The 127038-nt window shown below is 36.9% G+C and overlaps 1 protein-coding gene across 9 annotated transcripts; it reads left to right on the forward strand.

Moving 5' to 3' along the window:
- The first annotated feature begins 32280 nt into the window (after positions 1 to 32280).
- POT1 (protection of telomeres 1) lies at positions 32281 to 93574 on the forward strand. 9 transcript variants are annotated; one of them, XM_085521811.1, is made up of 22 exons: positions 32281 to 32353; positions 33134 to 33209; positions 35756 to 35822; positions 38805 to 38936; positions 42963 to 43035; positions 44453 to 44538; positions 48145 to 48255; positions 49066 to 49113; positions 50271 to 50385; positions 58715 to 58845; positions 64629 to 64919; positions 67879 to 68034; positions 75903 to 76066; positions 76725 to 76813; positions 77810 to 77854; positions 78283 to 78439; positions 82627 to 82832; positions 85375 to 85510; positions 87763 to 87857; positions 88295 to 88386; positions 90726 to 90831; positions 91860 to 93574. In XM_085521811.1, the coding sequence occupies exons 4-22, from the start codon at positions 38814 to 38816 to the stop codon at positions 91970 to 91972; spliced, it is 2337 nt and encodes a 778-aa protein (XP_085377937.1). In that variant the 5' UTR covers positions 32281 to 32353; positions 33134 to 33209; positions 35756 to 35822; positions 38805 to 38813; the 3' UTR covers positions 91973 to 93574. The 9 variants fall into 9 exon arrangements, 8 of the variants coding, with proteins under 8 accessions (XP_085377937.1, XP_085378153.1, XP_015708716.2 ...); XM_085522027.1 differs by lacking the exon at positions 33134 to 33209 and adding an exon at positions 41312 to 41351; XR_014936514.1 differs by lacking the exon at positions 87763 to 87857.
- The last annotated feature ends 33464 nt before the right edge of the window (positions 93575 to 127038 follow it).

The following is a 127038-nucleotide window of genomic DNA, read 5'->3' on the forward strand; positions in this document are numbered from 1 at the left end:
CAGGGATTAACAAAAAGAAGAAAATTTGGATGAAAAATAATAGAAGTAATTATAAATTAACAGCTAAGATGCTAAGACTACATTGCTCTAATGTTCCTTCCTTTGCCCTCTGAAGGGACTGACACTGTTTGGAAAACAACTGACAAAGATCAGTTGACAAGAAAGAATGAAGGAGTGAAGTTTCTTATATTTAGTAAGCAGAGGAGACTTACAAAGGACTAACCCTATTATTCATGTACAATATATTTTAATTCAATTTAGTGTGTTTTTTCTATCTTCCAAAAAGAGGAACTATATACTGATGATAAATTGATTAAAAATGCACAGATGCTGCAAATAAAATCTGAAAAAAATAAACATAAGGCTGATGCCAGGAGAAAACATTAATATGTCAGTAGATGTGTAACTGTAAGTGGGCACAGGTTTGGCAAGGAGGCAAAATATGTTCACATAGAGGAGCTCTGTGCTAGAAAATAAAGAAACAAAATTGCAGAAGATAAATTACATCCATCAACAAGCTGGCCATCTGTAGCATCATCTTGCTCTCTCTGACTAGCAGAAACTCAGGGCCAGCCACCAATTTGTTCTATTTTTGACAGCAGCATGTAAGAAATTAGATTACAGTCAGTAAATAATTAATTCAAGAAATATGCATTACAGGTACAATCAGAAAACAAGTTGCTGGTGATTTCTTGCAAAGGAATAACTCTACCTTTGATGTCTAAATTGTGATCAGCAGAAGACAGATCTGCAGCTGTCTTGCAGAGCCTTGATAGACCTTTTTCACTTTAAATACCAAACAATTCAAGGAAAAAGATACTGCTTATTTATAATGGCAGAATTGCCCCCGACCAATGTTTGTACACAGAAGGTAGAGCCAAGAACAGTAAATTACTGAGACCCAGTTACACATAAGTATTCATGTGAGTTTCTAGGGAAAATAAATTGTGACCTGGATCCCCACATGATCTCCCATGTAATACTAGAAACTCTGTCCGCCCATGTAATACTAGAGCTCAGGAACACTGTGAAATATTGGGTAATACCTTAGAAGAGTCTCGTTTTCTCTAATAATCATCAAGGAAATTATTATTGGCTTTAACAAAACTGCCAAAGGAAACCTCTGGATCTTTTTAAAGATCAACTAAAGATTAGAAATCAAAGTTTTCCTTTTATGACAAGGAAATGAGTGATATGATTATGAGTTAATTTATATAAAACCAAAGAAGAGTTGACGTCCAATTCTATTTTATTAACAAAGCTATGCAGCAGACAGTAAAAGAGAACTTGCTTCCTCTGCCTGCTTAGCTTCCATGCTAAACTCCTTCTTACTTTGTTTTAGAAAAAGCTACAGTATTTGAGTCAAATGAGGAGACCATCATGTATGGACTGTTTGATGGGTTAAGAATTGGCTGGTTTGCCACAGGCAAAGGGTTGTGATCAATGGTTCTGTATCAGGGTGGAGGCTGGTCAGTGTCCTTCAGGGATCGGTCTTGGGACTGGTGCTCTTCCACATCTTCATCAATGACACAGACAATGGCATCGAGTGCACCCTCAGCAAGTTTGCAGACAACACCAAGTTGAGAGGTGCAGTCAATACACTGGAAGGAAGGGAAGCCATCCAGAGGGACTTGGGTAGGCTGAAAAAGTAGGCCTGTGAAACCTAATCAGGTTCAATAAGGCCAAGTGCAGGGTCCTGCACTTGCATCAGAGAAATCACAGTTATTTATGCAAACTGGGGGAAGATGTCCTTGAGAGGAGTCCTGTAGAGAAAGACTTGGGAGTCCTGGTGGATGAGAAGCTGGACATGAGCTAGCAGCGTGCACTTGCAGCCTGGAAAGCCAGCTGTGTGCTGGGCTGCATTAAAAAAGGGGTGGCCAGCAGGGAGAGGGAAGTGATTTCATATGAAATAGGTGAAATTATATTAAAACTTTGGTGGCATATTAACTTTAAATGTAGGGAATGCTACACATTTTTTTCTTTGCCACCAAACTTTTGACTAGAATAATCAATTTAAGGTAAAACAGTTTTATTGTATTGCCGGATAAGAAAAATGTGTCATAGTTATTATAAGTCAAATAATGGACCACTATCCTCATCTGCATATTAACCTATGCTAACTTTATATATAAGTTTTGATTAGCTTATTGAGATAAGAGTAGGCTCTAATCTGCCAACTACATAATGGTTACTTTGGTTGAGGGTTTTTTATTTTTTCCACCTTAAATTACCACGGCCTCATTGAAAAGGCTATTTTACAGCAATATCCTTCTGATAAATCAACACATGATGAGCAACCATTTCTCAGATAAAACATTTCAGTACGAAGATGCTGAAAATGCAGTAAATGTAGTGAAAGTGCTTGTCATTTACTTAGCTGGATGTAGAAAACAAATTTGATGGCCTTCCCTTCCACTATTATATCTTTAATACCTGCCCTAGTGTTTCATTTTTTATTTTTTTTTATTTTTTGAATGAAGATACTGTTGGAAATAATCATACAAAAATCATTTACTCTGGCTTTTGTGCATTCCCAGAGCCTCCTCTCTTGAGTTAGAAAGCAAAATGGTCAAGTGTTGAGATGTAGTAAGAGAGAGATTGAAATACTCAAACATGGTCTTTATCTATGAAAAGAAGATAAGGCAATCTATCCCGGTGAAGACAATGCAACCTACTCACCATCAAAACTACAGAAATAAAACTTAGACCCTGTTTGCTTGTTCTTCCTATACGATTCATCAATATTCCAGCTTCTTCACATCTAATATATTCATCCAGTCATTGTTGAACTTCTCTTCATATAAAATGCTGCCAGTCTTCATTCAGTGGTCCACCAAATCTTGCATTGACCTACTTCTGTCCATTTAAAGTACCTATTTACAACACTCATCACATTTGTTGGTCTCAGGAATAGTTTTCAGACACCTTCTCTTCTAAACCTTCTGCTGTTGTTTGATATTGCATGCTAATCTGATTGTATAATGACCCTTTGAAATGTCACAAGCTCATATTATGTGACAAAACTTTGGCAACCCTGCACTATAAAACTACAGCTATTCTCACATAGTAGGATTCTTAAGCTGGTCTGTAAGATTTTTATATATATATATATGTATATATTTAAATCCATTAAGTCCTCGGCTGCTATTTCATAGAAGTGTACACAATTTTACTTCATGCCCTTCCAGCCCCACTAGCAGCAGGTGACTTCTATACAGCTCCAGAATCATGAACGGTCATAAACTTTATTAAAAAATCAGTTTGTTCCCATAACTTGCCGTACTGGGGTATCATAATTACCCTGGTTTAATTATGATCTTTAGCTTAATGTCTCCAATAATCAGAAAAAGAATGAAGATATTTGCTAGTACAACTGTCACCTATCACTATTTAATAGCCCAGTCCATGACTTATTAAAGAAATTGACTACTCATCTCCAAAGATTTTCATCCAGAAATCTTAATATGAAGACATTTTTCCCCTAAAACATTCAAAAAAAAAAATAAATAAATAAATAAATAAAAAATCCTAGATTATTTGTCCTACATGAATGTTGACTTCAATCATAAGGCTAAAAAGAGGATATTGTTTTCTCAAAATACAGATCTTTATATATACCAAGATAAAATCTCAAAAGTTTAGTCACAAGAAAACAGAACTGGTGAACTCTTCTGTTGCTACCTTCTGCTGCACTTCTTTATCAGAAGCATCAGGTAACCTTCTTTCTCAAAGACAACTCATGGTGCTGGAAGACTGTCACCCTCAGTAATTTCTCACACTGTCCAATTGCTCCGGCTATTATGCATGTTTTCTGAATCACCTAACTTAGCTTTTCCTTTCTTAGCTTCAGGCTATCACTTATTGTCATGCAACCTTATGACACAGTGTAATTCACTTAATTCATATTATTGTTACTTTGATGGTATTTACAGACTGTGATCCTTTCTAGACTATAAAATATCATTTTATTTCTCCTGCACTTACCCCAGAACTGGATTATACATACTGAATCTCATTGCACTTTGAGCTCTCATGAGCTCTTAGATTCACTATAAATAAATAAATAAATAAAGCCCCAAACATTTATCTAAGTAATATTGGATTTTATTCTCACTTGCCATCCCTCAGGCAGTCAAGCGGGGTCTATCTGCTGAGTTCTGCCCTTACTATTCCCAGCCAGGAACAGAGGGGCTGAGGGGTAGCAAAGATCAGCCCCTGGGGACAGGGATGAGCCCTGAAAGATGAGTGCTTCTTATTCTCTTGCCCTAGAATTAACATATTTACAATTTTTTTGCTTAGATTTCATACAACTTTTAGTCTATTGATATAGTCAGGCCATTCTGCAATTAGTTTTGGCATCTAAGTGCCTTTCCTTCACAGCAAGATTTAGCTTTCAAAGGACCTTTCAGTTTTGGTGGAAACAAGGCAAAGGACTGGGGTAAGAAATGAAGTACTGAATTGTGCCAGGCTGGGAATCTCAGTCACTCAAACCAAAATAATTGAAATATCAGATTAAAATGTAGGACTGATAACTTTAAATGTCCTTCTTTTTCTTTTCCTTAACAAGCTCCACTTTTATAAAATTATCTCCTTCCAAGGAAAAACAACTGAAGTGGCAAAAAAAAAAATATTTGTTCCATTTAGGAGTGATGAACTGCTAGAAAATGATGCAGAAAGTATAGAGTAATGAGGAAATAAGCCCCTGACAATTTCACTTGGCTATGTCTCTCTGATTTCCTTGTTGTCGGGCTGCAGCATGCTACTGTAATCTAAAGTAATTTGAGAGAAAAAAAAAAAAATTATCCTTATGAAGAAGCAAATCGACATTGGGAGGTAATAACAAAGTTAAGCAAGAAGTGGTCACGTTTCTGAGCCTTGTGTTTTCTTTGCATGATAGATGCTATCGGCAAACATGATCATGATTTAAGTTACATTTATTCTACCAAAGTGAAATTCATTTCTCTTTAATAATCTTATTCCCATTTCTAATCCTGAGAGGTTTTTCAGTTGATTGTTTCTCCGTCTGGTAGAGAAATATATAATCAAATCCATGCTATAGCATTTTCATTCAGTCTTGATACATCACACAGTATTCTATTCTACAGTTGATAGATAGAATTCACTAACTGAACTCATTTTATCAGCTACTGAGGGCAAGGGATTTGTTTCATTTTGCAAAGTCTCCTTAGTAAACACATATAGTTCATTAGCTACCAAGGGCCATTTTCCAAAAGTAGTTTAGACAAGTGGTCATGTCCCAGGACTAAAGGCAGCAATGCAAAGCCCAGTGCATACATGGCCTAAACAGCCATATAGTGCCAATGGCACATCCACAGAATCTTCCCACCTTCTGAACATCCTTCTTTTTTTCTTTCTGTAACCCATTAGTAAGGGTAACCCAGATGACAGAGAAATCATGGATTTGTGTAAACAGAACAGAAGATTATGCTGATCTTTCTGTATATTTACATGTGTGGGTGCCATATCAAAGGCAGATTTACTGCAGGAAGGAGAAATATAAAGGTCAGCTTATACCGTGCAACCACATCATCATATCCAGAAAAGGATGAAATTCAGCAGTGTGTGTATGCATATATTTGTTCACTTCTGTTTTCTTCTTAAAATTAACTTATTGGAATTGAGTTATACTGACCTTTCTCAGTGTCCTTTCTCATTCTCCTCAGTATATGTGTATACATGCAGGCATATATATATATATACATATATTTCAAATATAATAGGTTAACTAAAAAAAAATAACAGAATAATGGTTACACAATTCCATTCCATGCCTGTCATTTCTGTAATACAAACAGTACATAACTTTTTGTTGTTTTGTTTTTCCTCCACTGGAATATGAAACAGGGCAGAGGAAAGCAGATTCCCACACTGCAAACCACTGGTTTGTTAGGTCAGTTATTCACCAGACTCCATCTTCAGTGTGTATGACATGCTACTGGGATAGCTGATGGTCAGAGGAATCACGGTAAGAGTTCAAACACTGCTCAAAACACAAGATGAGTATTCAACATGACTCCAGTTACTTGACAGCAAAAAGTAAAGGCACTGCTACAAAATTAAAGCATCCAGTAGAAAAAAACTACTGTCACTGAGCAAATGATCTCTCTTTAGTAGATACACGCCTAATGAAAATTTTTAAGAAAACACTCTTATCTTCAGTCAGGTTATGCTGGGCCCACCGCCTACTGAAGTCCTTAACAGAAGTACAACTAGAAAGCAGGCTATAACCTCCCTGCTCCCTGCTATGTTTTTACGGTGAACACATTCACTATTTCAGTGACTGGTTTTACAAATAGTTTCTCCAGTGTTATAATGAAAGATGAAGTAGGAACAAAACCATTGTATAGTTGTAGAATGAAAGAAAGTGGATCAAATGAAGAAAGCTGTAGGACAGAGTATAGATCTGTCCCAGAAATGCTGCTCTTAGCCCTGATGTCTCCTAAAGTCTTTCCTCTGTTCAAAAGTTTTTGGTGTTACTTCAAACATAAATAAATTTGAAAGTTCTCTCTTCAGTATGAATCTCATGGAGAGGGTATCAGTATATGTGTCTGTGTTTCTATAATTGAATGCATTAGTTTAAAACAAAAGCAAAACCAGTCCACTATGTTATTTTGCATTTCTTATGCTGTTTTACATTTATGGCCCACTTTCCTTCCACTCTGACATTTGTCCACAGTGCTGCTTGCAACTTATTATTATGCGCAAACAACAACAACTCTGTGGGACAGTGTTTTAATGAGGATGCAGATATTCAGTTTAAAAGATCAGGAAGAGGAGGGAAGGGAAGGTTTAGCACCACATATTTTTTTCTAAAGTTCATCTTCTGTCAACCAAAGGAAATCCACCATTGTTACTTTTTCTTCTAAAAGTGTATAATAAAAATTAGCTGAAAGTAATTTTTACAAAGGAATGCCCAATGGATTTAATTATGAGGAAAGACTGTGATGCTTACGGAATAAATATGACACTATATTCAAACCTTTTATGCACCCTTCACCCACCAGAGATTACTGAGTTGACCCCTCTGCAGCTGAGGAGTCAGCAGTTTGATTTTTAATTTCATAATCAGAGCAATTAGTACATAGTGTCTGGATTTTGACACATCACAGCAGAGGATGAAAAATATGGCCTAGAAAGAGAACAACAAACCAAAGCAAACAAACAAACAAATAAATAAATAAATGATAGATAGATAGATAGATAGATAGATAGATAGATAGATAGATAGACAGATAGATAGACAGATAGATAGACCGATCAACCAACTAAGCAATGAGAATTAGAGCAAAGAGAATAGAGCAATGCTTCAGAACTGATTCTACAAATGCAGATAGATCAGTGTTTCCAAGTGGCTCAGTTTCATAGCCTGTAGCATGATTTCTAGGTGCCATATACCAGGAATATTAGTTTTTTAAGAATTTTTCTACATGCTGTTACTTTATATTTGTCATAAACCCAAAGTACAGATTTGGAGAGCAACAGAAAATTATTTGCATGGTTTCTCCATAGGAAAATAGGTACTGAGCACTCTTCTGTTCTTGTCATCTCTTTATTCTTTTCTCCACCCGATGAGGCATGTGTATTATTACTCCATGGAAAAGGCCACTGCATAACTCAGTATAGAATCTGGAAAAAGACAAGAAAGACTTAGTCTTCAGTCTTAACCACCCCAGGGAACTCTACAGGTACAGGTTCAGGAATCAAGGAGAGGCAATCAGATCCTTCCATTTTCCGTCTGCATCTTCTTGTGGATGGAGACAGAGGACCAAGAGTCTTGAAACCAAGTAAGTTGTGAGTCATTATTCAGGATATCTTTTCAGTTCTCATCTTTCAAAGTGCTGCTGCTCTTTCAGCTGCTTCTTCCCACTGAGAATGGACTAAGTATAATCTGACATTATTAAGGAATATTTTGACAAGCTTCTTTTGTCTGTGATGGAAAGTGGAGATAACAAAACGTTCTCCATGGCTAAAACACTATCTGCTTTTAAGTTAATGGGACTAGATCTCATTACATGATAGTAGTGAGTGGGAGCATGCTAATAAGCACGCCCTAGTGCAGAAGTTATGTGACTTATTGTTGAGTGCTTTCAGTTCTAAGCGGTTGTGGGTCCATTTTCTATTCAACAGAAGAACTGAATTTCATTTTCAGTGGTCATTAAATAGATATTCTTAAAATTACTTCAGTAAGTGGTTATGCTGAACAAATATCTCAGGACAATATACATATCCAAAGTAATTGGAGGAGGGAGGCCAGTTGACTAAGTTGAAATTTCATCTTCCCATTTAGTTTGACCTAATGTAAGTTTCACTCATTTAATAGCAGGATTTATTTCACTTAACTAGAAACCTAGTCCAGGCTTGTCATTGTTCTCTAACTTGTGGAGAGAAATGACTTCCATTCTGTACTGGAGATCTATTTTTGTGTACTATGATCCACACTCAGAGCCATCTAGACAAACACCTTAGGCTAGACATGTCATTTTCAGGTAACTGAGGTCAGATGAGACATATCCTATTAAGCTGTCAATGAAGTTATCTTCATAGCATTTTCCATTCTAACAGCAGATAGTTATACACAAAATTCGTATGCACAAATCTGTGTTAGAAATGAATGGCATGTTTTAAATCCATGTTTTTGATGTTTTTCAAGGAAGTAGCAAGTTTCATACATGCAGCTATTTTGGCAGTCTGGAGTCCCCTGTGAACACTGGCTGCTGCTTTGTGTCAGAGAAAATCTGTAAACTTTACTTGTCTGGATTCTTATAATGTAACCTGTGTTGTAAGGAGTTTCACTGAACAACATCTGAATCCCTGAAGGAGAAGAGGTGGTGTTTTCACACCCATGGGCAGCTGCCTCCTCACTCCGCCTCCTCAAAGAGGGGGAGCAAATAGAATGAAAAGGGGATCAAGGGCTGAAATAAGGACAGGGAGATCACTCACCAGTTACTGACATAGGTAAAATAGACTCAGCATAGGAAGATTAAAGTAATGTATTGCCTACAGCTAAAAGACTAGACCAGGGATAACTTAAAGCAAACTAAAAACACCTTCACCTTCTTCCACCCTCTACATCCTCCCCTTGAGCAGCAGAGGAGAAAGAGGAATGGAGGCTGCAGTGCTCCCTGTGCCAGTTGTTCACTGGCAGCCCCTGCTACCAATGCCTTGCTGCATAAGCCCAATAAAGTAGGTGAGATATTTTCTCGTTAGAAGCGGACCTTATTAACTTATTGGAAGTCCTTTTGTGTAGGCAGTATGGACAAAGGCTAAATAAAATACTAGCTTTTAGAAATGTAAGCAGGGCAAAATTAAACTCCTATTTTTCCCCTTCTTTCACCTTAGTGTCTGAAGAAGTTCAAAGTGTAACACAAATCTGTTGGCTGTACATTAAGCTTCTTCATGCTGCCACTAAATCCTCCTAGTAACATGCAGTAATTCCTGGCTGAGAAGACAATCTACAGACATCTTTTTCAAGTGTTATGGATTTTTGTATGCAAGCAGCATGCAGCGGTTGTGAAAGGTACTTTGTTCTTACTGCCAAATACGGAGCAAGCTTCTTACATTTTCTCTAACCTGGTTTTATAAAGAATATCCCCTTAAGTGCAACTAATACTATCTGAGACATATATTTACATTTATACTGGGAGATTAATGATAGAATTTGTAAGCCAAAAGATTTTTTGAAATTATCTCAGACGGTGTTTTCCAAAAACCAGAGACGCTGTGATGCTATTTTTATGCCAGCCCCTCTGTCATATCATTTGTGCTGTCACCAGGAGATGTGCTGTCAGAAAGGAAGGCAGCAGAATACAATACTTATTTTGTACATGACAGCCACGTCCTAAACCTGCTCCTTACCTACAAAATGTGAAATGTTTGTCATGTTATTGGCACAAATTCAGCAGTCGACACAGCTCTGCAAAGATGATGACACAGGCTATGAATAATTTCTTTTTCTATTATGTTTTCTTGTTACCCAGTGGGCTACATATGCTAGATATTGCTTTCTTTGCCTGATCTACATAATATTTGGAGTTTCTAGTGCTGAACTTAAGACCAAGTTTTCTGATTCGTGATCACAAGTCTAGAAATCCAGTTTAGTTTAGTGCATCACAGAATCCTGACTGTCAGTACTGGGGAAGAAGAACAAGAGCTGAGGCTTTGAATGGCCTAGGATGGAATTTTGCAAGGAGAGGGGTTGGGTTTTTTTTTCCCCTAATGTTTTGAAGATGTGGAAAACACTGTTTGCGCATTATTACCCCTTCTGTGCCTACTTGCACACTATGTGTAAAAGACCTACTACTGTAAGAGACTGTGCCTGGAGCTGGAAAACATTTCTTTTAACCTGATGTACCTGCTAAAATAGACATTATGTTCATTTGTGAAGCCTGAAGACTCTCTAAAGAATGGTCATGCATATTTCAAGCCCAGTGCTGTCAAGAGGTGCTTCCTATCTTGTGAAATTGCATCTCCCTTGAGCTACAGAAGTGCAATTTCCATTTAGTTCATCTGCAGCATGTCAAAGCAATATAATATTATATACTGCAAAACTGGCATGCACCATTGTCATTTATTCTTCCTTCTCACAGAAAAGGAACACAGTAAATGTTTATGTGTTGTCTTGGGATAATGGGAGCATACTAGATGGTTGAAGCTGAAAGCAGTTTCTTCAGTCAGCTATTTCCCTTTTAATTCCTACTCCATATGCAAGGAGCAGACACACCACACTAAGGAGTACATGTGTGAATGCTTAGATTACTCTTTTGCTCTGAATAAATCCCAAAATATTAATTTGCCAAAATATCAGTGCAAAGAGTTTAACAAACTAAAATCCTGCAGCCTTTGACTTAAAATCCTATTCTTTGGTTCTATGATCTGGGAAAACACAAAGATAAGGTAAGCTTTCCACTACTAAATTACTGAATACATTCATAAAAAATCACATAGTGTCTCTTCCTGATCTGAGTACAAAGCAAATGGAAAACTAGGCAGTCAAAGACACAGTGAAGAGAAGGACTACAAGAAGAGGAAAACTGGTAGAGCCACAGGAAAAAAGGCATAGTGTAGAAACACAGTCACTGACGGAAGGAATCCTAATGTATTTATTTGGAAAATTTGGTGTGGGCAGTAAAAAGCTAAGAAAGCTCATGCCGTGTTGAGAGGAACAAAACAGAAGGATCTGAATTACATCTGTAGAACATAAAAACATATATTTTACAAGCGGTGGACAGGCAAGAATAATAAAACATAGCTTCTGAAAGATATCTATTATTAAAGATAGCTAGAAATAAAAGTGCTGAGGAAACACTAAGTAAATAATGGTACAGGGAGAAGTGATAGAGCAAATAAAACTGAGTCAAGCTCTGGAAAATAGAACTGAGGAATCTGTATCAAGATCCAAAATCAGCTTTAAGTATAGAGACTGTCTGAAATCCTATGACCATTCATTCATTTTCATTATGCGGAAGATTGAAATAATCCTGAGAACTCAGACTGGAGCCAGTGCTTTTTATGTAGTATTTTGGTGTTCAGTTCTGTCTCATTCACTATTCAGGGAATAAACTTAATTCTTATGTTGCATGTTCCATCAACATGTCTATATTCTACCAAATAATAAAGTTGTTCGTTGCCAAAGAAAGCCATCTGAATCTCATCCATCCTCAGCAAGGTTTAAAACACAGTTTGTTAAGACCTTCACTTTCACAGAACTCTTTTTTATTGTAGCAACAACATTTCTTTTGGGTTTAGATCATCTATTCTTACTTGTTCCTCCAAGCTCATCTGCACTGCTTGTGGAGGAGAAGTGTTTGAGGCAGAAGCAAGACAAAACAAATCAAATGAATGGTAGCACATTTTATTTGAAAAGTGAAAGGCAGATTAAGAAAATGGGCCATGCTCTCAAAAAAAAAACCAAACACCATATTTTTACCCCTGGCCAACTGCTGATGCAATTCTTTGATAATTTTTCAAACCAGAGATCAGGAAGGTATACACTTATGAATGTGGTCTTTCCTTCTAAATTTATTTACAAGTGTGTCTATACAAATTTGCTGATATGTAAACAACTGCATGTTTACCTGAGGTGAATCTAATAAATGTTTAATGCATTCCAAGGGAAAATAACCTTTTCAAGGCAGTGCCACAGCTGAGTCTAATGCTTGCTGACAGACTCTATTTTGGCAATTATTTTTAAAGGTCTGTTTCTCTTCATTTTATTAGTGCATGATAAAGTCAAGCCCTAAGGCATCCGATTTCTGAGGTGAGATGCAGTAGTTACTGAAGAGGACTAAATTAAAAATATAGAAATGATATTATATTTGAAAAAAGATCTCCATGCAAAGTGAGTTTTCAGAAACTTGGTACTTTACGGACTGTAGCTAGTATAAAGGGACAGTACTTTATTGACAACCCATGCTTTATACTTCAGTTTATATGTCTTCCTGTTGTACTAGGTGATAAGGTGCATGCTGCTGAATGCAAGGGAGAAAATTAACTCCTCTGACTTTATGGTATTTGGAGATAATTGTCAGCTGACTTGGTAGGAAAGGTATTGACAAAACTAGTAAATAGGGCAGAAAGCTGGCAAACCATCAGCATCTATTCTGCAAGCTATTGATGATAAACCTCTTCATTTTGGAATTGCAATGACAGACACGGCATTCTGAACAGAAAAACTGTCTATCATTTCAGAACACGTCTTCTTGTCCAACAAAAAGATAGGTTTCTCTAATTATCTAGATGCTTCTAACACCAAGAGAAAGGATTTATAGCAGAATGCTGTTTCATCTTCCTAGGACTGCTTATTTACATTGTATGGAAAAGTCTTAAGACTAAATAACATTGTGAAATATATGAATTTAAAGGGAACTTGACAGTTTTTTGGATACATAAAAAAATACTGAAGTGTCAATAGAAAACTAATCAATACAAATAAACATCTCTTGAATGTAGATGTGATGGAGAACCTTGTGAGAGCGGCAATAATCCTCACATTATTCAAACTAAATGGCATCTAGTAAGAGCACAGCAGAACTGCTTCTAAAAGGCCTATGAGTCATAGTACAATATAATCATTTAAGTTGGAAGTAAATGATCTTAAAGGTCCCTTCCAGCCCAAACCATTCTATGATTTCCTGTGTTGGATGCAGTACTCCATGAGTACTTATTATGGGGCCTTATGAGAGCAGAATAGAGGGAAACTGTGGGAATACATGAAGGACTGTACAGAGCAGCAGCTGTGGAGCAAGATAAACAGCATGAGAACTGAGGACATCTCTAGAAGAGGAAGGAACAGCTCGCGGCTCTGATTGGATAAGTGCCTGTATGAACAGTTGAAGAGTGTTTATGGAATGCTGCGTTGACATGGAGGGGCGAATGGGAAAGCTAGGAAAAGAAAATTTGTGAAGGTATATAAGTGATGTGAGAACTCGTAATAAGCAATTTGGATCATTCACGTTTGAGTCTGTGCATCAGACACAGCAGGAAACAATCATATGCCATGCTCTGCTGGCCACCCCTCTTCTAATGGAACCCAGGATACCATTGGCATTCCAGGCTGCAAGTGCACACTGCTGGCTTAGTTTCATCGCATTACATCATTTCCCAATCAACACCCTCCTCACTGCAACTGCAGTGCCTCCTTTCAGAGATTTCTCCTTTTATTTATTTATTTATTTATTTTTCCAGACTAAACAGCTGCAGTTCATTCAGCCTTTCCTCATGATCACTGTTTTCTAATGCCTACCTCAGCTTCCTTGCTCTTCTATGCACATACTGCAGCAACTCCATATTTTTCTTGTAGTGAGGGGACCAAAGCTCAATGCAGTACTAGATACAGTACTAGATATGAGGTCTCACCATTGCCAAGTAAAAGGAGACAATCTTCATAGGGACTGTTATGGTATTGTCTTTTGGATTTAGGAGAAAACCAATACTGATAACACATTCATGTTTTAGTACCAGCCGAGCAAAATTTATAGTCAAGGACTCTCCAGCTTCTTCTGCCTGCCTTCCAGTAAATGGGTTGTGATACATAAGAAGCTGTGAGGGTGCACAGTCAGGACACTGGATATGCATCATGGTTTTGTTCTTATCTTAAAATAAACTGGATCCAATATTACTGCTTTTCCCTATGATGGTATGGAATATATGCTGTGAACGTCTCAATCATAAATGTATCCAAAGAGAATATGATGAATTCCAACTCCAAATACAATAGAAATGGGTGGCCTGTGTACATATTCATGTACAAGAAAGCAATAAATGGAAAACATACCTATTTATAGGAAGCACACACTTTCACCACTGGAACACCTCTTCAACTTGAGTGAACAGCTTTCTGCAGTTCCATTAGTAGACATACTTGCAGTCTTTAAATATATAAAGCTGTTGAGAAAGGAAGTAAATTATTTTTAACTTCTATAATGGATAGGAATAATGTGTTTCAGTTTTGCCAAAACACATTTAGACAGTAGACAGTAGGGAAATATTTCATAAAATCAAATTATTAAACTTTGCCAGTGTAACCTAGGTTGTCTTTGTCACAACAGGATTTTAACTCATCAATTATTTACTTCTAGATTATCTTGTATTGAAGATAGTAGCAAAAGGATTACAAGGCCCTGATCCTTTCAGGTGTATCATCTATTAGGCATTTGCTAGGCTTGAAATTCTTCCCAGAATCTAGGAGAATTTACCACTCAGAAAAGTCTCATTATTCTCTACCTTCTGATCTCCCAGCAATTAAACTGTCCTCAACAAAGACAGACTGGGAATGCACTTACTCAAACAAAAATAAGCAAATCTACTTAAAGAAAGAGGATTTGACTCACCAATAATGTAATCATAATTCAGGTTCAAAGGGATCTTCGGGTATTTAGTCCATTCACTTCCATCAGGCAGCTACCTAAGTACACCAACAGGGTTCAATTGCCTAATTCACATTTTATGTAACCTCTTTGCCAAGGATTTGCTGTCTGCGTCAAAGTTTGCTATGATGTGGCACAGCCATAAAACCCTGGTTCAGACTTCTGTGAAGACAAATTGTGATAAAGAGCAGGATCTGGGGATGCTGACTGATATTTGTCTGAACAAAAGCCAGCAGTGTGCCCAGGTGGCTAAGAAGGCCAATGGCATCCTGGCTTGTATCAGAAATAGTGTTGCCAGCAGTAATAGGGAACTGGTGAGGTGTCTAGAGCACATGCCTTATGAAGATTGGCTGCAGGAACTGGTATTATTTAGTCTGGAGATGTGAAGGCTCAGGAAAGACCTACTTGCTCTTTGCAACTACTTGAAGGGAGATTGTGGTGTGGTGGATAGTTGGCCCATTCCATGTAACTAGCAGTGGAGTTAGACAGAATGGCCTCCAGTTACATCAGGGGAAATTCATGTTGGGTGTTAGGAAAACATTTCTTCTCTGAGAGAGTGGTCAGGCAGTGGAATGGGCTGCCCAGGGAAGTGGTGGAGTTACTGTCCCTAGAGGTGTTCAAGGAACGTTTAGATGTAGTAAGGGACGTGGTTTAGTGGGAAATATTGGTGGTAGATGGATAGTTGGACTGAGTGATCTTTGGAGGTATTTTCCAGCCTCGGTGATTCTATGGTTGTATGATTCTATACTTGGTTAATAAGACAGACAAGAAAAATAATATAAACTACCTATTCCTTCTTGCTGGTGTTTCTCAATTCCATAACACTGGGAAGAGGTGAAATGGAACAGACGTTCAACAAATAACAGAAACAAGGAAACTGAAATCAGAGTAAGACAAAACTGAGATGTTCTGCTTCTTTGAATATACTTTCTGTCTCCTCAGAAAGTGAAATTTTAGTGCATTTGCTACTGTTTCTTCTTTCTTCTCCAAAAAACAAAAGAAAAAAGAAAAGGTCTTAAATTATAAGATTTTTCAAGATGCTCTAGCTCTGAGTCAGAACTTTTATCACTCTCAAGAAAAAAAACAACAAACAAATGAACAAAGAAAACCAGCAAACAAACCCAATAATTGTATGCAACCTTGTTTTAAGAAGATCCATGTGAAAAACTGGACTGACAATTTTAGGCCAATTGCTGAAGTTCATTAAAAAAATAAATAAAATAAAAAAAAAACAGAAACAAACAAACAACACATAATAATAAAGAAATCAAAACTTATAGCATTTACTTGTATAAAAACGACTGAAAGCATTATTGATAATGCTGTAAAATATGATAAAAATTATAATAAAAATTAAATTAAGTCATAAAATTATAGGTCTAAATGACATTTAAAACATTAGCTAGCCCTCATAAGCCATATGCTCTAAGGCTGTACATATTTTCTATCTACTTTTTACTTTTGTATTTCCAAAAAGCAACATTTTAAGGTTCAATAGACATAGTCTATAATAAAATGGTTAAAACAGGTAGTTTAAAATGCAAATTGTGTATTCTCATGCTTTGTGTGAAGTAGGCTCGTATGTGCAATATGCATATGGTGAGAGTTTCCTGACAGCAAGAAATATTTGCCTGCTTTTTCAGAGGTAGTTAAGAAATAAAACAGCAATCAAACAATATTAGCATTGTGCAACATTTCCAGCCCCTAGTTTGAGGAGAGCTACTACTCTCAAGTTATAATTATTATTTATGATTAATTTTTATCTCATTCAATCTGGCTGGGTTCACTGATTTTCTATAGAACTTTTCAGATTATTGTCTCCAAGGAGTACATTTAAGCTAATTGCAAACTAGACTGATGCTGTGATGGAACTGATGCCAAAGTGTTTTAAAAAGAAAGGGCAGAAACACAAAAATAGAATAGAAGCAAAAGGACAACATGTAAAATTTACATCTTTGTTCTCGCTTTTCAACAAAGAAATGCAATAAAACACCTGTTTTAAAGTCTGTTTGTTCCTTTCACTATCTTTGCCTCTTTGTATTTTAAAAATAGCTCTGCTGAATGACTCCATGCTTTGCCTTCATCTGAGCTCCATTTTTGTTCCTCATGCTACATAAATTGTGGCACATAGACAGTTTGGTTAAAAAATACGTGTGCTCATTCAAGCTCACGCGTATCCCAACCAAATTAAAGTTTTTCTTTAGGGTCAGGGAAGATTATTGAGAAAGCTCTGTTTAAAGCCTCTGTGCTTCCACTGCCATCTGGTTGATTATTTAAGCTAACAGATTACATGACTACTAGTGTAGATGAAGTCTTTAAAAGCATAAAAACTTTAGCTTATACTTGCATTGAAACAATAGGAATTTATTACTGAAATTAGTGAGTGCTAGCTTCATATATATGCCATTTTTCTGAGGCATTTAATGATTAGGATAAATAATTTTGTAATGATAAATCACAGGAACAGTAGGACATTGGAATAGATTTCAGCTTTTCTTTAAGGTCTTCATCTTAAAATGAAATTACCAAAGTGGGATTTGGCATTCCAGTCCAAATCAGCCTTGACGATGTGGTTGAACTGTGCACCATGGACTCAGCTGCTCTGGGGATAGAAGTAGATCTCCCACGATGCTGTAGATCATGTGCTCTGTTGAACTGAGCTTTACAAGAAGGAAACAACCACTGGATTAACAAAAGATCCCAAGACTAAGCCCCATTCCTTATCAAAACTACTGCTGTGGAGCATAAAGGGGCAATCTACTCCACAAGCAGGGGAAGACACAGCTGAGGTTAGCTAAGCAAAGGCATCACATTCTCCATCAGCACACAGGCCCGTGGTATCTGAGAAGGGTGAGCATAGCAGAGATGTCTATTTGAGAGTCCAGTTAGCCAGACAAACCTTAGGTAACGAATCAGGCATAGCAGCCATCCAGAAAATCAAACCAACAGCTCAGTAATGGCAGTGGACAGTACTGGAAATAGGTAGCTGTGCAGCTGTAGTAGGGATGAGGACAAGGGGTCCAGGATTTAGGTGAAATGGGGGCTCATGACTGTGGATAGGGTGGGTGGATGGCACTAAGTTCTCTCAGTGTCTTCAGGGTCCTGTCAGCTATTTCACATAGGAGTTCAGGAGCCTCAGAAGAAGATATTTTCACTGCTTGTAAGAGGAAAATGTTCTCAGCAGGGCCTCTAAGTTGTCCCCCTACTTCTGTAGCAAAACATCCCAGTCTCATTAAAGTTAGAATTACCCTGGGTAACAGACTGTGAAGGAAAAGTAAATGACTGTAGATAGACCCATAAAACCAAAGAAATAATTAAGTAGGTTCTTGTGGATAAGTAGCATTCCAGAAAACACAGCAATGGTTCAGCCTATTTATTATGTGGTAGATGGTGTTCTGACTTTATGGGAAAGTGCTTATTACTTCTCCCATTTTCAGTATTGATCCTGGTATTGTAAAAAAAACAGTACTCGGATTACAATGCCAGCTGGTTTCTGGAGAGATATAAAGTAAACAAACACATACCATCCTGGTCATTTCATCCACGATTAGAGTTAAATTTAGAAAGAATAAAACCTAGAAGTACAGATCAAGAGAGATATTTCTGCTCACCAATTCTAGACTCTTGCTTTCTATTCTATTATTCAATTCATAATTTACTTTTAAATTGGCATTGTAGTATTGGCATTTTTGCCATCACTGTTTGTTTGTTTGTTTGTCTGTTTGTTTTGTAGGGTACTCCAGGCTACTTCTTTGCATACCCTGTAGTCAGGATGTACAAGTGTCAGCACTAGTGGGTCTAAGAGTAAAAATTTTTCAATGGATTTAAAAAAGAAATGATTAGTTACATGACTGGCAGTAACGGCTATGAAAAATAAACAAATAAGTAAGTGAACAATTCTTGTGTTTCATTGAATCAGTGAATAAAAAAAGATAGAACATCACACAGTTGATAAGTAAACAGTGTCACATCCAGTAAGGCAGGGTGGATCACTGCAGTGTTCTTAGAAGCATCACTGATTCACTCTTAATGGTGTTTATCAAACAAGTTAAATAAATGTTCTGACCAGGATTAACAGCCTTATTTGATATCCAGATAGCACCAAAGTTTTGCAAATAACTGCGGCAGAGGTACTCTTCAGCTGATAAAAATTCAAGACAGTACAAGCTATTAAGTGAGATTATTTTGGTTTTCAGTTTTGCTTCACTCTCTCTGTCCTCCCCCAACTTTTCTCTAGTCTGAGGCAGAGGTATGCTAAGAGTTGCCCCGTAATGATTTAACATTTAGAAGCATTACTTTCCTCTAATTCTACTGGTTAGTTCAACTACTTGCCATGCTGTGTTTATATTATATTTATTTTGTATTTAAGCTACCATGGTTACACCACCACCACCAACAGTGAAAAGTCACTAGAAGCAGCATTAGTACTGGAAAAACAGTTTGAGTGCTGGAGTAATAGACTGCTGTGCAAATTTGGATAACCTCAAGCTAGCCTTACTCTTAAGAGAAACTAAACTGGCCTCTGGCTTTCTAGGATCATAGAAGCATAAATGTACCTTTGAGCATTTTTCAAGGGAAATAGTTTGGGATAATACAGCTATTCATTAGTCTTGTGTACTGTCCGATTATTTTTTAATACAGTTATAAGGAGATTTATAAAAAGTAAACATGACAAGAAAAAAATGTGAGTTTCTTCCATTTCAATTGCCAGTTGCCACTCTGAATGCTGTAAGCTGGATTCTTAACTTTGTGAGCACCTGCCAATTACTTTTGAGGAGGGAAATCTGACCTAGCACAAAAAGAAGAAAACACAAGGCTAGTCTTAAGGGCTTGTAATAACTTACCTCAGCTACTCGATAAAATTATGATGCTTTCCTTTGAGGGAAATCACATTTTTACAGCACTGTAATCCATACATTGCATTTTTTAAGCCTGAAGTTAAATTTCTGAGGGGATAACTCTTTTCTTAGACAAACTTCCACTGGAAGAGAGAAGCAAAATTTTATGTTATATGTACACTGCTTATACAATTTATGTATATATATATATACACACACATATTGCATTAAATTATATTATATTATATTATATCATATATAGAAACATATAATTGTTTGAATTGGAAGGGACCATTAAAGCTCATCTAGTTCAACTCCCCAGCAGTGAACAGGGACACCTACAGATAGATCACAGCTACTGCAATTTTTTCTGCATGGAAGAATTCAATGACACACCTTCGCTTCATATGCACTTTCATGTCAGACATAATTTTGACAGTCAGCCCCTCTCTTGCCATCCATCACACAGCAACAGAGTAATGGAATACTGGTGGGACAGTGCAACCTCTATTGCCTTACCACCAACAACTGCTTCATTTAATGGGCCAAAATAATAAAATAGGAGACACTCATATTGGAGCAGCCCTTGTAAATATATTTCATGCAATTCTAATACTAGAGATGCACTGCTGGCTCTTTATGCAACACATAGTGATTTTCCTCAGTTGTGGCACTTAATTGCCTGTGCTGGCAAGGTTTTGGGGGATTTTCTGCAAGATCTTGTCATGTGCCATCTGTAACTCATCCAAAGACTTCCTGGGTGTGTTACTGGAGTTACAGAATTCCAGTGTAGGCTTCCAGTAGGTAGTTTTCATGCAGCCACCATATTTCCCACAACAACAGCAATTAGGAGCAGATTTTTCTTTATCAGCTGGCAGCAGGATCCAGGAATATTCTCAGCAGATTTAATTTACTAGCATAATTCTCAAGTATCTCTCCTCAGTTTTTACCTGATCTCTGTAAAACTCCCTCTGATCTCCAAGAACCCAGAACACTAATGCTATGTTCAGATAAAGTATGTTGGATTTTTACTCTCCTTCTTAGTAAGAGAAAATGAAAAGGGAAATGCTATGACTTTTGTTGGCTAAAACCAGTAATGATCATTTCTTATAGATGTTTTCAGGTGATGAGCCGACTGAACAGTGCAGTCAGCTACATTGAAGGTTTTGTGAACAAACTGCTTCACAAACTGCAAGCTGGAACAAGTATCTGGGACCCAAAGAAAGTTAAAAAAAAAATAAAAAAATCCTTATATTATGCAGCATTTTTCATCTCAAACTACATCAGGCCTTGGGAATTTACAGGCCTGCCAGGTGAAACAGTCAAATTGATTTCCTGAAAAGTGTTTTGAGAAGAGCAGTTCAATTTGTCAAATTTGGTAGTTCTCTTTGCTGACAGAGAAATGTCAGGTGTAGTTGCATAAATCAAACTACCTCCAGTAATGTTTGCATGCATGTAGCAAGAACAAAAGGATTTTGTTATTACCCTGGGCTCTCTGACACATAACAGGCACAGCAGAGCCAAGCATGCTGGTTAGTGCCAAGGCTGTAAGGCAAAAGCAATTCTATAAAAGATTGAAAGACACATTTCTAGTCCTGTTTGTGCCATAAATCCTTCAAAGACTTTTGTGACTTTGTGAATATCAATTACATATCTCTGCCCACACATCCAAGTAGTCTCAAGCTCATGCTTCTGCTTACAACTGAAAAGAGTCCTGCTGATTTGGTCAGCACTAAAAGACCACTTATTGTCCTCTGAAGCAAAACCGTGTATGTTGCACTGCTAAACAACAATTTTGCTTTGTACAGAGCCCGCTATTGTTAGTCAACAAAAAGCCAGAGCAGTTCTCAAAAAACTGACCTAATCTTTCCACTTCATGCAAGAGAACAAATCAACACAGAAAATGGTAATAAATAAATAAATAAATAATTAAAGTTGGCATCCCTCCAGATTTCTACCATTATCCTATGCAATGCAATGTGCTGTCAATAGGCTGTATCATTTGGTGAAGTTTAATGATCTCAATGAAACTTAATTCTACCTTGGAACTCCAAGCATTCAGACTTGCTGTATGTGTTTAAAGTTTTTGTTTTTTTCACTTTACTCTTCTTAGATATTTTTGCTTCTTATAGCTTTTGGTAAATGTTAAAACAGAGAAAAAAATCAATTTGGAAAAAAAATCACACAACACAAATCATATATAAATAGAAAGCAGGACAGAAAACCTACCTTTTTAGATTTACTACTATATATTTTCCAATAGTTTAATACCCTGTTCTTCTCTGCAAGAGGGAAATAAAAATAATGAAAACTATTAAGTTGAAAACTTTGCAAACACAACTTCAAAAGGATAACAATATTTGAGTAATGCAAGACTCAAACTGTTTATCCAGTCAGCAAAATAAGTGGTTTTGTTTTTTTGCCTGTTGAAATGCTTGAAGTTAAAGGCTGTATTCTCAATTTTTGAACACTCATGCCAAGAACTTACAGATATGGACCAAATACTTCCTCAAGGGAAGTTTGTTGAAGCACTGTTATGTTTTTTTCCTAGATCAGTGAGACTTTCTGAGGTAAGTCTGCTGCATGGCAACTGTTGTTAGATAATTTTTAATGAAGCCTTCCTACCACCTTCCAGATTCTTTTTCTCTTTTCTTTTGTTGAGGTTTAAAAATAGCTTGAGCTATTCCTGAATTAGTCACATTTGAAGCCAACACTAGAGGTTCCCTCAGAACTGTTTGCTGCACAGAAATGTTGACTTCATGGACTGTGAAAAGACGGAAGAAAGTGACAAATTTTTCAGACTTGAATTGGAACATAAAGACAGATTTCTTTATGAAATAAAACATGTGAAATTCATTTCCAAGGAGACATTTGACAAGCTGTCAAGACATTGGCTGGACAAGTGTTGGGTAGCGTTACACAGGAGTGAGACAGTGACAACGGTGAGGAAACATGTCATTTTGGCTCTGTATTCTATTTATTGGGAACCAGATGTCATTGGAGAGAAATCATTCTTCCTGTCAGATTGATTTTATGTACTATAACTCTACAAGCTGACCATTTCAAAGATGCACATTCACAAAGTGTAAATTTTGAGCCTGAAGTATGCAGATTCCTTTCACAACCAATGATGAGACACACAGGTCATTACTTCCATGAGTTCACTCATCTCTTGGGTTCTTGTTAGTCCATTTCTCTAGTCTGTCAAGATCCCTCTGAAGGAGACACAACACACAACCACTCCACCCAGTTTAGTATATATTCAAACTAACTGACGGTACATTCTGTGCTGTTATCCTGTCCATTAAGGAAGTTGTTACATTGCACTGGACCCATGATTAACTCCTAGTACATCTCTATCAACCATCCTCCCACAGAATTTTGTCCTGCTGATTATAATCCTTTTAGACCAAGTGCTCAGACAGTCTTTATTCTAGTTTCCAATTCTCTCTGAAATATGTAAGAAATAGAGTTGATAACCCTACTAAAGTCAAGATCTCTCTCCATGATCAAGCTCATCACTCCATCATAAAGAGTTATTACATTGGTTAAGTATGGTTTCCCACTGTGGAAATGCATGCTGACCATTCTTTACAACCTTTTTGTCCTTTATATGTTTGGAAAAGGTACCCAAGAGGATTTGCTCCATCTTCATCTTACTTCAGCATGCACAGGTTCATCTACCAGAGCATGTGTCCAGCAGTCCTCTTTCACTAAAGGCAAGTCTTCCTTCCTCCAGATTTTCCCACTGGTCTTAGCACCTGGAATTCCTAAAGGGAGCTCTTACCAATAAAGACAGGCAAAGGGGGCATTGACTACCTCAGCCATCTCTGTGTCTGTTGTCACCACATCTTTTGTCATTGTGCCTTTTGTCCCATTCAGAAATATGTATTTTCCTTAGTCTTCCTTCTGCTGCTGATACATCCACAGAAGTTGCGTCTCACATCACATTCTATTCCAAGTGGGTTTTAGCTGTCCTCTCAGTGACTATCGTTATACAGAGGGACTGAACTGTCAAAGAGAAACATCAAGCTATGACATATCATGACCTGTATTGATCAACTGCACTTCCTCTTCCAGGAAATTTCCCAGGAAATATTTTGGCCAACTTTCTGCCATGGCAGGAGTAAAAAGTTGTTCAGAACTGAGGTCAACAATAAATTCACAATTCAAGTTTCTAAGTTCAAATTCAATATTCAACATTTCTGGAAACAAGTAAGAACAGTTAAGGGTTGCGAACCTTCATTAGAAATCTCCCTGAGAATGAATAGTTTACAAGTGACAGAGACAAATGTGGCCTTTCCTTCCTTTCCATGTCTGCTTGAAAAAAATATCAAATTAGGACACAGACAAGCATGCACATGCATGGCAGGCTTTATTGTACATGTTAAAGTTCTGCACTTTAAAACCCTAATGAAAAATCATGAACATTTTTTCATCATGAAAAGTATCATTATTTTTCCATTGATTTAAAAGGAAAGCATTATATTAATCAGACTAGTGGCCTCAAATGATGAGCTCTGATGTCTCACAAGACCCACCTTTACTTAACATCTTTGGGTTTTTATGAGAGCCTTATAAAATAATAAATTCTATTGGGGGTACACTTCTGCTTAAGTAATCAATAAACCTAAGACCTAATTGTTAGTCTCCTCTTTCTTGAAGTTCTTCATCATCTAAGTTTATGACCTAAGTAATATTGTATTTGTATTTTCTAAACATCGTGCTTGTGAGGAAAATATTAGATGTCTTTTTTACTGTTTCTCATAGTCTTCTTTTTCTCATCCTACTCACTTTCTACCTCACTTTCCAGACTACCAACAACCTACCAATTCATCAATGTCTAACCCTACCAATTCATCAATGTCTTACTACTGTCTTGCCTGTGATCTTCATGATTGTCATCTCTGCATCTTCCACAGTATCCATGACCTGAGAAAACTCTGCAGAAAGCCCTCTCTATAGAGGCCACAGCACTGACCCTCAGATTACAGAAACTCTTGCATTCTTGTGTTCCTCTTCAGATGCCAAGAGTTCATGAAACTTCAATGAAGGCTAGGTGAGTTAAGAGGCAGAATTAATAGGCTGAGATGGTACTTTCAGTGTTTAAAGACACTTACAAAGTAATTATCCTTAATCACTATTGCATTCTTTTCTTCTCCTGAAATGATCTCATTTTGTGATTTCCAATATCATTTAACCAAATACACTAGCTTCAGGGTATTTGAATCCTCTGAAATGGTTTCTGGATATTGCTCCAATGAAGTTAATGACCTATACTATTTACTTTTTTTATTCTTGTCCACCACGGTTCATGCCTTCTGGCTTTTTCTTCCCCTCCTAATTTTTTCTCATATGCAGAGACTAGTTTGTGTCAGACTAACAGGAAAATGGACAGATACCTCACTTAGAAATTTGAGCAGTGCCACTGTCATTGCTCAATTTGCTGCTGTTTTAAAGTTATGTCTCATCAGGCTGACCACATTACCTCAGTGCCCTTCTTCCTCTGCCGATGCTTTTCTCTTGTCTTCTGGCTGAAAGAACTCACTGTCAGTAGGTCTTGCTCCCTTCACTATTATGTGGTCTTATTTTCTACTGTAATAAAAATAATAAATAATAATCTAATTTGTTCACTCGGAGATTTAGAGCTGAATGTCAAAAGAAATTATAAATTATTTCTTTTCTATTACATAGCAATGTCTGTTGAATATCAGGTAATCTCTTCGGTACAATGTGGTTTTAGTTCTCATTTTCTACTGTAATAAAGTTAATAATCAAATTTGTCCACTCAGAGAGAAATTTAGAACTGGATGTCAAAAGAAATGATAAATTATCTTTTCTAATACACAGCAATGTCTGTTGAATATAAGATAGATCAGACCAATAAGATACGTTTCTTATAGATTAATTACTTAAAATCCACAGGCCAAAGCTGAGCCCATCAGTGAACCTGTTGGCACCTCTATGAATACGTATTTCAGAAAGAAAGGAAAATGCTGGCTAGAGAAGGAGAGAACAGAGGGGGAATTAGAGAATAGAGATGGAAAAAGCAAGAAAACACCAAGGTCAGAGGGGCAGAGGTGGTTCAGATGTTGCTGAAGGGCTGGGACACCCAGGACACCCATAAGAGAGCAGAAGAAAAAAGCAAGAAGGAAAGGGTGAAAACACGTGTGTGCCATGACTGCCACCCTCTCTGAGGCCTTTGTGGTCTCAGTGTATGCACTGAGTATAACCTGCAGCAAGAGCAAGATCTCTCGTGAAGCCAACCCTGGGAAAAGGATGGCAGTGTTTTTCCTAAATGTTTAAATGTTTGCATCTTGCATTGTTTTTTGTTTTGCAATACCTGAAACAGCAATTAAATATTTATACTGACAATAAAATAAAAGTATGATTAACAACAAAATAAATTTCTGCAAGTTGAGGCTCTTTTGCCCAGTACAGTAATTGCTACGTGATCTGTCTCCTCATCTTTATCTCAACCTACTTGGACCTCATTCCCATTCCTTCTATGTGCTCTCCAGTTAGCTGACAGTGAGGAAAATGAATGAGGCAAGGTGGGTGCTCCGCTGCCAGCCAGGGTCATCCTACCACAGTTTTTTCAGTAACTATTTTTTCCTAATGCTATTGACCCCTTCACCAGTCCCTGCCCTTGAAATGAAATTAACTTTCATTGAAGAATCCACCTGTGTAAGTCACAGAGTAGCAAAAACTCACACAGTCCTCGCTGTTTAAGTATATTAGAAATACCCTGAAATTTGATAAGGCATATTTAAACATGGTGTGTATAAATCCTCATATTCACTAAGGTAAAGAAAAATGTGACTACATGAGTGTTCCTGAAGAAATATCCTGTTTTCTTAAAGTATGCCCAGATCCCCGAACACCATCTCTACAGCTATAAGTGATATCAACATTAATAATAATATGCAAACAAATTGATCTTCTCTTCTAAGAAATGATTGTGTTGGCTAGCGTTGCGAGCTCCAAATTTGGTGCTCTTTTTTGCTCCTTTAGGCTTGACTGCTTTCCTACAGACACTGAAATTGGAATCAGGAACCCTTGTCCATATTCAGTGCAAATTCAGCATCCAACTGCAATTTTCAAATAAATGAGACATTTGGCTGAACGCCTACTCTTAGTCAGCACTGGTGAAATTATGACATATCAGAAAACACTGCTTACAATGTTTATTGCTTAATGCTACTCATCAAATTATCAAAGAGATTAATAAGAACTATTTAAAACCACTTAGTATTTCTTCCTGGGATATATAAAAGATGACAGTTTAGCCAATAACACTAAAACACTCAAGGCACAAAATTGAATGACACCATCAACAGACAAAAGAACAAAGAACTAACGTGGCATGAAAATGTGACAATGAATAATCATGCAAGATTGTGTAAATTTAAACTAAGTGATAGTTTCTAAGCATTTATTAACCACATTCAATCAGATGCAATGAACCACTAAGCCACATAAAGCTACATATTCTAAATATTTCATGATCTGCACAGGAAAAAAATCCCTGGCCAGTTCCAGACTATTGGCTTCTTTGGGTTCCTGCAAACAGCTTTGAATAATGCTAAGAAAAACACAGTTTTAACAAGTGAATCAACTTGAAGTAGATATAAAAGTTTTATATAAAATCTTAAAGAATCGTCAAAAAAATAGAGTTGAAGTGGCCTAAAGAGGATACCTCATCCACCCATCTATTCTGAGACAGATCAGCTAGTTAAATTAAATCTTCTATTAATCCGGCCAAAAAAATCCACATATTAATGTAAATTTGAGGAAAATCATTCCATGCCTCAACACCTCTTTTTGGTCAAAACGTCTACCTAATGTGAATTGTTCCTTTTGGAATTTAAGCTTATTAACTTCATTTTTTTTTTTTTTTTTATGTACCATGGACCCAGAGAAACAATCCTTTCTTCTTTGGTTCCATTTTCTGCTGTATCCTACATAGCTGCACAGAAGAAAAAATACGCTTTACTCCAAACTAAATGACCCCAGGTCTCTCCATCCATCTTTGGAGGTCATGTTTTCTAAGCCTCTCATCATTCTCACTGGGATCTTCTCAACTTTCTCCAACTGACCTACGTTTTTCTTGAAGTTTTATGACAGAAATGGAACACATTACTCCAGCTTATGAGAGGCCTTGGACAGAAAGGTTACTTCATGTCTCTTACTGGTTATTTATGTTGTTTGTTCTTCTTCAGAACAGAATGACATGGCTGACTCACATTCAGCTTGTGATTCATTCCTTTTATTCTCTAAATGCTTTGCCATCTAGCTGGCTGTTTATGTCTACATGTTTATGCAGTTGATCATTTTTGCTTAAGCGTAGTATGCTTTGCTTGTCTCTCTTAACTGCAAATTGTTTTTTTAAATCATTTTCTTCAATTTGTCAAAATGCTTTTGTATTACAACAAGGAATCAGTATCCTCAGTACATGACATTTTTTGAGAGCCTTTCTTCAGACTACTATGTTTCCTAGGAGTGCTGTATGTTGGAGACCACAGCAACAACTCTGTTGCCAAAGATGCCAAATCATATGAGTATATTCTTGTAATTCTGGAGGTCCTGAATATCAGTTTCAACACCATTATGGAAACTGAGCCCATCAGCTCTTAGCTAAAACTGAGTAGTTTATTAAAAGAGCTCTTAATGCAACCGAGGAACAGTCATTCTTACAAAATTCCAGGTGGATTTAAGTCCCGCTTGTGGGGGTAGATTTAACTATGAGCAAGTCACCAAAGAGCTTATCAGACTCTTTGGCAGGCCTTATCACTGTGAAACCCTGGAAGACCAGAGTATGAGACAAGAGCAAGCAGTGTCTGTTTGCTTCTAAGGATGGACAGGAAGTTCCACTCATATGCATTGTTAATCCTGTTATTCTTAAGAAACCTTTCATCCTTTATCACTGTTGTTTGGGAGAAGCTGGGACCAATTAACTGATTAGAGGAACTGTTTGAGGAACAGGAATGTCTTGCTTGTAAGTGAATGGTATATAAGATGTATGCTGAACACAATAAAGAGACTACACTGATGCTACAAGAAACTAAGAGAGCTCTCTAACTCAACTGAGCACCAACACAACTGAGTCTATATTAGAAAAAGAGGACTCTTAAGCAACCATCAGAAGTAAAGATGAGGGCATCATCACTAAACTGTTTTAAATGATGTTATCTTAAAGATCAGAAGTCTTTCCTCTTTATTCAGTTGTTGATGGACACATTCATTTCATCTAAGGTCAAAACACCAAAGGTAATAACTTTAATATTTTGGATGTAAAAAAAATACATATATTTTGTTTACCGTGTTTTGGAAAATGCTGTTTCTCTTATCCTAACAAAATATACTGATTAAATAATTGGAATCGGACAAGCATATTTATAAGTGTTTTAAAGTAAGAAGGTCACTCAGTCATTGCAGATCAACCTTTGTTCAGTTTTTCTTAGAACACTGAAGTCAAAGAGGTTAAAAGCACTGCAGGCCTGATGCTAGAGCTTCAAGTTACCCATAACCACTTAATTTAAACTTGTATTATGGATATTTAGAAAACTCGGATTCCTCAGCAGAGGAGGAAAGCATGGCTAAATATAAAAGTATTTTGTTTAAGCTGCAGATGTCCTTCCTCCTTTACCCACTTACTTTTGATTTTACTTTACCTTTTACTTTATCTCAAAGGCAAAAAATATCCATTTTCAAAATACATAAATGCAAGGCTACAGTGAGAATTATACAGCAAAGAAAAAAAAAAAAACAGAAAAGGAAAAAAAATATGAATATATCTATTGAATAACCTCAGTACAGTCCATAATGTTAGAGAAATCAGAGACTCGAGAATTGAGCCCTAAGAGCTAAAGATTTTAGGAGAAAAGGAACAAATGTTTGCGGGGCTATTTGATACATACAGAAACTCCAAAAAGGCCTGAGTTTTCTTAAATTATTAATATTTTTAATTATTAAATTATTTTTTAAAGTTTTCTCTAGGTTGGAGAATAGAGTAATGTCTGTAAAATCAGCACCATCAGCATACAAGTGAAAACCAACTTTTATTCAACAGAACTAGGCTCTTCAGCAATATCTCCTCCCACACTTCGTCTTGTTTCCGTTTTTTCATTTCAACATAAGTGTCTCACTGAATTATAGATTAACTCCAGTTCTAATGGTCTTAGTGTACTTTGATTGCAAACCTAGTGGGGTGGAGACTGGCTTTTTTGTTCTCTATTAGATTTTGAAACACTAAAGGATTCTACTTCATAGAATTCCACAGCAAGGACTGTGATGACTGTGATAATAACCGAAGTTAGACACTCGTTCCGAAAACTGAAAAACTTGTATTTTCAAAACAAACTGGTTCCTAAAGAAAAATAACACTAATAATTCTCAGGCTTTAGTACATATCATAGGAAAGCAATTGCATCAGTTAATGAAAATAACAGAGGAAGCAAGAAACAATTATTTTGCGGGGAATACTTGAATGGCTCTTGCAGAAATAATTCTATTTATCTGTGCTCACACAATTGCACCCTTTAATAAGCTCTTTAATGACTTCCTTGAAAATATAAGCCTAGGTTCCTGTCTGCTATTGTACAGCCCTGAAAAACACCTACCAAAATTCACATACATTATATTCACATACATTCACATACATTCACATACATTAAATGACATAAAAAACAAAATGACACTGCATTTTTATTATTATTATTCTGTTGAACAGATATGCCTGGTTTTATTCCTGTGTTTGAAATGAAAGAAAAGATCAATACATCAAAAATGTTGGGGTTTCCTTTCATTATCCTTCTCCCAAGACAGATCTACTAACAGGTCAACTTAGAGAGAAAGTACTATAGAATATATATATATATTTCAGTAACCTTCTTAGTCACTATAAACCTATAAGCATCAGTGAAGAAAGACTAACTTCTACAGCTGGGCATATAGGTTAGGTGTTAAGGTAAAATTCAACCTTTCAACATTCTTTAAGCTAAGGAGTATTTCATGTAATGAAATTCAATGAAAAACAGCCACAAGTATCCATTATTTCTACAAAATGCTGTTGGATGGCTGCCTCACTAGAAAATAAAATCCTATTGCTAAGCAAATGACCTAAGAACACAATCACTAAGCAAGCATCATTTAATGAGTGTATTGAATTTAGAAGAAAAAAAAAATGTTGCAGATTTAATAATAGCAAACAAAAGCCTAATTTGCAGTATCTCTAATGATTCAATGGATAGGAAAGCTTTGAAAACAATGAAAAAACTCAAATTGACTTTCAACAGCTTTGAGTCAGGTTACAAACTTTACACCAACTACAACAACTCTACATATGCTATTAATGCCTGTCTTCTTATTGTTCAAAACCCCTGTAAGTTTTGAAGCAGCCAGCAGGCACAAGCAACACCACATAAGATATACATAAGATACACATAAGATACACAGATACATAAGATACACATAAGATATAAGATCTTCATTGCAGTATATCTTGGAGATTTTCAGACTTTTCTTTTAGAGCTGCTGAACTACAGAACTGCCACAAGCAGAGTTATGTCCAGAATCACATTAGTGGAGCCCTTCTTCCTTCATACCACTGCCAACATTCAGCCTCTTGCTTTTTCCTAGATCATCTCCTGTTCCATTTCCTTATCTTGTAGGAATGGGAGAAAATTGTTTCCTGCCCTGAATCTTCACCCATTACTTCATTGATGAGTTATCTGAAGCTGGATTCTTCTGGCCAGAGGACCAGTTATGATTCTGCAACGTGAGCTAGCTACTGAAATACCAGTAATCTTGCAACCAGTTCCTCATCCATCAAACAGTCCACCCATCAAATCCATGTCTTTCCAGATTGGACAGATGGATTCTGTAGATTTAAAAACAGAAGTCATAGGAGGGGACAGAAAGTACTCAACTAGAATTCCACAGCATTTCATAGTCTGATGAAGTTGATTTCTCTCTGAAACTATCTGAAGTTGATATCTACTCTGCTGTGGCTGGATTTTCAGGTGGCCAGATCATTTGTTCTCCCGGCAATCAGATGTGCTTAAATTCCCCATTATTTGTAAGATATCAGTTAGCTTCACCTCAGCATGCAAGGAAGCTGAGAATGTACTTTGGGAGCTACCACCACAGTTTTTGTTTAAAAGTTGGAATTTTTGGCCTTCCACATCTGAATCAGGACATAAAAAGTTGCATGGAAACTATTCATCCAGTCAGCTCTAATTTTCTGTATGTGGTCAGCAAAAAGTACTTTCACACAAACTCGATTAAACCAGAGGACTATATCGATGATCTCCAGAAGTGCTTTCCAGCCCCTGTGGTTTCAAAGAACAGGAACATGTTTCAGAAAAGGCAATAATGGTTTCTCCTATGGGACTTCAAGCGAGAAGCAAACAAAGGAAACTAAAGCCCAGCCCCGTCCCGTCCGCCTTCCCTCACAGCCCGCCCCCTCTGGGGCCGCGGCTGAGGGCAGCGCCTTCCGGCCTCTGCACGGCGCATGCTCTTACAGCCTATAGGCACCGGCAGTGCGCATGCGCGGTTCCTGGCTGCGGGCTGGGCGGAAGCAGGCAGGCGGTGCAGCGGCGGGCAGTTCCTTGCCGCCCCCTGGAGCAGGTAGTGCGGGGTGTGGGGCTATTGTCCTCATTGAGGGCTGAGGGGAGGAATGCAGCGGGCGGCCCGGCAGTGGAATAAAGGTTTTCTGTAGTGCGGAGATCCCCTGCCGCTCTGTTGCCCTGTGCTGCTGGGGTTAGGCTCTGCGTTCAGCGTGAGCCCTTGCACCTCTCTTCTACTTGAACTGCCTCGCAGCCGTTCTCTATGGAGGCCGAGTACTCACTGTGGCAGTGTTATAAGGGTTAAATGTATTCATATATATGCTGTTATTTCTTTTTTTCTTAATCCCGTTTAAGCCAGTTTGGCCCTGAGTACACAGAAGAAAAAAGTTTATGTTATCAATGCTAATAATCCAGTGCTAGTACTGAAGTAATTCATCCAGGCTGTTGGTTTTAAACATTTGGTTTCTGGAAGTCGTTGGCTTAACTTTAGTCCTCAGAGTTCATGCACTGAGCTTCCTTTCCCATCTCTGCCTTCCCACTGCTTCTCAGGGCTGAAGTGTTGCTGAGATATATGGCAGTGTAATAGTGCATTTTCCACCACAGATACATAGCTTTGGCCTCTGTTAAGCTGTACAATTAGTAGATTACAACTTGAAATGAATTTGAATTAATTTTTAACAATTCTAATTGTATGTTGGTAGTCAGCTCTGTTAGAGCAAAAATGGGCTGGAGCTTACTGCCGTGCATGTGCCCCTGTTTGTGTTGAAGGTGAAACATTGCCTTCAGAGTTGTTTTAGATCTTGCTAAGTGATACTGTGTTGACTCCTTTATGTGTTTACAGGGGCTTCAGAAATCTGCTGTTTTGGCTCACCCCATCAGTTAGATGCTGATGTTCTTGGCTGTGCCTTCATTCTTTGGTGAGACTTCCTCCGAATCCACATAATCATGGGTTTATTCTCTGATTTGGAGAATGACTTAAAGCATCTCTCTGCAAGTAACATCTGCTTTGATAGATAAGGAATTTCCTTGTGCCTTAAACGGCTGCAGTTTCTTTGTCTCAAAATGACATTAATCCTCTTTATGGTATTTTCAGCTAAATGTTTATTGGTTACAGAGAAAAAAAGTAATCTTTCCAGTTTATCTATTGCTTTTTGAGATTTCTTTATTTTTCTGCTCCAGAGCTAATCTCATTTCTGGAAGTAGCACAGAGAAGCAAAACAGTAGTTGTAGAGATATCTAAAAGTTGAACCCAGTCGTGTATGCTCACTTTTGACTTGAACAAAGTCTAAGGTGTTAGTTGGGTCTGTGTAATCCAGGCAGGAATGTTGTCACTTTCTATCCTGTGCACTGGATTAATGTACTGTTAGAAAAAAAATGGATAAAACTTTGGTTACCGCCCACATGAACTTAATTCTGGAGTCAAAATGGAAACATTAATGAATCCAATACTCTGCCCTTGCAAGGCTCCATCTGGAGTACTGTGTCTAGGTCTGGAATCCCTGATTCAAGAAAAAGAGGGAGCTGTTGGGGTGGGTCCAGAGGAGGGCTAAAAAGATGATCAGAGGGCTGAAGCATCTCCCATACAAAGACAGGCTAAGGGAGCTGGGCTTGTTCAGCCTGGAGAAAAGAAGGCTGTGGGGTGACCTCATTGCAGCCTTTTAGTACCTAAAGGGAGCCTGTAAAGGGGAGGTGAGTCATCTCTGAGAGGGTAGATAACAGCAGCAGGACAAGGGGAAATGGTTTTAAGTTGAAGAAGGTTAGATTTAGGTTGAATGTCAGAGGGAGGTTCTTTACTGTAAGGATTGTGAGGTGCTGGAACAGGCTGCCCGTATAGGTGGATGCCCTGTCCCTGGAGGTATTTAAGGCCAGGTTGGATGGGGCCCTGGGCAGCCCATTATTAAATGTGGTTGGTGAACCTGCCTGTGGTGGTGAGGTTGGAGACTGACGTCCCTTCCAACCTGGGCCATTCTGTGATTCTGTGAAGGGTGGTTGAATTATTCATATTAGCAGTGTTTGCAAGATAGTTCATAGTCTGTAGTATTGATTTCATGTTCTGATTTTTTTGCTGTATGAGCAATAAATAGTAAAAGTTGTCTTACATCTTTTAGGTTTGTATTATGAGCTCTTGTTTATTTTGCTTGTTTTAAAATGTCTTTTGACTTTGTGTTTGAAGGGAATACAGCTCCTGAATACAGAATTGTATGTTTCAGAGAACTGGACATGGAAGTAAAATGTGTTGGACACATTCAGCAGATAAATGCAGCATGTAGTCTTGCTTTGTAATCTCTTTGTCATAATTTTCCAGTAAATGCTTGTTTCCCTTGATCTGGAGTGAGGAAAAAATTAGGATATTAACTGATTGTCTTTACGTTGTTTTCTTTATGTTACTCGTTCCTTGTATTTACTCAGAGATGCGAGTTCATTTGAGTGATAATTCTATTACTAGTGAACTGAGTTATTTATAATTTGCTATGATTGTAAAAGTTCAGTTGATCTTCACTGCATCCTAGAGATTCTCATAAAGCATTTTCCAAAGTAATTCAGCAACCTGCATATCTAGGATGTGTGCGGAATGGTTCCTGATTCTAACAGGAGGTTGACTTGACCTATCTTTCATGGCTGATTTGTTTTCAGCTGTAAGAATGTCCTCTGGGTCTTCAGACTATTAGGGCATGTTGGTATCTTTAATTTAACATCAGCTGTATACAAGAACATTTTTGTGTACCGAGCTTGCAACATACAGTTTTCTGTGTTGAATTGTTGTAGAAAATTTTTAGCCCTTTGCTATCCTAGCTGAAGTCTAACATTTGCTAAGCAAGATAAGAAGTAGTGATGAATTCTTTTGACCATAAGAACAAATTTATATTTCTTCTGTACATTTCTTCTTACATTTTCCTTAGTAAAAAAACACATTTATTCTGCTCTTCCTGTTTCTCACTCATGTTGTGGTTCGGTTCAGATCAGCAGTTTTGTTTGTGACTGTGTAGTTTTAGCTACTTTCAACTGCAGCTTGTGTTGTCTTAATGATTTGCAGTGTGCATTAAAGGATTATAGAGCTGATCTGAGAGTTCAAGTTCTGGTGTGATTTTTTTTTTTCCCAAACACATTTAAGATCTTTTCCTTTTAAGTTGGAACAAAAGTTGAAAAAGCCTGCAAGAGGGAAAAAGGGGGAAAAAAAAGATATGACTTTCACAAAAGGACTTTAATGCCCAGGCTCTGCCAAACACCGTGTTTTGTAGTGTTCAGTTCAAAAATTACAGTCTTTAGACCACATGTAAACTGCTGCTGCTTGATTCTGTAAGTGCCTAATGTTTGGTTATATACTGTAATACTAAAGTTACCAGGCTCTCAAAGCTTGTTTCTGAGGTGGGTTGCAAGTAAAACAAAAAGCTAGTTATTTTGCCTTCTGTTTGAGCTGATGAAAACACTAAGCCTGACAGTTTTTCTTGTACCTGCACCCCAGACAGCTTCTTAGCTCCCTAATTGAGGTCTGAGAGTGTTGAAGTTAAGCTGCAAGAGAAAGGAATGAGGTAAGAGTCCTTTTTATTAAAATTATTTTGGCATACTGTTTTCTTTCTGAACCTCAAGACGCAGACATTTTATGATTACATTATCTTGGTGGAATATGTCTCTCTGTATCCAAAAGAACGAGTTCTAAAATTACTGCTTATTTTTGTTGAAGGTTAACCTTTGTCTAAAGCTTTTTCTACTAGGCAGTTGTTTACCGGTGTACTGTGGTTCAGGATGTTTTATATGCTTTCGGATCATATGTTAATATCCCCTAGACAATTCAGATAGAACTACTGGGTTGTAGTAGACTGTTCCACTGTCAGTAATATAAAAGCTAGAAAATCACGAGATAGAAAGACAGTGATGGGGAAGAGCAGCATGTAAAAAGTTCAGCCCACAGCTGTCTTCAAAGTTACGTTTCACTTAGTAAGCAAATAATGAATGATCTCTTTTCCTCTCTCTTCTGAATTCATATGCAAGATGAAATCATTTACATAATTCTTTGATTATTAAAATTATTAAGCTTTATGGCTGCACTGTGTTTTTGTCACTTTTAGCTTTTGGAAGACAACAGAGGTTTTTAGTTCACTGCCTTTTTCTTTCTTCTGTGTGTGTTTTGAACCCACCCCCTTTTTCTGCTGTTCAGGGAGCACCCCATGATGCTTTCTGCCTACCACAGCCTGACATATTAAATATGCATATACATATATATATACACATATATATGTAGCTCTGTACATGCTGCTTAGGGAACTCTACAGCAGCAGACTCAGATTTGAAAGGATGCTTGTTGGTGCTATGTAGTTAGTCTTTTGAGAGCAAGAGACACCTGGCAGACTTATTTTCACTGAGCTGCTGTTGACGCCAAGGACAGCACTACAGACATCTGCATCTAGATTTGGGATGTCCGTGCTGTATCAATTTGGTGTTGAAAATGTGTTTTTGTGGCTGTTGGAACTACAGCATATACATATGTACACACGTCCACACTAATGTCTTTGTGTTTCACTTGCAGAGAGCAAAAGACTGTGAGCTTCAGTGACTGTCAGTTAAAATACATGAACTTATTTTTACATGTACAGAAATATAAGATTTGGGAAGAAAAAAAAAAAAAAACAGCTCCCACAAACTGCCCTTGTTATCAACTTATATATTATTTACATAAGTTACCTAAATTGTAGGAGTAAATATGAAGTAAAGAGTGGAAATAATATGGTTACCTCCCACTGGATCAACTGACATATGGCTCTTTTTCATAATTTTTCCTTTCTAACCATAGAGACACATGCAGAGTATTTGTCCAATTGACACAAATGGCAAAATCTCTTTTTTCTTTTTTTTTTTTCTTTTTTCTTTTTTTTTTTTTTAAATGAAAGCCGGGAGGCTGCAAAATTTGAAGGTGTTTTTATACCCGAGTTCTTTGTTTTGATTTAGCAGCCGTCTTTGAAATGTAGCAAAATGTATCTTGCTGTTACACATCTCTGGGAAAAACAAACACCTCTGTAATTGCTCAAGTACCGTAACTGTGAGAAATTTAAGAAGCATTAATTCATTATGTTGTACATCTTCATAGTTCATTATAGTGCTGCTGAATGAAAAGTAATGTTGCTGATTAATTCTGAAGTTCGCTATTTCTGGATGAAACAGATCAGCCTGTCAGCCTGCTAGAATGTAGTCTGAAGCAGAATCACAGAATGGCCTGGATTGAAAAGGATCACAATGATTATTTAGTTTCAGCCCCCTGCTATGAGCAGGGTTGCCAACCACTAGACCAGGCTGCTCAGAGCCACATCCAGCCTGGCCTTGAATGCCTCCAGGGATGGGGCATCCACAACATTCATGAGCAACCTGTTCCAGTTCGTCTCCAACCTCTGGGGGAAAAGCTTCCTCCTAATCTCTAACCTAAACCCTCCCCTGTCTCAGTTTAAAACAGTTTCCCCTTGTCCTATCGCTATCCACCCTTGTAAACAGTTGTAAATAGATACTTCCAACTGAAAAGCATTTTAAGGGTAACTTGTGGAGCTTCCTTGTCTTGTGTGTGCTGGGGAGGAAGTTATAGAGAAAAAAACTTGCTTGCTGACCTAAAATAGGGAAATGTACGTTGTGAGCAGGTAGGATGCGTGGCACTGTGACCTTGTTACTGACTGCTGAGTTCAAGTGGCTGCTTAGTTTGTTTTTAAATTGCTTTTATGGCTCTTGAGTTCAGAGAAGGCTGCTGCAATTAATTCTGGGGATTATTGCATTGCACCTTGGGGTCAGCATAAGAACTGCCAAGTGAGGCAGTTCATCTGTGACTTGGGCAGCATCATGAATGCAGGTCCTTAGCACAGGGATCTGCTGTGTGATTGATTCTCGCTAACAGCTTCTCATTGTTGTAAGGACCTTTTACAGCCTTCTGGTGGTCTTTGCTTTGTATGAAGTGCGTGGACAGCTTAGTCAGTTAATATGCAGTAACTTAGCTGTTTTTAGTTTTGCACAGTTGAGGAAATCTTCACTGGAGCACAAAATATTTTGAAAATCAGAACACTAGAAACATAATTTGTCACTTGTGCACCCTCTTCTCTAAATTGCTTAAATATTGTATTGATTGAGCTCTAGTTGTACTTCTCAACTGGCAACGTGATTCTTCTTTTGCCATTCAAAGTCTCTGCTTGTTTTTTAGTATGTATTTTGTATGTGAAGTATTCATACTCTTTATCCTTCATATTCACCAGCTGCTATTAATCCTGAGTGAAGTAAGATTTTGGTGCTATTTTCAACAAAATGGAATGTTTTCAAAATATGTATTGACAGAGGTCTATCAAGTGATATCAAATGTCTACTGTCTCTTCCTGATGTTGATGGTACTGAGTAATGACACTGATCCCTCTGAAGTTGTTTAGTTATTTAATAAAGCTCCCATGTTACAAAGTAGATATCCCCTTCTTAGTATGCTGGAACTTCTAGTAACTCTTTTTTTTATGTATTTGAGTAACTTCAGGAGTCTCTTTCTTGTTGTTTAGCTAGCAACTATGCCTGTTCAATTGCTAAAGTTCATTAAAGGAAAACTTGAGACTCAACTACCAAGCCACTTGCAGAGAGAGGATTTAAAACAATTGCAAACGGGACTTGACCACAGCAACAAATATTTCCAGGTAACTTACGAGCAAACAAAATCTCTTTTTGCCTTCAAATAACTCCTGTGTAATTTGTAAAGTGTCTCTGTATTTCAGCTGTGTTGGTGACTTACTGGTACTGATTCTGAGCGCTGCTATCCTCCTTATAGGTCATGTTTCTCAGTTCTGACCATTAAAGCGGTTTTCCTTTCTTGTATGAAGCAATTCAGTATCTAGTTTTATGAAAAGGTATCTCTGTAGTAACTGTCTGCACCAAGATGCTATTAGATTTATTAATTATTATCAATTGTGTATTATATATCTCTAGGAGTCCCAAATGTATTTCAGAGTTGAAGTACAGCTCTGATGAAATGCAGAAGTAGTATTTTTATTCCTAAAATAAATATACTGTGTAAAATGCAACATTGGTTCTTGAGAGTTTTCTTTCTCAACCTGTTTAATTTTTTGCACGTATGCTACAGAAAATCCTGTTTATCATCTTTGGTACTTAAGAGGCAAAAAGTCATCATTATCCCAAGCTTATCTTCTGACCAGAATGAAAACAAATGCTGGAGAAAACCTTAGGTAGCTTACATCTTAAAGAAAATGGCACAAATATTTTAAGAACATGAACTGAACCAATTTAGTGGTGTTTATTTATTTATTTATTTTGAATGTAAAAAGAGCATCTTGCTTCCCCACCCGTGTATTCCCAGGACTAGCCTTAGTGCTTTTCCGACCTTGTGCTGAGTCAGTTCAGGGAAATAAATGGCACAAGACTAATCATATTAGCAGAGAGAGGGTAGTTTTCACCTATTCTTGTTCTCTAGACAGATTCATTATGGTGTCAAAGAGATGCCAGTCTTATTGCAAATAGATAAATTAGAAAGGAGCAAAACTGCCTTTTTTGGAAGCACAGCAGCAGAGTGTAATAGAAGGTGGCATGATGACATAAATGAGTAAAAGTGACCCAGTCTCCCTTAGATCTTGTAAAGTGACACATGGAATTATCAATAAAGGGTGCTGCTTGTAAGCAGGGTTTTTATTCCTCAGGATATAGTTTTCTGTCCTCATTCACCTACAGGGCATGTAGGCTTTCCTACTTTTAAAAGCTATTTCTGTAAGCACAGTTGGACACTGAGGGATTCTTGTTTGCAGAGAAAATACTGAAGTAGACAGAAACAGATGCTGAATTAGAAAATGATTCTGACAAAGTAAATGTTTCCAATAGGTAAGCAGAAGGATTATTAACAGACTAAGCATACAGGTGATGTTGTAGCCTGTTGCTGAAAGTGTATAGAATCTTTCTCAGAATTTTGTTTGAAGAAAACTTCATGTTGCATGGATTAGTAGGTGACTGAAACAGCTTGGCATAAAAACACAACAACTGGAAGGCTGATAAAGCTTGTGCTAATGCACCGTTAAATGTGTTGGAGATTCCAGTTCCACAAGCCAAGCTTGAAGCAAGTGTGAGAATGCACTGATGGCAGGTTATCTTAGTGATGGCACAGCATGCTGTTACTCCAGAGTTTCAAGGAAGTCAAGTTCTGATATGAGGAGGAAAGAAGTATAAAGAAAGATTTTATGAACTGTGTTCTTGGTAAGATATAAAAAAAATCACCCTCAATGCTTCTCTCTGGCATCTGTATTTCAGTACTTTCATTCCTCTGAAAATTTTTGGTTTCTAGCTTCCTTCTGAAGAATATAGAATTTAATCTAAATTTATGGGAAAATGGTACAAGTAAAGTCCTTACCTCCTCATTCGAGCTGTGCCCTGACTGAACCTGATGCCACCTCCTGTTTACTTATTATCCTTTGGACTTTACCCTGGCAGCTGAACCCAAAGTTGAGAATGTGCTGTCATGTCCCTAGAGCACTGCTACAGCTGCCAAGTCAGCTGTTGGACCAGACTGAGAAACTAGGTTGTGGCAAGGAGGGAGACAGATTCACTGGAGGCAACGCACATAGTCAGTGTGAGGGTGAGTCTAGTGGCATATGGAGTGAGGAGGGATTTGGAAGAAGTTTGTCGAGTTTTGATGTACAGTGCAAGATTTGCAGGGGAGGATTGAATTTGAGCAAGTTTTTCCAGGGCAAATTTTACATAAGTTTGGAGCCCAGGAGTTTTAGGTGAATTAACATAGCAGTGGGTAGTATTTCTGCTGGGGAAAAGGATTAGTGAGTAGGTGTTCAGGATATAAAGAAAACTGATGGGGGCAGGCAGTTCTATATAAGAATGGGGTCCCAGAATCTGAGAAATCATTTGAAGATACTGGGACGTAGGAGGAAAAAAGTGGAAAGTAAAAATGGTCAAAAAGCAGAGTACCATTCTCATAAATGTATGCTATTCTTTAGTGGATTGAGTATTCTTCACTAAAAGAACATAGTGTTCCTGAAATGATTTGGTTTTATTGCAGACATCATTACAAGAACAAATCTGTAGAATTTCTTTTACTGGTGAGTACAGTTGAGGACAAATAATTGCAGCAAGAACAATTGTACCTAGTAATTGCAAACCTAAAGTTGTGATTTTGAGGATGAAAACCTAAATATTCATACACAGATATCAAAACATTGGTCTGTGGATGCTGATTGTTAAAATAAATATTTGATACTTTAGTCCCTCTACAAAATGCAGCCGTTCTCCCTGTGAAAAGCAGGGGCTTAACTGCCTAAGACACGTAGTTGTAGATCTTTGACCTTTATTTTGGTCTAAATTATTCCTACTGTCTGAGAAGCAATAAAGCAATATGATAAATATTAAATTCAGTTTAACATAGGGTGCTTCGTTTATTTTACTATAATAAAACTCATATGATTTGGGTTGGAAATAGAGAATTTGTGAATTTTAATACTTTATAGAACATAGTCAAATAAGTTATGGATTTTATTTGGATTCTTCCTCAGTTAATTTGTTACTGTAGTGTTAATGTTACTGAAAAGCCTCTACAATAAAAATTCACTGCTGTGTATTTTATCCTAATGTGGTTTAAGAGGTGTTTACTAACATTTAAATCATGTTTCCCACAGAATATGTGCATTATAAGATCACAGTGATTTACCTGACTGTTGTCTTAGTGTTGCCTTTGTGCATTTATAGATGATTGGATCTGCATTCTCCTTACAAGAACCTTCTTATTTTATTTGCTGTGTTGTTTTATAGTTCTCTTGAATGTTCACAGACTCAGTTTTCAAATTTATATCTTTTTCTTCATTGAACCAATCTCTATGCTTTTATCTTTGAGGTAGATACAGTGCTTTATCTACCATACTGTGTGGAAATACATTTGACTGATATCTTTGTTTCTGCTGAAGATGAAACTTTATTGATGAGATGCCATGTTTCTAAAAAGAAAAATATGTGTGTGTGTATATATATGTGTGTGTGTGTATATATATGTATGCATATACATGCACACACACACACACATATATATATATAAATGCAATACATTTCTTCCAGAGAAAAGTTAACAAAAATTGCTACAATTTGCTTCATTGCAACTTCACTGTAATAACATCTGTACACACACATGTACATTGCCATCTTTTGGAGCATTCCTGTTATTGATAAACCAATATATTGCTGAGTTTCCAAGTTTTGAGATGCATTCTTTGTCATCCCAACTATAACTTTTTTAATATTACAGAATATTGTTTATCTCTGCATCTTATATCTCTTAACTGTGGTTTCATTATGTTGTAATCCTTTGCCAATATTTTGAGGAATTGCTGTATTTTATAAGATTTTGAATGCTCTATTTATTTTAGCAACTTTTTAGCCTTTGTGCAAGAAATGTAACTTTGTGTTAGTGATGTAATGGAAATACCTTTTTACTGCTACAGTTTCTCTTTAGTATCCAGACCACAGCAACTAAGTAATTCAGACTTGTACTGTTCCAAGCATACAGATTCGTTATGGGTTTTTTTTGTTTGTTTTTTTGTTTTTTTTGTTTTTTAAAGCTTATAAACTTTTCAGCTGTTATCAGTGTTTCTGTAACCTATAGGTTGTATGATCCCAGTTCCTGTATTTATACATATATATTTAATTTTGTTTTTACTTTTTAGGGAATAGTTATTCTTTCCTACCCACTAACAAAGCTTGGAGATGGTACAGACTTCTTCAAGATTGTTCTTCAAGGTACTTCATGTAAATACACTTATGGTTTTGCTGGACTTCTCAGCTTTTTTTTTTTTCTTTTTTTTTTTTTCGTACGGTCCCACCACTAATGCTTACTTTGTTTAGCGTTCAGTAAAATTTTCATACTTGAAACATACCCTAGATATGTTAACTCCCCATAAAATAAAAAATTGATTATTTTAAACTATAAGTTACTGGAAGTGATATGGACTTTGGATTTTCAGTTGACTTCCTGTTACAGAATCTTTTGAAATACTTTTCTGAAAATTCATTAGTTATGAGTACAGCATATTTTTAAATCTCTTATCAGAGAAGTCTAAGAAAAATACGCAGTTAACAGCCGTTATATGCTATGTCAGTACACATTTGATATGGAGCAGTGAGCTAATTAACAGTACATGTATTGCATTGTTTTAAACTAAGCAGTTCAGAAAGGGATTTTGAGATGGTTTTGAGGAACTTGCCATTTCCTTGAGCTGCTTTCTATTAGGGAATCACCACTTGCTCCTTATGAACCTTTTTGATTATAGAAATTCTGTGTGACCCAAATGTAGGCTAGAGAGTCCAGGTCCTACCTGGAAGTAGTGCTTGTGATAAGTGTTACTAGAGGTGATTGAAGTTGATGAGACCGAAGTTATTTGTCTTCTGGCATGGAGTTCACAAGGGCAGCAACAAAATTTCTTGAGTCTTGCTAATTTCACAAGGCTTTGCAGGAAGGTTAAGAGCATTTTTATGTTCTCCGCAGTCTCAAAAATAGGTTCACACATTTAAATCATCAGTATTATTTCTAAAATGGTAACAGCTAGAATAACATTCTAAAATAACTTGATGTCTGCTTCAGTCCATCTGGAAGACTACTTTCTTGATAGAACCATGCAGTGTCATGTGTTGGAAGGAACCTTGATCATCTAGTTCCACTCCTCCTGCTGTGGTCAGGCTGCCCAGGGCCACATCTATCCTGGCCTTGAATACTTCTAGGGATGGGACATCCATAACTTGTCTGGGCAACATGTGCCAATGCCTCACAGCCCCGTGAGTAAAACGATTTCCGCCTAATATCTGAAGCTCACCACTCTGAGTTTAAAACAATTTCCTCTTGTCCCATCATTTTCTGCCCATGTAAAAAGTTGGTCTTCCTCCTGCTGATAAATTTCCTCCAAGTACTGGAAGGCCACAAAGAAGGCTCCCCCCAGAGCTGTCTCTCTTCACCTCTCACCCTACTGGCCACCATCCAGGTAATGATTTACCTATAGTTAGCACGCAAACCCAACTGCACAGCTATTTATATAATTTTCTGCTTGTAAATTAACTAGATTGAGAATTGTTAAGTTCTATAGATGAATTTATTTTGGAAACCTTTTCCCATTGCTGTTTTGAAGAAAGAATGGTAATTGGATACATTTTTTTTTTTTCCTAGATGACGCATGTTCAAGGATTAACAGCATCAATGTTCTAATATATGGAAAAATGGCAGAAGATTGTGCAAAACTTATACGTAATGGGGTAAATTACATTCCCTTTCATATATTATGGGCTGTTTTCCACAGATTTGTGTTACTTTTTCATTTTGTCTTCATATAGCTGTTAGCAACATTAGAAATAGTCTATTCAGTCTCTTCTAATTTATAATTATGAACTCTAAAAAAGTATTTGCTTTTGTAATTTTTTTTTGACAGTAATACTGAAGTAGAGCTGTTCTTTTTGTCTGCCAGTGCTGTTTCCTTTACCTAGCAAGCAAAGGATCGAGAATATGGATGACAGAAAAATCATCCATTTGTTTATTAGTCAAATGTCTTGGTATGCTTTGATAAGGTAGATTTTAAATTTTAATTAAGTTACACTAAAACTTTTCTTTTTTATGAATTGAAACTACATGCACAGGTTTTTTAATTACCTATGTGCTGGCATCCTGCTTCAGCAGAGAAATGTAAGGTGAAAAATAATACAAAGATGGTAATAATACAAGAAGGATGATGATAAACATCCAAAAGATTACCTATAGGAAAAACTCACCAGTAGAGAAGCCTTCAGTCTGGTTGAAAAACACTGAGGTAATCTCAAAGAGATGCTGCCTTAGTGGTGGTCAGCCCTTAAATGAAGTCTAGAAGAGGTGGAGTCAAGCTCCACCCCTTCTGGGAACACAGCTGAATTACCGTCAGCTGTGCTCCAATAGCTGACCCAACACTTGACTCAGCTAATTAATCAGAGGTTCAGGCAGTGATTACCAGTTTCCCATACAAGAAGAAAGCTTGGTTTGATAGCTCCAGGGTAAAGGATATTGACAAAATGGTCTATAAGTTTGATGGGAGAGTGTTGCCAGCTGAAGGCAATTACCTCAAACTGATAATTTTGATTAGATTGCCTGTCAGTTTGCTGACAGATAGCCAGATATCAACTTAAAGTATGCTGTACGTTATGAGCTCCTGTTAGTGTTTTCACACTGAAGATGGAAAGTTATTAAATAAAGAAATCTGGTCTTTGTTTTCAGGTTCCTAGAAATGTTTTTATGAGCAAAAATGTAAGGCTTTCTCATCCATGGAAATACGAACGATTAAGTTAGAATTTTGTCAAAGCTTTTCAGCTCAGATAATAGAATCACAGAATATCCTGAGTTGGAAAATGCCCCCGAGGATCATTAAATCCAACTCTTGGTTCCAATAGGTCTGGTATTGTGAACACTTCCCATGGGGAGACCTAATTCCTGGCTACTCTTTCAATAAGGATCATTTTCTTCTTCCCAGTATGGTCTAGTACACTTTGAATTCTATTGATTTGAAAAAGCATAAATTTCAACAGAGAGGAAAGCCTGTTATAATTTGAACTTGAAATTGATGCACAGCTAATTTTAGCCAAATGTGTGAACTTGGGGAAGCAATATAGAGGGGCTTTATTCTGGATGGTATCATGTGCAGGTCAAAGGGTATTAAGTTTTACAGGAGGTTAGATTCTACTGTGAATCAAAGCCTGGTTTTGATGTTTGTCTCATGCTGTGCTGTTCTGCTCATGAAGAAGCAAAATTGCTTCTGACGGGTTCTTGACAATACCAGGCAAAGTATCTGTAGGTAGGCCAATAATCATATAGGGAAAAAGAGTTGAATTCACCCAACTGGTAAAAGGGACCTCTGGCCATGCAGTGCTCCTTCCCAGGAAGCAGCCTAGATCAAAGAGATGCTCTCCCTTCAGTGGATAGTCATCATGTGAGCCTAGAGTGGTTCTGCCCTGTGTCCATGCCTCCCAGTCACATGAAGAGCACAGGTGCAAACAGTCTGCCTGTGCTACCTGGGACAGTCACACCCCTACACCAGGTGCTTAATCACCCTGACTTAACAGTTCGCTTATACATGCATAAGAAACATACCTTGGTGATCAACAGTGATTTTGGGACAGAAGATCTTTCTTTTGCAAATCTTAGGTTTGTTGGTGAAATAAAAACTGTCAGTCATTATACAGATTCCAAGAATTTCGGCAGTAATTCCTGGTGGGAAGGTCTTTGAATTAATTTGCTAAATATACAGCATGCAACATTTTTAGATATGAGGAACAGATCGTGTTTATTGTCCTGATTAAAACACACACAAAAGGCCCTGAACAGCAATGAGAGGATAGAAAGATTGGTCCCAGAGAGTGCTGTGCGGCAACAACTCTTAGAAACCCTTCAAATAATTGTAACCACCAGTGATCTATCACTGTTCACAAAAAAAATAATCAATTTATTATCAACCTGTGTACACACTTGAGTCTATGTAATACTAAAGTTTCTCCTGACAAAGGAGAACAAGTCAAGTCAGCTCTACAGAGCTGCAGTCCTGATTCAGCAGCCAAGTCCCACAGCCCTGTGCTTCCTGTAATCGTAACAAAATGCTGAAACAGGAATAATGCATGAAGGTTAATTGCACTCTTGAAGAAGCACCATGAAAGAGCATCAGCAACAGAGAAACGAAAAATGTGCTGTACCTGTTTTCTGCCTAAAAAACTAACTTTCCTGAAGTTTGTGTTTCTTGTGTATTGTTTCTGTTTGTAAATGTAAAGAATGAAACAACTTCAATATATTTTAGCTGGATAGTTTGTTTCAGGTGCAGAGAATATTAATCCATCTAATTGTTTTTACCTGTTTTGTTTAACTCTGTACATCTAACACTTAGATGACTTGCATGTTGTAGTCAAAATACACATTAATTATTCATTAAAAACTTCAGAAAGCACTTTTGGTAAAAGCTTGGATAAAAAGGACACCAAATCTAATATGATAGTTCTCAGGTGTGTTTGTATGTGTGTGGAAGGTTTTACAAGAGTGGGTATGTTGGAACATACTACCATATTGTACTGGCCTGAAAAGAAAGTGGTTGACTCTAAATGAGCTTCGTTTTGTATCATAGCTTGTAGTATTGTATTTCTTTTGGTTTGAAATAAATTTCTTATTTATGTCTGTCTCCTAAATGTGTTTTCCTTCATCTGTCTTCTCTCTTATTTATTTATTTATTTATTTATTTTTGTAAGGTTGCTACTAAAATGTGAGCTTCTGCGGGGACTTAAATCTTTTACTGCTGAAGTAATTCTTTTTCTTCTTTGCTTTGTGACATGTGAGGAATTTTATACTAAAATGAACATGCAGCAGCAAATGAATTTGCTTCTTTTGCCAGAAGATTAATGGGTCACCACAGAAGTTTGTGGTATCTCTTGCTACCCAAAATTTAGTCATTTACTTAACTGTGTTGGACCCCTAAGGAATAAATTGGAGGATATTGATCCAACTAAATTGAAAGTATCTACAAGAAGACTCTCTTTGAAGTGTGGCTGTAATACAGTAACAAACAACCACTGAGACAGGAATGTTTTCTTAATATTAATCAGATGTATGCCTGCTTTTTTTTTAGCTCAGTTAATTTTATGCAGGAAAGAGTCAGTGTTCAGTATATTCAGAGGGTAATGATTCTCTTTGAAATAGGACTAGGACAGAATTGCTGCGTAGAGGAAATTAAAGGCAATGTTTGGATTTTTTAAAAAAATTTATTGAATGTGTTGAGACTTGAGGGTGGAATTTGACATTAAATCTTCTTTTAAACATAATGCCATACACAGCACTCATCTGTTTATCACCTGTCTCCATAGGACACCTTTGTGGTAGCTGGATTTAAGGTGGCAGAATCACCTACAGCAAGAGAAGATGGTAGACATGCTTGTCACCTGCAGGTGTCTGAAGAAGCTGGGTCAGCCATTTACGTAAGTGGGTGCTGAGATTTTTTTAAAACCTATTTTTTCCCAATTATGTCATTAAAATTTTTGCTTTACAGTAGAGAAAATCATTGATTAGAATTTGAAGTACTGCAGATTATTACAGCATGACCATGAGGAAGCAGTCTGGACACATTACTGTGTGCCTACAATTATGTAATGTCTGATTCCTTCCATTTTGTCAAAGTAGTGTAGCTGAAAGAAACATCTGTATTTACCTCTGATGGATGAGGATGAGTGTTATGCTTTCTGTCCAAGGCTCTGTAAAGTCTGGATGGGGATTGTGTGCTTGAAAATCCTTCATGGTAATACTCTGTGCAGAACAGTTTATGGCAGTGAATAACAGTTTGTAGTAGATGATAAACACACTATCGTTTCTATGAAATTATGTGTCAAAGTATATATAGAAGTGGTGCAAGGTATCACCAGATCCAAATTATCTCTATCTCCAAAGTAAATATCTACTTGTTCAGTGCAGGAATTTGGCATGAGTTAGCTTTAGATAACTCCTTAGAACTTTCTGAACTGTTCTTGCATATAATAGAAGGAAATAATGCATGTAATGTAAAGGATGCAAAATTTGTTTCTGCTTCAGAAACTGTTGTTTGAAGTTGCTTTTGTCTATATGTAATCAGAACAGATATGTTTTATTGTGTAGAATAAAGTTGTAGTAGATTCAGAAGTGATTCCAATAGCGAAGGTGTTTATTGCTGCAGCTGTGTCAAATGTTACAATATTTGTACTGCATTTTTATAATCAATTAAGTTTGTATTTGTTTGTTTTTTTTTTCCTCCCCAGATTTGTACTCAGCCAAGCACATCTCCTTTTTCGGAAACTACATCTGCTGTGAGTTTATTTTCAGGGCATTTTTAAACCAGGATATTTTTGTAAATTCAGGATGTTTTTAATATGAGACGATTTGCATGTAAATCAGAATATGTAGAATTCTTTTTTTTTTCCTATTTTACATCCACGCTCCTATTCCAGAATTCATTTGTTTAGCTTTTATTTCTACAAATGACCTACCTAGAAAACAATGAAATATAGGAAAGCAGTATTTCTGTGGTATAGTTTTCATCTAGTTCTCAAAATAGGCTGCACATTGTCTTAGGAAATATGAATTAATAAAGGACCTTCCATACCAAAGGAAGTTTTTTGTTTTGTTTTAAGTTAATCTTCCTTTGATTAAAATCAGACTTTGTGTTTTAACATTTCTTTTGGTTTCTGCTGAGAACAACTCTTTACTTATCTAAATTGCTGTTCTACAGGATGTAGTACATTAAAGGTCTAAAATTTGATATATTAAATTTAATTGTTCTTTATCATCAGGTTAAAGATTTAGTACTGAAGATAACAAAGCTTGAGAGTTCTATTTTTTTTTTTCCATGATTCAGTCAGCAAAGTACAGTTTTCAGTCAGTTAGGGAGAGCTTTTGTTCTTTAAGAGAATCATGTTCTGTAATCTTAAGCTGAGAAGAGAGTTGTCCCTTAGATTGTATAAATTAATCCTTGATTTCTTTTAATCCTCTGGCAAGTGTGCTATTACAATAGAAACTTGTGCAATAACTGTGAGAGGTAAGATGCCCAAAGTGGTTATTGTGTTCAGTGGCTCTGCCTATAATAATTTCAAAACTGATTTGTGGCTTTAAAAAGCCATTCGGATTGATCACATTGTTGTAATGACTTTCATTTTCTTATTCATCTGTCTCCACTTTTGTATCTTATTTTCCCCTACTGGATGACTAGTTTGTTGTAAGAATTATTTTGAAGAAGAAATGAAATGAGTTGTGCTCTTTTGTCTGTGATTGAATGAATAAAATTCTAAATAACATTTAGAAAATCTTAAGTGAATAATCCAGGAGAAGAATAGGTAACTTATCGTTATTAAGGCCAAATTAAAAACATACCTGAGTCTGAATGGTGTTAAAAACACAGAATTCTAGGTAAATGTTTGCATAATTTACTTTTTTTCTTCTGTCCACTAATTTTACCATACCTTTCTAGTCTGTGGCACCAAAATATGTGTATACTCCTTTGAATTGCCTTAAAGATGGAACTGTAGTGAATTTGTACGGCATTGTGAAATTCTTCAAGCCTCCTTACATAAGCAAAGGAACAGGTATGTACTGCTTTCAAGAAATATAAAATCTCCTCCTACAAACAGAACTGTTCTCATTGAAGTAATTTCATAGTTATTTCTGTTAAAATTGACCACAGAAGTCTGGTGATCTTTTGACCATGGTACTCAGATAACCTCAAGAGAATAGAATAAGTAATGGATATCTGAGCCAGTTTAGGCAGACTGGTGCAGATAGCAAGTGAAGTAAATATTTATCAGGCAGATGACAAAATTTGCTCCTAGAAAACCATTCCCTGCATTCTTATGAAATGTTGATGAGGCAGTAGTATTTCTCAGAAGAACTGCGAAACAAGAAACAAATCTGAAGAACGTAGGCAATCTAATTTTAAGCATTAGTGTTTAAATATAGATGTTATGGGTCAAGTGATAGTCCACCTGTTTTGTAGCAAATACAGTGCATGCATTTTTATCCTCTTGAGAATAAATAAAAATTATTACTATATTTTACATAGTTGTATATACACAGAACTTATTAAAGGAAATTATACACTGCTAATGTTTCAGATGGAAGTCAGATTTTGATTTGTGTAGTAAGAAGTAAACGGTTTCACATTTTGCTATTTTATCAGTTCTAAAAACTTCCCTTGTACTGCCTGTGAGGGAAAGAAAAATCACTTCCAGTTACTCTTTTCTTTTTCAACACATTGTATATGGGGGTGTGTAGTGGAGAGGGAGGAAAGCATTTGGAGAGTAATCTGTCAATTGTGGGTGGCAATATTATGGTTTCAGAATGCAAACCTATGGAATTTTTTTACATATGTAGAAAAACAGCCAGGAATACCTGTTTAAACTGCACTATGCGTAGTCATCTTAATATTCATTTTAATTTAGTAACTACTTTTTTAGATTTACTGATTTGCAGGCAGTTCTCATGTTCTGGATGGTCAATGAATGCAGACCACTTGAAAAGTGTGGGTGTTTTCAAAGTGCTGATGTGTAAGGTACTTTATACCAATGCATTAAAACAGTAAATGTTCTTGTTTCTTGTTTAGCTTGAAAGTACTTTTTTTCTTTCTTGATTTTATATAGGTTTTATATACATATACATTTTAACAAATGTGACCTTTTTTTTTTGCGTGTGTGTGTTCTGGTGCTCTCTCTCCAACTGTCTTTTAACGAAGGAGGAGAAAAAACTAATTGAAACCTGAGGCAACATCTTAATATTACTTAAACTCTAATAGATTGCCTAAAGACAAAAGAAGGTAATCTAGGGAGAGATTAAAGGAAAGAATAGTTTGAATAATTTAATGTTGTTTTTATGAAGAAACAAGGACTGAGAGATGAAACAACTCCAGTACATGAATTAAGTATATTGCATATAGGAAAAAATCTGGTTACATTTAAGTCTCTCAGCACATTTTGTAAGCATATCTCATGGCATAGTAATAGAGCAGCTAAGTTTTGTGTTCTGTGCCTTCACTCAAAAAAAACAAACAAAACAGAAGTTGTTAATTATGCCTGGTTGTTTGTTTTCATGACCTTCAGTGAACCATAGTACAGCAGTTCAAATATCACACTTCAGCAGAGGTCTTAACACTTTCTTCAAATTTATATTGCATTTACATACAAAGCTTGTTGTTGTTGTTGTTTTAAAGGTAGATGACTAATATGAGGAAGAAATGGATTATATAGAGAGTCTTTTAAAATTAGTAAATTTTCATATTCTTCTTGGAAAGTTTTAGATCCTCATAAGACTCTACAAACTCAATACATCTGGAAATGGATGAACTTCTTTCTTGAAGGTTCTTCCGTAGTGTTTTCTAAACTGCTTTTGTTACTATGAGTTTTCTTATTGTTGCAGTGCGATGCGTTTCATACTTCATCATGAAAATCTCTGAAACAGTTTTAATTGATTTTGGTTTTTGTGTAACAATGTTCTCTACTCAGTTAAATATTTCAGGCTTTGCATGATCCTGGATTGTATCTGCTTGAGAAGGTGCAGAATGCTTTGGTGATTGCTGTGAGTTGCCAAGGCATGAAATAGCACTTGTCAGAAAATTCTATAGTCACATTAGGTCTGTCACAGTCCTGCACTTATACCTTCTATTTCTGACACAGTGTTAATGGAATCACATACCTTTAAGCTGATCCCTGCTTGTGGTGTGGGTGGTAGAGCCACTCTTGCTTCATCCATCTGGATCTTTATTCACTACATGGATATTCTCCTAGATCCATATCTCTTTACGTGTATTAGAGCTTAAAGCTGAAGCTTTGCTTCCTGTTCCCACTGAAAGCAACTGGTACCCAATTTAGTCTTGTTGTTTTATAAGACTATAATCAAATGTTCACTGTATAGGTTACTGTTACTGCAAATGAATCTAGTATTGAAAGAATTATTGAATTTTATTGAGAGGAAATAAAAAAAATAACAGTTAAATAGAAAGAAAGGAATATCAAGCTATTCACTTTGATACACTACTTGCAAGTGCTGGCATTAAAGCATCCGTTTAGCCAGATGCATCTAATGGTTGCTTAATGCTTGAGTATTTCTTAAGTGCAGTGTCACATTACAAATAAGCTGCATTAAAACATCTTCCATTTGATTATTTAGTTTGGACTTCAGCAGTATCAGCGTGTTTCTGTGTGTATATTGGAAATATGTGCATAGTATATGTATGTTTATAAACACGTCATATGTTTATATGTATTATTTTACTTCTCCTGTTTTGTTGCACCTGTTTAGTAACTTAGCTGGTTCGGCTGTTCCATTTTAGACTGTTCTCAGTAACACTTGAAAACAGTATTCATGTATGGTGTATTTTTGAAGAGAGAATAGTTTGCTATAGAAAAATCTTTTTTTGCAATATAAGAAGCAGAAGGTAGTCTCTGAAGTCATTCCTTACCAGCAACCTTTTTATCATTTCTGTGGGAAGAAGTTATTGATCCAGGATGGTCAATTTTGTAAACTCAGAGGTTTGTGAATACATAGACAGTTGACCAAAGGGGGATTCGTAATTTGATCAACACTTTCTACCTTTAAAATTGATTTTAGGGGCATATTTGTTATGAACTGCTGAAGTCCTAAATAAAACCAAAATTAATGCATTTAATCAATAAATACTGAATTGCCTTTTTACAAAGCTTTTGCTGCAGTTCTGATTTTGTTTTTTATGACTTAAAGTGAAACTATATTTTCTTTCTGGTATTGGTACTCTGTGTTGAATGCTGTCTTTTGGAGCATGCTAATGACTACTGTAATAGTCCAAAGAGAAGTACGAATGATAGTGCATTTTAGAAAATGAAAACTATGATGTAGAGAACAAACTTGAGTTGTCATAGCAGTTGAGGAAACTTTGGCTTTTCAGTGACTGTTACAATTACAGTGACAATGCACTTATTTTTCGTGCATTTTTAAGTTAATTTTGTTTTGTTTTTTTAACAAGATGAAATGAAAGACTTCATCTTGTAAAATTCCTTTAACAAGTCTAAATGTATTTTGAAATAGCCTTGAGGAGTAGTCTAAAAGAGTAAGGGGAATATATAAAGCAGACAGTTTACTCTGTACTTCCCATTTAAACCAAACGTGACTTCTCCTTGTAATTTTAATAAGTGCCAATTCTGAGGTGTTACAAGCATCTTTGTAGGTTAACTGTCCATTCCTGGTAGTCCATCACATGCTGTTAACCTCCTCAGAATAAGTATTGGATTGCTGTTATTATAAGACCAATCCTTTTGCTGAATCAGTCTAGTACTGAAACTTAATACATCTGATAATTTTCTGTCACTGAGATGACTGTACTATACCCATTTTCATATTGCTTGAGCTGAGGTGTTGCTTCAGATGACCAGCTGAATTGAACAGTATGGAACTTGCTTATTTAGAAGTCCTGAGCTTAAATTTTGCTCTGGGTGTTTGCAGATGCAATGCAACTCTGAAGCCCTTGTCTTTCACTGAAAGCAGATATTACAGAATGTAACATTTCAGACTGAAAGCAATAGCTTGAATTGCAGCAGCATTCATGCTGCCATAAAGGTACTTCCCTCTCTTTCCTTTTCCCTCTTTACTTGTAATTTTTTGATTTTCTAAGACTACAGATCTGTAAAACAATAAACTTGCCCCTCATATATTTCTCATGATTTGACACTTTAGGACAGTTTCTGTTCCTGGAAAAGTAACTCTGTTATGCCATGGGTGACTGGCTTTTATTTCACCCTTTCTTAAAAATTCAGTCATATTTCTAATAGCTAAGAGTCTCATTCCGTAATCATTTTGTTCATTAAAAAAACCTGGTTTTGGCATGCAGATCCTAAACTGTTCAAATTTTAAACTCATTTGCATTGTTGAAGAATGATTCTGTTATTCATTTTGTTAGGAAAATTCAGCCAGTAAACTGTTGTCAATACTTTGGATTTACTTTCAAAACAGTTTTAATCCTTCACTGCTTAAAATGTTCTTGATCTGGATGTGGTACAATATGCAACAATCTAAGCTTTTTAACAGCTTAGATTTTATGCATCTGTGGCTTTTTTTCATTAAGGTCTTCAGTCAGAAACAGCAGAAGTTTTTTTTGTGTGTAATAAAATTCCAAGCCAATTAGCACTTAATCACATTGAAGAAATTAACTGAATTGTTCATCATTCCCTTTAATGCTTAACAGGAATCTTCAACCATCACAAAACAGCTGTGGTGAGAAGGGACCTATAAAGGTCATCTTATGCAACATGTCCTCCCAACCCACCTGAAGCTGTTTGCCCAGGGCTGTGTCTGGATGGCTTTTGAGTATCTCCAAATATGGGGGTGTATATCAAGCAAGATAAACCATTTTAAAAGGTTAAAGCTTTCTTTCCTAGTATATTAGTGTGCCAAGCTTTAGATCTGTTTTGCCTGATTTCTGAAAGGAAAAGGGCCCTTTTGTGAGGTAGTAAAGTATGATAAGGCAGGGAGACAGTTAAACAAGTGTGGTCTGCCACACTAATTTATGCAAGCATATAAAAATGTGGGAATTTTTATGCCAGCAGGGTTATCTGGTGGAGGTCTTCTTGGTTGGGAGACAATCTTGAGAAACAAACCTCAGTCACTAACTGGCAGAGTAACACACTACAGACATCACTTGCTGCTGATCAGTTTGTGAACTGGGGACCCCAAGCTGCAGAGCTCTGTAAATTCATGGGGAAATGCTAGGGAGGTGGGAGCTCAAGGAATTTGGAGGAAATAAATAGAAAAAAGAGTGTAAAGGGGCCTCACGTAAAGCAGGGCTGGTCAGTACACCTGTCTGGCTGAGCCTTGCAACTGAACACTGCAGTTTGTCCTATCCTCTTATTTTTGTTAAGTCTTTGAACTCTCAGTGTTGTGTCTTAATCTGACTGAATCTGAATGAAGGAAGGTCTGTAAATCTATGGCTGGAGAAGGCATTCATGCTTTTCACTTTCTTCACCTCACTTAGGTGTTGTATTTTTAAACCAAAGTGTTATAAGTAAATTATCAGTGGTAAAACTTCCTGTAAGAAAAGTTATCAGTGGGGTAAATTTATCTTATTAAAAAAAAAATTGTCCCCAGTATGTAACCTTTTTTATTTGGTAGTTTAGTAACTAAGGAGTTTTTCTTCATTGGAAATTACATTGTAAAAAACAATAAAAAAGCAGAAGTTTGAGCAGTTACATTTATGATGTTGTTTCATCTGACACCAGGACACTATTTCATTATTTAAATTCATCAGTTCTATTTAGAGTTTGACTTACCATTTGTACAGAGAAGTGAATTCAATCACTGAACTCTCATACTACTTTGGAAAGCAGAAAGTAATTTTCACATTCTATATGGAAAAGGAAAGACAGATGACTTTTTATTTGTTCACCTTCAAAAAGGACTTGCTGGCTGAGGATTTCTTCAAAAGAAAATCAGTCTTTATGCTTTGTTCTTGAAGAAATTTAATTAGGTTTATTGTAGAATTGATGTTTTGGGGTCTTTCATATGAGTGGACAACTATAATCACAAAAGCAGAGAGCCTGTATTATATAGAAGGTCTTTCCTGACTGTTTAAAGTGAAGTATTTTGTACTATTTTGAGTAGGAGGGATACTGTTGTTCAAGGTGTGCTAGTTCCAAGAAAATGGAGGTAATATGTTCACTTCTTCCCCCCCCCACCCCCCCCTTAAATGCAGCTGTATGTGTATGAAACTGGATGGGGCGGATAATCACAGCTTCAAACAGCAGTAACAATTTTAGTGTGATGTGGGCTTGATATTTCACTTTGGATTCTTGCGTTGAATTATATCCTTGCACTGTAATGTGTTACCATGTATCTTTACAGAATTGTAAATCGGTGAACTGTAAGTTTTTCTTCTTTATAGCTCTTTTTGCCCTTGTCTCTGTGCTTCTGAACTGTTAAACTTAACCCAGAGAAATAAAATAATCAGTATTTGGATTACAGTAGTAAATACTTGCAGTTTCGTATCAGTCACTGGCTATGCTTTATTCGTATCTGCTTATCCTAGCACAGAATATTGGATTAGATGGTACTTAATACTTGACATTGTGTCTTTTGTGGGAGTGTGCAAAAGATGCTTAGCAACCTCTAAGTGCAACAGATCAGAATTTGTCAGTGCGGGAAAATATTTGAGAGGAAGAGGAGCATCTATTTCATGGAAATACATCAATTTTTATTTCTGTAGGAAAACTAGTTTTATTTTTTCTCTTAGTAAGCCTTCAGTGATTTTTGCTCTTTGAACAGTCATTCAAAACAATAGAGAATCTAAACTTTTAAGTTTAAATGATAGCAAGATTTAGGAATGTATATGCTGGATACAGTGGAGTATTTCTTTTGAAGGCACAGTAAGTGTACAAACAAGCATATATTCTAATTCAGTCTAACATATCTGTTGTCTTCAAGTTTGGGGAATGTTTCACTATGAATTTACACATGACAGTCATCCCCTTTTGACTGCATTCCTGTAGTTTTTACATTATACTAGTCTGTCAATTGTAGCAGACTGCTATTTTTCACTTTGTCAAAGCTATCTAGGAACAATTTATTTATGTTTATATCTTTATTTAAAAAAAAAAAAAAAAAAAAAAAAGGGGGGGGAATTTTATCAGCATCTTTGTTCAGTTCCCAGATTAGCAAATTGGCTTAGTGTCATTATTGCTGACTACCACATAGAATTATAGCTAAGAGGAAGGTGGAATATATATATATTTTTTTACTTTTTGAGAGCTGGGGAAATTTAATTACTGCTTCAGATATTGAGAAACAAAGAAGGCAAACATTTAAATTCTTTCGGAAGTCTCCAAACTCCTTTCAGTTCAAACTTCAGAGTTTGAACTTAAGAAGTTAATGCCTTAGAAAAATGCACTTTCTGCTCAAGGATCTTTGCTAGCTTTATTAAAGACAAAGTGTTGCGTACCTTAATGTATAGTTAAAAATAATATATTAGGATGCAATGTTCTGCAACTATTTATCTGCTTAAAAAGCTGTAATTTTGCCCTGAACTGTAAGTTTCAGTAAATGCCAGCATAATAAATAACCAAAGGAAAAGCACTCCATCTTCTTGATTAAAACTGATTAGGATGAAATTTGCAAATGTTTGAGGTTCTGAACAAATAGCTGAGTTAATACAGCATGTTTGACAAGTTCTCAGGAAAGTTAACCAGCTACCATACCAAGACAGAGTAACTACACTCTCAGTGTATGACACAAAACAATAGGCATTCTTCTTTAATGTGAAATGGAAAATAGAGTTTTGTTTTATGCCATCTGTGAATACTGTCCTGTACTGGACTGTTTTGTACTGTCATATTTGTCTTGTTTTGAATTTGATTTTATGGGTCATAAATACAAATAAAACTATGTTATGAATGTTTACCCTCAAAAGAGCACATTTCACATTCTCTATATACTTTCTAATTACCTTGTGAGTGTGGCCTTGCAGAAAATACTTTGTTTGCATATCTTGGGCAAAGTTAAAGCTAAATAGCTTACAGGTTAATGTGCTTTTAGAACTTGGAGAACTCATTGCATCTTGAGAAGACAGTGAAAACAAGTCTTTTATAAAAGATTTTATTCTTTATAAAGTCATTTTACAAAGAAAATCATTGGAAGTTTGACGTGCCTGTCGAGTACTTTAGAAAATGTTTTGTTGTTTCCTGACTCACAGACCTGTGCTTAATCACACATTTTGTTTTCATTTACTTTTGTTAATTATTTGTAAGGTGGGCCACGTGCCAGTTCTGCTTCTTTAACTCTGGAAGAATTACAGAGATGATAGCAGAAAAGATTTGTCCATACGATCGTTCATTGCAACTAAAATATCTGTGTACCAATAACTTATATAATGCTTCTTATTCATTCTAATGCTTTCATATTTTACAGATTATTGCTCAGTTGTAACACTTGTGGACCAATCAAATGAGAAGTTAACATGCACTCTTTTCAATGGAAATCTAGAATCTCTACCAAAAATTTACAAAAACGGAGATATTGTTAGATTTCATAGAGTAAAGGTAGGTACTGGGAATTTTGTTCTGTTTTTAATGTGCTTGGTTTTTTTTTGTTTGTTTGGTTGGTTTGGTTTTGTTGTTGTTGTTGTTGTTGTTGTTTTGTTTTCAGTGAAAGAATTGTAGAAAGAATTTAGTTCTTCATATCTTCAAATTCACATATGGAAGTAGAGGAGAAAACAATTAGTTGATAAAACTGAGCTGTGGTTATGGTTTGGGCCAATACAAAATGAACCATCATATTCTTAGAACAGCAACAACAACAAAAAACAACCCAGTGTTCTACTGGTGGTTATGTCAACCCCTGAATAACATCTTCAGTTTTGAGACTTACTTGTTCATGCATATTGTAAATAACTAAATAGAGACAGAAGCTAGCTAACCTGTTCCTGTTTAACGTGAAGCTTCTTTAAAGGCTTCTTCATGTATAATTAAAGTAGAATTAAGCTATAATTAGGTTTTGATGCTTGTGTTGCTTATCAGTACCCGATGTGTTGTCAGTCTTGGAAGTTCATTGATTTTTTCAGACAGGAAAGTCTAATGCTTAATTTCAAATTCTGTCTGAATCCTGTAGGATAAGCATTACAAATGTACTGGCTTCTGAAATTCAGTGGAGGTAGAAACATGTTTCTTGCATCTGAAGTGAAACTGTGCTTTTTGTGTGTGTGCACAAAAAAAAAGAAGAGAGTAGAAAAGGCTGCTTTAAAGAATTGAAAAACTGCATGGGCAGTAGTTAAATAAAGGGTTATTTTTGAGTCATGGGAAGTACAGGTTAAAAAGTCCACTTTCATAGAGGTGTTAGGTATGCATCGCTGTTATGCAAGTCCAACAGTGTTTCAGCTCAACTACTGATAAAGCATGAACAGGAAAACATTATTGTTCACCTGATTTGGGAACAGATTTTTGGGCGTTGATCTGAAATACTTCTTATCTGATTAATCATTCTTCAGGACTGTGTCAGTATTTCAGTTATGTTCCAAAGTCTGTTAATGTTCCCCACACACTGCATTTTTGATCGCAGCTGAGCTGGTTTAGGTGGTTTCCAGCCCACACACTTCCAGCTGCCCACAATCCATGTCCCCTCAGATGCACAAGCTTAACAGTCTGTCTGATTACATACAAACTTAAAATGATCTAGAGTCAGTTTAAATAGTTACAATTTTCTGGACAAGCATGTTTTGACTATCTGAGAAAACAGTAACTTTGCAAGCTTTTTTCTCCAATCTGAGCAGGTAAAAAGCTGCTGTAGGAGCCTATTGACAGCTGCTTGGAGATGTGGGAGTAGGGTGACCTCTTCTTCCCTTTCAGCAACAGCCAGCTCAGGATGTATGATCGCTGTGTAACAATGTTTTCAATAAAAGAACATGAACAACAACAAAAAACTCTAATTAGAGTTCTGAGTGTGATGTCTGCAATTCCTCATTCACTGTCTTCTCATTCTGTCTTCAAGCCTTTTCACCCTCTCGTAAGCTTGCCAGATGGAAAGCATTTGAGAGTAGCAGAGGCTCTAGCCTGTCACAACTATGTTTACCAGTGAAGACAAATATACATATTCTTTACAGTGTCTATCCATACTTCTATGTCCCAGAAATCCTTTGAAAAACTTCCAGGGAATTGACATTGATAGCAAACTCATATTAAAAATGACTACCCTGGGCTACTTCATAGTAGCAAAAGTGTTGACAAAGTCCTAGAGGAGATTCTGTTGGTCACACAGAATCACAGAATGATCCAGGTTGGAAGGGTCGTGAAGCTCCAATGAGAATAATTCTATTTGTTCAGTATTTGTTTAAGAGAATGAATATTCTAATTGTCTTGGTAACTGGGATGAATGATTGTCCACTTTAATTACATTTCTGTTAATATTTCCTGAAATACATTTTTATGATTACTAATGATGATGTTTCGTGAATTATAATGCTTAGTGAATTATAGTACCGTATTTGGGCCTTCAGCCATAATCAATACGCTGACAGTGTGGGGATCTTTTTTGCCTCCTACCATAATAGCTAGGCCTGCAGACTTTCTAGTTCCCCTTAATATTTTGGCAAAGAAGGAATTATTTCAAGTCTGTTTCTTCTTTTTTCTTCTTCACTGTGGATGCTCTTAATAAATTAGACTTAATGCTTACTGCTTGAGCTGCTAAATAGAGGGAACGGTCATCCAGCTGCTACTAACTGAATCTGTATGGTTTTATCCCCACTTGACTTTGAGTTTTGGCTTGTTTCTGCATTCTTAGTATTAGACAAACCCTGTTATGATGATAGAATTGTTCATTTCCTCATCGACTTTTCTCTCATATTCCTTATCATCTCTGAATGATTCTTGAACCAGAATTTATTTCCATGCTCCTTGTGAAGTGAATTGCAGTTTTATTTCTATTTCAGTGTTTGGAGATTGGAGAGCAGTGAGATTGAAATAAAGCAGGATTCACCTTAGGTGTTAATCTTGTTCAGCTTATTATCCTTCAGTTATTTAGTAGAGTCACTGGGCATTTTCTGTTGACTTTTTCCAGGACACACAGCATTATTGATCACTTTGCATTTTTGAAACACTGTATTCATTGACATCTAATACAGTGGTGAGTGCATACTTCTACTGCTCAGACCCTGTGTAATTGTAACTCAAGTTGAATTCTTGGCATATGAACACCGATGAACTTAATGAGATGACTTCTTGTTATAAACTTTTCTTACTTCACTTCCTCAGTGTAACACAACCTGTAATAATTGTGATTAAAAAGATGAAAATCTTAACTCTCTGACCTATTTCATAATATTGTTACTATTATCTTTTCATACTTTGACTTTTGTACCTATGTTGCAGTTAGTGCAACAAATGAAATGGGAGTCTTAAAGATGACGGCTTCTTCATTATACATTACCGTTGGCTTATCAGTCATGCACTGCACAGGAGGATGTGCTGTAGAAATGTATGTAGTGGAATGGAGTATCATAAAATAATTACATCATGAACTGAATTGTGTTTACACATGCAGCAACTGTGTCATTCCAGCGCTTTGGAATGCTTCTGGTTTACAGTTTTAGTGTTCTGACTTCAAAGTTAGTTGGAGTAAAGCAGCAATTAAAAAAAAAATCCTCTCAATCAAATGCATATCCAGCTGTTCAGATTCACAATATAAACACATTGCTCCTTTGAGCAAAAGTACTTTAATAGCTGTGATACATGTGACTAGACCATCTGTATAGGTCAGTCAGTTCAATAGAATAAGATCTGTTTTTCTAGTGAGTTTCAAGGCTGTTTGTCAGGAGTGGAGTGATACTTGGCAATCTGATTATCAGACATAAGAAGCTTGCTTCCATAAATACAGCAGAATCAATCACAAATCTTTTCTAATATCCCTCCTAGTTAAATCCTATCTCTGTTCTTGAGCATCACTTTCTTTAAGCCTAGTAATACTTAAGAAAACATTTTTTCCATTATATTGCTAACCCTGGTCTTTAAATCAGAATCACAGAATCACAAGGTTGGAAGGGACCTACAATATCATCTCGTCTAACCATCCTCCCCTTACCATACCTACAGCAAACCACTAAACCATATCTCCTAGCTCCTTATCCAGACCCCTCTTGAACACTGCCAGGGGTGGCAACTCTACCACCTCGCTGGGCAGCCATTCCAGTGCCTGACCAATCTCTGAGAGAAAAAGTTCCTTCGTATGTCCAGTCTAAACCTCATCTGATACAACTTGTGGCCATTTCCTTGGGTCCTGTTTGTTGCCTGGGAGAAGAGGCCAAGCCCCTCCCCATCTCAGCCTCCCTTCAGGAATTTGTAGAGTGCACTGAGGTCTCCCCGGAGCCTCCTCTTCTCCGGGCTAAACAATCCCAGCTCCCTGAGCCGTTTCTCATAAGACTTGTGCTCCAGACCCCCCATGAGTTTTGTTGCCCTTCTCTGGACGTGTTTCAGGGCTTCGATGTCTTGTAGTGAGGAGCCCAAAAATGAACACAGTACTTGAGATGCAGCCTCACCAGAGCTGAGTACAGAGGTATGATTACCTCTCTGCTCACCGTTATTTCCAGGAGCACTCACCTCTGCACTTGGCAAGTGATTTCCTTGTTTCAGTGTATTCTCTCTTTCAGTTTAGTCAAGATTTTCTCATTAACATTGGTTCCTTCGCTTCCTACCTGGTACACTATGGAAAGTACTGAGAGACCAGTGCAGAATTATATGCGCACTCTTCGTTCCTTGGCAGCTCTGACCATAGCTGTCAAGTTGTAAAGCATAACAAGAGAGGAAAACAAGTTCATGTCCTATAATAAATAACATCAAGAAATATTAAGTCTATACAATTATAGTCTTCTTCCATAATTCGAAGTTCTTAGAATTTTACATGTTTTCTGAAATTTTTGTTCGGAGCTGTTTTAGATCAAGTTACCAATTCTGTCTAAATACCTAAAGATATTTCCAAAATACAGTAATTTATTACTTTATCCAAATTTTCTTAAATATATTGTGCCACATTCTCTGTATAATATTTCTAAAACAGCATCATAATACCTGCTGGTTTTTAAATGATAACCAAAGCAGAAGTTATTTAATCTGGTTTAAGTGTGTATTTTTTTTACATACAGTTTTTGTGTACAGCATGTTTTTTGAACTGGTAAATGAAGTGTGCAATGTATTTTTGATTGTTTCCTTTAATTTGTGTTTAATTACTACAGAAATTTCATCTCATATTTTGAGCACAGAAGTTCACACAAATAATAGAAGATAAGTTATAATTAATGGTGATGGTATCTCTGTATTTTTCGTACTTTCATTAAAATTTATTCTGCTTCCATGTGACTTCTTAACTTTTCGTAGGAAGATGTCTGCAGTTTTTCTAACTCATTTTCTTGTTGTTTTATTTAAACATGTTGAAACTAGATTAATTCATACGAGCACACTCATTATTTATTGTCTTACTTCAAATTGCTTCTTTAGTTCATTGCTGCCTCTTTCTCAGTGCAGATGAAGGTTCATGTATACTAGGAGTGCAGCATTAAAATATAAGGAAATGTATTCAGCATACCATATTATCCAAACTTGTTTAGACTGTGATGACAATACTTGATGTGAGAAAACTTGAAAAAGTGTAAGAAAATACTGAAAATTTGTTTGACTCTTTCACTAACAGGGCATGTTTTTCATTTTCAAATTAGTGACAACTTTCAGACTTTTACAATGAAATTTATCTCTGGATCTAACGGAAAGTTAAGGTGCAGACTCTAGCATATCTGGCATATTTCCAAGCAATATATTATTAAATCAGTAACATTTTTAAAATATAATTAGTTTTTTGGGTTTGTCTGTAGTACCTTGAGCTAGCAGCTCGTCTCACAAATGACATATTCAAAAACCTGGATGCTATTTTGATCAGCTAATTTTAATTTTATGAGAATGGGTGTCATGGTTTTGTAATGTTGCTGTCAATATTCCACATCATAACATCATGTGCAGTTTGGATCATTAAAAGGTTCATACTACAGTCCCGTGGGTCAAAACAACTGGTTGAAAATCAAGGTTTGAGATTTCTGGATGGTAAAAGATTTTGAGAGTTGTGAGTGAAATAGTCTGCACTGTTGCTGATTCTAGTCTGCCTCTTAAAATAATTTTTGATGTTAGAACTTCCTTCTTATATACTTTGCTTACGTGCCAGTGTTAATTTACCTTTTTATTTTCTCTTCTGCTTGCACCAAGAATGAAATGTTTAATGATCCCTTATTTATGCTCATGAGCATAAGCATACTTCAGTGAAGTACAACCATTTTTTTCACGTTTTCTTGTAGATTAGAGAATACAATGGACAAATGCAAGGAATTACCAGTGCAGGATTTGCATCCTTGACATTTGATGGAACTGTAGGAGCTCCAGTAGTTCCTCGAGCCTCTAGCAAAGTGTACACTTTCATAGATGAAGAACAGAAAACAGTAGAAGAGTTACGTATTTGGGCAGCCAGTAATCTTTCTGTCCCCGGACCAGAAGCAAAATTGTCTGATGTTAAGCCAATGATGTTCTTTGACCTCACTTGTCAACTGGTAGGGAAGGCAAAAGTGGATGGGTCATCTTTTCTTCTAAAGGTAGGTTTATTTTCTTTAAGTAATTTATTATATTATTATGTGGATTCTTATGTAGAGATTAGGGAAATGTATGATTCTGTACTTTTATTTTTTTTTAAGACAAAACAGGAATCTCAATTCTTCTTTATCTAATGTATTTCTTTTAAAAATTTTTTAAGATGGCATTGGTATGGATGGTAAGTGCTACAAACATTTCTATTGTAAAATTTCCTAAAGTTGAGAAACAGTTTTGAATTTTAACCTTGTTTTCTACTCAGTAGCAATTATTGCTCATTTTTCTAGATTACAGTATGTAACTAATTCAGTACACGGTACTCTCTACAGATCTAGGTAGCTTCTTTTAGTTACACATAAACACTTTGGGGGATCACTGCTTAATGAAAGTACAGAATTTGAAGTGCCACACAACAGGAAAGTACTTTCCCAAGGACTGATCTTTCACATCAGCTAAATATAAACTAGCTCTCCCTATTTTCCTGGTTTAGATCCCTATGCATCAATTTGATGTTATTCTGAAAACACCTCTGTATTTTCAATTTAAGTTATTGTTTAAACTGTGGGCATTGAAGAGCATGCTACAAAGTTATAAAATGGAAAATAAAAATATACCTTCTGTATTAAACCATTCTGATACAATATTTTTAGTAACAAGTTGCCGTTTTCTCTTATTAAAGGAGGAAATACTCTTATGTGTTACACAGAAACAAATCTTTAGTGTCATTCTGTAACATGCTTTACAACTGTTACAAATTTTTCCATTTAACTGTCTCTTACAAAATCATGGTCAAATGGCTCGCAATGAAATTTGAGAACTTTCTGGCCTAGTTCTCATTCATTAGTGTGTGTTCAGCATTGAAAGGACTTCTGGAAGGAAAAGCATGAGCACTTTCTTAAGTAACTATTATTTATATGTCCTCTTTTTTTGCATTGTAAGTTTTGAAGTCTATTTTGCTAATTATGCATAGTAAGAAGATGAACTTGTCAGGGCGGAGCTGTGTGGATTCAGGATAGTAAAGTCTAAATTAAATCTCCTAGTACTAGATCAGTTTTTCTCATACCGATTCCTCTGTCATCCTTTTTTTTTTTTTAGCACTTTAAAATATTAAGTTCTTAAATTTGTATTAAAATACACCAAACAAGCTAAAAAAAAGATAGATTAATATTCACGTGCTTTTGCTAATTTCAAACAGGCCAACATCCTTTCCGTACATATAAAACATTGCTAATACTGTAAGAGGAGCCTTTTTATAAATATTATAGGCCAAAGTCTGATTATTTTGTTGATTCACTAAACAAAGAAACAAAGCACAACAAGCTCAGATCAATCAATCACTAAATATCGTAGATTATTAACTTTCTGTTCTTAGGTTTTATAATGATGTACATTTACCGTGTCATTCCGTGATACAGTTATTTTCATGGTTGTTAATACAGTGAAGTATAATGACAACTTTAAGCTCCAGTAACTAGTATGATTGCTTCAAACATAACTAAAATGATTTTTGGTGATTTTTATACATCACCTATAGCATAAATTTTAATATTACACTTAATAAATTATTCTATATAAGCACGTCTCCTTAAGCTGACATGGCATGAAGACTGTGTTGCTTGTCTTGTGAAGGCAAGCTTGAATTGTAAAGAGGCAGTTATTTATTTCTGAGAGTTTTATTTTCAAATCAGAGGAGACTTCACACTGGAAGGGCTGCTGTCATTTATCCACTTCATAAGGGTTTTATTACTGTTCTTCCCTATGTTATGTCATACAATTAGTATATTCTGCTGACAGAACTTAATGAATCAGGAAAGTAGGGTACATGATTCCTCTCTGGTTTCAGCATCTTGTAACATGGCGATCACATGTCATCACTGACTATTCCATAATTCCTGTTCATGACTAGTGATGAAACTATTTGTTGTTTCTTATCCAGAGTTTGTGTGATTATTGCTGGAAAGAATGAAGGCGTGAGGATAGCTGTTTATGACTGATTATGACTGTGATACTAGCAGATTGAGAGCAATTAATAGAATGTCATGGCTCCTGCATTTTCATCTACAATTTAAGTAGAATGAAGCTGGTAAGCTCCTGAAGCAGCTGTGCTCTTGTACAAATTTAAAATAGTAAATAAATAAAAACACATTAAAACACATAATTTTCCAAAGAACTTTCTTTTCTTATAAAGAATGCTTACTGTCTTAGAAATTCTTCTGAAATACAGCCTGACATCAGCCCCACTAGTTTGTCCTCTTGCAAAGGACATTATAAGCTTTAACCTGACAGAGCGCATGCACATTATTTCAGTCAGTTTGTAAGATCCATCTTACAAGTGTGGAACTCCCAATATATCCCAAGTAAAGCCAGTTTGAAAAACAGTAGGAAACTAAGCGTCTAACTTATGCCTGTAGCACTAAATGTATGTTTATCTATCTAAGTTCTGGAAAAGCTTGGCTAATTCCAGCAAAGGACAGCATTTCATTCAAAGGAGGTTTTAAATGTTTCATAACAGGACTTTTTTTTTTGTTTGCTTGCTTGTTTCAATCTGTGGGAGCATGTGCAGGCTCATTATTTGAGTCCTTCAGAATACACTATGGTCTTATTCAGGAACATAAATTTGATGTTATGGGTCATTTTAACTGTAAATAATTTTCCTTTTTATCTCTTGAGTTGGAATGAGCATTTCAGTCATAAGTTGTTCTCCATGCATATACACATGGCTTTGCTCCTTCTTAGATCTTTTACTTTGTGTTCTTTGATTCATAGCAGTTAAACATTCAGAAAGGGGTAGAAACCCTTTAAAAATTGACCTTTGGTGTATTTACCCATCCTTGTTCTTCTTCCAACCCCTCCTGGAGGGCATAACTCATTGGTATCATGAGCTTATTTTCTGTTGGACTAATATGTATAATTTCCTATGCACTAATATTTTGAGTGTTTTGTAATAGTTGGTTTTCACTGTAGGTTTGGGATGGCACAAAATGCCCCTACCCAACATGGAAGGTACCTGTGGAAGAAAAAGAACTGGAAGGAGACAAAGCTCTTCTTCATCGTCTGCGAAATGTAACAGTGGATGTTTTAGCCTATGACAACCACGTGCAACTGGCAAAATCACTAAAGGTAATTTACAATTCATTGTTTTTGGCTCTCAATTTGTGGTCTATTTTCTGCCTGGAACTCACTTCAGAGAATGTATCCATGCAGTTCTGCTTTTAATTAGTCTCAAATGTTGCTCTTTATTGTTCAGTGTATTTCTCATGTCTTTTATTGGAATATAGAACTCCTTCAACATGAGTAAAACAGCCTCATTACCCTAAAATTGCCATGAAGGAAATTCTTCCAATTAAGCAGGTCTCTCCAGACATTATAATGTCATACATACTTTGTATGTAGTACATTCTGAAAATGCATTCTGTTCTTCAGAATTATGTTTAAATGATATAAACAAGGGTTGAACTTACAGTTCCACTAAAGGCCTGTAATTCTGAATAAAAGATTTTATTTGTTCTATAAAGTTCTGCAACTTGCAGTACTGTCTTCATTTAGTGGGTCAGTAATGTTGATTATGCTGAGGTAGAGAAAACAACATAATTAAACATTTGATCTTCAGCAATACTGCCATCTTGCTTCTAAATACAGCAAATTAGCCGAAAATACATCTTTAATTTTATGTCTTGTTTTCTGTACCCAAGCATAGTTTTAAAAACAGCGTTTGCTGCAAAATAAAGGTATGTGGTAGGTGTTTCTTGGGCAGGGGCTATCAACATGAAATCAATTTGACGTATAGTGGTCAATCATAAGTAAATAACAGACAGCAAAATAGCTTGCATTTGTGTAATAAAGAGTAAGAAAAATTACTCACAGTAGTAATTTGTAATCTGGGCATTACCTACAGGTCATCTTCCAGATTTTTTCTTTTGTTAACTGCTTTCATTTACATTATATATAAATGCCTATTTTCCAGTGAAGCGGTATGTTTTGCAGAGGAGATCATTTAAAAAGTTAAGACTGGAGGGGGTCTGAGCTGTAGTGACCATTCCATGGTTGAATTCATGATTTTGAGGACTCAGTCAGAGACTCCCTCATGAGGCAGAATGTATACAAGTCTGGGTCTGAATAGCATATATCCCCGGGGTTCTGAAGGAACTGTCACTAAGCAGCCTGATCTAATGGGTTGCAACTCTGCTTATAGCTGGATTTTGGAGCTCTATGATCCTTAAGGTCCCTTCCAAGCTAAACCATTCTACAAAAATAGAGGAGGAAAATGGCAATACTTAGCGTTACAAATTTTAAATATTATATTCAGGAATTCCTGTTGATTATGTGCAACATGGGAGTTTTTTATCAATTTTTTATTCCCCCCCCCATCTTACATGTTCTTCCTTAACTATGAAGTATCCCTGCTTCTGTTGGATATTCCATAGTGTAGCTGAGGCTTTGCTGTGAAAGGAAACTGTTAGGAGCCTGACTTGACCCACTCAGCAGCACAGGCTCTGTTTTTCTCCACAGCTATGGTACTTTTACTCATGTAAACCATGGAAGTTTTAAGATATTCATGTTTTGTTGGTTTTTTGTTTGTTTGTTTTCACTCATTAGTGGATTGTCCTCATAGTGTTACTGAAGAAAAAAAAAATAATGATACCCTAATAACTAAACTTCAGAAAGATCTACTGAGTTCAGGTTACAATTTTGGCAATTAATCTTATTTCACAGAAAAATCTAAAGACAAATTGCTGAACTGGCTCATAAAATTGAATACAGTAAAATGTTTATTTTTAAATACTAGTGAAAATCATATGGTATTGCAAGAAAGTGTAACTAAAGTACTCTTTTAACTGTGTATTATTTTATTTCATTCACAGTTTTGTTATACGAAGATTTTTAGAAAATCATTTTTGTGCACTCTTAAACTGGTAGGAATTTACTGCATCCATGTCCACGTTCTGAGTGTGAACACAAGAATAGTGTGGACAGGAACTGCGTACTGAGTGTTTTGCCAGTTTATTGTTTCAGAAACAATAAAATTGCTCTGTTTTCAAGTCATCTCTTCTGCATTTGAATGTAACTTAGAATTGCCTTTTTATTGCGTGTTGTTGAGGAACTGTTAGGTTACACTCCCATGTTGTACCATTTGCAGTGACAGTTGCGCTTCTGAAATGAAGTTTTATGTAGCAACAATACACTTTATGCAGTTTTTCAGACTGCAGAAGGGCAGAAAAAAAAACAATCAATCTGAATTATTTGTTCTTACATTAAAATTGTATCTGTAGGTTACACGCTCAGACAAGAACATTGTAAATAACCAATGCACAGAGTAGAAAACTGGTTTATATATTACAGTCAGTTGATAGTAAATCCTAGAGCACAGTGTCAGAAAGCAATCATTTGTTAAAGTCTCTTTAAAGGTATGCTACAGTTGATACTGCAAGTAGACTTTTTATCACCTGTTACTGGCCTCCCTTCAGGCTAATAAAAGTTGTGACTTTTCAGCATTTGCTGCCTTAGCAAAACACAGACAAAAATTTCAGAATTCTCACCTCTCTGAAATAGATTATTTCCTGGGCAAAAAGGACATTAATAGAGCTACAGCTAAGCAGAGATAATGGTGTTTGCTGCTTTTTCCAGGCCCTCTCCTGTGCACTTATAGTGCATGAGGCTTTCCCACTTTTCTAGGATCCTCCCTGTAGGTCTTACTTCATTATTCTTCTGTCTTTTTTATTCCTGTATTTCCAGAAATTCTCAGGATTCATGCAGTCTTTACTATATACACTACTGAAAAATTAGATCTGTGACATGTACTTCTCCACTGGTGGTATTTTCCTAGATAACTTATCTAGTGGATGGCAACCCTGCCCATTGCTCAGGGGTTGGAGCTAGGTGATCATTAAGGTCCTTTCCATCCAAACCGTTATATGATTCTGTGATACTGAGTGTCACAATGAGTGTCAGAGATCCATCCATCAATGCGCAGTAGGAGTCTAGTTGTCCACAGCTGGTTAGAGATTTCCTGCATGCACAGTCATTCATTCAGTAATATGTGGTACTAAGCATTCCTCTCAAGGGTTACTATTGCTAATTTTGTTTTACCACACATTTTCTGGTTAGCATAATAAAAATAAGCATTCATAAAGGTCCTGGTCTTTATAATTTCATGACAGTATTTAATGTTCTATATGTTTAGATGCAGACTTTCTGCTGTTCCTCCAGCTGCATAGAATCTCGAGTCTTTTTTGATGGTGCTTTGGACTAAAAAGTCTTATTTGCTTTTCTAGTGACAGAGTCACGTTTCTAACCTGTGACTTAAAGGTGCGTAGCTGTGATGTATAATCAACAAATATACAGAGTGATGTGGTTAGGCTGTTATGTACAGATCATACAGCTAGAAATCACGTTAGTTATCACATTGGAAAGGAATAATTGAAAATAAATGAAAATGCTCACCCGTGTCCTGGGCTCACAGAAAAAACTCAACAAAGGAGCAATCTCCAGAGAGAGATCCCTCTTCAGTGGCAGTCAGATCTTAAATAGGGTCTAGGAGAGGTGCAGCCAGGCTCCACCCCTTCAGATCACACGGCTGAATTGCCTTCACCTGTGTTCCCATGGCTGACTCAGTACTTGCCTCAGGTGATGAATCAGAGGTTCAGGTTGCATTCAGCAGCTCCCATACACGCGATATCTAGCTTGTATTTTTCAGGCCTGGGTGGCATTCCTGTGACCTGTCTGTGGTATTTTCTTTACTTCTGTCTTTGTACTCAAAAAGAACAACAAGAAAAAAAAAAAAAGACAACCCGGATTCTCCAGAAATTTCACAGTCCTTTGTATGGATTTAAGTTGGTGGTATTCCTTGGATGTGAAGGGCTGCATCCAATTACAGTGTGTGTGCTTCCTGTCATCTGCAAGAAGTGCACAATTAGTGAAATTGAACTGCTGATAGGATGAAATGATCACAAAGAAGTAATCTTGAGTATCTGCCATAAAACATGTATAAAAATCAGTTCAGATGAAATTATGCGATTCCTATGTGTGAAGACAAGCTCTGGATGTACACTTGTAACAAAGCATCAACAGTAAGCTGCCATGACAAAATCACTTTCCAGAAATCACCAGTGCTCCATGTAAATGCAGTTATTTGTTTTGAAGAAATAGCAAGAATTTGCTATGCTAAAAAGCTTTATGCTTTTTTTTTAAAGTTGAGTAGTTACAGGGAACTCTGTATGCAACTTGTTTTTTAATTTTCCTTAGCTTTGATACCTATTTTTAAAGTAGTTGTGTTTGAATTGTCCTGCAAATAGGATATCATTACTGCTATATTTTGTGCTACTGCCAGATTTTTTTCTTACTGTTTTAGTTTCATTTGAAATACATTTTCTCTGAAGTAGGCAGGTAGTTCATAAATAGAATTGCTGTCAGGTCAAATAATTTGAGTTCCTTTTGTACTAGATTTTAGTGATGACTCTGTAAATCATAGATTTTGCTTTAATTTAGATTATAATTTGATCTCAGACAAGTATGCAGCATACTCTGTGATCTGCAGGCATTCAGTAAACAACAGACATGCAGTAATGTTTTATCTGTAATACCCTCAACAGTTGCTTGCTGTTGTTAAAGGTAAGCAATGCTGCCCCCTCAAGGAGTTTATGGAAAACACAGGTCTGTCAGATCCATTACTTGATGTTTGCATTTAGACCTTCCTGACTTTTTCAGTATTTGACAATGCTGACTATAATGTATCTTTGTAATACAGTTGTGAGCAATATTAAAATACATAAAAATGCCTTCAGAAGTGATTTAATGAAATATGGATGGAGAAAGTAATATTTCTGTATTGATAGTGCATCTTGGGAAGCTAAATGTTGTACTGAAACATTACTTTTTGCATTAATTTCAGTGTGCAATTTTAGAAGGCAAACCCAGCATTTTATGTTTTTTGAATTTTTGGATCTTCTCAGCCATAAGTAATGTTTTAATTTTGTGCATGTAATTGCCAGTATTAAATACGTAGTTTGTAGGTTTTTTTTTCACGAGGTGCTTCTGAAAGAAAAAGATCTTCAATTATAACAGCCTTTTTGCTAATCACATATACATAGTTCACTCCGAAAGTACTGCCTCCTATTTATTTCCATGGAAACTACAGCAGATACAGAAAGCACAATGGCACTGTTTTGATAGATCAAGTACTCAGCTACAAAACACTGTTTTTCAATGTAGCCACCACCACTAGCTGTATATTTTTCACCAGCAGTGAACAAGAGCCTGCATGCTACATTCATAAAAATCTTCACCAGCGGAGGTGACCCACTGTCACTGTTGCTACTGCTGAAAGTTGCTTCACTGTGCTCATGTCCACTGTTTAGTCTCCATAAGTATTCAGCAAGTGTTGATGAATCACTGGGTGGAATTTTTTCCATATGGAGGAATTCAGTGACACACCTTTGCTTCATACGTACTTCCATGTCAGACACTGTTTGTCAAGCTGTCCCTCTGCTTCCATCTGTCACATGGCAACAAAGTGTATCTGGATATTGTCAGTAAGGTTTGTCCTCTACTGCCATTCCACAAACATCTGCCTCCCAGCCTGTATAGTAAAATTGGGGGGGCATTATTTTTGGACTACCTCTTAAATTGCTTTCTGAAAGAAGTTTGACATAGGTTTATTTTATAAACAGAACTTAGCTAGGAGCTAAGGCTCTTTATCCAAAAGCATTTGTAATAGTCATTGGTTTCGAGTTTTGTTGTCTGTCCCTTACATTTCTGTTTATTTGATGTCCAATAAGTCTCATAACCACTGCCTAAATGTTGAAGTTTTCATGTTGATATCATCAGGCCTTCTTACATGCTTGTTTGCTTCTGTTGGAGGTTAGCAATAAGAAGGAGAGGAGAGCATAAAAAATGCAGGGAATTTTTCTGGCATATTGACAGAAATGTTGTTCACTACTGTATTGATACAACTGTAAGGAATGCTTGTGTTTCAGGATGAATTAAGATGACATAATGGCGTTGAGTAGCATGTCTGAGTCATAGTCAAAAGCCCTTTTGTTATAATGAACATAATGCTGGATACGGATTCAGTTACTGCAAAATGGCTTCAATTCAGTTATGTCTTCAAATGATACTAAGTCCACTACATTATTTCCAGCAGAAAGTTTGTGTGTTTTAAGTTTCTTGATTGAGTTTAGAGTAGACATGTAGTATCTAGTCTAATAACGTAATCTGTTAAAGAAGAGAACTGAAAAGTGGATTGTTTCATATCATGGTTAAGACAGGAGGAACAGAATAAGTTTTGTAAGTATATATCAAAAGAGAACATTTGATAAAAGGTCAATGATGTGATGCTTTGTAATGTGACAGTAAGCTTTTTTTGTCTGCTGAGTGGGAGACAACATGAGCACCTCATTTCTAGCCTGTTAGTGGAACACTGATGCTACCAGTCTGTCACCAGTAATTTAAGTGGTTGTGGAAAATACGAAGAACAAGTTGTGTGAAGTGAGTGTGATGCTTTGAATGAACAAAACGAGCAGCTCTTTACTAGTGCATATCAATTAAAACTCCATGCTAAAAGCCAAGTGCACTTTCTATGACCCAAGTGCCTGAATTTCAAAATATGCTGCCTTTTTCAAATGTAATTATTGTTTAAACAAGCAGTTTGATACCAGTATTATATAATGTTCTGTGATACAGGGGAGGATTCAAAAATCATGGTGCTGCTTTATCTGATTTTGTGCATCCATATGTATGTCTACATGTAATCTTTATGACCTGGCCAATCCAGTCCAATAAGCACACTTTTTCAGTTACTGCAGATTAAGGTTGCTCTGTCACTGGCTGTTAGTGTATCTAAAGAGAGAGCTGAATCTGAAATGAGTCTTAACAGACTGGTTGCTGTAATATTAATGCTAATGGAAGTCAATTTAAAATAATATATCATTTATATAGTGCTATTTAAAAGATACTTAAAGCAAAAGTAAATCCAGGTTATTGAATATGACTTGCCATCTATCAGCTGAATCTTTGATTATGCTTTAAAAAAATTATTTGGGCGCTAGTAAATTTGTTTCAAAGGCCTTTATACCACATAAGGGGTAAATTAACAGTATAATTATGTCTCTTGGTTGTCTACCTCTAGACCATTGATTTAGGGATTTTTGGAGGGAGGATGGCGGTGGGAGAGACAAAGGGAGTGAGATTTTGAAATAAAAGCACGTTGTGAAGTTATATTCAGTATTCACCACTCCTTAATTTCCTTCTGAATAGGTATTTGTGTAAGGTAACATAAGTCCCTTTGGCAAAACTTTTAGAGAGAACACAAAATTACTAAGTAAAACTGGAAGCATATACTCAGTGTTTCTGGGAAGTACATCTGAGAGTTGTGGATAGTGACAAAATCTCTAAATTTCCAGCATGCATCCTTTTGTTCTGACACTTAAAAATGTTACCTGCAGTGTAAAAGTGAGAGATGGTTGATAAATGTGTGTAACCGGATGTGTATGTGTACCTAAGCAGAATGCCATGCATGATGACGGACATGAGGTAAATTGCTGAGTGTTCATCGTACCTGGGAAGATTACAGCACATCAGTCTCTTGAAGGTTGAATAGTGAATTTAGTAGACAAATTATGCCCTTAGAAAAGGAATACATTGGTTTCCTTGGTCTATGTTCCTAAGATTGATTGAGAATCAGATTTTGCAATAATACTTACACTGGTTCTGAATGCAGCCTTTGCTGCCATTAATGTTGTCTGATAAAGCAGAATACATAGGTCATCCTGAAAGCTTCTGGAGTCTTCATGTTTGAAAATATTCAAAGTCCAGCTGGATGAGGCCTCGAGTGATCTGCTTAAGTTAACTCTGCTTTGAGCAATGAGTTTGGTCCAAACAACGTCCAGAAATCCCTATCAACCTCAGCTATTCTGTGATTCTGTGAAAACAGAGCATTATGAATTTTGAAGGTATCTAACTTTATGTTATCAAATCTTTGTTTTCTCTTTAAGATAGGAAGTTTTCTGAGAATTTACAGTATTCATACGAAACAAGCAAGTGCTACAAATGAAGATATATCATCACATATAGAATTTCATCTTCATGGTGGCACCTGTTATGGTCGAGGAATAGGAATCTTACCAGAAAATAACTCAGATGTTGAGGAACTAAAAACGTAAGTTCTATATATTTTTTTTTCCTACATGATTCTGGAAAACAGTTATAACTGTGTAGTTCAGAATTGGAAATGGATGTAAGAACTGGGAACTCTGGAACAGAATATGCCTTTAGCACAGTCAAGATGAATAGATGTTTGGGAGGATAAGCAAAGGAAAGCAAATCTTTCAAATGGAAAATTAAGGTTGTATTTTATAGTGCTATAATAATTAATCCGGAGCACAATAATACACTCTTTCATAGTGATGTAACTTTTAGAAGATGGTCAAACAAATGATTAGAGGATATTTTGAGCATGTGCATATAAGTGCGTTATTGAGCTGAATTTATCCACAGAGAAAAGGTAAGTAACTGGCATCCCTATTTAATTATTTGTTGTGAATTCTTTTTCCAGCAGTACAAATTTCTTTTGGCACTATATTGTATTTGAAATTCCAGAAGTGCTTTGGAAAGGAGACTGTTGCCTGCATCATTAATATATGTTCTTCTTGCAGCTTCTGATTCAGTTGAGTTTTTTGTCCCTGCTGAAGAATTTGTCTGGACACTTTACCTGCGTGTTGATAAATCATAAGTTTCATTTATATGTAGTTTCATATCTCTGTCTGTGTATAAAAGTCTTCACTAGACTATGAAAATGTGTTGCTGTTTATTTTTAGGTTCTTAGAATGTGTGGACCTGACAGACAGTCAGAATATGGAAAACATGTCTTCATTGGAATTAGGTGACACTTTTGACAATTATACAGGTAAAAGTAATTAAAAGCTCAATTGCTCTTCTTTAACATATATGTATGTAGGAATAATATAGTCAAAATATACATATGGTCAAAACAAGTGTGTGATGTTACTTGTACAGGACTTTAGGGAATTGTTTTTTATTATTAAACCAGACATTGACATAACTGTATCTATCTCACAGCAGAAGCATAAATGCTTTCCTGAGAGGGAGTGAATAAATTATTAAACAGTGTCCTTAAATGTACTGTATCAGATCATAACATTGAGTGTCATAACTTCTTTACTTTAAAGGAGGTTTCCTCAAAGACAGACACTGAAAGCACTCCTAAACAGCTGCTAGCAGCTGAGGATCAGTTCTAAAGCCGTTGGATGGAGAGGTTATGGTAGGGGCAGAGTTTTGCAGTGCAACACCATGGAAGTGTAATAGCACAGGGACAGTTCTCCAGGCTCAGTATTGCTTTTTAAATGGTATTTTTGATCTTAAACCTGAAGCTGGAATATAGTCTGTGCCTTTGTTTCCAGCTTTTAAAATCCTGCATTACTTAGGCATCAGTAAAATATTTATAGAGATTTTTGCACAGATTTGCTGCTCTGTATATGTGTAGTAGAGGCTGTTCAAAGAAGGGACTAGGCAATCCTTTTATTTATTTATCTATTTATTTATTTATTTTTGAATAATATCTGTATTGTCCAGAAAGGTTGCAGAAGTATAAATACGATTGCTATTAGCAGTTATTCACTGCATACTGTCCAAATGTGTTTATTTTCATGGGTGTTGCTATTTAATATATGCATTAATTTCTACCCCAAGCATAATAGCTCTTGACATCTGATATTTGTCTCCTACGTGCTTTTCTTTTATGTATTATTTCCATATGTTATTAGGATTTCCATTTTCCTTTGTTCAGCTTTTTGTTTTGCGTGTGCACCTGTCCTTTTATCTGGTTTTGTGTTTCTACATGATAAGAGCACAAAGAAAGAAAATAATTTCTTCTTGATTTCAGATCTTGAATCACCATTACAGAGATGTCAGCAATTATCTGCTACAGGTAGGAATTATTTTATTGTCAAAGTAAATTTTATTTTTACTAGAATAAAAATTACTTGTTGAGACATCAGCTCAAATGTTGAAGTAATATCTATTACTTACTACTATTATATAAGAACTATTATAACATCAGAATCTTATAAGGTTATGAATTGTTTTCATTTATAAAGGAATAAAGCATATTTTGATTTTTATTTACATTTGGTTCTTTCTATATGTTGAATTTCTACACCCTGAAGTACACCATGATCCCACCGCTTCTTATGATTTTACTTAAAGGCTGAAGTATTATGTTGTATTAATAAAGCTGAGGCTGCAGCTGGGGAGAAAAATCAGGAATTAAGGGAAAGTGCTTATTTGTGCTGATGATTCCTCATATTCCAGATACTATTTAATAGTTATGTTTGGCTTTTTTTTGTTGTTTTGTAGTATTGACGGATCATCAGGATATGAGTAACACGATGCTGAAAACTGTTCTGAACAGCAGAGCTCCTCAACAGTATCGCATTAGAGCAAAGCTGAGATCTTTTAAACCCCAGAAGCTTTATCAGTCTGTTAAACTTCATTGTTCCAAATGCAATACTTTGTAAGTATTCTAGGTAATAAAAGTAATCTAGAAATTGTCATATATGTTTTAGGTTGTCTGTATTTTCATCCTCTTTTTGTGTAAAACAAGCTGCATTTAAATTCTTTAAATGTATTTCATTTCAAGCAGAGATTTGGATCTTAATGGTAATAAGAAAATTTGAAATCATCAGCTGGTGTGCATTTGCAGAATCCTTTGAGTGCTTTCAAAGCAATTTTTCTTAATTTTCAAATTTGATAGGTAATTTTTTCCCAGACTAACACTGCATTAAGTACTTGTTTCTGTTGTGCAGTTTTACAATAGGATATGAAAAAAAAGCTGTGATAGTCTCCACATTACGGTCTGCATTAATTAATAAAATATCTTTGACTAAAGTGAGTCTTCCAGAGAAGATATCTTATCCTGGTCCAGAAATATAAGAACAGTACCATTCACTTTAGCTTTTTGGTCTTTTTTCTAACTTGAATAAGTTCATTTACCCATTTTATCAGGTGATGTGGTTTCTCATTGTGACAAATAATGCTTTCTTAAATAATTTCACCTAAGAATTTCTACTAATAGTGAAGGAAAGTTTGTTTTAGCCGAATTTTGATTAGCTTATAGGATAATATGCTTTTTAGTGCTGTTCATGATCATCTGAATCCAGAATCACTTTTTTGCCTGGCTTAGTCTCACATAAGCTCTAAGGAAACAGTTTTGTAGCTACTGGTGTAAATTATTTTCTTCTTTAGGTGATGACATTTTAGCATTCTCCTGTCCATTTGAAATCTTTTTGTATAATCAGGTTTTATTAGATGCAAATTACTGAGCCAACAAAATGCCCCTGCTAGCCTTCTCTTAGTGCTCCGGGTGCAAAGTAGCATGTTTGCTGCTTTAACAGTATTTCTCTTTGTCAGATGTTATTGCGCTGTCTTGGTTGCTAATGTGAAAATTGCTTAATTTTCTTCACAGCATTCAAGTAACTGATCTTTATTACCATGTATTAAGAGAAAGTAATTACTATCTCTCTGCCATTTCTGTAACTTCTTCGGATACGTTTGCCAACTCTATATAAGCCTATAGAATAGACAGGAATTTGTTCCTTATGAGCTATGTACCTATCTTACTATTTTATTTGACTTTTTATGTATTCTTGACTTGTCACATTTTCCATTTAAAATTCCACTCCTCCTACAAATTACTGCCTTCTTTTTGCCACAGAAATAGGACAGACTTTAAACCAGAAAGTTTTGCAAGACTTCAATTAGCATATTTCTTACTCGTACTGCCATCCTGCTTCAATAATTGGACTACTTGCAATTATTTTCCAGAAATTTTGTTTCTCTTTTCTCCGCTGTATGCATTAGGTGAAAATATGTGAGAACGTGTAAGTTAAGAGGACAGGGAAGAAAATACAATTTGGGCTCATCTCTTCTCCATACATGTTCTGCTGTGGCAAAGAAGTTGTTTGCCTGTTTTAGCATACTTAGCATATTTAGCAGGAGCTTGACTGAACAAAATTCTGTGAGAGTTTGAACCTTTAACGTTTTACAAAGTAAGGTGCATTCAGCTCATCATACATAAAGTCCTTCAGAGTGATGTACTTTTGTTTTTCAGACTTTCACTGAGGACTTCCCTCTAAATAGCAAAATGTTCACAGAGTCACAGAATAGTTGAAACAGGAAGGGACTTCTTGAGGTCATTATGTGGATTATATGCATGTGGCTTTTAAGCATATCCAAGGAAGGATATTCCACAGTACTTCTGGGCAGCCAGTTCAATTACTCAGTTAACTGCACAGTGAACTATTTCCTGATGTTCAGATAGAATCTGCTGTGTTTCAATTCATCCTCATCATCTCCTTGAGCACAACTGAAAGGAGCCTGACTCTGTCTTCCTTTCACCTTTTAGAGTATTCGTATGTGAACCTTCTCCAGGAAGGTTCCAGCTCTCTTAGACTTCTTTATAGGAAAGATGCTTCAGTCCCTTAATTTTCTTTTGTCCCTTTGTTGGGTTCTCTCCAGTATTCCAATGTATCTACTGTACTGGGGTGCTAAGAAGTGGACAGAGTGCTCCACGTGTGACCTCATCAGTGAGGAGTAGAAGGGAAGGATCGCATCCCTCAACCTGTAGGTGATAATTTATAGCAGCTCAGGGTACCATTAGCCTTCTTTGTGGCAAGGGTGCGCTGCTGGCTCGTGTTCAAGTTGGTGTTCAGCCAGGACCCCCAGGTCCTTTTCTGCAGAGCTGCTTTCCAGCTGGCTGGACCCCAGAATGTATCGGTGTATGGAGTTATTTTCTGACTAAGCGCAGCACTTCTTGAATTTCATGAGGTTCCTGTTAGACCATTTTCTCACCCTGTTAAGGTCCTTTTGGATGGCAGCACAACTCTGATATATCTGCCACTCTTTTGAGATATCAGCAAATATGCTAATCTCAAATTTGCACTCTACCCCATCTTCTAGGTCATTAATGAAGATGTTAACAGGACTGTACTCTATATTGACCCATGACATACTTTGCCAATTTAAGATTTTGCACCCTTGGCAACACTGATCACCATCCTCTGGGCTTAGCTGTTCAGCCAGCTCTCAGCAACCTCACTGTTTGCCCATTCTTCAATTACTTGTTTGTGAGGATCTTTATGGGTGGTATTATTAAAAGCCTTACCAAAGTTCAGGTAGGCAATATGTGCTGTTCTCCCTTCATCTACTAGACTGGTCATTTCATCATAGAAGCCTATTATGCTGATGAAGTATGACTTCTCCTCGGTAAATCTTTGCTGACTACCTCAAACGTTTTTGTTGTCTTTCATATGCCTGGAAATGGTTTCCAGATTTAGCTGCTCAGTCATCTTACTGGGGACTGAGGTAAGATTGACGACCTTCTAGTTCACTGGCTACTTCTTGCCCTTTTTTTTTTTTTTTTTTTTTTTTTTTTGTGCGGGGAGGAGATAAGAGTAACATTTGCTTTCCTCTGTTATTTATAAAAATGGAACTAGTTAAATTCACATATCCACACCAAAGAGGTTATGACTCCTGTGTTTCCTTTAGTTCAGCAACCATTCAATTCCTGCCTGTGCACTAAATCTACAGACTATAGAAAACAGGAGAATTTTGTGGGTATATCAGGGTAATGACCTATTATATGAGGTCCATTGTTTTCCCATTTAAAATAGTGATCCAAAAACACAGATCAAGAGTTCTGTGAACAGCGCTGTTTTCTTCAAGTAAAAGTTGGGATTCATCCATACTTTTTGTTTGCTAGTTTTACAGTTTCAGCAGGATAATATCAAAGTTTTCATTTCACACACAAGAACTGTTGTACTCAATGGTGAAAGCAGATGCTCTTGAATTTGAAAGAGAAATCATCAACATAAGCTTCAGGAGTTGTTATTATGTTCTTTTTTTATTCTACTCTGAAATTTGCTATTTACTTTCCCTCTGTGTTTTATGAAATAGCCCAAGCTTTTACTTCTGACATTGTCCATGATTAACATTGTCTGTGTCTTACCATTGTTAAGAGAGATCAGGCAGGTCTCAGGAGAAAACATTCTAATGTTTTGTTGCTTTTTTTTCCTGTCTATGCCAACTGCTGTCTCTTTTCCTGTTTTTGGCAATACTAGTAAATTTTTATTTTCTTGTGTTAGTTCTCGATGGGTGAAACAAAATGTATGAGTGGTGCATCTTAACCTGATAGGAAAGAAACTGTGACACAGAATTGCAGATTTTCTTTCCATTCACAGTGCACATGTGAAGTTAAACTGCAGTTTTTCATTCTTTCTCCAAGCTACACAGAGTAAAATAGGCTGGAACATGGATGTACACATAACTGGATGTTATATGAGCCTGTGTGCTCATTCAGTTATACTTCAGTGGTATGCGATTTTTGTTTTTTTTTTTTTTTCAGCCTAACTGAAAACCCTTGCATTTCTTATTTGTTTTTGTTTTTCCATGGATTGCCATATGTGTGAACAACGCTGCTATGCTGCCTCTGTGCATAAATAAGCGTATGTTACTTAATGTTTAATTATCTGTGTGTATAAATTGTTATATAACTCTAAATGCCTTAACTGATATAACAACAAAATTAGTTCCTTTATGTATTTTTAAGTTTTGTGACTACATTGTAACATTTACTTAGAGTTCTGCATTCCTTTTTGCTAGATGGTTGTTTTGTTTACTTATTAATTCTGGAAATGGTTTTAGGCAAGAAGTTCCAGATGGAGATGCCTTTGACTTAATCTTGCAAGGCTGTGCAGCTACTGCCCCAAACCCAGAATTACAGAGTATGTCCTGGTATGAGTCTGTAATGTGGACTACACAAGAAGAGAAAGAAAGGAAAATAACTATTCATTTTGTAAAGCATTATGAAATGCTTCAACGTCCTGAAAATACCTTGCTTATGATAGAAGGTAAGATTAAAATATATCACTTTTTATGACATAGTGCCCACTCTGAATTTACAAATAACTAAACAAAGTTTACATGTGCTGAAGTTATATTCATTATAAGTAACAATGATCATTAAGCCATTTTATAATGAATGTAAAGCTGGAAATTCGTTACAGTTGTGTACACACAGGAAAAAGTAATTTGTGATTGTTCATTAGGTTATTCAGGTACTTCTGTCTGTTCCAAGGTATTCCTGAAATTAAAATGTGAATATGTTATTTTCCATCTTTGCTTACTGATTTTTCAGTTCAGATTTGAAATCTGGTTGGCTTGCCTTAAAGTATTTTTTTTTTAGTCTTGATATAGAAAAGGTTTTGAAGACTTCTGCTGAAAGGAAAAGGTTTGGAAGGCCTACAAGCTTACAATTAGCTTTGTCAGCCTCTGGATGTCAGTGTTGTTTCAGACAAATAAGGCATCATATAGCATGTTTTTGTAGTTCTGCTTTTGTTTGTTTTAAAATTAGATTTGCCTCAGGGAGGAGAAATACCCACTAATCCTTAGACAAAACAATTTAGCAATACAAATAAGGAATGTTTTGAGTAGAAGAAGAAAGTAAATTTATGCATGTAATATCATTCTGATTCCAGAACAAAGTCCTCAGTTGTGTCCAAGCATAGAAGTGAATAAGTAAATGTGAGTCAGGGGGTCCTTTGCGTAAGATATTCAAGACCCTCCTGGACACCTACCTGTGTGACCTGGTGTAGGGAACCTGCTTTGGCAGGGGGATTGGACTCGATGATCTCTGGAGGTCCCTTCCAACTCCTACGATTCTGTGATTCTGTGATATTGGAGCATAATGAGTGTTTGGACTCTTTTTTTCCCCAGCACATTGATTACGATCTTTTTCCAAGCCACACGTTATTTTAATTTTTCAAGTTTTTGGAGTTTAAGTTTTTGAAGTCTCCCTAGAAATCCTGTTGACGCTTTTCTGGATACTGACCATGCTCAAAGGGCAAATACATTACGTCACTTTCTGGGCAGATACAGTCAAAATTCTTTGTGTTTGTTAAACACAGGCAAATTGCTCTTGTACAACACAAGACTCTATTCCTCCCCATAATCTTCATGTTGAAGTAAAAACTTCCCACCTTGAGCTTGGCAATTATTTGGCTGGAAGTGAGGAAACAACTGGATAATGAACAGAGTCTTTAGGTGGGTCTCCAAAGGGTGTGAGAGAAATCAATAACTACTGCTGCAGATTAGTTGAACTTTAGATGAAATGTTCCAGCAAACAACTACTTTAATCTTCCTTGCATACTCACAATATTTCTACATGAAGTTAGAGTGATTCAAATCACTGTTAACCCCTGCTGATTCTGTATATACTGATCTCTTACGAGCCAGAATACATTCAGTCAATGCAGCTTTATATTACAAATACTCCGGAGGCCTTTTAGCAATGTCATAGTTTAAACTACCCTGTATTCTATGTATTAATCTCTGGGATGAGAGTTCAGGTGCTTATGAAAGGTATGAACTGTGTCACTGGACTTGGAAGACCTTTTCAAAAGCAATTTCAAATATCTGTCTGTTTTACTTGTTTTTGTAATGAGAAGTGCATTGTGGAGGCTCCATGACATTGAGCATTTTACATCACTAGTAATAATGCACCTTTATGTATTTCTTCTATAATTATCTCATCAACACAAGTAAGAGATATATACCATAAATATTTTACAACCCAGTGCCATAATTGCGTGTCATAAAGTCTTGATTATAATTAGTGATATACATCAGTTGTAGAAAACACTTGTTAGCTCACTTCTTTATTATGTGTTGTTAAATAGCTGATTAAATTGAATCATAGAATCATAGGATACTTTGGGTTGGAAGGGACCAGTAAGATCATTCAAAAATCTCAATGCTTCAGTCATGATATATTTATATTTCTGCTGTTACATGGCCCCAAGCTAGTAGCACTCAAATTCATATCATTTACTACTTCTGCATTTCCCACCTCACAGCAATTGTGATGTGGTTGAATAGATACTTTTTCATAAACTAGTAATTTAAAATTAATAGATTTTTGACCATTAGTAGCAAACAGCTAATAAGAATAAGTTGCATTGACTATTTTTTTATTTGTTTTGAGAAAATTTGTGGTAAAACTTATAGAAGTGATGTGAAAGTGATTCTAACTAGGCAAAACTTTGTTGTTACAATAACTCTAATTTAAAGATACTAAAACAGTCCTGTAGTCAGTAAAAAAAAACAATTCTGTGCAGAAATATGTCCCATGAGCCCTTTTAGTCCCCATAAGGACCTAATAAAGTGAATTCAGATCGTTGTCTGTTATATATTCTTTTGACCTGCTCTGTCCATCTTTGATTCTCTATTGAACTTGTTGAGTTATGGAGAAGATAATGAATCTTCTATTCAATTTTGTATTGTATGTCTCAGTTTTTAGTAGAGGTCCTCAAATGAGCATCTAATCAGCCAAGAAATTCAAGTTCTATTTATTTTTTATTACAGTTTAAGAAAACATTTTTCCATTTTTAATAGGTGGAACCTTAAAAGAAATCTGGAAGCTTACAAGAAGATTTAAATGTGTTATTCCTGTGAAATCCAAGGAAGATGATCTTGAATTATTAGATCTTTCAGCTCCTTTTCTTTTACAAGGAAACATAAAATATTATGGGTAGGTTAAAAGTATTTATTGATAAGAATTGCAGTAATAGAGACCAGTGATTCAAACTGCAGTGCTCAAGGGATAACTTATTGAAAGAACCTTTGATGCAAAGTAAATATCAAAGCGTCCTTTCAGCTAAATTGCATTTGGATTTTATCTTGCTCAATTACACTATAAATCTTATATATCTAAGTGCACAGCACCCCAGCTTCAGTCTTGCCTGTGATTATGATTAGGGCAGTAATTTCAGAGGCAGAAACATGTGTATGAGTCTCTTCTGACTATGGAATGTCCAAATCTTCCATTCTCTAGGCAGCCATTTTCTGATCTTCTTTGATAGAAAAGAATCAAAACATGAAAACATGTTGCATTAAAACTGTAAGATGTGGGCTTTTTTTCCACACAGATAAAAAAATAGAGGCCCTCAAGGATGATTTCAGTCTTAAGTCTTACTTTCTTTATAATTCCCAGTGTTGGGGAAGCTTTCTTTGCCATTGCCATTTATTGAGATTCACAATGGTGCAAAATAAGTTGTCAATTTATGGGTACTGATCTCTACAGAGAAAGCTTCAAGGGGTGTCTGAATTCCACAGTTCACAGAGATGTGGAATGTGATAACACAAATCTAGGTCTGGTATTTGTGCTGTATCTTTCAGTACTGTATTCCTTTTTCAGTGAGTGCTAGCTAGTATGTTTTCCCACTACTGTGCAACTACATATAGTTCAGAAAACTCATAAATACGTAGTTCACTATGAAAATAGTACCTCCTATTTATTTCCTTGGAAACAACAAGAGATACAAAGACTACAATAACGCTATTTGAAACCTGAATTTCTCAGCTATAAGACTACTTCTCAACTTAGCCACTGTCAATACTTATACGTTTTTGCCAACAATGAGCAAGAGCCTGCATGCCATGCTCACAAAAATCTGCACCAGCAGAGATGACCTACTGTCACCACCACTGAAAGGTACCACCCACCCCTCACTGTGCTCACACATACAGTTTGATCGCTAACTTTCAGCAAGCATCAATGAATGTCAGTGGGTGCAGTTTATTTGGCATGGAAGAATACAGTGACACCTTCACTTCATGCGTAGTTCTTTGTCAGATGCCATTTTGTCAGATAGCCCCTCTGCTGCCATCTATCACAGAGCAACAAAATGTAACAGAATATTGGTGGGAAGGTTTTGCTTCTACTGCCATACCATCAGCATCCACCTCTGACATTGTAGGCCAACATAATAAAATAGGAGGTATTACTTTTGTAGAAATGGTTATATCTTTATACTTTATGGAAGATATTGAGTCCTCCATCTTGGCAGACCTTGTAAGCTCAAGAAGTGCTCTGCATTGCACTAATCCAGTCCTGTAGGCAATAAATAAAAATAAATAAAACATTGACAAAAATATTGCATATTACACGTGAGCCCTAATGACTCCCACAGGGGCCTGATAAAATGAATGCAGAGAACTATTTGTCATATTGTTTTGACCTTTCCATAAATGAATATTCACAACTTTTTGAAATGAAATTAAAGAGGATTAGCTTCACAGAGCTTGGCTTTGTATCACTTGCACTGAATTAAGGGTATTGATTTTTATGACATGTTTTCTAAGTAATTCTAAAAGATAATAAATATTTGTTTTAGTACTATCAGCAGTATACTAGCACAGAAGCTTGATTTGGAAAAAAAAATAAAAATAGCTGTTCTGTCATTTTGCTTCATTGGGAAAATGAAGAAAAAACCAAACCTTTGAGAAGTTCTTCAGCATTTACTTCCTGTGTTGCATTGTGTAAAATTCATAATAATGTGTAAATGTCAGCAAAAAAAAAAAAAAAGAGAGAGAAACAGATAATTTTAATAACTCGTATTTAATATGAGTTTAATATTTAACCCTGTTGTGCTTTTAGAACTTGCTATTAGTTCAGATTCATTCCATCTTTTATAAAATAAAATGTTGTCTGCAATGGTGAACAACAAAGTGGTGGTATGTGAACATGTCTATATATCTATGTAGAGATGTGCAGACCAAGTTTATTTCTACTCAGGAATGATTCAAAAGCAGCATTAAGGATTTTGATATGGCCTAAATCTTGGTTGCTTTTTTTCAGTAAAATAATTGTTTAAATTAATAGATAGCTTAGGCTGCCACTGATTAAGGACATTTGAATTATTTCTTTTTATGCAGAAACATGTATCTGGTATAAACGTTTCAGTGCTTAGTTAGTCTCACTGTTCTTGTTTTAAATGCTAGGTGCAAGAAGTGTTCAAATCCAAAGAGTATCGAGAATCTGAGTTCCCTAGCTGAAAAACGAGAACCATCATGGGAACCAACTGAAATAGCACAAGGTCAGCTGACATGATACTGTCCTGAAAGAATTCCGTGCCTTGATTCTTAAGTGTGTATATAAAATGCCTTTGTTATCACTGGACCAGATCTCTTTCATCTTGTATGGATAAGAGGGGTAGGAGGATCCTACCAAAAGGCAGAATCTAACATCTAAGCCAAGGTTAGCTGTTCTATTACTAGGATAAGAATATCTTAAAATCTTCCTGTATTTTTACAGTCTTACCTGTTAAAGTGTTTCTAGGAAAGTTGCAATGCACTCTCAAAATATGAACCACTCTTTGACATTGAGAGCCTTTAGTTTTTGGCCTATGAATTTATGATTTAATTAGAATATTCAGAGTAAGTTACCACTGAAACAGAGGTATTGTGTAAGCTTGAGTTGTTGTAATTTATCTTGCATATTCACTGTATGAAGCAGATCCATCTTTTCCTTCAGTTTTAGGTATTGAACTACTGCAGTATGTTTTCGTTATGAAGTTCACACTGGTTGATGGAACAGGAGCATTAAATGCATATCTTTTTGATTATGTAAGTAACCCTAGGTATAGGTAAGCTATATGGATTATGTGGATTTGGATTTTATTTGTTACTGGAATAGCAAATGTATGTATGGAAGTATTCATTCTGTGTTACCTGCAGCATTTTATGGTGTCCAATTGGAAGTGCTATAATGTTATTGACACTGCTCATCTGTGAAGATACTCAAGATTCAGATTTAGTTATTTTTCAATAAAATATCAGAGTGTAGAATATCAAAGCATAAAGACAAAACTGAAGCTTGTTGATAATTTTTGATCTCCATAGACTTTTACACTTTTCTGTGGCTAAATTTTGCTTTTGTTGGCATCCTGAATGCAGTATGAATGAATTTCAGGATTTATGCAAGTAATTTCTCAGTTCGAAATGTCATTACTTCCCCTTTTTTTTCAACTTCAAATGGAATCTAATATAAGTTGTCTGTTGAGTAATTCCTGATTGTTTGTTTCATATGACTGTGAACTAGAAGAGACCTTTCTTTTCTTGATGCTAGGTTGTAATTATAGTCATGCAAATATGTCTTTGATTCCAGAAGCACTTTAATACCATTACTTTACTTACCTTAGAATTAATCTACTTCCAATCTCCTCTGAAATAACTTAAGACCATTGAGACACTGAAGAATACATACTTTGCCTGATATTACACACTGTATGAGTTTTCCTTCTGAAGTCTGTAAAAACACAGTTAATTTAATCTTCTTCTATATAAGAGTTTTTTATCAGTATCAGAGGTGGGTTTTTTCTTCTGTATTGGAGTTTCCATAAGCTCTGAATGTTCTCACTTTTGTTCTGAGTTCTTCTCAGTTGGCCCACATCTTCCATGAGGACTGTAGCATGAGTCATTACCATACAATGCTTCTATTTCTGTATTTATAATTACAGAGATTAATAAATTTCTTGCTCACTGATTCTTCTCTGGTACATTCCCCTCACTTCTGAACAGAACCTCAGCTTTAAGACATTTTCTCATTCCATGTGCAGTTGATTTGGCTTGCTTAAAACACGCTGTTTTGTACATGTATCCAGTGAAAAGTACTTGTCATCTTTCTACGGTTCGTTTTCCTTTTATATGGGGAAATGAAAATGCAGAAGGGAAATGGGGAAAAAGATTTTAAACTGTCTCTGAATCTAGAAATTCAGAAATCCATAGCTTACAGTAGCCAAGAGTCTCATCAGATACTGTTTACAGCTCAGCTGCAGGAAAAAGAAACAAGTTTCTTCTGAAGTCACAGTTGCTAGCATCTCTGCTGGTGGTAACTTCAAGGAAAGGCCCTACCTTCCTAGCCTAAACTTCGGTCCTTCGGCATCGCCTCAGAAGAAGCTGGGCTACTTTGAAGTACAACTTTACACTACCTTCCAGTCACACTTTCACTGGAATGTTGTCAGTTCTTTTCTTATTATTTGATTTTTGTAGGAAAACATTTTGAAGTTGTGTAGTCAAAAGAACTCAGAGAGGGGAAAAAGTAGTTACCTGTGTCAGTTTTGCCACCAGATTATCTGCTGACTTACAGTCACTTAAGCATCTCATACAAAAATTACACAAAGGATAGATTATAAAGAATTTTTATATTTTAAAAAAAAAGATAAATTGCCATAAAAAATATTGAGTTCACTGTATGAAGCTCTGAAGTGATATTAACCCTGAGAGATACAAAATTAGGCAACAAGCATGGAAATTATAAAATCGGGGTTTTGTAAGTGATGTTATTGTAAATAATATCTGAATAAATGGTCTATCTAATATTTCCTTGTTCCATTATTTACTTCACTCTTCCATGCAGAAATGCATCCTGCAGTATCAGCCCTTTGCCATAGTTTCTAAAACTGTCAAAAAATGAAACTCAAATGAAGGAAGTCCCACTTGTGTGAAGCCAAGTAGTGGTGCCCTCTTGTTTTCAACTGACTTTTTTCCCCTGAAAGTGTTATGTTTTTTGCAGTTAAGGAATATAGTGGAAGACTGACCATCCTCTCCCACCTTTACATTATTTGATGATGTTGATTTATGAAGAATATTTGACAGTTATATATACACACCTACAGTGCAGATGTTTTAGTAGTATGCTCTGCTTTCTGAGTGGCTGTAGTCTCTGAATACTAAGGAGTACTGAAAAACAGGTTTTTCAGGCAGTTTTTCTTCTTATATCTAGACAGTAAAAGAGTTTTTGTTGTTGTTGTTGTTTTTTCTTTTTGTTTTGTTTTGTTTTGTTTTTTTCTATTTCATTAATGTCTGGATGATTTTTACTTCTTTAAAAGGACGGGCGGTCAGAGTTCTTGCTAATGAGTTCATATCTTTCTTCCAACACCTCACTCTCTTCTGTTCTCTTCCAGGAAAAGTTTTTCCAAATCCCTGCCTCTGAAATCTTAACTAATAGTTTCCTTCAGCAAAAGATGGAGATGACCATGAATACACTTTCTCCTCCAGGAAGAAAATTAGGTCAGTTTGCTGTTTTAGAGGGAGATAAAAATGGAAAGGATCTTTTGGTCTGCTGTTACATATGCAGAGTTTTAGAATTCAAATTACACTTGGGTAAAAATCAAAAATGAGAAATGTGGGTGTCTATAAGGGGTGTTCTGATCAACCTGTTTTGATACCTTTCTCTAATTGTAGAAGTCCCTGTTGAGGAAAAAAATAATAATATTGATTGAGTAAATTCTCATTTGAAATGCATTGATGTGTGAATACGGTCATGTAAAGGTAGACACTAATGTGTCATTTCAGTTCATATAGAAGTGAACCAGATCACCCTTGTACTGAGTGTCACAGTATGTTAGGGAAAACTGAAAGAATTCTGTGCCTGGGACGTATAGTGAGTGAGATTCTACATTTGCAAGTGCACATTCTGATTTAGACCATCCCTTGCTACAGGAAACCACCCTCAGAAATTAAGCAGAAAGCTTTAGTCTAGATCCAGACGGGTTTTTATGTAGTATTTTTGCTGTGACAGAAAGTAGCTGCATCCAAACCACATCCATGCAAAGTATCTGTGTGTCTCTGCCACTGCTCTAGCCTCAGGAGCCTGCTCCCACAAAGTACATGAATATCAATGGCAACCACACCAAAGTCATTTTTTATACAGAAGTGGTCCTATTGTAAAGGGTGTACTGGATTCCCTTTTTGACCAGATCCATCAGTCTTAGTATCACTGAGATTTTATTTTAGAAAGTCTTTATAAATGCTGTAGTACTGTAGAAATAGTTGTATCAAGAGCTTTCAGAGTGGAGGTGGTCTGGGAGGCTGTTTGCCACCAAACAGCATTTCTGGTGGTGCGTGTAATTTTGAGATACAAACTGGAATGCTAGTTATGGATTTTAATTTCAAATGGGTAATTAATTTTTTTTCTCTTTGAATATTTTATATGTTTAAGTATCTTAGTTAAGATCCTGCTCTACTTGTACTTCTCTCCTATAAAAATTAGAAATAATTAGAAATCATTTAAATTATAATTTGGTTTTGATTTGTAGATGACTTGCCATGGCTGGAATGCTTCATCAAGTCCTATAATGTTGCAGATGGAAAGAAACATCAAGTTTATTATCAAATTTTTGATACTACAGTTGCTGAAGATGTTGTATAGAAATGTGTTAATTCAGTAAGAATCCAATTATTTTTTAATGTATCAGAGACTACGTAAAAAATTCCATTTTCCATTCTTATGAGTTCAGCCTGTATGTATGGCATTTTAGTTCCTGTTAAGGTGAGTGGAAGTTATGTTTTGGTGTATTTTCTACATTTCTACATGCAATCTAATGGTCTGGGCGAACTGGAGGAGGCTGAGCTTCAGTGGAGGCTGCTCAGCTCAGACTGATGGAAAAAATCTGATACGCAGCTATCGTTCAAAAAGGCAGCAATGAGGTTATAAACTGATGATTTTACTCAGAGAGTACAATCAGAATTATGCTGCTTTGTTCATTTCAGTACAAAAAGAAATGATGTCTGATGTCAATAGAGATAGAGAGAAGAAGCTCTACGGTAAACTTTGAGACTTTTCTGCAAGTATTTTGATAGTGTTACAAATCTGACCATGTGATGCTTATCACTAAAATTGAAGTCAAGTCATGAAAGTAAGATCGTTTAAAATTGTAAAATGAATATTGAAATTCGGTAAACTGTAAAGATTTTTAAAGTGACCCAGTTGGGGACCAGAGTTTATTACCTGGGTTTCTGTTTTCAAAGGCTCTCGTATCTGGGTTAAATTTACTGTCAGATTAAACTGCCAAGATCTGCCTTTTCTATCTTACATAATCAGATTGTTTGACTAAATTTAGAGATACCAAACTAATCTAGTGATATCATTGCTTGAAAGTACTGCTGGAGAAATTACTTGATGGTTTTATTTTGCATTCAGAAGTACGCACAAGAAATTCAGGGCATGTTTCTCCACTGATAATTAGTGTAGAAATCCCAGTCAAATCAAGTGCTTCCCATTAGAGAAAAAATCTCATAATATTTACAACAGCTGTTTTTTTAAAGGAGTTCAGGAGCGAGATGCAATACTTGTAAGCAGGTCATTATTTTACTGAAAGGTTATGCTTTCTTATTTTATTTTTTTTTTTTAATTATTTTTATTTTTTTTTTTGAGCTTGTTATTTGGTTATGTGATTTGTGAATTTAAAATTTCACCAAATGTCTTCAAATAATTTTCTGACACTCTGAAAGTTTGTAGTGAATTTATATGCCGTGTCCCCAAAGAATACGTGAACATTATCCATCAGTTTGTAAGGGAAAACTCTACTAAAGGTGATTAGTGCATATTTCCTTTAAAGGAAAATCTGAACTTCAGAATGGAGCTGGCCATTTACTAAAGAGCAGATCTGGTTCATGAAACAGTGCCTGAATCTATGAATAACTGCATAAGCAAAAACATAATGTTATTAAATGTGTATTATTAAACCTGAGGCACTGGCAGGACCCAAATGACTTCAGAAGTTAAGATTTAAACGGAAGACAATCTTTTATAGCGTTTATTGTATATAGTGCATGAAAATATTGGAAGGAGATATTTTTATTTTTTTTATTTTTTTTTACCAACTGACAGCAGTAATTGATAGTATATGTTTTATGTAAAGAAGCCTTTTTATTACACCTGATGTCTGAGATCCCTGCCAGAAGACTTGACACTTCTGTGCTGTTGATTGTTGTAACTATTAAAATGTTTAATAAAATCTTTTCCAAAGACTGTGATGTTTTGTATTTGACTTTCAGTTTCTAGTTCATAAGACAGTGGTGAAAACTTTGCTATTGGTAGTCTTGCTTCAAATGAATGCTTACACAGTTTGTTGCAGTGGAACTTACGCATTTAATTCTCTTTCCAAATATAATTTGTAGAAATAATTTTAATTAGTAATGAAAAAACAATATCTGGTACTAAAGATCATTGAATAGAAAAGAATTAGTGCAGAGTTGAAAATGAGCATGAACTCCTGTTCCTCCCCCACCCTACTAATTACACAGGTGAGCGCATAGAAGTGGTAAAAATGTAATTGAAGTAAGGATTGAGCCTTCAGGGAATGCCAGGCAAAAAAAAAAGCAAAATATATGTGGGAATGTTTTTTCAGTGTTTTCAGGAATTCCTGTATGTTTGGGCTTCCAAAGTCCTTGTTTTAAGGTGGATTAAACAATTGAGATTGGATGTCTTTCAAAAGTCAGTTGAATTTAAGCTCTTGGTTGCCTAAAATCCTGTTGAAGTTTCCAAAGGAAATGTCAGAATCTACAATAATAACACACATTGCAGATGCAAGAAGGCATTTCTGATGGGTGACCTGCTGTTCAGTGGTGATTGAACTTTCTCATCAGCTTTAGATGTTACAGGATCCAGAGATTTACAGACAAGACTTTGAAATGCTTTGCTTAATACTAATCCTTTAGCTACTGAACAGCAGGAAGTGGGATTGAAAACACAGTGGAGTTGGATCTAACAAGCTGAGGTTTGCAACAGAAGGAAGAGAGTTTGTTTTAGTCAGGATGAGTTCTTATCATTATCTTCATACCACAGTGTTTTACATTGCAGTGAATTTATCCATGTTAAAATATGTGAAACTGGCATGAACTGGGACACTGCAACTACAGAAAACTTTCTTCAGGGAAGGAGAAAAATCAAGTAAGAATTCGTTTCAAATAAGCATTATTCCAAGTGTACTGAACAGTGAGTGCTAGTAGTGAGTACATAGATAGGAGACAAGGAAATGCAACAGAAGATAAAGGAGAGAATGAAACTGTTTCAGAGGGCAGCCACAAAGGCAAGATGGACTCTCATTAAGAGAGGCTTAATGAGACTCTGCTGCAAATCCTGCTCAGATAATTTCCTACATACTAAATAGCCATGAAGTATTGTGGTTTGTGGAAACACCCACCTGATGAAGTGCCACTAGGTCTGAGTTGCTTTAAAAATGGAGAGTAAAATTGTGTTGCAATTAATGAGGGGTTTTTTTTGGTGTTTGTTTTTGGGTTTTTTTCAGCAAAGGTCAGAGCAGTGCCATAATATGTGTCCCTTCTTTTCTGGTGCAACTTTGATGACAGCAAGTTAGAAATGTTGCTTGAATTTTTAAACTAAAAGAGCAACAAAACAGAACAATTGAATCCACTGACCAAACCAATTTGAGTACGGTCTCTTGCTTCCTTCTGTCTACAAATGACTCCTTAAGCAACTCAAAGCTCCTCTGAAGCAATGTTTCCAATGCCAAACATGATCAGTCACATGCAGGGTGTGTATTACTGGGGGTATTGTTCTTAGCTGGGGAAGGGTAAGGGGCTTGTACCAGGCAGCTGTGTTTAATACTATTATCCTGGCATAATACCATGCTTTAGTGTGATATTTCATCTTGAAAAATACTCTTTTCTGTCACCATTTACAGTGTTAGAGATTCAAAATCCCATAAGAAGTTGGAGCAGTGATGGAGTTTGACATAAATCCACAATTTAAAGGGAGGTTACAGATCATGTTGGCATGTCACTCTTTAGATACTCACTGTACTGTGCTCAGGTACCTTTGTGTATTTACTGTTGTTTGTAAGATCTCACTGCTCATAATGCTACAGTTTTCCTAAAGGTAGATGATTGGCTTTGATTGCTTTTCTGCTATATGCTATTTTGTTATGTTAACTTTTTGAGTTTTTTTCCTATCTGTATGCAAGTGATTCGCTAGACTACTAATTCACTAACTTGTTTGCAAGTTAGTTCAATTTTTCTGGATCCGTTTCCTGGAAACTGATCCTGTTTGACCTGATTTTTGCTATTAGTATTCCACATCATAACATCACGTGGAGAACAGAGAAGAAGAACTACACGTCCCAGAGGACCTCATGGTCAGAGAGGGAAATACGTCATAGAAGTGACGCTGTTCCTCTCTCTCACTGTCTTGAAGCGGGTGTGGGTGCGCTTCCAAGCTGTGGTGCCTTCAGTTTCTTTCAAAGTAGGCTTCTCAGTCTTTGGAAACCTCTCTCTCTCTTATTTTACTTGATTTATTAGCCTCAATTTCAATTAGATTGTATTATATTGTGTTACCTTGCATTCCATTATCATAGTAGTAAAAGATGTTTTCCTCCTTAGATATGTTTGTATCCATAGAATCATAGAATCACAAGGTTGGAAAGGACCTACAAGAACATCTAGGCCGACCACGCTCCCTTTACCATACCTACAGAAAACCACTAAACCATATTTCCTAGCTCCTTGAGCCCAGCTCCCATCCCCCTGCCCCCCCCTTTCCCTTTTCCCTTCCCATTTGTCAGGAGCCTGTGGGCCCCCTGCCATCCCATCCCCCCTCTCCATCACAGTCATAGATTGATCTAGATAACTCCGTGACACCTGAGAGAAATCTGTTTTTCTATTAAAAATTTTCTTGAAAAAATACCATATCCTTTATTGACTGGTTACATTCTGTCGCTTATTCAAGCAACCAGAACAGCACATATCAAGTCTTTTTTTTTTTCCCATTACAAAATGATGCCTTGCAAATATATCTTTTCACAGCAATCTTGCAGCACTGTAGAACTAGCAATAGTTTTCAAAGCTCATTTAGCTTCTTTTCTCTGGAAAGAATGGGAATTCCTTTGGCCTACTTTTCAATCTGGGTAAAGAGATGGCTGATCTGATGTGATGGGGCAGGGAATTCTTAACTCGTTTCTTAGTGGCTGTAGTGAAGGTACACATAGCCTCATTTTACATATTGAGGTCATTGGCTAATGCTTGTCAGGAAAGCATAGAGCTGTACCAAATACTGTCAAGAGCACATGGCAGCAGAGCAAATCAGAATTGGAAATCAATTCCGATTGAAACTGACACAATGAAAACAAAAGCAGAGGGAAGGGTTACACTGTTATATTCTGCTTTTTGTGATTCAGCTTTGGTAGAGAATTTTATTCTGAAACTTAAGCCAGATAATAACTAAAAATTCACTATGGCGTAAAGCTTCATTAAGCTTGCTCAGAGAGGCCACAAGAGACAGTATACCGAATGTGGTTTTATTTTTGAAAAGTAACTTGTTTTCCTTAAATGTTTCATTCTTTTGTCATTTTTCTGACGGTATTTTTAAGTTCCCAATCCAACCAGCCTCTGGATTCTCCAGTTTAGCCTATCCAACAAGGCTGTCAGCTAAGTATTTTACAGGAATTGAAGTCTTAACTGTCTCTGTCAGCAGAGAAACTCCACTGCCTGGATACAGATTACTTTGGGATCTAAGAAGCCATTCTGATCGCTTCAGGTGATAAGAAGTGCCGCCAATGTTCAATAACAGCTCCTCCATGCAGTTTTCACTGCCTGCATTGTTGCAGCTGGAAGGCTATTGTACAATGAGTTGATGTGCATGCTTGCTGCCTTCCCACATATACAGGTGCACTCTTAATAGCTTCTGAATGCTTACCAACAGAGTAATCCAATTAGAACACACCAGAACTCACCTGTTTTTCCTCAGATCCATTCAGGAAGGTCAAATATTTTAAACAAACAAATAAATAAATTACAGGAACAGTTGGTCATGATCAAAATAACAGAAGCATATTAGAATCTATTTTACAATAGCTGTGTCTGCACAGTTGCAAAACGTGCACTTGAGTAACGTGTAATGCCAGCTGGTACAGCTCCTTAATTCCTCCTTTTCAATTTGTGCTTACTTTCAGGGTTTGTATTGTAGTAAAACAAATTCATCCTCAGATTAACATAAATAAATACATAAATAACAAAAAAAGAAAACCCACTATGTTTTTTGTTTAAAAAAAATAAAATAATAATGATATTTCTGATCTTGGTCTAGGAGTAGAGGAAAATCGTTACCAGTTGTCATTGTTGGGTTTTTTAGAGGACAGTAGAGAAGTAGGAGCTGCAACAGATGGGACTGATGGTTATAGTTTTATTTTCAATAAACCTACCCAGTATAGGATGTATATATATGCAGCATTGTCACTGCTGACAAGTTCAGCAAGGTTATGACCTAGTCATACTGCATTCACAAATTACTCTCAAGCAAAGAATGGAGTCGTGCTTCCAGTCTTCCACAGGAAAGGAAGGTCCTACCTGTAAGGAGTGCTTTCTCACTGTCCTCTTGTCATACTATAACTGCTATGTTTATCTTTTAAAGACAAAACATCGAAACTTGTCAAAATTATTGTAGTTGAAGTGATCTAAGATATGGTTGAGGCATAGAGCTACAGGACTGATAGGAAATGCAAAGGTGCCTCAAAACAGTGTGAAGTCTTGACTGATACTCCTGTTCAATGGAGAGGGGAGATGTCAGTGAAAATGACAAAATATGTGATTGAGAAAGAGAGATTTTATCAGTGTGAATTTCATGATGGTCCAGCCTCCCTGCTCTGAAGACCTGAGACTTTTTTTAAACCAAATCAGGAATAAAGAAGTTTATTCAACTTGGGGTTCACAGAATCACAGAATGGCCCTTTGATCATCTTTATGGCTCTCCTTGGGATCCTCTCCAACAGCTGTTTTTCTTGTATTAAGGGCTCCAGACCTGGACACAGTACTCCAGATGGGGCCTCACAAAGGCAAAGTAGGGAAAGACAATCACTTCCCTGTCCCTGCTGGCCACCCCTCTTCTGATGGAACCCAGGATACCATTTACTTTCTGTCTGCAGCCTTTCAACCAATTGCTGTGGAATCACAAGGTTGGAAAAGACCTACAAGATCGTCTAGTCCAACCATCTTCCCATTACCATTGCTACCACAAGCATGCCACTTGGGCACGGACGCAGCACCCTGTCTAAAATCTGTAGACAGCGAAGCAAGCTCGAAGCCTATTTACTCGTCCTTAGGGTGACCTTAGGGTACGAAAGGCTGAGGGATGCAATTTTCTTCTTGTACCTCTGGCAGTATTCAGGCTCTCAGGCTGATAAGATACTGACATCTTGCTATTGCTGGCTCAGTTATTCTGATTTAGTTAAAGAGAACAGCATGAAAATTGACAGTGTAATAAATAACGTTAGAAAGCTGTTAATTCGAAAGTCTTAGCCTGTTCAGTGATGGAGCTGAGCCAGGCTGTTAATGAGAAGTACGGTTTCGGTAAACAGAAATACGTTTGGTCATGATCCATAGATGGCTTTATTTCTCAAATTGAGAGCAGAAATTATGTGGGACAGAAATATGCAGTGTTCTACACTTTGTTCAGCTATCTGAGAAAGACATTATTAAATACTTACAGCATTCTTCCCTGTAATAGGTGCACGTAACTTAACTTGTAGTTGGCAGTAAAGGATTTGGACATTTTAATCAAGAGAAGAACTCAACACTTAAGTCCTAATTGTGCAAATAACCATCTGGTTTCAGCAGTTCAGAACCAAAGTGATATTTTAAAAGCTAAATCAAGCCCTTAGAAATGAGACAATCTGTTGCCACTTCTACCCAGCTGTACTTCAAACGATGACACTATTATACGCTAACTCATCTACTACTAAGCAACACGCATGTGGAAGGGCTTCAAACAACTGAACAAATATAGGTGGACAGATGTAGATGTGGACAGAAAATATCTAAAAAACATTACTCTCGAGGCAGCCAAGCCAGGGACCACAGCCAGTTGTGAATCGTTTGTGCTATATTCCTCATAGACAGCTATATAGACATAGTTCTTATCATAGACTGGGTATATTTACAATCAGATGAAACACAAATGAAACAAATGAAAGCAAAGGATGTGAAAGAGCAGATATCAAGTTAACAGTGTAATTAACAAACTTGCATTGCAACTACAGAGCAGCTCACCGTGTTCATATTTCCTGAAGGCGCATCATTCTATTTCAAGTCTATAGAACACAAGAGATTTTGATTTCTTCTCTTATCTTTGCTAAAGATACGTAATCAGTGTTTCAAATATTGCTCATCAATGCATTTGTCTGAAACCTTCACCTAACAGGAAAAATTGACAAAAGATCACCTATCTCATCTATCTGCAAAATCCTGATTCACTTAAAACTTGAAGGTGATCCTCGACCTTCTGGGATTATAGTGCATAGTCTTGATATTGTGTGTAATGCTGGTGGGTATGAAAAGAAGCTAAGAATTTGAATCTTTACAACTTTTGATTGTGCTTTGTATACATCCATGTCAGGCAGGAATCAATTTTTGAAAGTTTGCCTAAGGTTTCCAGAGCTGATCTTCATTTTCAAGCAAGTTAAATACATTTTTTATGCCAGCAATCTTAGAGTTTGAGTTGGCATGGTCCTTCTTTGAATGCTAATGAATGATCATTGTCTTTAACATTTTATCTTTGGATAAATACTAAAGTGTCCTCTAGTTGCTTCCTAAACCTCAGCAGGCCTTATTCATTCTATAATTGTGGTGGTTTCAATGCAGTTAGACTACAAATAGGTTGGACAACTCATGTGAATCAGATGCACTCTGTATGGCTCTTTCTAGATAATGAATGAAGGCTTAAAACTATTGTATTTAGTAATAAAGATTTACTGTTTTCTTCAAAATATTCCAGCTGATTGCTGATTAGATATTTGGCCTTAACAACAAAATTTCATGTGAACACAGAGAAAAGCTTTAATTAATATGATGATAATCTTTTTAGAGTGACAGTTACCAAACTATCATGGGAAAACAATTAAGGATATTATAGAAGTAAAGGGAAAATAACTATTAAGTTTATTTAACTGATGAAAGGCTAGACCTCAGTTCTCACCCATCACTGCTGACAGCCTGAACTTTCACCACTGGATCCTAAAAACAATTGGTGCCTTCTCTAACATCTTCACTGAAGGCCATAGGCATTATCAGGCTATGCATATATATGATTATTTCTAAAGATGCAACTTCATAAATCATTTATGCCTAAGGTAATCCATATTGCAACCCAAAAGATCAATTCTGATCATAAGTTCCCAAGCCTCTTTCATGATCTGGCTGATGAGTGCCCTGATGTAGCTTAAAGCTAAGCTTAGCAAAGAGAGGGAAGGAGGAAAAACATAGATGTGATCTATGTTGATGCAGGGAGAAACCATCTGTTTTAGCAACAGCACTGTCTTAAGGTCTTAAGCAATTAAGACAATTAAATCTGTAGCCAGCCAGAGGTCAGTGCAGGAGAAAAAAATACTTATGATTTTCTCTCCAGAGCTCCTAGAAAGAGATCAAATTTGTCTCCACTTCCTGCCAGAAAGATTTGCCATTCACAGTGGTCTGTGCAGATTTTGGCAACATGATTTGTCATTTTAGTATAATTTGATCAACAGTAAAGTAATTAAGAGAATGACTATAAATTGCTCTGATTAACTGGTCATACGTAGGATGAGTGTAGCTTTTATGTCTCAGGACTCAGGTTTTCTCCCTGCAGACTGAAGGAACAATTCCTGTCCTTGTTAATATTAACTTCACTTCTGCTTACCAAGTAATTTTCTTTATTACTGATTTATTTACTTATTTATTGGGGCTGTAGGAGGAAGAATTTAAACTTTGGAGGATAGTACACAGGAAAATATTCCTCTTGCACTGTGCTTGTTGTTGCACTGATGGACAGGCAAGTAGATGTGCCTAAATCCTAACATCAATAGATGACTTCTGAATATAGGGAAGTGCAGATGAGCTGAGTTCCACTCCAGACTGTTTGCAACCAGTTCCAAAACCAATTGCTGTAGTCTCGAAATCCATGTGGCAAAGTCCCTACTCAAAGAGCAGCTTTGGCTATTTTCCAAAGCCCCCAGATACATCCAAAAATTAGAGGCTGGAGCAGTGCCTACCAGGTAGCTCCACTTCCCCACTGGGACATAAAAACACACCGAAGTGCTGCCATCGACCCAGTACAAACATGGGCTATGATGTGACAAAAGCAAGCTAAAAATTGCTCAATAAAATGGAAAATGCCAAATACATTTAAACACAAATATTTTGCAGAAACTCATCCAATTCAAGCCCTTCTGCCAGAATGTAGACAGTGCTTCGCTGGACACTTGCCAGTTGGCTGCAATACCAGATGCTGAAGAGCCTCAGCATTCAGGGTCTGTTCTCTTGGGCTGCATAACCCTGTGGATGGCTCTGGGCCTCCAGGGCTCCCAGATTATCTGCTTCCTACCATGGCATCTGGAAATCAAGAGTCTTTACCCAAGGTGAATGTCTCAAGAGTTGGCTTCCCACTCCTGAGCAGGAAGCCCCCCATCCACAGCATTTTCATCAGGGATGCATTGTGTCTCTCTAGTTTCAAATAACCAATACCGAAATTTCTGTGCATCTGGAAATTTTTATTTGCTAATAATAAATAGGTTGTTGCTTTGAATCCAGTGGAAAGCAGGATTTCAAAGGGCCATCTAGTGCTTTTCCTTCCCCCATGCAAGGCCAGCTATTCCTAGGCCATTCCTACACGTTTGCTTTGACCAGCTATAACTGACCTTAATTCTCATGACAAAGTTAAGAAAAGAACTAGGATAGTGAATCAAGGTCGGGTGATGCAGAATGGCAGCATTTATCATGGACATGTTGTTGTGGTAGGCACAGCATTCATAATGTTTCTTTATGGTTGTAGTACTGCGTAGCCAGGATCACCTACAGCCAATTAATACACCTTCATATTTCTGCTGGGAGACATCAGATCAGTCATCTCACATGTATGTGTATGAAAACTGCAAACATAAGTTTATAATGGAGATATTCCATGATGAATTTTGTGTAAGCATTAAGTGCTAAGTAATAATTAGCTAATTAAAGAAGTGAGGAGGATGAGGGAAAAAGAAAGATGGAAGCACATTATAAAAATGGGAGTGCTGAATAATTCTTCAGTAATCAGTGCATAGCATATTGCATGTCGTGTATGTCTTTTGTTGTTACTTAATCTGGAGGAATTTATATATGAAGTAGGTTTAATTCACATATTCTAAACTTGGTCTATTACAAGAATTTGTTCAGAAACAAAAGCAGCCTCAGTATCTTTTCCAATCTGTCTCTAGTAAGAAGCACTAAATCACTAAACAAAGATCTTGCTTGAGGAACTTCCTATCTAATCATCAACACCAGTGACTGCCTCACATTTCAATCATTTGACACATTATTTGTGAGATTACAACTGCGCATTTGGAAGTCAAATTAAGAAAAATGTTTGTTCATAATCTTCATAAGTCCTGATTTCAGACAAGAAAATGTGTATTTGTTGTATAAAAAAGCCCTGCAGATTGAAGTGGATATTTTGGGAAGTGTCAAAAATGAGAAACACGAGCAGCTAAAATCTCCCCACAAAAAAAACTGTATTTACTTTAATTGTGTCAGACCTGTAGTCAAGTTAGTAATAAGCATGCAGGTCATTAAATAGCTTCATTGAATTTGAGCGACATCTGCTTCTGAACAATTAGATGGCACAGCATATTTTCACAATGAGAGAACTGACTTAATTTCCCTCTTCTCTCGCTGAAAGTTTATTAAGTGATGCATCCATTAAAGTGCTTGTTTATTAGTGAAGCCCAGATGGCCAAACTCTGTAAGTGTAAAGAATAGCTGAGCAGTGTCAGGCCTTAATTAAGTAATTACAAATTAGAGGAATGTCACTTAAAGCACGGAAGGTGAAATTATATACTTTTTCGCTACTATTATTCTGTAATACTCAGCGGGGAGAGAAAAAAAATAAATGTATGACACAACCTGAAAATAAATGTAGCCACAGAAATGTACAAAAATGAGTGACATGCCTTTACCCAAACTCTGTCACTGCTTTCTGTTGAACATACCTGAATAATTTCTTACATGTATTTGTGAGAAGCTTTCACTCCTGTGTTTTATGAGCTCTAAGTGGGAACTAGAAGTACGCAGAAGCTGAAGAATTAGGTGAGAAGTCTGCCATACAGACTAAGCTATGTTCATTTTGTTTCATCACTCTAGAAGGAAGTGAGCATATTATAGTCATGCACACTTTTTTTCCCCACTAAATGTAAGTAATGGCTGTGGAGTGAGAGACTGGGTAACACACACACTGGATTAGACTAATTATTTTAATATGTGCCAGATGCCATGGGTCTGTTTTCTTGGGTGAACACAGAGCAGGGAGTCAAACCTTTTTTATACCTTCTATACAAAGCATGGAGAAAGATGGAATGGTTTAGACTGTGGAGGGGTTGTATTTCCTGATGGACAATGCTCAAGCCAGAGAATAGGCTTCCCTGGGCAAAGCTGGTGAAAGAGACAGCCAGAAACCAGGCTTATTAGCAAAGGATGATGACAGCATTAAGCCCACTATGTATAAGGTTTTATGTATATGGAATTCCAGCAAATCTACCACAGCTTAAATGACAAATATGATTTTTGTAACTTCATTTCTCAGAAGTGTAAGAAGAGTTTCCATAACAAAACATAAACAAATAGAAGAACTGTTACAACCCAGGCACTCAATACAAATGTTATTTAAATAACTGCAGATACTAATTAGACCCACTGTCCAAGCTAGTGTTCAAATACTGAAAATCAATTTAAGCTTAATGTTGCACTTAACTCTTCCTAGTGTAAATGCTGCAAATCTATAACAGTTTCCTTTAAACATTTAGAGATTTTCTGGTTGTTGCCATCAGCAAAACAGCTAGAACACAGCAACTTTTAGTTCTATGCGGTCATGATACAAGCCCACCAGTCCTCCTGTTCCCAGGACAGAGTCCTCAGTTTTTGCATTGTCACCAGCAAGGATTTATCAGGGGATGGACCTGTCCCATTTGATTTTGACTTCTTTTATTTCTGAAGACCACAGACATTGAAGATTGCTTTGCAGCCAACAGTGCTATGCCACTGTAATCACTGCAACTCACTGCAGAAAGCACTGGGTGAACCAAATCATGCTTTGTTGGCTAAACTTTTAGCATTTCATTCCTCTGATCTGAAAACTCCACTAGTCACAGCACCTTTCGAGCACGAAATAAGAGGTGAGTTTCACAGTGGATACGCTAAGGATGAAAAAACGCAACAGATCATGGACTAAATAGCTGATCAACCTGGTGAACGATGCAGTCAGTACATTCCTGGTGTATCTGAAGTCAGTAGTCATGTATTGCTATTAATTCTGCAAAAGGCTGGATTTTATCAAAAGTCTGCCTGAATGTTACTCCTGGTAGGATTTATGACTAGAGTTAATTGCTTAGTAGTTCCTACTTCCAGTCTGAACTTGATTAATTGTAAATATGAACTCTCTGGCACAGGGCGTCCGTAAACCACTAAGGTGTATCAAGGGAGATTTTTCTCCACCTCTTTTTCTTATACTCCTCCTTGGCTTTTGAAAGATGAAAGAAGTAGGGCTATATTGTATCAGACCTTTACACTTAAATGTCTTCAGACTCTCTTGCAGTTAAATTTGGAGGAAAACTGAAAAAGCTTAAGGTTTCAATTCCTGTGGCAAATTTATGATGACTGAAAATATTCCTTTAGCTCACATTGATTTCAATGTCTCAGCGTATTCCATTGTGTCTTACTATTGGGTCTTTTAATACAAAAGTATACTATGTTCTTTCTGTTTTAGTGGACTGTAGTGTAATTATTCAGCAATTAATACCCTAAATGGCCCCCTGTCTTCTCAGTCTTTGTGGTAAATCCTGCCTTTGTCTTAATAAGATGGATTTAGCTTCTTATGTTAATAACTATCCTCATTATTTTGTCTTTGATAAAGGGGTATATTTGAATGATCAGATATGCAGCACTGGAAGCTGTATATATTTACATAGTTTCCTCAGCTATGGGCCAGTCCATCATTTGTAAGAACCTGAGACAGCACAATTATTCTCAGTAAGGCTATGCCCCTTGTTGAGGCTGACTCCACAAATACATTGTGCAACCCATCAATACAGTACCACCGACACCAGAAAGTAATTGTGTTTTAAAATATTTGCTGTATGAAGGCAGAAAAGGGTAGAATGAAAAGTGCATCAACATTTCAGTGTTAGTAATTCCACCAGATGTATTTCTCTTATTGAAGTGATAATTTGTGGCCAGATCATAAGTCCTGATGTACCTTTGTCATCTGGAAAGGTTCTCCAAGGAGCAAAGAAAACTATTGGCAAAGGTTACATAACTACAGTGACAGATGGAGACCTAAGTGCTTTGTGCTCTATGCTCAGCCTAGTGCCCAGTACTCAGGGAAACAACAACAGAAATGGAACTTGTTAGCTTGTCATCATCTCTTTACAGACTCTTTTAGAAGACTCATTTTACCTTGTCAATTTTTTCATAAACTCATATGCAAGTGAAAATATTTCCTATTTACTGCTCTCTTGTGCCATATAACACGGTCAAAAGAAGGGAGCCTGGCAGTATGCTTTATACATAGGCATGCCTTGGTATATTGCAGATCAGATGCTGAAAAATGATTGACATTCACTATTGACAGACATATTTAATACCTTTTTATTAAAACAACATATGTCTGAATTTACTTTTTTAATACTAATGGATTGCTCATTATTTATATTAAGCATATGTTAAGAACGATGTGTTTAAACACTGTGAAGATTCTCTTCAGAAAATGAAGGAACAGGATCTGAAATTGGCATTTAACAACTGTTCTACAATCATAGAATCCTCAGAGCTGGAAGAGACCTTTAAAGGTCATCTTGTCCAACCATCCTGCAATGAACAGACACCTGCATCTAGATCAGGTTTCTCAGAGACCCTTCCAGCCTGGCCTTGGATATTCCCAAGGACAGGGCATTCACCACCTATCTGAGCAACCTGTTCCAATGCCTCATCACTTTTATTAAAAAACTCGTTCCTTATATACCGTCTAAATCTCCCCTCTTTTAGTTTGAAATCATTTCTCCTTGTCCTATGACAACAGACCCCACTAAAGAGTTTGTTTCCTTCTTTCTTACATCCCCCCTTTTAGATACTGAAAAATCATACGCTCTCATATCTCCCTGGAACCTTCCCTTCTTCAGGCTGAACAGCTCCAGCTCTCTCAGCCTGTTCTCAAAGGGGAGTTGTTTCATCTCCTGAATCATTTTTGCAGCACTTTTCTGGACACACTCCATCAGGTACATGTCTCTCTTGTACTAAGGACTCCATATCTGGATGCAGTATTCCAGGTGAGGCCTCACACTGGAGAGAAAAGGGGCAGTATCACCTCCCTCGCCCTGCTGGCCACACTGCTTTTGATGTAGCCCAGGATACAGTTGGCTTTCTGGGCTGCAAGGGCATGCTGCTGGCTCATGTCCTGCTTGATATCCATCAGCACCCCCACATCCTTTCCAGCAGGCCTGTACTCCATCCTTGCATCCCTCAGCTCATATTAGTAGTCAGAGTTAACATGACTCAGGTGCAAGACCTTTCACTTTGTTTTGTTGAACCTCATGAGGTTCTTCTCCTGGTCTCGCTGTTCAAATCTGTCTAGGTCCCTCTGGATGCCATCCTGCCCTGTGTGAGTTTTTGGAGTATAGCAGATGCAATTGTCATTTTTGTAACTGAGGAGGATGTTTTGAGAAGCATTAACATTTCTAAAGGCAAAGAAATGCTGCTTTGCCATCACCCTTTCAGTATCAAAATAAATATTTTAGAGGGAATAGAAATAATGTGCTCTTCAGTAAATGCTGTACAGCAAGGTTAACAGTCTATTCTACAGCTGTGGGCTGGCAAGATATAGAGGATCAGGCAAGTTTACAGTGTCATACTAATTTTTAACTGCAGTTTACAAGTGAAGTTTTGATTCAGTTTTAAAATCTCAGCGTCTCACTCCTGCCACCCCCACTTTACCCAAAGGGACATGTGTTGATTCTCAGGTTATCTAGTAAGCAGATTTTTATGCTCTGGATACTCAGGAGCTTAATTCTGCTGTTCTTTGAAGTTAATGGCAAAACTTCCCCAGATATCATTAGAGTATACTCAAGATTATAGTCTTGTCATTTAAATTCCAGATCTGGGAAGGTCTTTGATATGACAGACCAAGCCTGGATGAAGAATACAGCTGGAACAGAATGGTTTTAGGTAAGGTCTTACAAGCTGGTTCTCGGCAACTTTGGACAGCATAGGAAGTTCCACACGAACGTGCGGAAGAACTTCTTTACAGTGAGGGTGACGGAGCACTGGAACAGGCTGCCCAGGGAGGTGGTGGAGTCTCCTTCTCTGGAGATATTTAAGACCCGCCTGGACGCCTATCTGTGTACATGGTGTAGGGAGCCTGCTTTGGCAGGGGGGTTGGACTCGATGATCTCTAGAGGTCCCTTCCAACCCCTACAATTCTGTGATTCTGTGACAGCATGTTGGGGATTGGAATGTAGCTATGGGCTACTGAAGAGTAATTAGTGCACATGGGAAGACAAATGGGCTCTTCATGCCATGCTTATTAACAACTGCTGCAGTTCCATTTCAGATGTACTTTAAAAAAACAAATGTGGAAATATGTTGTGATTTGTAGGAAAGCGAAATGAAGATCTGCTGGATGATACAAATCAAACCCCCGATAAAAACCTCCTCTCAGCTGCTGGCCTGAGTTTATCTTGGCACCTTTACCAGAGTATTAAAATGCATTTATAAATCTACTGGATAAAAACAGAAAAGTTTATTATTGTAGATGTTATTTGAGTTTGAAATGCACCACAGTGTTTCTTGTAGCTTCATAACATGAGCTTAGCACCGGGGGAGGACGAGGACTTCGATTAATGCTCACATCATTTTTATTATTTGAATTGCTGTTGCACCCAGGGGACTTGGGAAGCTTGGCTATTTCCAAACACCAGCTTAGAAAATGCAAGCAAAAAACAGTTTCTAAAACAGTTTTTTCTCATCAGTGGTAAATCTATTAATTATGTTGTTTCTTATAAACTGCAGGACACACCTCTTACAGAGGGTGCATAATCTGTTAAACTGCTTCATTCCTGTAATCACTTGTAGCATTAAAATTGATCAAAATAGGTTCTCAGGCATCAAGCCCTGATCTTGAAGAAAGTGGGCCTGTTAGGAAAAGATTGTTCTCTGTGTATGCTGATCTTAAGCTATTCTTGAAGCACTGGGGATCAGATACTTTTTGAGACAAGGTACTGTGATGGATGGTCTGAGTGAACACCTGCAGTTCTTGCAGCTTTTTACTCTTATACCATTGTGCTCCCTGCATGCTGATTGTGAAACAGATGCTTCTTTTATCTCCATTTCACTGGGAGAACATCTCAACCCTCCAGACAGAAAAGATTAGTCTAAGAGATGCAAAGTATTTATTATTCTTAGGGAAGAATTTCCTTAATGAGCTGTTTCTGTTAAGTGTCTTAAATACTCCTATTATATTTATAAAGGAAGTTCCAACCAAATGTCTGACTATAATTACTTTAAATAGAGGGAATACTGTACAGGTAGATCAGCAGGTGCCATTTGTTGCTGTATCTCAATTAAAAAGGTCCCTGATTTTTCCCTCTAACACCTAAAGTATGGGTGTGGGATTGATTACTCCTTACTGGTTTGCAGCAATACCTTCTGTTTTTCAGGGGAGGGAGCTATTCCCTACATATTTTAGGATGTGATGTGGAAAGTCATTTAGTGTTCTAAAGAGAACTACACAGCAAGCGCAGCCATGCTGGATAAGCCAGGGATACCAATGAAACACATTCAGTACTGTTCTGCCTCCAAGATTAAAGCAGATAGAAATAACCAGAACAAAAGTTAGCTCTCTCCCGCAGATTTTTTAGCTGAACAACCTGTTCCAGTCACTCTCTCTATCTGTACATCCCCACTTTTAAGTTGAGACAGGGGGGTTTAGGTTAGGTATTAGGAGGAAGTTTTTCACTCAGAGGGGAACAGGTTGCCCAAGGAGGTTGTGGGTGCCTCATCCCTGGAGGCATTCAAGGCCAGGCTGGATGCGGCTCTGGGCAGCCTGGTCTAGTGGCTGGTGACCCTGCTCATAGCAGGGGGTTGAAACTAAATGATCATTGTGATCCTTTTCAATCCAGGACATTCTGTGATTCGTCTGTATCTATAGAGACAGAAATATAGGCTGAGCATTTCAGTCTGTTTTTAGATAAATGTCTGCATACATTTGATGGTGGTAATGCCACATTATTCTCCTACCAATACAAATGAAATACAATGTTACAATAAATCCTGCCAAATCCTGGCTATTTGTTGGCATATAGTGAAAGATTTTCATTCCAGTCTTGTGCCCTGCCAGGAGGTGAATTTCCCTCAGGGAGACTGTACTAAAGATCCTTAAAATATGAGGTAGAGTCACAAAGTGATGAAGGAGTAATCCATACGCTCGTAGGGTCTTTATCTGCAGTACCAGTAGCACATGACTGGGAAAATTACAGATGTTTCTTGCAGGGCAGACAGCATACGCCTTCTGATTGAGTTTTAAAGTGGGCAGTGCTGGCTGAGCAATGTATTCATCAGTCCATCCACCTGTGTTGTACCTAGGGGAAAAGAATATTAGAGCCAAGAAAGGCTTCCTGTTTTATCCATATGTGGCCTCAAACTAGTATGTAACATGGGAGAATTATGCTTCAAAATAAATAGGGAGACAGATAAATATATAGAGTAAATAAATAAATAAGTAGATGGAAATATTGATGCTGGCAGCTGAAATTATCTCTGCCTCCTCTCATTTAGTTTCCAATTCAAATTTCCATGTGAGTTCTATTTATGCTGCATAACAGTTAACATTGCAAGCTGATGTGATTTCAGTGCAGCCTAAATAACACAAATGAAACATGCAGAAACATATTCATACATTAACTAGATACATCAGTCAATCATTTGCACCTTAAATTGAAAATCACAATAGGATAGGTTGTATTGGCTAAACACTATGAAAGCACTGAGCGCTATCTGGATGGGAGGCAAGGGAATATAAATTAAATGCTTAGGTTTACAGCATCCCTCCTATCCTTCCCTTCCCTTCTCAAGATTTTATTCATTAATGTAACGTGTTGGTAGATGACACCTACCTGCCTCTTCATGCAAAAGGTCAGGCAAAAAATTGAGCATCACTCAAATTTACCAAAACTCAGCAATATCAGATTAGGAAGACACTGCTGTAGCTGGCAGGGCTGGAAGGTATCTTCTCCAGTTCTCTATTTTTTCTCTCTCTCTCTGCAATGCTCATTCCATTTTAAAATTCCTTGTTTTAATTCTTACTTTTGAATTAATCTTTTTTTTTTTTTTTTTTCTCCTCCTTTCTTCCGAAGGAGAGAGATAAGTGCCAGAAGCCCACTGGTTAATCTCAACAAGGCAACATGGGCACAAAATGGATCAAAATAGTTGTAATAAAGAATAAAATTCTCTTTCATATCAACTGTTGGTTGTTATGGAAAAGCAGAGAAAGAACAATTTTTTACAATGATTGCCATTATTTTGAATGGCATCTTCCTCTTTTTTGTCCTTTTTCACTCTTCAGCAATTGTACTTATGGATGTTAATAGTCTTCTTATTTCTGTTCAAATTCCTTTTCTGCAAAAACAGCTACAGTATAAATTGTCTGTAAAATCCTCTTTAAAGCTCAATTTATGTCTGTAGTGAACACATTGATGTTGGAGAAAAATATAAGAATTCTGCTCATTATTACACAGAGAGAGTTCTCAGGCTAGAGAAGTAGCTGTCCTTGCTTCTTTATTGGAACCTAATGCTAATCATCTGCTAATATTATTTATCGCTTCTATACAACTACTTTAGATATAGCCTTACATTTGAAGGGCTTTATAGTCTTCTGAGGTTGTTATATTCTTATAAGACAGATTCATGATCATTATCTGCATTTTAAAAAATATATTTATGTACCATCCTTGGCACAGTATTTACTCATTAGTTTTGCAACAATTCACTCAGTTTTATGACAAATGTACTTGAATAAACTCTTTTGCATTGTGGTTTTCCTGGACTGAGGGATAGGAGCTCCAGTAGCTTCAAGGCAATCTGATACAATTATATGGGCCCTTGCTGTTTGACTGGGATATGAAGCTCTGTTTATTCCCTTCTGTCGATAAAATTGATAATAGCGACCTAATAAATAATCATCATCATCATCATACATCAATTTGGGGATTCCAGAAGGTGGAAAAATAATTAAATACAGCAGCAAACAAAAAACATCATGTTGGATACCTCTTAGCAGCTTGAATCTGATTTCAATGTGTTATTTGCCTGAGTGAAAATAAGGAACATAGCCTGGAGGCAATGAAGAATTATATCAACAAGTGTCAGATCAAGTGTCTGATCAGCCAGATACTTTTCTCATTTCTGTTTGTTTTTCTGTCTCTCTGAAAGGTCCATTTAGAATGAAGAAGTACTGGACCAAGTCCAAGTTAAACCAAATACTTTGTTCTTCAAGTGGCGCCTTCAGGGCTATGGGTTCCACCAGGAGCTCAGCAAAGCTTAATAGTTCCAAGGGTTCCTGTACTTCCAGAACTACAGCACTCCATTATGGGGTGCAGCTTCTAAAGCATTTCATATACTCCATTGAAAAGAGGCTTCCATTCTGACCCACACTAAGATTCCTATTGCAAATAAAGCTCAGAAGGCTCCCCTGATAGTAAGGGGGTAGGCAGCATCTGCTCAACCACTGCTTGTTCCCAGAAGGCTTCTACTGGTCAGGGTTTCACATGGCTGCTCAGGATTACTTCTGAGTGATAAGATAACGCTATGTGAAAAACTTCCCTGGGGTATCAGTGGCTATTTACTTCCAAGTGAACCATTGCTGGAGGAGGTGAGGTAGACAGGGGAAGATGTCTGTGTGACTCCATGCTGGAAGCTGAAAGTGAGTGGCTGTTTCTTGGTTTCCTCAATTTCCTATTTCCCTCATCTGTTGTGCAAAAAGTCAGTAACTACACTCTCCATTCTCGAGCCCCTCTTTCCTCTTCATTCCTGTTACTCCTACATTCTTGCCTACATGAAGGAAGAGCTGCACTAGGCTGAGTACAGTCATCTTTCTGGGCAAGCACCTTAGAATATAGAATATATATTAGAACATAACTGAAAATTTGGCTGCTATTGCTACAGTGTCATCAACTTCAGTGGGTTTGGATCAGACATCTAATGCTTTACTACCTGTCAGCTGCAGAGCCACTAAAATCTCTTGCTCCTTCAGTAATTATCTATCTTTGCTGCTTCAGTTCTTCTGCTACTCATTATACCCTCCCCAGCATTCACACTGTGTGCTTCTTGCTAATCTCTCTAATACTTGTTGTTGCACTCTCTGTTAGTTACTGCTATTAATCACTAGACTGCAGCATATTTGATGATTTCAGTTGATATCTTATTGTTAAATACTTAAGTTGCATCTCATCAGTTTAATTTTTATTCTTGCTACAGTAGGATTGCTGAGTTTTCAAAGGTAATAACAGTAGCATCCTTAGAGGATATTCAGACATAGCTATGGTAATGGTACTCAAACTACAGCAGTCTTGCAATGGGGTGAATATATTTTTTTAGAACTGAAAAAAGTATCACATGAAACATAATTTGTCTTTTAAAAGTGCATCTCAGCAGAAATGGCTAAAAACTCTCATTTTTGTCCTGACTTATCTGCTGTGTGATTTATAAAACCCTTCAGAGTTTGTTGCAGTGATCCCAGGGAAAGAGAAGGTCATGTTACACACCTTTCTCATTTCAATATTAGTTTTACTTCAGACTTCTAATTTACTTCTCTTTTCAACCACAGTCAATCTTGTCAAGTAGAAACTTCAGCAGAAGGACTGGCAAGTGGGAGCATGTTCTAGCAGCCTTTGAACATCCTTGGTTTCTTGTTAAGGGAGAGGTTATCATCTCCTTCTATCTTACTGTAGCCTCGTAAAAAAAATGGAAGGAGTTTTCTACAGGTATATTATATTGCTTCAAGACTGGTGTCCTTGCTTAGTCATTGTCTTCAAGCTATCCAGCACAGGTTCCTTTGACATCTTAATGTAAAGTAAAGATCCCGTGCTTTCTGAAATTGCTAACACACAGACTGGGAGATGTTTGCTGGACAGTTTTAGACACAAATGTCTAGTGGAGATAGACATCTTTTATCCTGCCGTATTGTTGGAGAATAAATTAGAGGTTTTCTGAAGGTATTTCTACAGGCCTCAGCTCTAGAGATGCTACAGCGGTATCCCACCACAGCAGCTTAGGAGAAGAGTGCTTTGCAAAATCCTCCCTTACAACATCTGAATGTGAAGATTTCAGAAATATTTGGGCAAAAGGATAAAAACGGGCTTTCTTATAATTCTTGTGATTATATGCAGCAAGGGAAGCCAGCAATAAAAACTAAAAACTTGGGATCTCAGTCACACTGAGTTAAGTACCAGCATCCATGAGTGACACAAGAAGTCCCAGTTGCAGAAATACAAAAGGTTTATTTCTACAGAGGCGATGCAGCATTCATATTTGTGTGTGGTCAGCATTGCCTTTAAAATATGAAACACTAGGGCACATGTTAATGAAATGACATACTGAGCTGGGTCATCCAACTCAACAATTACTCCCTAGGATAACAAATTACTGCAAACCCTGCACAGATGGCACCAAGATGCATCATCAAATGTATTTTCAGAAATTTGCTGTCAATCACCAAGGTGAAAAATCAGAAGTGCGCTGAAAAGTGTTAATTCAAGTTGAATAACATCAGCTGAAACATTGTGTGAAGTGCAGGTACTGTGCTATTGCCCCCTGCTTCTTTTGTGAATATACAATTAGCTTAATAGTTAGCATTCTCACATGAATAGGCCCCAGTAATATTCTCAGTTGTTGTCTGCTTGCCCTGATAATCTACCAAGCTATTTGTCTATGTCAGTCTGATATAAAGGGCACTCCAGAATATGTGGATAGAAATATATCAAAAAGCAGCAGTCAGACACCATAATGAATTAGATTGATAGGGTGGTCACTCATTTAGCAGGCTGGTCTCTAAAATAACAGCCAGCCCTTGTTATGTTATCCTGCATATAATTTGAAGGAAGGGCTGCAGGAGATGTCAGCATAAGGATTTTTAAACAGCTCTCATTGCTACCAGGTCCCTGTTTCTTGCTGTCAGTACTCTGCTGCTAACTGAACATCCGCAGTCCTGTCCTAAATTCAATGATGGGCATTTCTGCTGTTGCTACCAGCAGCTGTTCAGTGTAATTTCACGACAGGATACATCAGGGCAGAATAATACTCAAAGCAGCCATGTCTATGTCTGAATGCATGTGAGTGAGTGAGGGGAGGACTCCAAACAAAGTCCTGCCTCCTGGCAGGGGATCACTGTACCACAAGGTCCTGCCCTGATCATAGAATCATCAAATCATAAAATCACCGAGGTTGGAAAAGACCTCCAAGATCATCTAGTTCAACTGTACATCTACCACCAATATTTATCCATTAAACATGTTCCTCAGAACAACATCTAAAAATATCTTGAACACCCCCAGGGACAGTGACTTCACCACCTCCCTGAGCAACCCATTCCAGTGCCTGACCACTCTTTCAGAGAATAAAGTTTTCCTAACGTCCAACCTGAACCTCCTGTGGTGCAACTTGAAGTCACAGCTTCTAGTTCTATTGCTAATTATGCAGGAGAAGAGGCCAGCCCCCACCTCACCCTTGTGCCTGTTCAGAGTGTGTTTGGGCCCCAAGCACTGCTGGGGTCCTTTGGGGGTTAGGTGAGGCTCTTCAGCAGCAACCAGCTGTTTTAGGGTGTTGATTCTTGGTATTCATGGCCAGAAGAGCTCAGTCAAGAACCCTTCCTGCTCCTCTCATCCCCACTCTTCAGTAAAAACCTGGAACAGTCTTCTGCCACTGGCACACTGATGAGTCCAACACCAAGGTTGGAACTAGATGGTAACTAGATTTTGTGATAAATAAGATAACGTTCACCACCGCAATAATTCTGTGTCTGTACAGGGCTGTACTAGTATTTTTGTCTTAAATATTTCTAAATGCAGCATATTCTGTGTGAATATTTTAGATGTAAATAACTGGGCCTTTCTTGTGCAATTGAGACCTGACTGGGGAAGCAGGGTGCAGTACCACAGAAGAACAGTGATGGGATAAGGATCAGGAGTTCTTCTTTGTCCTCTGTAGCTCAGGAGTTTTACACAGGACAGCAGCAGATCTTTTGTTCTCTTAATTGTCCTCTGTGCTTGGTGTCCCAGCTCATTTATCTGCAAGGTTGTGGACTAAGAAATGACAACCTGACCCCATTTCTTTGCCATTATCTGGTAATTTCCCTATCTCAAAGTACAAGTAATGAATTACACCACCCCATCTTCCTCATGAACATGTGTCCATTCAGCATGCGTGTGCACCCTCTACTGCACTCCACATTTACGCTGTGCCATATTGTGAATGTTGTAACATTTTTTCTTGCTCACTGTGACAGGCGGCTTCTGTTCAGACATGCCACCTGACATGTCTTTTGCTTTTTCACAAAAACAAATCTCTGAGTGCTATAAATTGGTCCCACGTCCAAAGTGGGACCTCTTTTAGAAAGGTCAAGATTCCTCCTCAAAGCTCCAGGAATGACCTACCAGCAGACATGGGCTGGTGGAACAAACGGCTGGGCAAACCATGGATGGGCAGTCATTATTTAGGTAAGTAGTTCATTCTGGAAATGCACATTTAAGTGTACAACCAGTTTGGAAAGAGTCTTTTCATATCTCAAGGTTGGAATTCCACAAGAAATGTGAAATGCTGTTCACATAATAACCAGGCTAGCTTCTCTGTAAGTCCATTAAGGAGCTCAATAATGTGTAGGCTGGATGTGGTTAAGAGTGGGCAAGTAGCCTTCATTCAGATATCTTCTGAGCATGCAACTTTAAATTCTTTTAATATTATTAACAGTATTTCCAAGACTAAAATGCTTAGAGGGTGAATTCCCCTGAAAGAGCCTTGACTGGAAACATCATTGCTCCTGGCACAGTTCTCTGGCCTGGAAGGGCAGCAGCAGTAAAAGGCCATTATCCTCTGTAATGCTTTCAGGATGTTGAAGGGCAATATTTTTGACAGCAAAAGGCTGCCAAAATTTGGGATTCCTGAGCCCTTCTCCAGATTCTAGAGATTTTTGCCTCATCTCATCCCAGCCTTCTTCTATCCATCCATGTCTTCTCCACCTCCTCTTCCTTTTGTCAAATCCCAGTTTTCCACCCAAGGTCCCTCTGCTCCCGACTCATGAGTTGTCATTCCCCCAGTCTCATCCTCTCTCCTGTCCTCTTCTGTTCAGTCCCAACTCCTGCTTTCCCTGCTGAACTCCTCTACTCTCTACTTGAACCTTTTCACTCAGGTTCAAAGCAAAGACAGTGGTGCTGGCTTATGTATAGCTTGGTGAGAGTGCTGGAGCATCTGCAGTGGAAACAGGACATGCACTATGCATCCTGTAGAGACAAAACACAGAGCAGGTGGAACAGCATTGCAGGAAAACAGCAGAAAGGGACCTTTCATTACTTTTCTTCAATGTATTTCAAGCTTCTGAAGGAAACAGGTGTCAGCAATTCATAGTGATCAAAACTAGAGACTGTTTGCTTAACATTCTGCCCAGACATTTTCTAAGAAAACAGCCTAAAAATTCAGCCTGATGCAATTAATCCCAGTTGGCCAATTTCTAGGAAAATGAAAAACTCCATAAGGATAATTAAAGACAGCACTGATTATAGATGCTTCTACCTGTGCTGCCCTAAATTGAAAATTTAGCTTCAATTTCTTCTTCTTTTCAAAATAAGCTATATTTCTAATCAGGAATATTTCATTTTAGCAACCAAAGGAAATTGCTGATGTTTCTAAAGCTGTTCTCATGTGGTCTGACTTGCAGTTTGGCAGTGCACACAGACCCAGACAGCATGGGGATATCAAGTGCTCAACATTTTATAGGTGCTTTGCTGCAAATCAGTCACAGCCCTAAGAGCCTAGAAATACCAAGTCAATAAAACCAGAAAGAGCAATCCTCTTCTGTCAATAATGGGCACTAAAGAGTGGCCAGCTGAAGCATTTCCTTGAGGGCACACTAGAAGAGGTCTCTCAGAGCCTGTATCTCTGAAAGCTTTACCCAGACTATCCTTTCATTTCTAGCTGTCCAAGAACAGGGGAGGATAGCTGGCTTTGCTGGTTATTGTGTATCACAGTAAAAGAATTTGAAATGTGGTACCTTTTAGGGCTTTCTTTCTTTCCCATTTTCATGCTGTAAATACAAAGTCTTTTAGTGGGATCATTACTAAGCACAGCACAGAATACCACCATTACGCTGATGAAGAAAGCTGTGCATTTATGGCCTTGTAAATGGGGGCTTGCTTTTAAAGAAATTTTGAAAGATGCTGCTATCTGAATGAATCAGCAGTTATCTATTCCCAAAACCTGAGAAGGTCCTTGCTCTCAGCAGAGGTCATCTGCCTCAAGAAGTTGCTCAAAAGTCCCCAGTCTATCACCATGCTGTGTGTGCTAGTGGAGTCTTTTTTATTATTTTTATTCAGTTGCATTATTCTAAGGCCCTGTCACAGGACTCTTGGTAGGGCAGCTGACGTCATTGCAGCTGTACATTATATTGATGTGATGGGCTATTGTGACACATTATGTCCACCCAGCTATTTATTTATTTATTTATTTAGTGCTTCAGCTGCTGTTTATTATTTCTAAATCCTTCTCCAGGCTTTACTTGGGCTATATTTAAGAGCTACTTGCTGAGCTATATGCTGGTTTGCCTCTGTGCTCATACACCACCCGCTGTTTGAAGTTTTGCTTTTGAATATGAAGTCAGCCAGAGAGCTTAATCCTGAATGTCTTCCAGAATAACATTTCTTCTACATCACATCATTCCAGTTTATCCATTCAAACAGTTATGAATTTAGAGTGAATATGTACCTCTGCTTCTTGGTTTTAATACTAATGTACAAAACAAAATAGAAAATGTGATAACTATACCTTAGCAAATTATCTATGGCATAGGATGTGCTTGTGTGGAACAGCGTGTTTGCATATGTGTATTTACAATATGCATTATTATACAAACGTAATGGATATTAAATAGGAATATGCAATCTGTACACCAAAAAAGCCTATAACCATATTTCAGGATGTTAGTGTTATGAGCTTTTATATTCCCATAATAATTTTATGTGCACAGTATGAGATACTGTGTAACATTTGTATTTGCTGTTCTATGTTTGCAATTGCATTCCAAATGCTGCTTAATATTATACTATCTTGTAGTATGCAGATGTCACAGAACACGTGAATATTTTATGATAAAATGCACATAGTGCAACTTGTCCCCTGAAGGGAATCCCCTAATTTATAAGTGCTTGATGAAAATGTTTAGATTCTACTTGATATTATTTATTTTTGATAAGATAGCAGGAAAGCTACAGTGCAGGGGATAATTTTGATGGATCTGCTATGACAGATCTGGTGTTTTATAATGAAACATTCTACCCCAAAGAAATCAGTTCTCCCATAGTGTTAGCTCATGGGAAACCCAGCTCCATTAACAGCCATGTGTTGGTAACATTGCTGCATGCATATGCTGAAAACTTATTTTAGAATAAGATTTACACAGCAAACATAAAGAAAGCACAGGGTTTTGGATGGACTTAAACTAGCTGCCATGCATTAGTTCCCCACACAAAATAACTGCAATATTTATATTCTGCCCTTTGTTTTGCCATGCCAGCCTTCCTTTGCACTGCTCCATCACCAATAGCACAGCATGGCTTTCCAAGGAGAAGGCCCTTCCCCCACGCACGGCCTGAGACTCACATCTGTCTGTCTGAAGTCATTAATCCAAAGCCCTCAATGAAGGCAGGAGCCCCATCACTAACAAGCTGGCGCCTTCCCTGCCAGCATAGCATCAGGATCCTCACAAACATCACAGCACAGCCTTTGCCTGGCTAAAATATTCATTAAATATGTTCTTAAGACTCTTCACAGAAACTATTGCTATTGCAGTGTTGAAGGGGACATGGCAGAAATCTTTGCTCACAGTAAAGCTAGATTATACACGTATGCACACGCATATGTCTCACTCTGCAGCCAGCCAGCTCTCCCTCACCCTTATTGACAATACCAGCATGAAATACAGTATGACAGTGGCTGCTAAGAGCAAAAAAATGAGCATATCAAAACAGATAACATTTCTTTCATAAACTAGACTAAAATAATTCTTAACTTACAGCCTGTAAGTAAAAACAGAGAAAAAAGCCACTACCTTTCTTTCCGTTCATAGTCACATAAGAAGGGACTCAAGGTTATCCAGTGGATTTTGGCTTATTATTTTTAAAGCAATTTTAAACACCCCAGTGATATATGCTCCTTCTGCAGAGTGTATCGCTTCCTCTGTTCTTCATGGTTCCATGGAATTAAGTTCTTTGGGAGGTCAATAATGCATTTCTAAAGCTCTTTATAGCCACCAAACCAGATCCTTAGCCTTTTTCTCCTGATCTTTTTATGCTATGAAGTGTGCATTGAAAAGCAGACAAAACAAAACAAGTGAGATTTTCCTGAATTAGGAAAATTGTTGCCAAACGCCATGAAGGAAGGCTCTGTGAGCCCCTCAGGAGGAAAGGGCTGCAGACATCACTCTACAGCATGCCTCTGTGAGCAGCCCTGACCCAAAAAGCTGTGTTTAAAAGCTTTAGAATCAAGGTAGTTAAGAGATAGTTTGCTTTTACTCCATCCCTGTGCCTCTTCTGGCCTAATTAGCAAAGAACAGCTGCAGCCAAAGATCTGGATATTGTACTTGCCATTTACCCACTGCTCCAGGGAAGGCATTTCTGGTGCAGAGAATGATAGCACTCTCAGTGTCGAGATATGTGTCTTGTAAAAGGTATCTGCAATCTGTTAATGGACACAGCTAACAAGTATCTTCTGATTATACACCATTTGACAGATAAATTCTGGTAATAATGGACGTGTGCTTCATGTAGGGTATTCACAGGCAATTTAAAGGGAAGAATATACCAGCTACCAGCTCATGGTGTATTTCAGCTGAGGTGCAGAAATAGTGCTGATGCAATTTAGGTAGGGGAAAAAGAAAAAAAAAAAAGCATAGCCTAGTATAAAATGACCACAAGCAGCACCTGCCAGCACTCTCAGAAGCCTTGTGTAGCCCAGGACATCTGTGAATCATAAGACCAGTGACAGAAGAGATGGCATCTCTGGCTGCCGCTTTTCCTCAGTGACCTTACACTACCAGAGACTTCACACTATGTCCTTATTAAGAGATAGTGATGAATTCTACCAGTGCTAAGGAAGAAGAAGATTTTCTTCTGTGAAACAAATAGAGAAAATTGTGCCAATACAGAAAATCAAAAAATAATCAAAAGGTGATAGGTATGGCCCTCGTAAGGGTGTAACATGAAAATGCTCTGTAACACTCCAGCTGCTGAGATGCAGTTAGTAGCTCTGTAGTAGGAGTAATTGCAAACCTTCAGAAGCTATCAATTTGCTGTGGGATATAAAACAAGAGAGAGAGAGGGAAAAAGCATGAGAGAGAATGAGAAAGGAATAGAAAAGAGGACCACAAGTTAAAACAAGATATGAAATTTGACAGCTAAGAGACTGATCCAAGATAACTGCACTGATTGGGAATATTCTCACCAACTTTAACACACTCTGGATTGGAGGGTAACTTAGAACAAAGAGGACACAAAAGGGAGAATGTGTATGAAATACCATTAATTTCTAAATTACTCTTCTCCCCGAGGCAGTGTATTTACTTATAAAGAAGAAAGCAAACAAAACATACAGAGTGGGCTGGTATTCAGGGAGAAGATGAACTGTAGAAGAGGATTTGTATGAGCAAGAGCAAAGCATAAAATCTTGTGCTTAACCTGAATCTATGAAGATTTCCAAGGAAAGCTGATGACTTTGGTGATTAAAAGTAAATATATTCTTGTATGTTTTGTTAGACTGAGGTCAAAATGCTCAACAGCTTTCAGAATAAAGTCAAGAAGAAGTTTATGATACCTAAGGGGATTGTTAAAACCTATAAAATAAGTGCAAACATTGTTTCAAAGTAGGGCTACTTTGGTATGGGAGAGGCAAGCAAAACTCATAATTTCCATACACATTTATTTATTATTTGTCCTTACTGAAAGCAGAAGGTTGATGGAAAATGAACAGTAGAAATTTGCTATTCATAGTGCAGAAATAAAGAAAACAGCAGCATCCATCCAAACAGCCCAAGTTAAAGGCATCCCTGAGTGCACATGAAAATACAAAGCCCTTGAAATTTATTCCTGAAAAGTAACATAGCGTAGCAAGTATAGCCTCAAACGTCAACAAGAAAAAAGAAGAGTGGTTTACTAAACAAGGAGTCTAATTCCAATCATACTTTGTTTTGAGAAAGAACAGAACAAGTGCTGAGGGGAAAAAGAAATAAGGAGAAAAAAAAAACCAATGGAGCACTTTAGTAAACATTCAAAGGATAATGGAACTATAAACAATAAGCAGCATGGGTTCATAAGGAACATGTCGTGCCAAGGAAACGTGATTGCTTTTTTGATAGAACTGCAGAAATCCTGGATGAAGGATACACAGCATGGTTTTAATAAAGGATTTAATACAGTCTCACTAAATCTCCCAAAATGAATTCAAATTGCTTTGGACATAAGCACTGTCATGTAAATTGAAAACAGGTTGAAGGATCACAAAGTCAGGCTGATGAGAAATGGCAGTGGGTTGCACTGTGTTGTTGGGCGGTGTGCAGTGGGTTTACTGCAAGGTATAAAGTTGTTTCTTGTTGTAATAACTTCATTAATAAGCTGGAAGGAAAGGTAAATAGCATGTAAATGAGTTCTGCAGTTGAAATTACAGTTGGAGAAACTCTAATCTGAACAGAAAAGCAGGCAGCAAATAACAAACTAGGGTTTAACTCAAAAAAAGAAAAAAATCGAGTGAGACAGTGAAACAGTGAGACAGAAAGACAGTGAAAGAACAGCCCACTGCAAAAACACAAATAACCTGTACGGGCAAAGCAGTGACCCAGACTTAGCAATAGGAATGAAGAGCAGCATAAATATGAGGTTTTGGATTGTACTTCATTAGAACAAAAGTGGATGTATGTTTAGGCAGCATATTTAGTAATTTCGTACGGAACAGGGAGGGAGAAAATCCTCTGCACGTGGAGCCAACACAAGGTTTAAAGTGTTTACAAAGCAAATACATTCTGGTATTTCGAACTAGAGAATAAGCTCAAGGGCCACACATGGTGCGAGGTGAAGGAGACCACAACCTGGAAGTTAACAACAGAGTCTAACAGATTTTCTCCTCTCTGCTCTAAAGATGTGAGGCTGCGCCTACACCTCTCCCAGACACTCTCACATTGTTTTGTTCCTTAGTCTGTCCTTTTCTCATATTTCTCATAAAGCTTTCTTGACTCCCATCCCTCTTTCCCTCATTTTCTTCATTTTGCTTTAAACCTGTACTGGCTGTTAAAAGCCAACAAATGATATGTCATTCAACTCTACCAACCTGAGCAAGAAAAACTGGTAATCAAATGTAGAAAATGATACCCATATCTTGATAACAACATGCCATCTCTTTTTTTACCCCATGGGGAAATGCAAGAGGTGACCACTGCTGTCTCCATTTGGGCAGGTGCTGGGGAAGATATATTAGGCAATCAGGGCCATCCTAAGCATAACAGGGCTTCCAAAACCTTTTGAACCTATGAACTATTGCCATTACTCCCAGCACTGGGAGTAATGGAGCTTTTAGTCTTACACTGAGTTTCCCATATCATCTCTGAAACATTTGCTATGGCTTCTCACATAGCAAATTCATTCTTAACTCATTTCAATACTTAGAAGTCCATATTCTTCAGGACTTCTAATTTCCTTTGAACTTTGGGTTTTGATGAAATAATAAACTTGTGCAAACAATAACTGGGGCAATGTTCCTGACAATTATCTGTGTCAAAAATGTGGAGTTACTTGGAGCCCTGAACATGAGTCTATGGTTTTCATGGTTTACATGCCAATCCAAATGAGATGAAATATTCAGACATGGAAACAAAGAACAAGTGGAGCACCATGGCTAATTTTCTACACTACAAAAGTAAAAAGATCAAAAAGAATAGGAAAAAAATGTTTTGTATAAATCATGTGGCAAAACAAGCATAAAACATCTAAGAGTTTTCTGAAGTACAATGATCAAAATAATTTCACCATGGTGAATATTGTAGAAAATCAGTGATATTGAAAGGTGATGCCAGCTAGCATTTAAAAAGCCTGCAAAGCTTTAACAAGCACTTGTAAGACCTTCATTGCCCCATTACGTTTCTTGATGACTGCAGTTAAAATCTTGAATAAACTCTAAAGTAGGAGAGTTTTTTATTATTTTCCCAAATTTCAGGCAAAGAAAAAAATATCCTTATATCTTACCTCTAGCATTACTGACTACTGAGACCTTGTATCTGTTAGAATATTTTCTACGTAGAAACTTGTGGAGATGATCACAGATAATAGGGATGATGCCAAACATGAGATCCTGAAATAGAACAATTTGATGAGGATGGACATGACTTGTGGTTTTGCCCTCACTGGCTTCATCTCAAGGATATTCACTAATAATAGATACTCCTTTCTCCCAGATTTATGCTACATAAATTTAACCTATTCTCCAAGTAATTCACCTTTAAAAAAATATTGACTTCTTCTGTCTCCAACAATCAATGTTGCTAGATATTCTATATATTGCTCTGCCTTTTGAATAAAACAGAACAGAAAGGCAGTAATGCAAGTATCAATCACATTTAGCTTTCCATGTGATATAGATCACTTGTCTTTTTATCGCTAATAATAATAGAAGGGTTGCTGGTAATTATATTTCAAAACAGGGATAACCTTAAAAGTAAATCACTTTGGTCTATGTGAGCATCCACTGCTTGCTTACCTTTGAAAGCAGAACCCAAGCTTCAGATGGAGAGGAAGGTTAAAAGGCAAAGTATTATAATTTTAAATGTGAAGCTAGACAGAAATAGCAATCTATACTCAAGAGCCAGCATAAGCTTTCCTAATGGACTTCAATAAATGCAGAATCACAACAGTAATTACAAAAAAAAATAAAAGAAAAAAAAAGCCCTCTTTTATCATCAAACGTAGATTTTCTTTTTGAATTTCATCTCCAACTCTTCCAACATTTACTGAGCCTGGTTCAGCCCTATAAGCAACCAAGTTCAACAGTAAAAGCTTTCCACTGACTGGGGGATTTGGGTCTGTCTGAAATAGTACTGGATCACAGAAATGAAGTTCTCTCTGAACTCATTTTTTTCTGATCAGGTGATACACGTGAAAACTCAGTGAGTTGTAAGAAAGTGGTGTCAACAGATCAGTTTATTGAATGCAAGGAGAAAATCTGTCCTACTACATTTGCCTAAATATTGAAAGAGACTGTAGTGTGAGGCCACCAAAAATACTGCAATTTAAAACCAAACAAAAATAGGAATTATTTTTCATTATTTGCTCTTTTTCTTCTTCATTGATGAACTGTTGCATAGCAGCCCTGAAGGGGACTAAAAAGAGGCAGCACTCATCCCTTCCTGTGCAGCACCACAGCGTGTTCAGGCTGGGGGTACCGCAGCATCACATATTCTGTTACTGGCTATTGGAGATGTCAAACAAAAAATCACACTGAAGCACGGAAAGCATATTGATTTCTTTATCATAGTTAAAATGTCATAGAAAAGCAACAAGAAGAATGTAGACTTGGAAACTTTTCAAATTCTGCTTTTTTTTCTGTTTTTTTCTCTTGAATGTAGGAACACACTTATTGGTTTTCCTATAACCAACTTTGTCTGCAAAAACGTCTCAAATTTTTGTTTTCATTTCTCCGTCTAAAAGGAAAAAATAACACAAAATGTTGTTGCTTCCTTCAAAGTGTTATGAATCTCATTGTCTGCTGATGGCTCACAAGGCCGTTCTCAGGCTGATGCATGGATTGGTGGGAAGGCTGTCACAGCTCCAGAGCTCCTTCAGCAGCGAAGCACACTCTGAGCTGTGAAAGCTGACAGAAATGGAGGCGGCATCTCAACATGACAGAGCAGAGCTTTGTCCTGAATGATGATCCCGCTGCAGGGAATAGCGAACCGATCTGAAGGAATAAAGACACATGCAAAACAAACAAATGAAAACACAGATAAGCAAACAAACAAACAGATTGCAGCAAATTTGTAATTGAATGTTTGCAGTGAAAGAAACTGGGAAAGCCAAACCTTCAGATGCTGATTTTCAGCACCCAACAGGGTAGCAGTAGCAAATAGGGGACCATTCTGGCAGCAAAGTAACTCTGTGCAGAGGCAATGAAGGAGGACCTTTGCAGATGGCAGAATGAAGTCATTGCAGTGAGGTGCAGAGGCCACCTGCCAGTCCTAAATCCGCACAGAACTGTGACCCAATGAGATATGAAACCACTGGGGAATATCATTCCTCCGGCACCCCTTTATATAAGCTTTCAGCAAGGCAAAAGAGCAGAAGAGCTCTTTTATCACTCCGTACAAATAAGACAAGCTCCTCCATTCCAAGCAGGGCTGCATGGCCACAAAACACTATATATACATAGATATATATATATTTGTCCAGTGCTTCTCTTTGTAATGATCCAAATAGTTAATGAAATAAGAGAAATATGACAAAACTATAAGCAGAGAACAATAATTTATGGGATCTTTTTTTGTGTTCAGAAATCAATTGTCTCTGTTATGAGCAGGCAGACTGCTGACACTGGAAAACCGATGCAGGACTCAGTTCTTATCTCACCATTAAAGGATCACTGATATAAACTGAGTGCTGCTTAACCTTCTTCTTACAGATGCATAGCTCTTCCAGGAGCATGAAGAAGGGCAGTGCACCTGCTGACTGCTGACTGCTGTCTGCTGCTCCATACAAAGCCAGGAAAAATACTCCTCGGTATCCTTTAAGAACAAGCAGTGAATTTATCATATCTGCTTGTAATGCCCTTTGGGACTCTTCAGGAAGAAAGGCGCAGTAAATGTAAGCTCATTAGCATCATTAACTCCTTTTATACACCAGCTGAGCTCCAAAGAATCAAATGGGGGAAAAAAATAAGAAAGAAAAAAAAAAAAAAAAAAAGGTTAAATGTATTTACCATTCCCTTGTTTTCCTGATATTTTTCTATTCAAAGACACTCTTGTTAGATAAATAATATTATTTACTACCTTGGTCATTTAAGTCCATGAGATGACACATTGCTAAGGAAGAATAATAGCATAACTTATATTAAGGAGCATTTCGTGCAGCAGTGCCAAATTTATTATACCTGTTTCCACATGCTTAGAAAGTCCACAGTTACATTCCAACTCTATGTGTGAGAATG

Source organism: Coturnix japonica, chromosome 1 (genome assembly GCF_054131305.1).
Source record: "Coturnix japonica strain WE chromosome 1, WE-NBRP24, whole genome shotgun sequence".
Classification (NCBI taxonomy): Eukaryota; Metazoa; Chordata; class Aves; order Galliformes; family Phasianidae; genus Coturnix; species Coturnix japonica.

Excerpts from the sequence above, each read along its gene's own strand:
- POT1 (XM_085521811.1), top strand. The coding sequence starts at position 38,814 with ATGCCTGTTCAATTGCTAAAGTTCATTAAAGGAAAACTTGAGACTCAA. Across the intron at positions 78,440-82,626 it reads TGTTCCAAATGCAATACTTT|GCAAGAAGTTCCAGATGGAG; the intron begins GTAAGTATTCTA and ends AAATGGTTTTAG. Across the intron at positions 82,833-85,374 it reads TACCTTGCTTATGATAGAAG|GTGGAACCTTAAAAGAAATC; the intron begins GTAAGATTAAAA and ends CATTTTTAATAG.